The following is a 134,794-nucleotide window of genomic DNA, read 5'->3' as shown; positions in this document are numbered from 1 at the left end:
GAAAAAAAGCCCTGTCACTGTAAGCATTTATTCTCAGTGCTGGGGTGGACTATTACCATCATGGTGGTCCTTTTCATCTTCTGTTCCAAATCAGTGACAAGGGAAGGAGGCTGATGGAATATTTGGGGTCCTGGAGAGGTTCTTCCTCAGGACGATGAGAGAAGGGTAGGAATGGGGAGGGATGGTATGCTCAACAAGGCTTTCTACTCTGGTCCTTCATCCCACTTCCCAGTTGTCAATGAACAGAAATTCTAGTAACTTCTAGTGCAGGTTTAATTTTCCATTTGTATTAGGGTTCTCCAGAGAAACAGAACCAATAGGAAATCGATCCCTCTCTCTGTTTCTATCTATTTTAAGAAATTGACTCATGTGATTGAGGGAGGCTGGCAGGTGTCAAATCTGTAGGGTAAGCTAAGAACCTGTGACAGCAGGCAAATTTCTATGTTGCATTTTTTAAAAAAATTATTTATCTTGAGAGAGTGTACATGCACACATGTGTGCATGGGCAGGAGAGGGGCAGAGAGAGAAGGGGACAGAGGATCCAAAGCAGGCTCTGCTCTGACAGCAGCTAGCCCAATGTGGGGCTCAAACTCACAAACTGTGAGATCATGACCTGAGCCAACATTGGATGCTAAACCAACTAAGCCACCCAGGCGTCCCTAGGCAGAATTCCTTCTTGAGGGAACCTCAGTTTTTGCTCTTAAGGCCATCAGTCCACCCATACTCTGGAAGGTAATCTCCTTTATTTAAAGTCAACTGACTATAAATATTATTTATATCTAAAAAAATACCTTCATAGCAACTTCTAGACTAGGGTTTTACTAAAACAGCTAGGCACCATAGCCTAGCCAGTTGACACAAAATTAACCATCGCACTATTCATTCTTATTTATTTATTTTTAGTTAATAGCACCTGTGTAGTATTTACTGTGTGCCAGGGACTTTTCTAAGTGCTTCATAAACATTAACTCAATGTGCTTATGCTTACTAATGAGGATCCATTATATGGGTACATGAATACAAATCTTAGCATATGACTATTAGTTCATGACTTGTAAGGTTGTTTCTCTCCTATTTATCTACTTTCTGTTCACCCTCAATTACTTTACTCTTTCATTTGGACCTAAATGTCCAGAGTGTTCTTTTCCTGGGCTGTGCCTCCCCGTGCCCCTGCATTCCTAGACTCTCCGCTGCCATTCTGTGGCTGTGATTGTCAGAGAATACAAAATAACGGGCTAAAATGAGGCATAGCTTTATTTCTTAAGTATAAGTCTGGGTTGGCAGTTCAGGCTAGTGTGATAATAGTCGTCAGGGACCCAGGCTTTCAACTTCTCTGCTGCTTCTCTGTTCTTACTATGCAGCTTCCACCTTCTAGTCCAGACTTGCTCTAGCAATCCTCTCTGCATTTTAGCAGACAGGAAGGAGATGGGCAGGCCTTTGTTTAAGGACCGGTCCTTGAAATTACATGCCTACTCTCACTTCCGTCCAATTGGCTGGAAGTAGTCACATGCCAAAGTGGAGCTATTCCTGACAAATGTACCAATCAAATAAGTCACTTCTTCTCCCAATGACTCTGGTGACTGAAGGTTCAAAGGAAGGCCAAAGGTTACATTAATTCACTGGAGTGATTGGGAAGAAGCACAGCCCCCTAATCATGGGCAGTTTGCACAATCTTAATGAACATCAACAGAAGTAGATGTTCTCTAAATAACTGAGAAGAGTGGGAAATGTGGTATCTAAAAAACTGTGAAAAAGTAACATATAAGGACTTTGGGCTGATGTACGTATAGGTTGATTTTTTTTTAGTCATTGTTGAATTAATTTTCAAGTTTTGGAGAGAGTGTGATTATTTATAAGATTGCTATTTAATCTGCCCTAATGAGTGCAGCAGTAATACTAATAGCCTGTGGCTTATGTCAGCACTTGGAAATGTTAACACAGTAATGACTATTTTCTACTCTTAGCAATAACCATCACAATAGGGTGTCACATTAACCTTTATCTTCTGAATCCTGTTCATATTTTAAAATTCAATCACTGGTAGAGCAGACAATGCCAGCTTTATTATACAAAACCAGTTGCTCTCATCTTTCTCCCTTTATTCTTTCAGATCCTCTACCATAGGAGGAAACCATTAAGGAAAAGCTTTGTGCTTTCTTGGTAAGGCCCCATTGAACATGGTCAGGAGGGAGGGGTAGCTATGTTTCCCCCCAGGATTGGCTTTGGAAATCATTCTCTAATTCATGGGCCAGCAACAAAAGGTAGCACTGAGGTTGCTGTGGGTACCATGTTTTTCTTCTTCCTGACCTTTATGCTCCTTTCTACTCAGAGGCAAAGCTAAGACAGCTCACAGGGATACCAGGATCCATAGTCTGTGAGGAAGGGCCCATGCCTCTGGCATTCCAACTGGACTAAAGGACTTTGCTCATCCCACAGAGCAGCCCCCATTGTGCTCACTCTCATAGTCTATGAGAAGCTCATGGAGATGAGATTAGGGAAAGAGGGAAGAGTTAAGCAAGTGTAAGAAAGCGAGAAGGAGGTGATTGGTATGCCAAAGCTCCTGTTCAGATTCCAGTCTAGGGGCTAATTTATAAGAATAAGCTATGGGCCCCTCCGAACCTCTGACTCAATCCTGTGGTGCTAGAGGGTATCTGTTCAATGCCCTGTGGCAATGCCCAAGGTGATGGAGACATGGTAGTTAATACTGGGGCATCCTTTTTTTTTTTTTTTTTTAAGAAAAAAAAATTGTAAGTTTATTTATTTAGAGAGAGCGAGAATGAGAGAGACTGTGTGGCCAGCATGCATGAGTGGGGAAGGGGCAGAGAGAGAGAAGGAGAGAGAGAATCTCAAGCAGGCTCTGCTCTGTCAGCCAACCCGTGAACCCATGAGATCATGACCTGAGCCAAAATCAACAGTCGGAAGCTCAACTGAGCCACCCAGGTGCCCCGGGGCATCCATTTTTAGTCATTTGGTAATTTAGCTCTTATCACCAAAGGAAAAACAATTACTACCTTTTCCCTCAAAACCTCATTCTTCTCAGAATAGAAGTCAAAGTCCTGACAATGGCCTACAGTCTGACCTACTCTGGCCCCATTATCTTTATGACCTCATCTCCCCCTTACCAACTATATTTTATTCCCACTGTCCCTCTTGTTATTTGAATACTAGGCACGCTTCTGTCCTGGTGCCCTGGGACCTGGCCTGTAGATCCTCAGGAACTAGTTGGGAAATTGAATTGAAGGAAGGAGTGGCCAAAGGTGCCTAACATTTTCTATGGAAATAAGGGGAAATGTGAGACAGGAAAAAGCTATTTGATGAGTTCTAAGACTTACTTTGTACTTACGGCACTGGAAAAATGGCTTTTGTGGTCAGTTACACAGATTGTCATATTGTCACTGGAGACAAAATTCACAGGTATGGTTGTACTCCTTTTTTTTTTAAAAATTTTTTAATGTTTATTTGTGAGACAGAGAGAGAAGGAACATGAATGGGGGAGGGTCAGAGAGAGAGGGAGACACAGAATCTGAAGCAGGCTCCAGGCTCTGGGCTGTCAGCACAGAGCCTGACATGGGGCTTGAACTCACGGACTATGAGATCATGACCTGAGCCGAAGTTGGACGCTTAACTAACTGAGCCACCCAGGCGCCCCTGGTTGTATTCTTAAAAGGCAGTTAAGAAAGAACTATATGATTCAGAGGGTTGACTAGATGCCAAAGAGCATTGACGAGATGCCAAAGAACATTGATACCCATTTCCCCCCATACACTAGGACCCACTATTAACTATAGAGCCTTAAAAAAATACTGAACAATCAAGAAAGCCCTGTTGCCTGTATGCTGAGATGGGATTGATCAATAGCCAGAGTTTTCTACCACTTGCTAAGGATGCATGATGCTTTATAAAACTCTCTAGTTTTATATATGTAACTTATATAACTAATGAAGTCAGTTTGAGAAGCAAACCTTGTAAATTCCCTCCCTAGTTCTAGAACTCACTCACCTCCAGTATTTAGTTTCCATGAAGTAAGTTAATCTCCAAAGTGTGGAAAAGCCTTTGGAAATCCTTGGTTAGAATGTACCTGCAGATATAGGAATAATTTAACATTAAAAAAAATTTTTTTTAATGTTTATTTATTTTTGGCAGAGAGAGAGTGAATGAGCACGAGCCAGGGGAGGGCAGAGAGAGAGGGAGACACAGAATCTGAAGCAAGCTCCAGGCTCTGAGCTGTCAGCACAGAGCCGAATGCAGGGCTTGAACTCATGAACCGTGAGATCATGACCTGAGCCAGAGTTGGACGCTTAACTGACTGAGCCAGGAATTCCAGGCACCCAGGAATAATTTAACATTTGATGACATGGCGAATCCAGAATGATTACCATTCAGATAGAAAGGGAAAGATGGAAATCTGATTATAGGAGAACATTTTAAAGAAACCTACATGAGACTTACTATTATTGAGACAAAAACCCTCCATTCCTTCTCTGTGTAGCCAAGTAAACCTTTTGCATTTCTGGTCTTCCTCTGGCTCCTGAAGCCACCAATCTTTAGCAGCAAGTCTAGATGCGAATTCATATTGTCCTGTCTTGTGCTGCGTGGAAACTCCTCAGTGAGCCATCCGAGGAGGCAGTCCCAGTCAGTGGGAAGCAGGGAGACTATGGCTTTTTTGGTTATTGCCTTAGCTTAGATTAGAGACCATTTCCACTAATTGTACTGGGGAACAACCCTCGTGGTTACGCTCCATGAAGGGTGTATTTAATAGTGTCATCTGAAGGAACAAATAGTGGACAGCTGTTTTATTTTTCTGAAGTTCCACAAAGGAAGGAAATTTCCAGGCTTAGAGAGAAGTCACATGTAGTTGCTTCTTATGAGAACTATCACCATGGAAACATCACTTCTGTCATCCATTGGGAAGCTGTTGTTGGGTGTTAGAGGGACGTCCAGTGGGCCTAATGGCTGGTATAATTCTGGGCTTATGAAGGATTTCACTTTTTAAAATGATTCTTGCAGTATGTTTGTGCCTATCTCAAGGGAACCAGAGTCTGAATATTAACTGGACAAATATAAGGTCAGCATCATTGCAATGTGACTGTCAGAGCTCTGGTGTGGGAATCAGCAGTCTGGAGATTCTAGTCAGATGGTCCCATCGATTTGGCTTCCAATTGTATGGAAGTCACTTAATTTTTGCACTTTCTGGTAATAATAATGATGAATCATTTATTGATTGCTTACTATGTGCCAGACATTTTACTAAATGCTTTGTATGCATTTCCCCTTCATTTGTTCCCCTTGACAATCCTAAAATGAATATATAATCCCCATTTTATGGCAAGAGGGGAGAGACATAGGCCTAGAAAACTTAAATACTTTCCAAGAGCAAATGCTGGTTAGTGGTAGAAGCTGGATCTGAGCCCAGGTCCATGTGGCTTTAGAACTCACTTGTATGCACCAGCCTTAAACTTGCAAACTAAATGGAAATTTAAGGACTATCTTGTAGTAGTCATCAAATGTGATGGACTGTGGGCCTCTGCCTTTCATACCAGGATTACTTATTCTCAGATTAAGATACATTGGCCAGAAAAATGATCTCAAAAAAGCAAGAATTTGGGAGTTCATGAAGAAAAATGCAAGTAGGAATTGGAGACAAGGGAAAAGACCAAGCTTATTTCTAAAAGAAAAAAAAGAAAGGTGTATTATAGATTTTTGCAAAGTAATTGTTACTGAGGATATCCATGAAGAGATTTGTTATTTTATCTAATTATTTGTCCTTATTAAAGCATTTGGTGGTCAAGGAATACCTATAGATGAGTTGGAAAGAAAACAAAACAAAGGAAAAAATGTCATTCTGTGAGCATGTCCTGCTGGTGGCAGCAACAGTTCACAGCACTTGTCCCTCATTGCATTATGGAATTACAGGCACGTCTTAAAGCACAGAGCTTCCTGTTTTTATAAGATTCCAAATCACAGGCTGCTGTTATGATAGCTATAAAAATTGGCAAATCATTCTAGCTATCCATATGACTGACAGGATTATTTTCCAGAACATTTTATATTACCAGAGTTTTAGATTCATGTTTCCCCCCCATGGGTTGTTAGAAGGGCGTGGATAGAAGGGGTCGAAAAGGGTGGGTATTAAATGATTAATTAAAGGAGAAGTGAGCAAGCCTTTAAAAAACTGATGGAATAGACCATTGAAATCGGTAACACCACCTTAGTTTAACTTCTGATTTTGTTGTAAGGTGAAGATGGGTTTCATAAACTGACTTTTGCACAGGATGAAAGATTTGCTGTTTTATTGAGAATGTTTTGAGAGATCTCCAATAATGATTATTCAGTTTTCTTCTGTAAACATCATTAAGGAATTCTTTGACTTTCAGATGGCTTTGAAAACATGGAAACATTAATGTTTATTCCATAAGTACTAGATGATAAATGAATGTTTTGGTTTTTCTATTTATGCCCGAGGAAGTGCTCCTAAAGAGAAACTGAAAATTTTGCAGCTTCTGAGCTTTGATGAAGGCCAGCCTCAGGTCAGCAGCAGGAGCCGTCTCTCTTTGGTGTCCTCAGACACCCAAGTGTGGAAGGTTCTCATGGTCAGAAAGTGATGCTTTGACCCGGGCGTTACTTGGTCTCTGTGTGACTTAGCCCCGGAGGCTTCCCTACCTCTGAGCCTGGTTTCTGATACTACAGTGCTGCCGAGGAAGAAGACATGGAAGGGCCACCTTTTCTGAGGCAGCAGATCTCATCTAGGCCCCTCTAGTGGAAGGAACAAACACACTGAGGCTTAGAGATGTGAGTGCCTTGTAGGTGAAAGGGATCTGCATGAATTGGATCTGGATGGAGCCATTTGACAGGAAAAATGTTCCTGGAAGGAACTTGACCTGGAAGGATGAGTAGAGCCTTCAATCATTCCTACACCCTGAGATGTTGATGGCACCAGGCAGGTGCTCAATGCATGTGAATGAAATGAAGAAATGAATGAATAAGGCAAATAATATAATGCAAGAGAACTTTTTCCATTTCTTCAGTAAGGTGCTCTATGTCTCATTCACTTATTCATTCATGTGTCATACATTGTTTGAAAACTTGTGATAGTCTGGGTTTTTTGTTAAACACTTAGATTCAGGGATGCTTATTTTCATTTCTGCAGGTTTTATCATATGTCATTTTGGTGTGAGGAATGAGTCTGGGATCTAAGTTTTAGAAAATAGTTGGCCAGTTGTAATGACAACACTTAAATAATCCGTTCTTTCTCCATTGATATGATATGTCACCCATATCCTACAGGTTTATTTCTGGACTTTTTATGATGTCTTTTAAATTAACATGTGTTTACAAAATTTATTAGTATTTCATAGACCAAATTTATCTTTAGTATTCTTTTTTTTTTAATTTTTTTAAATGTTTTATTTATTTTTGAGAGAGAGAGAGAGAGACAGAGTATGAGCAGGGGAGGAGCAGAGAGAGAGGGAGACACAGAATCCGAAACAGGCTGCAGGCTCTGAGCTATCAGCACAGAGCCTCACGCGGGGTTTGAACTCACAAACCGTAAGATCATGACCTGAGCCGAAGCCGGATGCTGAACTGACTGAGCCATCCAAGTGCCCCTAGTATTCTTCCTTTTCAATACTTCATTGGTTGTTCTATACCAATTATTTTTCTGGATAGGCTAAAATTATTTTGTCAATTGATTTTTGGGGGAAGATGATATGTTTACAGTATTCATTTGGGAATGTAAGATGTCTCTCTAGATATTTCTAGATCTTCTTTTATATTCCTAGGAAATGTTGTGTTGTTTTCATTATGTGGAAGAAAACACAAAACATTGTTGGCTCCCTTAGCAGTTCATATGTCTGCTCAGTCTTCACCCCCTTAGGCCTTCCTAACCTTGCCATTAAGTAGCATTGCCCCCACCCCTGTAACTTTTTATTTTGCTTTATTTTTATTTATAGCACTTTCTAGCTGACATAAATATTTGTTTTATGTTGTATATGGTCTTTCTCCCCTGTAGGTTGTAAGCTTTGTGTGGGAGGAGATTGGATGTCCTACTCACTGCTGTGTCTTCAGCTCCCAAAAGTGCCTGACACATTCTACTGTGAATATTTGTTGGCTAAATTGTACTTACCACCCATTCTTTTCAAATCTTAGCATTTTGCCATATTTGTTACAGATTCGTTTTTGAAAAAATAAAAGGCTAGTTGAAGGCTGCTTTGTATTTATCTCCAATCCTATTCTTCCTCTTCTCTCTTTGAGTCACAATTTAGTTTTTTAAAATAAATGTTCATGTGCTTTTGCTTCAAATTTACATAATATAAACACTATATACAACTATTTGCTTTTATTTTTATTTTATTGTTTTTTATTGACGTATAGTTGAAACAATGTTACATTGGTTTCAGGTGTGTTTGCTCTTAGTTTTTCATTTCATGGAAAATATGTATGTAAGTAAATGTATATATGTGTGAGTATTTACGCATATATATGTTTATTAATTGTCTTTTTTTCAGTCAGCATTACGCTTTATTTGTTTATTTTTATTTTTATTAAAAAAAAATTTTTTTTAACATTTATTCATTCTTGAGAGACAGAGACAGAGCATGAGTGGGGAAGGGGCAGAGAAAGAGAGGGAGACACAGAATCTGAAGCAGGCTCCAGGCTCCAAGCTGTCAGCACAGAGCCCGATATGGGGCTTGAACCCACGAACTGTGAGATCATGACCTGAGCCGAAGTCAGACGCCCAACCGACTGAGCCACCCAGGCGCCCCAGCATTATGTTTTAGGGACTTACCCATGCTGACATATAGATCTCTAGTTCTTTCATTTCAACACCAGGTTAATGAAACACAATTTGTTTATTCTCCTATTGGTGAACATTTAGAATAATTATTCTGCAATTACTGAAGATACTAGTACATACTGGTAGTGAACTGGCTATGTCCCTTCCTCTTTATTACACGTTGCCAAACTGATCTGTAGAGTAGGTGTACCCCAACAAGATATGAGAGCTTTTCTTACTCCCCATCCTTGCCAACACTTAGTGCTGATAGACTGTCTTAGTCTGTTTAGGCTGCTGTATAACAAGGTACCATAGACTGGTTGGCTTATAAACAACAAATTTATTTCTCACTGTTCTGGAGGCTGGAAGTCTGAGATCAGGGTACGAGCACGGTCAGTTGCTGGCGAAGGTCCTCCTTGGGGTTGTGGACTACTGACTTCTCATTGTATCCTCCTTACGTGGTAGAAGGCAGAGAACTCTCTGAAGTCTCTTTGATAAGGGCACTAATGCCATTTATGAGGGCTCCACCCTCATGACCTAATCACCTCACAAAGACTCTACCTCCTAATATGGGGGTTAGGATTTCAGTATATGAGGAGCATCTTGGTGGCTCAGTCAGTTGAGTATCCAACTTCAGCTCAAGTCATGATCTTCCAGTTCGTGAATGTCAGCCCCTCTTTGGGCTCTGTGCTGACAGCTGGGAGCCTGGAGCCTGCTTTGGAATTCTGTGTCTCCCGCTCCCTCTGCCCCTCCCTTGCTCATGCTCTGTCTCTCAAAAATGAATAAACATAAAAAAAAATTTAAAAAGCATTTCACCATATTAATTTGCGGGGATACAAACATTCTGTTCATAGCATAGACTGAAGTTTCCGTTTTAATGGTTTTAACTGAAATCTTTTTTTTTTTTTTTTTAATTTTCCTGATTACCAATCGGGTAAGTATTTTCATGTGTTAAGTAGGATGTTTGGATTTCCTCTTCTGTGAATTGCCTGTTCATTTATGTTGTCTATTTCCTTGTTTTTCTTTCTGTTACTGATATATAAGACTTTAAATATTTAGGTTGATTTAATAATTTAATATTTATTTAATAATATTTAATATTTCAGTTGGTTACTAATCCTTTGTCAGTTTTATGAGTTACAAATGTATCTTCTTCCAGCAATGTGTATTTCTATATATATAGAATTCTTGAATTTTAATGTAACCAAGTGTATCTATATTTTCTTTTTGAGTATGTGATTTTTTTTTGTTTGCTTATTTGCTCATTTATTGAGGAAATTCTTTCTTGCCCTGAAGTCATAAAGAGGTTTTATAATTTCTTCTAAAAGTGTTAAGTTTTAAGTTTCAGTATTTAAGTCTTTAATTCATCTGGAATTTATTTTTCCAAGTGCTATGAGATGGGAATTATATGTGTTTTTTTCTGCTTGCATAATTAATTGCCCCAATAAATGTGTACAAATTTGTCCCTTCCAACTGGAATATAATGTCACACATAGTTCAAGTTTCCATAGTTGCATGCCTAAGTTCTACATTTTGTATTCTTTTTTTTTTTTTAATATTTTTTCATTTTTGAGACAGAGAGAGAGCATGAGCAGGAGAGGGGCAGAGAAAGAGAGAGACACAGAATCCGAAGCAGGGTCCAGGCCCTGAGCTGTCAGCACAGAGCCCGACGTGGGGCTCGAACTCACAAACCGTGAGATCATGACCTGAGCCAAAGTCAGATGCTGAACTGACTGAGCCGCCCAGGCGCCCCTGCATTTTGTATTCTTTTAGATTGGTTTGTTAGCCTAACCCTGATGAAATACCCCATTCTCTTATCATAAGTTTGTAATAAGTCTTGACATATGAAATGAAAGCCTCACCTATTAGGCTGAAAATCTGTACTAACTTGTTCTTCACGTTTTGCTCTTTTCCATAAATTTGTTTCAGCTTATAAAGCTATACAGAGGTACTGACATTTTTCTTTGGTTACTCATTCTCTATTTAGTCCATTTTAATAGTAATACAAATGTATTAAGAAAAATTTGAAAAGAATATCTTATCACCCCAGAAAACCACTATACAGTTGTATATTTTCTTGGATTCTATTTTGTATGCTTACCCTAATGATAAGCCTGGTCGTCTGTTCTTGGCTGGGACAATCTCTTCTCCCTGCTCCCCTTCCTCCACTTTCATCCATGACCCTATTTCTTTTCTTCTTTCTGCTTCAGTCAGTCTTTGAACATCTTCTAACAACTCAGCCCCACTACAAGTTATAAATTATAATCCCAGTGTAGAGCTATTTAAATGCAGATTTTCTCAAAATAGCCCACAGTGATCTTCATCCCCAAATCTTAGTAGTTGAAATCACGTTGTGATGTTTTATTCCTGTGAGCTGACATATGACATAATCTTTCCACCTAGTTGTTGTCTAGCCTAAGTCTTTTTTAAATCTTGAGTAAAACGGGCTCCTGGGTGGCTCAGTAGGTTGAGTGTCTGACTTCGGCTCAGGTCATGATCTCACGGTTCATGAGTTCAAGCCCTGCGTTGAGCTCTGTGCTGACAGCTCAGAGCCTGGAGCCTGCTTCAGATTCTGTGTCTCCCTCTCTCTCTGCCCCTTCCCCACTCATGCTTTGTCTCTCTCGGTCTTCAAAAATGAATAAACGTTAATTTTTTTTTTTTTTAATCTTGAGTAAAACAGTGTTTGTGGTTCTGACAAACCTAACATTTAGGATGAATGTTCATTTGTTTTCTCTGGAAAGTAAGGTGAATTTCTCCATACTCTAAGATGCTATAATTCTATTGTCTCTTTGGCTGTTAGTAAGCCTGCTAACTGGACACACCCATAAAATGCCGAAAAGCTTAAAACTTCTACTTTGCTTTAAGTGCTGATGGGGTCATTTTGTGTTCCAGGAGTTTCTGTCCAGGTCAGCGTTAGTATTTTTTCTCCAGTAAATACAAAATGCAATTTTAACTGATGTTTGGAGTATACTTTATAATGTTGATAAAATCCATGGAAATCTGGACACATAAACAAGTAGTGGCTAGATGTTTCTAGACAGATACCAAATTCAAATTTGGGGGGTGATGGTGCTCTGCTGGTACTCAGCTTCACTTGTCTCTTCTGAGAACTCTCAGTGCTCTGATCATCAGATCGGCTAAGTTTCATTCCCTCGCAGAGAGGATTTCAGTGACTCCCTTGGAATAAATTCCTTCGTTTCCAGAACAGAATCCAGTTTTCTTCTTCTCCTGGCATTGCCACATTGTGTTTCTTCACCACTGACTCAGGTCGGAAATTTCAGAGTTCTGTGCTATCAAACCCATTGTGAGAAGCACCGCCATGCCCCATGGCCATGAGCAAAAATTTCGGTCAACAGAGACTTTTTATCTGGGTTCCAAGCTAGCAAAGCTGATGAACTATACCTGTGTAAAGACCTTTGATGGTTCCAGGACTGGAGAGACCTCTCCTATGAATAAAAAGAATGGAATTGATTTTTTATTTAAAAAAATTTTTTAATGTTTGTTTATTTTTGAGAGAGAGAAAGAGACAGATAGAGTGTGAGTGGGGAAGGGGCAGAGAGAGAGGGAGACACAGAATCTGAAGCAGGCTCCAGGCTCTTAGCTGTCAGCACAGAACCCCACACGGGGCTTGAACTCATGAACCATGAGATCATGATCAGCCAAAGTCAGATGCTTAACTGACTGAGCCACACAGACACCCCAAAAGAATGGGATTTAAATGTAACACTGTTTCTGTCATGAGACTAATATTCAGCATCTGTGTATACAACTATTTCTTTTTAAAATTGTGAAATACTTTAAATGTACAAAAAGGTATATAGCACAACCTTGTAATAGCTACCTCTGTACATCTCATACAACTTTACACAGTCATAACATCTTGCTGTGTTTGCTTACATCTTTTTTCATTAAGAAATAAAACGTAGGGGTGCCTGAATGTTCATTTGTTGAACATCTGACTTCTACTGAGGTAATAATCTCACAGTTTGTGAGTTCGAGCCCCACATCGGGCTTTGTGCTGACAGCATGGAGCCTGCTTGGGATTCTCTGTCTCTGTCTCTCTCTGTACCTCCCTCACTCATGCTCACTCTCTCTCAAAAATAATTAATTAATTAATTAATTGATTGATTAATTAAAAAAAAAAGAAATAAAACCCAACAAATGTGGTAAACCATATTTTGACCTCATTCCTCTCCCCAGAAAAATTAATATCCTGAATTTGGTACTTACCATACCCATATATATTTTTAGACTTTGATTATATATATATTTGTTCATAAAGTTTTTATAGTGTTGTTTTCCAGGCTGAAAACTTTGTATAACTTTATGTCGACCTAATCTGTATGCTCTACATATAAAAAAATTATCCATGGGGACACAAATAGCATTAGTTTTTCATTTTAATTGCTGAGTAGTATTCAATTATGTGAATATACCACAATTCATTATTTCTCCTATTGGTGAACATTCAGGTTGTATCCATACATATACATATACATATGGTTGTATCCATATATATATATATATATATACACACACACATATATATATGGATACATATATATATGGATACATATATATATATATATATATATATATATATATATATATATATATATATATATAAATTTGCCGTCATAAACAATGCTCCCAGATTTATTTTTGTACATGTCTCTTTGACTCATTAACAAGACTGTCTTTCAAAATGGAATCATTCTGGGGCACCTGGGTGGCTCAGTCGGTTAGGCCTCCGACTTGGGCTCAGGTCATGATCTTGCGGTTCATGAGTTTGAGCCTGGCATCGAGCTCTTTCCTGACAGCTCAGAGCTTGGAGCCTGCTTCAGATTCTGTCTCCCTCTCTCCCTGCCCCTCCCCCACTTGCGCACATGGGCTCATGCTCTCTCTCTCTCAAAAATAAACATTAAAAATTTTTTTTTAATTTAAGTTAATTTTTTATTTTTTAAAATTTACATACAAATTAGTTAGCATATAGTGAAACAATGATTTCAGGAGTAGATTCCTTAATTCCCCTTACCCATTTAGCCCATCCCCCCTCCCACAACCTCTCCAGTAACCCTCAGTTTGTTCTCCATATTTATGAGTCTCTTCTGTTTTGTCCCCCTCCCTGTTTTATATTATTTTTGTTAAGCCCTTCCCTTATGTTCATCTGTTTTGTCTCTTGAAGTCCTCATATGAGTGAAGTCATATGATTTTTGTCTTTCTCTGACTAATTTCACTTAGCATAATACCCTCCAGTTCCATCCATGTAGTTGCAAATGGCAAGATTTCATTCTTTTTGATTGCCAAGTAATACTCCATTGCATATATATACCATATCTTCTTTATCCATTCATCCATCGATGGACATTTGGGCTTTTTCCATACTTTGGCTATTGTTGATAGTGCTGGTATAAACATGGGGGTGCATGTGTCCCTTCAAAACAGCATACCTGTATCCCGTGGATAAATGCCTAGTAGTGCAATTTCTGGATCCTAGGGTAGTTCTATTTTTAGTTTTTCAAGGAACCTCCATACTGTTTTCTAGAGTGGCTGCACCAGTTTGTATTCCCACCAGCAGCGCAAAAGAGATCCTCTTTCTCCACATCCTTGCCAACATCTCTTGCTGCCTGAGTTGTTAATGTTAGCCATTCTGACAGGTGTAAGCATTAAAAAAATTTTTTTAATAGAATTGCTCAGCCCTAAGATAAGTCCATCCTTATGGGAAAATTACTCTCCAAAGTGGTTTTTGTCAACTTAGATGGGAGTGAAATTGTTCTTATTGTTATTTAATTTTGCATTCCCTTAGCTACAAGTGGAACTGAGTATATTATTTTTTAATTGACTATTAAAAAATGACTGCATGAGCAGGGGAGGGGCAGAACTTCTTCGTCTGAGAATTATTCACTTTAAACTTTAAATCCACTTAAACCTTAAACTTTAAATTGAAGTTTCTCCTTTTAAAACTTGTTTTGGTCTGAATTCTTTATGTATTCTGGATACTAATCTTTTGTCATGGCAAGTATCTTCTTTCAAGTGACTTGTATTTTCACTTTGTTATTAGTATCTTTTGGTGTACAGAGGTTTTTAAATTTAAACTTTCCCTATGGTTTTACTTCTTGTATTTTGGTTAAAAAAATAAAGTCCTTTCCTACCCTAAAGTCATAAATACATTTTTCTATATTTTAGTTTAAAAGCTTTAATGTTTTCCTTTTTCATTTAAGTATTTAATCTACCTGAAATTATTTTTCATATATATGCTGTTTAATAGGCTATAGCTTAATAGCCAAATGTGTTCTTCTTAAAAATGTATTGGCTATTCTTGGCTTTTTGCCTTTATATATAAATTTGAGAATTAGCTTGTCAAGTTGCACAAAGAACATTCCTGGTATTTTACCGTTTCTCTGACTTTTCTGGATTCATTTTGGGAGACTTGCTGTCTTGGTAATACTGGGACTTCCCATCTGTGAACATCACCTACTTCTTCATTTATTTACTCCTTCAATAATGTTTTGTGACTTTTAATCCACAAAAATGTTGCACATAAATTGTAGATTTAGTCCTCAATTCCAGGTGGTGTGCTGGTGCACAGAAAAGTAATTGGTTTGTGCCTATTGCTCTTGTAGTCCAATAACTTGTTGAATTCTTTTTTTTTTTTTTAATGTTTTTATTTATTTCTGAGACAGAGAGAGACAGAGCATGAGCAGGGGAGGGGCAGAGACAGATGGAGACACAGAATTCAAAGCAGGCTCCAGGCTCTGAGCTGTCAGCACAGAGCCTGACGCGGGGCTCAAACTCACGGATTGTGAGATCATGACCTGAGCTGAAGTCAGACGCCCAACCGACTGAGCCATCCAGGCGCCCCAACTTGTTGAATTCTAATAGTTTATAATTCTCTGGGATTGTCTATGTTGACATAACATCCATGAGAAATGACAGTCTTGTTACTCATTTCTAACTCTTTTTTTTTTAATGTTTATTTTTGAGAGAGAGAGAGAGAGAGAGAGAGAGAGAGAGAGAGAGGCAGAGAGAGAGGGAGACACAGAATCTGAGCTGTCAGCACAGAGCCCAGTGTGGGACTTGAACGCTCAAACCGTGAGATCATGACCTGAGCGAAAGTTGGATGCTAACTGACTGAATCACCCAGGCACCCCTCATTTGTAACTCTTATATCACTTTTTTCTTGTTTTACCATGTTAGCAAGGTCCTCCAGTACAGTGTTGGATAGAATCAATGATAGCGGGCATCGTTTACTTTTTTTGCTTAGCTAATTATTATTTTTTTAAACTGTTTATTTTTGAGAGAGAGAGCATGAACAGGGGAGGGGCAGAGAGAGAGAAGGAGGGAGATAATCCCAAGCAGACTCCGTCCACACTGTCAGTGCAGAGCCCGACGTGGGGCTCAAACTCACTAACCCTGACTGAGATTGTGACCTGAGCCAATGTCAGATGCTTAATGGACTGAGCCACCCAGGTGCCCCTACTTTTTCTATGTTATTTATTTATTTATTTATTTATTTATTTATTTATTTATTGTATTTATTTTTCTTTCTTTCTTTCTTTTTTAATTTTATTAAAAAAATTTTTTTTAATTAACATCCAAGTTAGCATATAGTGCAACAATGATTTCAGGAGTAGATTCCTTAATGCCCCTTACCCATTTAGCCCATCCCCCCCTCCCACAATCCCTCTAGCAACCCCCTGCTTGTTCTCCATATTTAAAATTTTTTTTTTTTAACGTTTATTTATTTTTGAGACAGAGAGAGACAGAGCATGAACAGGGGAGGGTCAGAGAGAGAGGGAGACACAGAATCCGAAACAGGCCCCGGGCTCTGAGCTGTCAGCACAGAGCCCGATGCGGGGCTCGAACTCACAGACTGTGAGATCATGACCTGAGCCGAAGTCGGCCGCTCAACCGACTGAGCCACCCAGGCGCCCCTATTCTCCATATTTAAGAATCTCTCATGTTTTGTCCCCCTCCCTGCTTTTTATATTATTTTTGCTTCCCTTCCCTTATGTTCATCTGTTTTGTATCTTAAAGTCCTCATATGAGTGAAGTCATATGATATTTGTCTTTCTCTAATTTCATTTAGCGTAGTACCCTCTAGTTCCATCCACATAGTTGCAAATGGCAAGATTTCATTGTTTTTGATTGCCGAATAATACTCCATTGTGTGTGTGTGTGTGTGTGTGTGTGTGTGTGTATATATATATATATATATATACCACATCTTCTGTATCCATTCATCCATTGATGGACATTTGGGCTCCTTCCATACTTTGGCTATTGTTGATAGTGCCGCTATAAACATGGGGGTGCATGTATCCCTTCGAAACAGCACACCTGTATCCCGTGGATAAATGCCTAGTAGTGCAATGGCTGGGTCGTGAGGTAGTTCTATTTTTAGTTTTTGAGGAACCTCCATACTGTTTTCCAGAGTGGCTGCACCAGTTTGCATTCCCACTTCTTCTACTTTAACAGTTACCATTGAATAAGATATTTGCTGTAGGTATTTTGTTGATTCCCACCCTCAGGTTAAGGGTATTCTTTTATATACTTATTAAGATGATTTAAAAAAACTATGAATGTGTTTTCATTTATAGCAAATGCATTTTATGCAAGTATTAAAAGAATTACATAACTTTCTTTGCTTTGTTAATGAGGTAAATTACATTAATAAATTTTCTAATATTATACCATGGTTGTATCCCTAGAGTAAACACAGTTTAAAGGAAATTTTTTATGTATTTGCATTTTAAGAAAAATTTTTTAATACTTTTGCATTTATATTCGTAAATGAGATTAGCCTATAGTTTTCCTCTGTCATAGTCTCTGTTGGTTTTGCCATAATGGTTACATTAGCTTAATTAAATGAACTGTAGAATTTGTCTTAGTTTTCTATGCTCTGGAACATAAGATTGAGATTGCCTATTCTTTGAGTTTTTGTATATGCGTATTCAAGAGGGGTAGATTTTTTTTTTGAGAGAGAGAGAAAGCACAAGCACGGGAGGAGCAGAGAAAGAGAGAGAGAGAGAAAAAAAGAGAGAGAATCCCAAGCAGCCTCTGCACTGTCAGTGCAGGACTTGATCTCACAAACTGAGAGGTCATGACCTGAGCTGAGATCAAGAGTCAGACACTTAAGTGACTGAGCCACTCAGGTGCCTGGAGAGGGGTAGATTTTTAAAATGTTGAAACATTTTCTTTAATGGTTATTGGTTTATTTAGGTTTAAAAATTTTGTCCTTAAGTCAGTTTTGATAAGTAATATTTTTCTACAAATCATTTTCAAGTATATTGGCATAAAGTCGAATATTTCTTATGCTTTTAGCATCTACTTTCTCTGTAGTTGTGCTCCCTTTTTCATTCCTTGTATGTTTGCTTTTTTCTTTTTTCCTAATAAACCTTGCCACAGTCTATTTTATTAGTCTTTAAAAAACCCAACATTTGGTTTTGTTGGTTATGCTATTAACTTCTTGTTTTCTGATTCATTAATTTCTCTTCTTATTTTACTTTTTATTCTTTATGTTTCTTTGGACTTGCTCTGCTGTTCTTTTTCTAATCTTTTAAGTTGAATGTTTTGTCCATTCATTTTCACTATTTCTTCTTTTTAAGGCAAACATTTATAGTGCTTCCCAAAGGAAGAAATGACCCCAAATACCAGGCTTACCTTCTGGAGTTCCTTCTCCTGAATCTTGGCTTTGTCGTTCTTCATGGCCTCTTTAAGATCCCAATACATTCAAGTAGACTTACTTTGTTGAGGTATATTGTTGAAGTCATTGTTGTAAATATCGCTAAGGTAATTATTGAGGTATAATCTATATACAGTAAACGGTCTATATGTAAAATGTACAATTTGGTAATTTTTAAATATTTACTCATTTATTTGAGAAAGAGAGAGAGAGAATGCAAGAGGGGGAGGGACAGAGAGAGAAGGAGATACAGAATCTGAAGCGAGCTCCAAGGCTCTCAGCTGTCAGCACAGAGCCCAATTCGGGGCTGGAACCGACGAACCGTGACAGGAGCCGAAGTCAGATGCTTAGCTGACTGAGCCACCCAGCCACCCCTGGTGAGTTTTGGTATATGTATATAACCATGAAACCATTACCACAATAAAAATAATGAACATATTTATCCCTCCCCAAAGTTTCCTTGTGTTCCTTGGTAATCCTTCCTTCCCTACCCTCTGCCCATCCCAACTCCCCCTCTTCAGGCAACCACTGATCTGATCTACCTTCTGTCATGGTAAACTAGTTTGCATTTTCTAGAACTTTATGTTAATGAAAGCATGAAAGTATTTACCTTTTTTTTGGTCTGGATTCTTTCACTCAGCATAATTAAGATTTGTCTGTGTTGTTGCATATACTAATCATTCATTCCTTCTTAAGACTGGGTATGTATATGTAACCACAATTTGTTTATACATTCATCTGTTGATAGGCATTGGAGGATTGTTTCCAGTTTGGGGCTCTTACAAATAAACCTGCTACAAACATTTACCTGAAAGTCTTTTGTGTGGACATATACTTTTATTTCTCTCAGACAAATATCTAGGCATGGGATAGTTGGGTCCAGTGGCATGAGTGCGTTTAAAAATATTTTACCTTGTTGTCTCAGCCAGGATTGTCAATTGAATTACTTAAGTTACTATTATAAGAAGTAGAAGTTCCCTATATGTTTTTCTTGTATGTTTGTGGTTTCTATTTTTTGTTTTCTTTTTCTTTTTTTAAAATGTATTTATTTCTTTTGAGAGAGAGAGAGAGAGGGAGAGAGAGAGAGAGAACATGAGCAGGGGAGGGACAGAGAGAGAGGGAGAGAAAGAATCCCAAGCAGGCTCCACGCTGTCAGTGCAGAGCCCAATGTTGGGCTCGACATCATGAACCATGAGATCATGACCTGAACCAAAATCAAGAGTTGGACGCTCAACCAATTGAGGTACCCAGGCACCCCTTGTTTTCTTTTTCTTTTTCTATTTAAGTTTCTGATTCCACTGGAATTTCTTTTGGTGTATGGAATGAGGTATCTTAACTTATTTTTCTCCATATGGTTAATCAATTGTCCCAACACTATTAATCCCATACATTTGGCAGTAATGTAAATAAATTGATACTTAAAGTGTACTTTGGAAATGCATCAGAATACTGGAAGAAGATTTGGAAATCTTGTTAATTGAAATAAACAGAAACAGAGATTTGTGGGATGCTTGGAAAGGCAACAGGGAAGTGAACAATTCCCAAGTGAAACATTAATTATGGTTATTTTGAGGATATTTTTTGCCATACTTAACAGAAGAACAGACAACAAAAGACATTTTAACCTCAAATATTTATCTCAGACAATAACTTTATGTAGTCTGTACTTTTTCCTCAGTAACAATTATGAAATTTAAGAAAACAAAGTTGTTATTTTGAATTTTAATCATGTTAGTTAGATGTGAAATGAGGATAAGAAATGAAATAGTCTTTCAAGTAGACCAGTGTGAAAATGTATAAAACACAGACTTGCTACAATTCTCTTATATGATTCATAGTTTAGAAACAAACATTTCTCCTTCCCAAGTTAAGATAAATCATGCATGAAGTGGCAAAATTTGCATTTCCCCACTGGAAAAAGAAGCTGCTACTCTTAGTTCTTTTAGATTTGATTTCCAGTGTATGTGGTGTGAACTTTTTGATTACCATGTTAATAAAGATAATTCTTGAATTTTATTATTTTACATTGCAACCTTATTATAATTACTATAGAGGAGGCATAGCTCTTGCTCAAGAACTGTGGATTGCACCTGGGATTTAAATATTTAACATTTTCATAAGAAAATGAGTTTAATATAATGCATGATTTGTGCAAAATATAAATTTGCTTTTAAGAAGATTACATGAACTTGTTTCAAATACTGCAAACTCTGTTATAATTTTTTTTCTGTATAACTTCTCTAAGCTTTCAGCTATCTTAATCCAAAAGCATTTTAATTTATTCACTCAGCTAACATTTGGTTACTCCTTTATTCAACAGATGTTCACTGACACTATAAATGAAGCCTAGGTACTGTTGTAGATGTTGAGGATGCAGTGTGGAACAAAGGCAAGGTCTCTCAACTCATGGGCTGTGTGTTCTATTCTAGTGAAATAAACAGACAATGAACACACACATACACAAATGAGATAATTGTAGGTAATAGCAGATACTGTGAAGAAAACTAACTGTGTAATATGAGAGAGAATGACTGAAGTGGGCAGCAGACGAGAGCATGGCTCACTAATACATACTGAGGATCGGTGCCGAGCCCTCTGGATGTGAATCCAAAATGGCGCCTACGACGGGCTTTGGAGAAGAGCAGACCTGGATTAAATCCATAGCTCTGCCTGGACGCAAGCAGATTTATCATGAGCTTCAGCCTCATGAGTTCATTGCTTCAGACTCAGAGTTCCTCCCTTGCATATCCCTTGTGAATGAAGGGAGTTGCAGAGTGTTCTAGGTGGTGAGAGCCAGGTAGCAACCAGGAAGCATTCCAGGTGAATTGTTTAAATCTATGTCAGAAGAAAAGGACTTGCATATCTTTTTTTTCTTTTTTTTTTAAATGTTTATTTTTTTATATTAAATATAATTTATTGTCAAATTGGTTTCCACACAACACCCAGTGCTCATCCCAACAGGTGCCCTCCTCAATGCCCATCACCCACTTTCCCCTCTCCCCCCACCCCCATCAACCCTCAGTTTGTTCTCAGTTTTTAAGAGTCTCTTATGTTTTGGCTCCCTCCCTCTCTAACTTATTTTTTTTTTCCTTCCCCTCCCCCATGGCCTTCTGTTAAGTTTCTCAGGATCCACATAAGAGTGAAAACATATGCTATCTGTCTTTCTCTGCCCGACTTTTTTCACTTAACATAATACCCTCAAGTTCCATCCATGTTGCTGCAATTGGCCAGATTTCATTCTTTCTCATTGCCAAGTAGTATTCCATCGTATATATAAACCACATCTTGTTTATCCATTCATCAGTTGATGGACATTTAGACTGTTTCCATAATTTGGCTATTGTTGAAAGTGCTGCTGTAAACACTGGGGTACAAGTGCCCCTATGCATCAGCACTTCTGCATCCCTTGGGTAGATTCCTAGCAGTGCTATTGCTGAGTCATAGGGTAGATCTATTTTTAATTTTTTAAGGAACCTCCACATTGTTTTCCAGAGCGGCTGCACCAGTTTGCATTCCCAATAGTGCAAGAGGGTTCCCATTTCTCCACATCCTCACCAGCATCTATATAGTCTCCTGATTTGTTCATTTTAGCCACTCTGACCAGTGTGAGGTGGTATCTCATTGTAGTTTTGATTTGTACTTCCCTGATGAGGAGTGACTTTGAGCATCTTTTCATGTGTCTGTTAGCCATCTGGATGTCTTCTTTAGAAAAGTGTCTATTTATGTCTTCTGCCCATTTCTTCACTGGATTATTTGTTTTTCGCTGTGGAGTTTGATGAGTTCTTTATAGATTTTGGGTACTAGCCCTTTACCCGATATGTCATTTGCAAATATCTTTTCCTATTCCGTTGGTTGCCTTTTAATTTTGTTGATTGTTTCCTTTGCAGTGCAGAAGCTTTTTATCTTGATGAGGTCCCAATAGTTCATTTTTGCTTCTGATTCCCTTGCCTTTGGAGATGTGTCAAGTAAGAAATTGCTGCAGCTGAGGTCAGAGAGGTTTTTTCCTGCTTTCTCCTCTAGGGTTTTGATGGTTTCCTGTCTCACATTCAGGTCCTTCATCCATTTTGAGTTTATTTTTGTGAATGGTGTAAGAAAATGGTCAGTTTCATTCTTCTGCATTTTGTTGTCCAGTTCTCCCAGCACCATTTGTTAAAGAGACTTTTTTTTCCATTGGGTACTCTTGACTGCTTTGTCAAAGATTAGTTGGCCATACATTTGTGGGTCCAATTCTGGGGTTTCTATTCTATTCCATTGGTCTATGTGTCTGTTTTTGTGCCAAAACCATACTGTCTTGATGATTACAGACTTGTAGTAGAGGCTGAAGTCTGGGATTGTGATGCCTCCGCTTTGGTTTTCTTCTTCAATATTACTTTGGCTGTTCGGGGTCTTTTGTTTTTACAAAATTTTAGGATTGTTTGTTCTAAGGGACTTGCATATCTAAGAGTCAAGTAATTAGTGGTAGTTTCTGTTTTCATTCTGAATATTCACTTTCATACCTAGTTTTGTATGTGTACATTTGAATTCTATTTCTTTGAGAGCCTCCCTAATCTAACTTGGATAAGCTTCAAGCCCTGCAAAACTTGGGTTCATTCCTATCTTGGCCATTGTCTATTTGTATGACTCTGGGTAGGGTATTAAAATTCACTGTGCTTTAGTTTCCTCTTTTGTAAAATGGGAATAGTGCCCTGATCATCAGATTGTGTGAGAATTAAATGAAATTAAATAATATTTTAAATGTTATGCACAGCATCTGACACATAGTAAGAGGTTACATAATAAGTGGTTATTAAACTATTAAGTTATAATAATAAGCTATTACTATTATAAATTATGTTATAATTATAAACCCTCAAAGGATATATAATTCGGGTGGAGAAACAAAATCAGCAGACATAGTTTTATAGGACACTTGTATACAGAACAGTACGGAGGTTGAAAATGTAGGCTCTGGAGTCAGATAAGCCTATTTAAATCCTAGTTCTGTGACTTATTTGCTGTGTGACCTTAAGGCAGTCACTTAAATTCTGAGTCTCAGGTTCCTCATTGGTAGAATGGGGGCAATATCTTGTCAGTGCACGGCAAATCTTTAATAATATCAAGGTATTTAAACTAGAGAAATTCTCTCACATAAGCACAGGAGACCTTCATGAGAATGTCCATTGCTTCTTTGTTTACAATGGAGAAAAATTGGAAACAATTCAATTTTTATTTTATTTTTTAAGAAAAAAAATTTTTTTAATATTTATTTATTTTCGAGAGAGAGAGAGAGAGAGAGAGAGCACGTGTGGAGGAGGGGCAGAGAAAGAGAGAGGGAGACACAGAATCCAACGCAGTCTCCAGGCTCTGAGCTGTCAGCAAAAAGCCTGATGCAAGGCCTGAACCCACAAACCGTGAGATCATGACCTGAGCCCAAGTCAGGCACTCAACTGACTGAGCCACCCAGGTGCCCCGAAACAATCCAATCTGTTTATTCATACAATGGAAAATATAGGAATTAAAATGAATGAACTAGATCTATGGTTTTAATAGTAATAAACCTAAAAGCATAATGCTAAGAAAAAGCAAATTATAGAATGTATATATACTGATAACACTCATGTTAAATAAAAAAATCACATAAAATATTACCATATATTGTTTATGAGTATATGTGATTTAATTATCCATTGCTTCATAATAAACCACCCTAAAACTTATGGCTTAAATCAACAATTTTTTTTTTTTTTGGCCTAAAATTCTGCATTCTGGGCTCAACTCAGCTGGGCAGTTCTGCTGGTTTTACTAGTCAGTCACTCACTTGGTGGCTGGAAGGTCATCTGGAGCTGGGGTCAGTGGCACCTGGGACAGCTGAAATTTTCTCTTTCTCCGTATAGTTTTGGGACTTCTCATTCCCATGTAATCCCATTTAGTCATCATGTGTGGTCCCATTTACCTGTGGACCCTATGTGTAGTCTCTCACATAGGCTGTATTCTTACATGGTGGGTCACGGCTCCCAAGAGTGCAAAAGTAGAAGAAGCCAAGAATTATTAAAGCCTAGTTATGGAATTGGCCCAGTATCATTCCTACCATTCACAGACCAGCTCAGGATCTAGGAAGGGGGTCTACTGAATGGTGTGAATTCCAGGAGGCGTGGCTCATTGGAGGCAGCTAATGTAACAGAGCACCACAGTGTGTGTGTGTATGTGTGTGTGTGTGTGTGTGTAATGAATCTACACATTGTAGTCAGAATACACACAAATTTATGATACTAGTTGCCAATGGCTAGGAAGGGAGAGGTATGGGACTGGGAAAAAAAGAATTTTCAGTACACCTATAACATTGTGTTTCTCTAAAAACTAAATCTGAAGTAAACATTACCCTTCACACTTTTTTTAAAAATTAAAAAGTTGATTAAACAATAGTTATTAGTATGTAGGGAGGTTTGGTGAATTCGGTAAAGTTGCATGATACAAAATAAATGTACAGAAATCGGTTGCATTTCTATACACCAATAATGAAGCAGTAGGAGGAGAAATTAAGAAAACAATCCCTTTTACAATTCTACCCCAAATAATAAGATACCTAAGAATAAACTTAACCAAAGAGGTCAAAGACCTGTGCTCTGAGAACTATAAAACACTGATGAAAGAAATTGAAGGTGACACAAAGAAATGGAAAGACATTCCATGCTCATGGATTAGAACAACAAATATTGTTAAAATATCTATACTACCCAAAACAATCTACACTTTAAAAAATTTTTATTTTAACATTTATTTAGTTTTGAGACAGAGAGAGAGCATGAACAGGGGAGGGGCAGAGAGAGAGGGAGACACAGAATCTGAAAGAGGCTCCAGGCTCTGAGCTGTCAGCACAGAGCCCGACGCGGGGCTCAAACTCACGGACCGTGAGATCATGACCTGAGCCGAAGTCGGACGCTTAACCGACCAAGCCACCCAGGCGCCCCAACAATCTACACTTTTAATGCAATCTCTATCAAAATACCAACAGCATTTTTCACAGAACTGGAACAAACTGTTCTAAAATTTATATGGAATCACAAAAGACCATGAATAGCCAAAGCAATTTCGAAAAAGAAAAGCAATGCTAGAGGCATCACAATTCTGGACTTCAAGTTATATTACAAAGCTATAATAATCAAAACAGCATGATACTGGCACAAAAATAGACATGTAGATCAATGGAACAGAATAGAATATCAAGAAATAAAACCACAACCATAAGGTCAATTATTCTTTGACAAAGTGGGAAGGAATATCCAATGGGAAAAAGATACTCTCTTCAAAAAATGGTGTTGGGAAAACTGGAGAGCAACATGCAAAAGAATGAAACTGGACCACTTTATTATGCCATACACAAAAATAAATTCAAAATGGGTTAAAGACCTAAATGTGAGACCTGAAACCATAAAAATCCTAGAAGAGAGCACAGGCAGTAATTTCTTTGACATCAGCTGTAGCAACTTGTTTCTAGATAGGTCCCCTGAAGCAAGGGAGACAAAAGCAAAAATAAACTATTGAGATTACATCAAAATAAAAAGCTTCCGCACAACAAAGGAAACATTCAATAAGACTAAAAGGCAATCTATGGAATGGTAGAAGATATTTGCAAGTGACATATCCAATGAAGGGTTAGTATCCAAAATATATAAAGAACTGATACAACTCAACAACCAAAACCAAATAATCCAACTTAAAAATCGGCAGAAGACATGAACAGACTTTTCTCCAAAGAAGATATGCAGATGGCCAACAGACACATGAAAAGATGCTCATCATCACTTATTATCAGGGAAATGCAAATCAAAACTACAATGAGATATCACCTCACGCCTGTCAGAACGGCTAGAAACACAACACTAGAAACAACAGGTGTTGGCGAGGATGTGGAGAAAAAGGAACCCTCATGTACTGTTGGTGGGAATGTAAACTGGTGCAGCCACTGGGGAAAACAATATGGAGATTCCTCAGAAATTTAAAAATAGAACTTCCTTATAATCCAGCAATCACACCACTGGGTATTTACCCAAAGAATACAGGTACACTAATTCAAGGGGATACGTGCACCCCTATGTGTATAACAGCATTATTTACAATGGCCAATATATGGAAGAAGCTCCAGTGTCCATCAACTGATGAATGGGTAAAGAAGATGTGGTGTGTATATATACAATGGAATATTACTCAGCCATAAAAAAGAATGAAGTCTTGCCATTTTCAATGACATGGATGGAGCTAGAGAGTATAATGCTAAGCGAAATAAGCCAGTCAGAGAAAGACAAATATGATTTCACACATGTGGAATTTAAAAACAAACAACAAAGCAAAGGGATGAAAGAGAGAGAGAGAGGGGGACAAAGCAAGAAACAATGAATTATAGAGACTTAATTATAGAGACTCTTAATTACAGAGACTTAATTATAGAGAACAAACTGACGGCTACTAGTGGGGAGAGGGGTGGGGTGGGGGATTGGGTTAAATAGGTGGTGATTATGGACTGCACTTGTTGTGATGAGCACAGGGTGATGTATGCAAGTGCTGAATCATACACCTGAAAGTAATATAACACTTTATGTTAACTGGAATTAAAATAAAAACTTAAAATATACATATAGGAAGGTTTAGGTTAATAACCCAATAATCTGGCATGCTTTGTGTTTAGGAACATTGTCTTCGTACCACAGCTCTTTGCATGGTAGCACATCTCCTCTGATTCACACAGAAACAGGCAACCTCAAGGTCAGAGTTTTAAATATGATGATTAAATGCAGCTTTATAAACACTTAGTATGGTATTGAATGTTGAGTTTCATAGTGTGATGAAAGCAAATGTGCTCATAATTATTCAATTCATCCCAGATTTCCCAGTGTCATTGGAGAACAGCCCAGGGTGACATAAATGACAGGCTGCGCATGAGGCTGTTACAAATATGAAGAACAGTGTGGGCTGCAAACATCAGTGAAAGAAAGCTTCAGGAGGATGTGTGATGTGAATTAGACGTCAGTGATTGGGTTGTTTTGGACAAGTGGATTAGATGGCTCAAGATTCAGGGCATCAGAGGAGAGGAGAAATGTTCCAGAAGAGTGAGAATCCCAAGTGTAAGAAGTTGGGTAGGGGAAAATTTGGAGGTCCTTAAGAAGAACATTAAAGAAGTGTCAAAGAGTCATAAGAGCATTTTAACAATAACACAAAATGTGAAATTTCATTTAAATGAAAAACCTTATTTGAATTGAAAAATGATTTTAAATTTTGTCTCTGTTAGTAGTTAACTTTATATTACAGCTGGCTAAACCCTTGACTTTAAAGTGACAAAATAGAGAAAACAGTTATTCCATGTTGGCACTGAAACCTTGGGTCACAAGTCTGAGAAGTGACTTAGTCAGTCATGACTTGCCCAAACAATTGAGACTGGGGTGATTCATTAGTGGCCTGTTTTATTAATAACCGTTATTCAACTAACAGGGAATACTTCCCAGATGATGAGTATGTCTAGAAACCAACTTAATAGGCTTTGGGTAGCTCTGAATGTTGGGGCAAGAACTGCCCACGGGAGTGGGGGTGTCTACCATACTCTAAGCAGTTGTAGACAGTAGATACTGCACTGAAATTGGTACCTGTGTGGCTAGACAGAGGAATGAGAAGCTTCAATAATCAAGTGGAGGAAGCTTTAAAAATATTTAATATTGAACAAAAAACATTCCTCTAAGAAGAGAGTTTTGTGTAACGGCTCTGTTTAGGCAATTTGAATTAATGGCCTCCTGCCCAACATAAGCTTGGGGCAACCTTGGGGCAGCCATGATTTAACACCCTTTTAAAGAATGGACAAGCAGAGGGCAGCGAGGCAGATCATTACAAACAACCTCAGAGCCAAGAGCCAAGGACCTTGAGTAGGTTAGAGTCCAGGAGAGGCCAGCAGGCAAAGAGTGTGGCAAATCAGACATCTGGTGAGGATCCATTGAGCTTTGTGTTACTGTGGGAGAAATCTCATCTCTGGTGACTCCATGTGGACCAAGTGTTTGTGAGTTGTTCAACCTTGGTTGACAAAACTTAGGTTTTGTTTGTATATTATTCTACAATGGCTAACACTTGGGTGTTAGTTGTAGAAATGTTAGCAGGACACATGAAGTACTTAAGTTATTCTCTTGAAATAAAAAAATTTTAAAGCCCCTGGTCCCTTCCCTTCCCTCCCCTTCACTCCTCTTCTCTTTCCCCTCTCTTTCCTTTCTTTCTTTCCCTTCCCGTCTCTTCTCCTCCCCTCCCTTGCTTTCCCTTCCCTTCCTTTCTCTCCCCCTACCATATGTGTAATAAAGATATTGGATCTATTAATTAATTAATTAATTAATTTAAATTCAAGTTCGTTAACATACAGTGTATTGTTGATTTCAGGAATAGAACCCGGTGATTCATCACTTACATGTAACACCCAGTGCTCATCCCAACAAGTGTCCTCCTTAATGCCCATCACCCATTTAGCCCATCCCTACCTCTCCTCCAGCAACCCTCAGTTTGTTCTCTGTATGTAAGTCTCTTATGGTTTGCCTCCCTCTCTGTTTTTATCTCATTTTTCCTTCCTTTCCCCTATGTTCATCTGTTGTGTTTCTTCAAATTCCACACAGGAGTGAAATCATATATTTGTCTTTCTCTGACTTATTTTGTTTTGCATAATACACTCTAGTTGCTTCCACATTGTTGCAAATGGCAAGATTTAATTCTTTTTGACTGAGAGATATTGGACTTTTAAAGCTGTATATGTAGCTTTCATGTGGGTATTTTTAATTACACATCCCAAGTAATGAAGTTAAAATGTCATGATAAGTTTTGGGTATATGATTAATGGCAAACTGTGACATTCAATGCACAATTTAAGTCAGTGATCTCTAAACACTTTTGATTATGTAGGTTGTAACTCTATCCAATTTTTAAAAAATGTTTTATTTATTTTTGAGAGACCACATGTGGGGGAGGGGCGCAGAGCAAGGACAGAGGATCTGAAGCAGGCTCTGGTCTGACAGCAGCGAGCCCAACGTGGGGCTTGAACTCATGAACCTAGAGATCATGACCTGAGCGGAAGTCAGAGACTCAGCCGAATGAGCCACCAAGGTGCCCCATTCCATCACAGCTTTTGAGTATGCACTCCTAATATATGGAGTTTATTTATTTATGCACTGTATACATTTACTACTGTACTAATTAAATTAAACTTCTCATATTTTCCCCACTACCTCAATAGTTCAACTTACATATTTTGGGGATACACGAATCCCCCCCCCCCCCACTGATCCCAACAACTTCACATAATAGTTGAAACAGTTAACTAGTTAAAAAAAAGAGGTTTTAAAAAAATATTTTCTTTAAAATTTCTTTTAATGTTTATTTTTTTAGAGAGAGAGAGAGAGAGGACAAGTGGGGGAGGGACAGAGAGAGAGAGAGAGAGGGAGACACAGAATCCAAAGCAGGCTCTAGGCTCTGAGCTGTCAGCGCAGAGCCTGATGCAGGGCTCCAACTCAGGAACCGCAAGATCGTGACCTGAGCCGAAGTTGGATGCTTAACCGATTGAGCCACCCAGGCGCCACTAAAAAAAATATTTTTTTAATCCTAATCATGGGAGAAGAAATGATCTATAATTTTCGGAATTTAATCTTTGTTATCAGTATTGTGCTTTCTGAGCCTACCCTTGATCGCATAAAAGCAGTAAATAAAATCTCAAGAAACAGTGACGTGGAGTAAGGGATTCCTTCTGTTGGGAGATGGTGCAGGGCAAAAAGTCAGGAACAGAGGACAAATTTAAATTTAATTTTATTGTGTATCTACTTTGTGTCAGGCATCAGGAACACCAAGCTATAGAAGAAGTGGTCTCTTCAAGTTGCTTATAAAAGCCTTAGAGACTTAGAGAAATTTATCTTTTTGGAGGAAAGAGCCAGATAACCACACCTATGCAAGCATTAGCTAAATTCACGTGAAAGGGAACAATGGGTAGAAACAGAAAAGTTGTTACCACAGGTTATTGCATATTAGTTGACTATCCATTCTGTGCCAAGGCTCTTTTATATATGTTACATCATTGGATATTCTCAGGAATTCTGTGAGATAGGCATTGCTATCACTATTTTACAGAGGAGAAAGTGCAAGCTCATATAGATGAAGTAGTTTGTACAAGGTCAACAGCCAATAAATCATATAGCTAGGATTCCAACCTGATGTAAATAGTTACCATTTATTGAATGTTTTGGGCAGTGATGAGTGCTTCATTTATTTTCTCTTATTAGGTCCAGAACAACCCTATGACCTGCTGTCATTTTGCCCAGTTTACAGATAAGGAATCTGGGATTTGGAGAGCTGCTCGTGGTGGTGTACAAGCACCAAGTGGCTCTCTGATTTTCTTCTCTCAATGATGAAACAGGTGTCAGGGCAAGGGCGAGACAGACCAGGGGGCCAAGGAGTAGCCTGTGGTGTGAAGGGCTGCTTCCAGCACTCTAAATGGGAATTGGTTGCTTTTAGGCTCATTTGTAGCCATAGCAATATAGGATGCACATAAATGGTTGGGTGTGCTTTAGCTAAATATCAGTAAATCTGCGTTTAATCTTACCCATTGGTCATGAGTATTACATCTTCCCAAGACACTTCTAGGTATAAAGGCCCAATTTAAGAACAATGGCAGGAGATTGTGTCTGACATAAATTTTACTGACTCTACTGACCGTCTCAGCCCTCGTGCCCTAATCATTGATGCCCTGGCTGACAGAGACCTCCAGACTGGATTTATTTTGCTTCCTCAGAAGGCTGATGTTAATCACATTTATTTCTAGCCTGTTCTTAAAGCTTGCCATCCACATTCATCCTCATTATCCTTCCCGCGCCCTTCTGAGTCATCTTACCTGAAGATCTTAGAGCTGTGCTTTGTCTCAGGCGCTGTGGTGAACCACGTAGGTAAATAATGTTTTTATTCTTTCCTGATCTCATAAAAGTAGAATTGTGGCTCAGTTACATTCTCCAGAGAGTGAAACTTTTATTCATGTGTGTCCAGGCAAGGAGTTCGTCACACAAACAGTGAGGAGTTGCTAAGCAATGTAATACACACTTCGTTAGTTGCAGCAGTGAAATTGTTTGCTCTTAGCGACGTGATAAGTGGGGGATTCCAAGCTAAGGTCCTGATGACACGGGTACAGTGAGGTCTGGAAGGCTCAGACGTGGGTATCTTTTGGTTTGAACCCCATGTTCTCCTTTCTCCCTCCCAAATCCCTTTGGATTGGTTTCACCCTATGTAATCAGGAGTGAAATAGAATGTGTAAGAAGGGGAGAGGGCACTGATGAGCTGTTTAGTGCTTAGTATGTCCTTTAGCTGAAATATCAATGTATCCGGGCTGGGGTGGGGTGGCAGGGTGGGTATCGAGAAATAATTTAACTCTACCAAAACCCATGGCTAACTTCTATTGGTTCTTTAGGTTTCGGCTTAAATATCACTTTTCCCTAAAACCCCCCCAAGAGTGGATTAGGTGTCTCCCGGTATGGATATTTGTTGTTGTTTCTGGTTGTTAACATCCAAAACCTCTACTGAATGTGGGGAAGAGTTCCCTTATGTGTAGTATTTGTGGGATCCCTTCCTCTTCTCATGGAAGAAGCTGAATGAGGGCAGATTTCTCTCTCACCCTCTGACAGTCCAAGTCTCATCCAATCTGATTCTATTTTCTGGAATTTTGGATTGTGAGTGACTGACACAGAGACAAGCATTTTTCTTTGCCTAAATCAGCCAGAAGTAGTTTCCAGGCTTGCCCTGGGACACTTGGATGAGCCACTCTCTCATGAGCTCCCAGGGTATCTCTATTAGTTTTGTAAGGCTTTCCTGACAAATTATTATGAATTTTGTAGATTAAAACAACAGACATTTAGTTTCCCACAGTTCTAGAGGCCAGAAGTCCAAAGTCAGTATCACTGGGCCAAAATCAAAGTGTTGGCGGGGCCATGCTGCCTCCAGGAAGGGAGAATCCCTTCCTTCTCTTTCTTCGGCTCCCAGCTTCTCATGGCTGCCACCATCCCTCAGCTTATGGCTTGTGGCTGCATCACTCCAGGCTCTGCTTCTTGGTCACATTGTCTTCTCCTCTTCTCTGTGTGTTAAATCTCCCTCCGCCTCCCTTTTTATAAGGATCCATGTGAATGCATTTAAGACCCACACACATCATCCACAATAAACTCCCCATCTCAAGATCCTTAATTATATCTGCAAAGACATTTTGTTGTTGTTGTTGTTATATAAGTTAACATTCGGAGGTTCCAGGGATTGGGTTGTGGATATTTATATTTATATTTATATTTATATTTATATTTATATATATAAATTTATATTTATATATAAATATATATATAAATATAAATTTATATTTATATATAAATATATATAAATATATATATTTATTTAAAAAATTTTTTAATGTTTATTTATTTTTGACAGAGAGAGAGAGAGAGAGACAGAGCATGAGCGGGGTGGGGGGCAGAGAGAGAGGGAGACACAGAATCTGAAACAGGCTCCAGGCTCTGAGCTGTCAGCACAGAGCCCACGCAGGGCTCAAACTCACAGACCGCGAGATCATGCCCTGAGCCGAAGTCGGACACTCAACCGACTGAGCCAACCAGGTGCTCCATGATTGTGGACACATTTTGGTGGCCATTTTTCAGCCTTTTATGCAGTATCCTCACTTTACCCCTCTGTAGTTCAGGAGGTCAGTTTACTTGTCTCTTTCCCTTCCTAGACTGTGAACTCCTGGAGTTCAGAAGCATTCATCTTGCCTATCACTTATTCCTGGTGCCAAAGTTCTGGTGGGCACACAAAGACACTTGTTGAATGAATCAAAAAACAAGTTCAAGCCAAGATGTAATCAATGTTGCATCCTTTTTTTCAACACCAGGCTTGAAGTTTAAGATTTTAGGGGCAAATTTTCTCTTGTAATAAGGATGTCGATGTCAACACTGTCTGTTTAATCGAGTTAGTTTTGCTTTCACACCTCTAACTTTTCACAGCACTAAGCCAGCAGACAGGAAGCTCGTGCACCCCATCTGATTCCCAGGGCAGATGCTGCCAGACGATCGTGGCTCTTCCCTCAAAAGCCCAAACGCTGCCTTTGAGTCCTTGACACAGCGTTCTAGGCAGCTGCTCCCTATCAGGTGAAGTTGGCCAGCAAGGTAAAATTTTTCATGTCACCATAACCAGAAGATAAAAAGAGCCAACCTCCTCAGTCTGGTCCCACCTTGCTTGGCCACTTTCTTTTTCATTATTTTTAGCATTAACTCTCTACTTGAGCTGGCATCAAACATACCACATTCAGTCTCCACTCTGAGTTCATAGTGTTCTTCTCTCTTTCCTCTCCAAGGTAGTAGCCCCCCTTCAGCTTTCAGTGCAAGTCCCCACAAACAGAACAGATTTTTCTGTAACTTTGACACATAAGTCATTTCTCTTCATGCTACCAAACGCAATTTGTTTTCTCCCCAGGTCTCCAATTATAATCAGCACCTACTTACCCCAATAACATTCCTTTACTTACTCCATCATACCGACATTTAACTTACTATCTTTCCCCACGTTCCAATATGTTAAACACTTCATTTCTATTCTGGGTTTCTCGGAGGAGACTCTCATGACCTGCAGGAGGCTCTAGCAGTTGCCAAGTGGTGCTAGTGTGGCCCCCAGCTATGTTACACCTGGTTAGAGCCAGGTTCCAGGTGTGTCTGATTCTGGTCAATTGGAATCTGAACTCTGTTTCTGGGCCAAGTTGGAAGGATCCAACTTCCAATCCAAACAGTGTAGTCACTAATCAATGCACTCTTTCCCTGCCTTCAGCATGGAGAATACCGCAGATGTTTCCGCACAATCTTTTGGGCTGTATTATGTGCCACCAAACCCACTTAATCTTGGAGAAATGACAATGTGCAAATAAATTACCAAGCTGGTGTCTTGCTTCAGAGTTAAGGGTTTCAGTTGCCAGATACATAATATGAAACAGGTACAGATTGTAATGTACCATTTTTCTTACAGGAAGATAAATCTAAAGTGGGACTTATTGCCTAAACCTGGTTTATGATAGTATGTGGTTTTCATGCTATGTGGTTAAACCTTTTTATTTTAATCACCCAAGGCTACCGTGGTTTAGATATAGTCATTCTTTTATTTTTTGTAGTTGCTGCAATCTCTGGGATCAATTCGAATCGGTTCAATACTGTTACTCATAATGATATGTAGGTGGTGGTAGAGTCAGACTCTGCCGGAAATGACTTTTAGGTAGATAAACCTCCTAAGTCAAGGGAAACAAAAGCAAAAATCAATGATTGGGACCACCACAATATAAAAAGCTTCTGTACAGCAAAGGAAACAAGCAACAAAACAAAAAGGCAGCCTACTGAATGGGAGAGGATGTTTGCAGAAATATATTCAATGTGGGGTTAGTATCCAGAGTATATAAAGAACTTACACAACTCAACACCAAAAAAATCCCACAAATAATCCAATTAAAAAAGACAGGGCGGAAGACATGAACAGATATTTCTCCAGAGAAGACATCCAGATGGCCAACAGACACATGAAAAGATGCTCATCATCACTAATCATCAGGGAAATGCAAATCAAAACCACTATGAGATATCACCTCAGATATCACCTTAGCCACCTTCAGAATGGCTAAAATCAAAAATATAAGAAACAACAGGTGTTGGTGAGGATGTAGTGAAAAAGGAAGACTCGTGTACTGTTGGTGGGAATGCAAACTGGTGCAGCCACTGTGGAGGTTTCCTCAAAAAAATTAAAAATAGAATTACCATTTGATCCAGCAATTCCACTACTGGAATTATTTTTTTACCCAAAGAATATGAAAACACTAATTTGAAAAGATACATGCACCCCTATGTTTATTGCAGCATTATTTACAAAAGTCAAATTATGGAAACAACCCCAAGTGTCCATTGATAGGTGAATGGATAAAGAAGATGTGGTATAGATAGATAGGTAGACAGACAGATGTAGAATATTATTCATCCATAAAAATGATGAGATCTTGCCATTTGCAACAACATGGATGGGTCTAGAGGGCATAATGCTAAACAAAATAAGTCAGAGAGAAACAAATATCATGTGATTTCACTCATATGTGGAATTTGAAACAAAACAAAGAAAAAAAGAGACAAACCAAAAAAACAGACTCTTTAGAGAACAAACTAGTGGTTGCCAGAGCGGAGGTGAGGGGAGGTGACGGGTGAAACAGGTGAAGGAGATTAAGAGTGCACTTATGATAAACAGTGAGTAATATATGGAATTGTTGAATCACTGGATTGTACACCTGAAATGAATATAACACTGTATATTAACTCCATTGGAATAAAAAATAATAAAAATGCTGAAAAAAAAAAAAGAAATTGCTCTTAGGGCTGGGAGTTTGGGCTGCAAGATGTCTCATTCATCCAATGTCACAGTACAAGTGTGTATTTCTTCAAATCTTGGGAAGTAAAATTGGGGCCATGAGAGGCACACCATGTCCTTTTCATGGTGTGCAGAAGACGCCACAAGGGCCTTAAATCATCAAGCTGCTCTTTAGCTGATGCATTTGGAGCAGTCTCATTCTATGTCCACAGATGGTCCCAGCTCCAAACTGTCTCCCCCCTTTCTTCCCCTTTCCAGCTGTGTCTCTGCATCCATGGCCTGAGATCCCCAAAGGCCATCCATTCTTCTTTCTCCCCCCACATCAACCATAAGTAAGTCAATACATGAAAAAAGCTTTCTGTACTTTGGCAGGTTTAGAAAATTCTTTACACTTCTCACTATTGGAAAGAGTGAGTCAATGTACTTTTTGTATCAGTTTCTAAAGTGTTTGATTTTTTAAAAAATGTTTGGCTCAAAATTCTGTCATCTTATATTGAATTCTCTTGTGATTTTGACCTTTTTGACTCAAGGAGGAGCATCACAGGGAAAATGGAAATATTGTCAACTATTGTCCCCAGACCTCAAAAGAACAGAGACCTAACTAACCCAGCTTTGGTAACCTTTCCTTCTTCTCTTCTTTTGGAAGAAGAACGAATGATCAAAATGAAGACACTCATGGGACCAAAGAAAGGCAGATGTGGAACTTGGGCTGGATTCCACCTTGAGTAACAGAGCAGGACAGGACTCTCTAAATGCCTCATCTAACACGATGGGATGATGCTTAAAGAACACACTGCTTTCTAAACAGTTTTGTTGTTTAGAGATTGTCAAACTCTGTAACATAACTGAGATAATGTCTCTCATCTTTTAAAGTAAAAATTGCATGGAAAAGTCTCTATTATGTAAACATTTGATAACCTTCTGTGCCAGTATCTTTTGGGGGATGGGCAGCCTTTAGCATCTGCAACTAACTGTGCCCAAAGCAGCTTCCAAAAGCCAATTTCGGCTTGTCCTCTAGGCCGGAGGCAGAGCAATTAGAAACCAGGCCCCTGCTGTATCATTCACTTTGTGGCATCAAAATATGGAGATGTTGCTCATGTTTGGGTTGTTTTCCAGTGTGCAATGCCAACCATCTGATATTTGTGCTAAGTGGGATTACTGAGAGAAATATCAGTGGGGCAGCTTCCCAAGATGACAGATTGTGGGAAGGCCTCTCAGCTACAGCAAATGGGCATTTGGATTCTCCAACGTCCATCCAGAAAGGGAGAGGAGAACCCGCATTCCTCAGATGCCTGGTGTTTCACCCTCAGTTGCAACGTCACATAAACATCTGGTCAAAGTTTTGAGGCAGACAGGCAGGCAGGCGACAGTGATTCGTGTCGTTGATAACCAGTTATGAATTACCTTAATTTGAAAAGAATACTTGTCTCACCCCTCCCCCACTATTACCTGGTTTCTGAAAGGCAAGAATGTTCTCAGAGAAAGGACTTTTCTTAGCAAATGTTGGATTCATAAAGGAAGAAGTCACGACAAGAGAAAAGACCTTGCAAGGGCACGACTCTCATTGTTTGCAGGGACAGAATTGCTTTTCAAACTTTCATATGCTCACCAATTTCAAACAACAATCATGCTTCTGCAGTGGGGCCTCTGACTCAGAATTTCCAACCAGCTCTGAGGGGATGGCCGGTGGTGCTGGCCCCATGGACCTCTCTCAGAGGAGCAAAGGCTTCTGCCAGTGATTCTTGTGTGGAGGCAGGGAAGGTATATATAAGAACCACCTGGAGGAAGTTCTTTCAGAATACACATTCCCCTTTCTCCCCCACAAGGGCCAGCAAAGTGGATGTAATGAGGGGCATGTGGATTTTTAAAAAGCATTATTGAGATATAAGCCACAAGCCAGAAAACCCACCCATTTTAAGTATACGGTTCAATGGTTATTAGTGTTAGTTGTGCAGCCATCACCACAAACTTATTTTAAATCATTTCCATCACCCTGCAAAGAAACCTCATTCCCATTCCATCATTCCCCATTTGCACCCCCCAGTTCTAAGCAACTACCAATCTACCCCCTGTCCCTATGGATTTGTCTTTTCTTGACCTTTCATATAAACATATAAAAATATGTGGTCTTTTGTGTCTGGCTTCTTTCACTTAGCATAATGTTTTTGAGATTCATCCATGTTGTAGCATGTGACAGTACTTTGTTCCTTTTTATGGGCACAAGTGCTTGCAAAAAGCTCAGGGTGATTCCGTGGCTTTCTGGTGGAGGACCACCAAATAAACTGATATACTATATCAGTTTAGAAATCATCATCTTTTTTATTTTTTCAAAATGAAGAAGCAGAGAGACCAAACGATTCCTTTATGTTAATTAGTAATTGAAAACAGTATCTTTCAACTTCAAACCCAAGGTCTTTCCCTGAGGCACGGTCTGTGAACCCAGCAGCAACAGATCTGAGGTCACCTCAGGCATAGAGTGTTCTTCCAGAGCTCGCTCACCAGAATGCAGCCAGGATGACTTTGAACAGTCTTCACAAAGGGGAGCATTCAAAGAAACATTTCCAGGTTCAAGAAAATCTTGTAAAGTCTTTTAAGTCTTTATCGAAATCCCTGGAAGAGACGCATTATGCTTGATGATGCATAGCAAGATACTCCTTTTTGAGTGTCACATGTCCATATTGCACAGGCCCCTCCTAAGATATCCCTCTGTCTTTGCTCTCTCTTGGGCATCCCCCTCTAACTCCACTTTGTGTTGGCTGGGTTTTCATCTGCTTCCTCCTCTAGGAACGAATTTTTTCTTTGGTACTTCGTCCTTGCCCTTTAATGCAAGTCAACTTAGTCATTCTAAGGCCATTCTCTCCCTTCTCTGTTTGTACCTTTATCCATTTCTCAGAGTGGCACTCTAAGGACTGGTGAGGTTGGACAGGCCTATGACCACTTTTGAGTATTTTCTGTGCTGTTCTATAGTGTTGAAGGTGGGTTGTGTTCTGTCTTTTGAAGAGGCGTCCAAGGGGCCAGGCATCAGTGCTGCCCGGCTGATGTCTGGTCAAAAGAGGGATTAGAAGCCATCCTTCTTGCATTGCTGCCATCCCAGGGCTCTTAGCCCCAGTTCAGGCCAGTGTCAACCTTCTTGGTAAAGACCTAATGAAAAACTGCTACATAAAGACCCTTTTATCACTTAATAGTTCTTCCTTCCCCCCAGTCTAATAGTTGTCCTCTTGTTCTGGATATGGCTGAACTGTGCACAGGGTTTCTTGAAATTCAGGTTGTTACATGCTAGGCATGGAGCAGAGCAACTTGGTAACAACAATTTTAGTGTCTCTTAACTCAACTTTGCCCATGGCCTGGGTCCTCCTCCCTGCCTTGAGCTTCTTCTCCTCATTGAAAAATGGAAGATCTGCCTACTTGGAACCTCAGGATCTCAGGACAGAACTGGAAGGATCCTTCGAGTGTATCTTCTTCAACATGCCCATTTTTCAGGTGAGGAAACTGAGACCCTCAAGAGTGAAGTGTCTTATAATTGTTGTTGGCATTTCAGCTCCATGTGTGTGTATCTAGCTGTGTGAGAAACAGAAGGGAAGAAGCGAAAGCGAGTAGATTCTATAGAAAGTAGAGAGCAGAAAAAGATACATTGGAAACTGGGAAAACAATAGCATTTGAGATGGAAGTAAATTTCCAAACTGTCTCAGTCACCCTCGTCATCTGGGTCAAAGGAGTGATGAGAACATCAATGCGCAATGCTGGTGTTAGATGCAGAATGTGTTAGAGTTTTAAGGGAAAAAAAGATTCTAGAGAGCTTCTGGAAAACATGTGTCCAACACAGTTCTGGCACATAGCAGGTGCTGAATAAATATCTGTTGATTGATTCAAGTAGGCTTATAACAAGTAGGCATGCTCCACAACATAAAGGCAACCTTGCAAAATATGTGCTTAATTAACAGGCTGTGGTTTCTGCATTTGGTTTGCAGGTCTCTGTGGGCACCAGCTGAGGTCATGAGTGTCACCCTTTCTTCTCCTGTCCCTTGTACTAGTCTTTGAAGCTCCCCATTAGTGAAGAGACTGTGTCTCTTTACCTGCAGCAAATCCAGCTGAATTCAATTCCACAATCAAGACATCCTGAGTGCTCCCTCCTTATTAATATTTCTTGGAGAATGGAACTCAAAGGGAATATAAAGGAGAGACCAGGAACATTACGTCTTGTAATGTCTGATTTTTGTTTCATCATAGCAACTAGCAGTAACAGTGTGTAAAGCTTGCAGGACAATATCACATACATTTTCTCATTTGGTTACCTCATTTGGTTAATAACCCTGTCAAGCCTGGGGCTCCCGAAAGCAAACATCAGGCTGCCCATCCTAGGTCAGTGCCTGGTCTCCTGTCTGCTCTGAGTTCTTTCAGCCCTGGCCCCCCAGTGAGGTTTCCATGGCACCCTGAACAATTTATCCCAGCATCTCTCACAGAGCCTCTCCAGGGTGCTTTTGGGGAGGGCACCCTTGGGCGGAACTTCCCTTAGGGCTTGGGGGCCCTGCATCCCTGCTTCCCGAGGGAGATGTTCTGTGCTCAGAGACCATGACTCATAAGCTACAGGAAGTTCTTGGCATGCTCCCTGCACGCTGAAAGAAAATTAATGGCTCTGAAGTTGTGTTTGGTGAAGAAGAAGGACACAAGCAATGACTGCAAAATTCCTGGCTGGAAAATACCTGCTGGTACGTGAGGAGGCCGGGCCCTGGTTTGGCAGAACTGGTGAGTCCTACGTGGCATTGCGTGCCGAGCAGTTTGTGTGAGGGTCTCAGGGACTCCGCCATTTCACTCAACTTGCATCTCTCGATATGAGTCGGGTCCTTTGGATTTTTTACGTCTACTGGGCTTCCTGCCTCAACCTGCCCTCCTCAAAATACCATTGCGGATTTGCTTTCTCTCCTCCTCCTCAAGCCATCAACTGTCCTCATTCCCCTGCGAGCCTTGTCTCGGCTAGCACCGAGGAGGGAAGTAGCTGTTTATACCAAGCCTCATGTAGCCTTACAAAGGCCATTCTATAAGGAGGGGGTTGTCATTCATGGGTTCATTGAGGCATTCATTTTTTTCAAGTATGTGAATATTTATGAAGATCCCACCATGTGCTACATCCGGGGATACAATGGCAAACAAATACTGCCTGTTCTTCACACTGATGGAGCTCATAAGAGGGTCTGTTTACAGGGCAGGACAGACAGTTAAATAGGCAATAACAGTACAGTGTGAAAGGGAAGGACAGTGGGCCTTGGAGCACACGGCAGGAACATCTGGTTGCTTATCGGTGGAGTCAGGGAGTCTTAATTCAAACTTTTTTTTTTTTTTTTAATTTTTAAAGTTAGTTCTTTATTTTGAGCGAGAAAGTGGGTGAGCATGAGTCAGGGAGGGGCAGAGAGAGGGAGGGAGAATTCCAATCAGGCTCCATGCTGTCAGTGTGGAGCCCAACGTGGGGCTTGATCTCACAAGCCGTGAGATCACAACCTGAGCTGAAATCAAGAGTCGGACGCTCAACCAATTCAGCCTCCCAGGCATGACACTGCTTTTTAATTCAGAAGGGAGATTCTGATGGTGGGATCTCAGGCAATGCAACAGACTGCTGTGGGAGAGGCTGGTGCTATGAACTCTGGGTCTCAGTCTCAGCCTTGGTCCTAATGAGTCAAGTGACTTTCGAAAGTCAGTTTACTTCTTGACCTTGTTTTCCTTCTCGGTACAATAAGGGCATTGGTCTTGATGGTATCTAAGGTCCCTTTGAATGCTAAAACATTTGGTGAGGACTGGCTCCATCTGTTGTTTCTTTTAAGACACTGATTGTCTTAAAATTTAATTTTTTAATTGAGGAGTAACTGACAAATATAGTTGTATGTATTTAAAATGTGCAATGTGGGGCTCCTGGGTGGCTCAGTTGGTTAAGCGTCCGACTTCGGCTCAGGTCATGATCTCACTCACTCACTCAGGTTTGTGAGTTCGAGCCCCGTGTTGGGCTGTGTGCTGACAGCTCAGAGCCTGGAGCCTGCTTTGGATTCTGTGTCTCTGTCTCTCTCTGCCCCTGCCCCACTTGTGCTCTGTCTCTCTCTATCAAAAATAAATAAAATGTAAAAAAAAATTTTTTAAATGTGCAATGTGATGATTTGATATACATACACACCGTGGAATGATGACCAGGTCAAATTAACTAACGCTCAATCACCTCACATAGTTAATCACTCCCCATTTTTTGTGGTGAGAATGCTTAAGATCTATTCTCAACAATTTTGAACTACATGATACTGTATTATTAATTATAGTCACCATGCATTTATTAGATCCTCAGAACTTACTTTTCTTATAACTGAAAGTTTGTGTCCTTTGACCTATCTCACACCATTTCCCCCTCTCCTCAGCCCCTGGCAACTACTATTCTATTTTCTGTTTGAGTGAAATTGGTTTGTTTGTTGATTTGTTTAAGATTCCATATGTAAGTAAAATCATATATGATTTATTTCTCCATCTGGCTTATTTCACTTAGAATAGTGCCCCCCCACCCCCCGCCCAATTCATCCATGTTGCAGCAAACAGCAGAAATGGCAGGAGTTTCTTCTTTTTTATGACTGAATAATATTCCTCTCTCTCTCTCTCTCTCTCTCTCTCTCTCTCTCTCTCTGTGTGTGTGTGTGTGTGTGTGTGTGTGTGTGTGTGTGTGTATCACATTTTCTTTCTTTCTTCATCCACTGAAGGACTTTTAGGTTGTTTCTATGCCTTGGCTATTGTGAATAATGCTGCAGTGACACAGGCATGAGGAGGCTGATTCTTAATCTCTTTGGATAACCAGATCCTTTTGAAAACTGTTGACTTTCTCCCAAGAAAAATGTCCCTAAGCCACACAAGGTTTTGCATGGAATTTCAGGGGACTTCCATGGTGTTTGGCAACACCTGGTGAATTTCCACTGGCTTGACACAAGGGCAGTAGAAGCCAGTGAATTTCACTGTGTTTGTGGAACACTGATACCTCCCTTAAAGCAGAGAGAGGGCATAGGAGTATTTACTTACTTTTAGAAAGTAACCACCTGGGAAATGTTTAATAGAATTCTCACTAGTTTTGTGTTTGGGGAGCTGCTTTGCCTTCCAGGGCTCTTGGGATTCTCTGAGAAGTTGAGTAGCAGTGTAGAGGAGGTGTGGAAGCATGGGCTCTGGTGTTACACCATGGGGGTGCAAAGCCTGCCTCTGCCACAAACTGGCTGAGTGATCTTGGGCAAGTTACTTAACATCTCTGTGCTTCAGTCCCCCCCCCCCCCCCCCCCCGCTTTGTAAACTATTGAGGGTAATGGCACCACTGATGGGTCTCATGGGGTTGTTCAGAGAATTAAGTAAGATGAAACCTGTGGTCTGGCAACTAGTAAGAGCTCAGCATACAAGAGGGTAATGGCACCACTGATGGGTCTCATGGGGTTGTTCAGAGAATTAAGTAAGATGAAACCTGTGGTCTGGCAACTAGTAAGAGCTCAGCATACAAGAGCTCAGGCAAGAGTGAGCATCAACATTAAAGCAATCCTTGTGTGTTGCTTTTGTATCTCCTAGACTCAGGGAAGACTCCTGAACTTTGAGACATGGAGAATGAATCCAAAACTGCCACCTCCATATTGACTCTATCAGCTCCAAGTATTGAAAGACCCAACAAAAAACTGCTTACATGACAAGGGCGTTTAGTATCTTACACAACAAGATGTCTGGATTTGGTGATTCCAGGGCTGGTTAATTGAGAACTTGATGGTGGTCTCTTCCATCTGTCTTCTCAGGGGTCCTGGGCTATTGACTCATTCATGAGCTTGTCTCTTTTGGGTTGAAACATGGCTGCTGCCTTAGGTATCAGGTGTGAAGAGTCACCTGCATGAAGAACAGGGCATTTCCTCCCATGGATCTCTTTTAATTGGGGGTAGAAACACCCTCCCCTGAAGCCCTTTGACCCCTGCTCCCCCCAGCAGCCTTCCTCTCAGGACCCCTGGCCATGATTGGGTCACAGGCCAGTGCTTTCTCTCCAAGGCAGGCTGTGTTGGTATCTGGAAACTTTAGCTGTAGCTCTGGAATAGGAGCATGGCTGTGTTGTGGGCCATCTGTGCCATCGGCCTTACTAACATTGGGGTTAGTGAGACTTCTCTCATATCAGCATACCAACCCCATCCCTCATGTCTCTTCCATGACAAGCCCATGTTTCTTTTTGGAGTAAAATGTATTACATTAATACCTTCCAGTGAAATTGATGCTTTGGGAAGATACCTGGTGTAGTCTATAGCTTCCATGACAGTAGGTCAATGTGGACCCCGGTTTGAGAAATCTGGAGAGAATATATTTTTGCAGCATTCGCTGAAAAACTTTTTGCAAAATGGAGAGATTCCAACAGAATACCAGGAACCCCCAGATTCTAGGTTCTAAGCTTCGTGGGTAGAGGTAGTGTTGGGAGGTGTGGAATGGTGGCAGGGGCAGGACTTTATTGGGATGGAGAGAGTGATGACCAGTCTTTGACTGGGATGTGATTTCCAGTGAACCACCATCCCCTGTGCCCGCTCTCTGCTCCAGGTGATGAACAGAGCTAATTCTTCTCACATAATCTCTGGGGAAGGAGGAGACTCTGTGTCTTGAATCTTACTTGGTAGCCATCTGGTAACGGAGTCAGCTGAAGGAGATTTAAAAAGCACTCTCTTCTATTGAGCCCTTACCATGTCCCAAACTCTGTATCGAGCACTCATCATGCACTTGATCTTCACAACAGCCTTGTGAGATAATATTAACATTCCATCCCCATTTCATGTCAGGAGGAAATTTGAAGCTAACCAAGGTAAGCAACCTGAGCCAGGTCACTCAGCTTTGTAAGTGACAGAGATAGAACTGGACCCTAAGTCTGACTCGAGAGCTTTTTGATTCATGATGAGGAGGCTTCAGCAGCTGTGTGAAGTGAGCCCCATGCCCTTCTACTCATAGCCTCTGACCTCTTCCTCAGCTGCCCACAGTGGAGCTGTGGCCTCCATGTTGGAATGGCCACCATGTGGTCTCTCCTAATTTGGTCGTATTTTGCTTGTGTACCCCCCCCCCCCCCACCTCTAAACACACAAACACACTAGGACAGCCTATGGAGTGACTCTGGTGTCACAAGGGAGTAAAGAGGCCTGGTATATAAGTCCTTTCTCACTTTGGTGCAGAAGGAGAGGTGTCATGCGCCCCCCCCCCGAACCCAGCTGCACTCCCTCTGTCGCAACCACCAGTGCTGCAGGGAGAGGAGGGAGGAGGGTGATTGCTCCAACTCTGCAGCACTTGTGCAAGACCACAGACCGGGGCTGTCCCTAGCAATGTGTTTTGCAGCATCTATTACCATTAATTTTCAGTACTTTGACTTTTAGAAGAAAGGGTGTTTTCTAGGTAGGTGACAGGTGAAGATTTGTCAGAATTTTGCAGTGAGGCATCTCTTCTCGGAAGTGCCCCTGGCTGGGTGTGGCAATTGCTTTCAGAGGACCCGATGAGAGCCTGTGATAGGAAGCCCCAGATCCTGCTGTGGCCTGACTACAGCAGCTCTGAGGCCTGGCCTGGTGGGGGTGGGCATGGCTGGGAAGGCCTGTTTGTTCTTTGCTGACCAGGGAAGACTGCAGTGCACATCTGGATTTAATCAGCTGTCCGGTGGTTACTAAATACTAAAATACCCCAAGAAGATGTCTTTGGCTTGCCAGTTTATAGCTGGGTTAGAGGTATGTGTGTATTGCCACCCCAGGGCATGGCCTTTAATCAGAGGGGGTTTGCTTTGCATTCCAGAGATTGGCTGGAAGTTGGCTTTTCAGGGGATAACATTTTTTTGACTTTGAATCAACTGGTTCTTTTCAGATAATTCTTTCTTGTAGCCAGGATTTCTTTCCCTTTGCCAAGGGAACAGCTCCTCCTGGGGTTCCCGACAGGCCTCTCCTGTAAGTGCTGGAGATGAGTCACGGAGAGGGTCTGGCTCCAGGGCTGGGAGTCAGAGGGGGTGTGTGCTGCGAGAACCGGGCTGGCACTTCTCAGGCAACAGGCCAGGCATCACCTTCTGTGCTGCTGAGAAGGGCCTCTGTCCTGTTTTGTTTTTTGTTTTTTTTTTTTTTCAGATATACTTCTTTTGTGTAGTGGAGAGGGGCCTAACTGCCCAAGAATGTGCTATTTGTCAGTTTCCTCAGGCTGGAATATCTTCCCGTCAATGTTTTCTGGAGTGCGTACTAGCTGTAACGTACAAGCTGTATGTTGTGGGAATACTGAGAAGTAGAAGACAGAACTCTTGCCCTCTGGAATAGAATAATAGAGCTGGGAAGACCAGACATATACCATCTACAGTGAAATGACTGCAAGAGTCATCTCCAGTTGTAACACACTAAACCGAGGAGGCTGGTGACATGACAAGGGGGGCCGAGCTTCCTGTGGTTGATGGGAAATAGGAAGTGGGAATAGAGAAGGGAAGGAAGGTATCCACAAAGGGATCCACCCTGCTGGGCTTTAAAGACTTCTGGAATTGGACAGATGGATAATAGTAAGACTAATGATGGTGGCCATTTAGCGAACTCTTAGTAGCACTCTGCTACTCAGTGTTACACAGATATTATTAACTTACTCTACGACAACTTTATGGTGAATACTACAATATCTATTGCACAGACGAGGAAACTAATCAGAGAAATGAAGAAACATGCCCAAAGTCACACAGCTAGTAAGAGGAGAATTAGGATTAGAATGATAGTGAGTCTAGCTCCAGAGTCTCTATTTTTATCTTCTGGGGGCCGTGGGGAGAGAACTCTCCATGTGTCTCTGTGTTTCTGTACGTCTTGGGATTGGGCATCGGCTCTTCTTTGGTATTATCTTTTCAAAGATGTTTTCACAGTACACAGTCTTGGAAGATAGCGATGATATTTCCTTTCAGAACAAGGTATAGGCCTCCTCACTGCTCATTAGAAAAGATTCAGGTTCTCTAAGCATTGGGTTCCTCTCCTGTAGTGCAACCTCCTCTGTGAGCAGGTTTTCACTGGCCCTCTTTGTGGTGTCCTGTGGGAACTGGAGCTTGGGAAACCAGCATGGAATATGCTGATGCTCAGGCTGATTGCTGTACTGTGAGCAATAGGCTTTTTTTTTGTATCTGACCCAGGAGTCTTTTGTCTTCTGCCAGCATCTGTGAAACTGTGGTTGACTCCGTTGTTAGCTTGAAAGTGGGGCAAAATCTCAGACCCTTTATAGTTCTTGATAGTAGTGTGTGTGTGTTCTTTCCCATGGAGCCTGACATGTAGGAAAAGGGAAGGCACTGGGCAAGAGGTGGAACTTTGTAGATCAAGCTGCAAGGAGGCAGGAAATGGAAGCCTTCATTGAGGATCAGTACATAGGTGGGTTTGCCTGGCATGGAGAGTTTGTGTGAGGGAGAAGGGAGAGATAAAGCTGAAGGAATAAATTATAGGTAGGTGGTGAACTTTCTACAAACTGAAAACATGAACATTAGGAGGAAAACCCACCAGAAACATGGTTGGTGCCTGGGAATGTTTCTTCAGCATCTCATGGAAATGAAATGTGATGTAGCCTAACACTAGTCACTGACCACATACAACACTAGTCCCTGAAAACATTGTCTGAGCACTTGCTACAAGGATACCAGCAGCCCACAGCCAGTCCAGCCATACTCAGTGGCCTCAAGGTTTGTGGACAAGCTATGGCTGATTATCCTACTTCCTGTTGGCCCATTTCTCTGTTCCTGGGCCAGTCTGAGCTTCAGTGAAAAGCACTGAAGCAGCCTCAGCTTCCCAGTGCCTGGTGCAGAGCTGCTGTTCTAAACCCTGCCTTTTCTGGACTGCTGGTTTGCCCGAACTGTGGCTGAGGATGGCGGGCTTCCTGGCACCCTTTCCCTTGTCAGCCAGCTTCCACCTTGCCCACCTGACTCCTGTTTTAGCCTTCCTGAACCGTAGTTCACAGGCCCAGTCAGGCCCCAGCTGTTCTCCTCGCCTGCCCAGTTTGAGGTGTAACCTGCTAAACTGCGACCACCAGTACAACTGTGGACAGTGACAAAGAGGAAGAAGCCCAGCAGGTGTGGGCCTCCAGCAGGAGTGGAAGGCAGCGAGGTTGGTTTGTACAGCCTTCCCCATGGCATAGCTTACCCCTGGGAATAGGTCTTCTCTTCCCTTTTTTTCCTGGTTTGTGGATGCATTCCTTCCTGACCCTGAACGTGCTAGGGCTTTGATTCTTTACCTGGGTGTGGAGGTGCACTCAGAATGTATATGGACTGTGAAGTTGGTTCACGAGCCACAGGAGGCCCTGGAGCTATGGAAGGGCAGTGTGGAAGCGATGTTTGTATCTCCTTGGCTCTCACCATTTCTGTTTATGCCCATCTTACTTCCAAATGCCAGGACTGCACATCTTCACCTGAGGGCTTGGTTTCGCTGCCAAGGCCCACTTTTCCCGTGTGTTGGGCAGGCTTAAAATGCCAGGGCATTCGTTCAACAAACACAGAGAGAAAAGTCTGAAAAAAAAAAATGAACTGAGTATCATTGAGTTATGGTATAACTCAAATGGTCTATAATATGTGTGTAATTAGAGTCCTGGAAAGAGAATAGGGCCGAAAAATATCTTGAAGAAATGGCTGCATCCTATTTCATTGTATTAATGAACTGTAACCTAATCATTCCTTATGGTTGGACATGTAGATTATTTCCAATTTTATAGCCTTAGAAATAACATTCTAATGAACACTCATAGATAAATCTTTTTGTATCTCTATTTCCTTGGGATAAATGCCTGTAAGTGTATACGTCGGGCTAGAGGTTATAAACATTTTAAGGCTTTTGAGACTTACTTTTGAATGGTTCTGCAGAAACATTCATCCAGCTTATACTCCCACATGCAGCCCACTAAGTGCCTGTTAGCCAGTATCCATACACATTGGGCAATATTTGCCTATTTGATGGAGTGCTATTTTTATTATTGTAAACTTGCATTTCGTTGATTATTGCTGAAGTTGAACATCACTTTTTTTTTATGTTTATTTGAGAGAGAGCAAGAGTGAGAGAGCAGGGGAGGGGCAGAGAGAGAGGGAGAGAGAATCTCAAGTAGGCTTCATGTTCTTGGCGTGGCGCACAGAGCATGACACAGGGCTTGAACTCATGAACTGTGAGATCACGACCTGAGCTGAAATCAAGAGTCAGCCATTTAACCGACTCAGCCACCCAGGCGCCATGAACATCACTTTTATTTCTCATTTTCAGAGCTGTCTGTTCATGTCCATTCTCCACTTAAGCACTGTGTTATCTATTTTTTTTTTTCTTGCTGATGTGTGATCTTTCTTTTCATCTGTCATGTATTTGTAAATATTTCTCCCAGTTTCTCATACTTGTATTTGGCATTTTGGATCCATTCCCATTGTGGTTCACTGCTAGTCATCATCTGTACTGCTAGCACCAAAACATATAACATTTTGCAGCCTATAGTTCATGCATCTGTTGTTATATGCTGTTACTAGTGTTAAGAGCAATAAGGACTAAAGACCTTTGTTTGATAATGACTTGGGCATGAAGCATTTGTGCACAGCTGTTGTGTATAGTTGTACGAGTCATGTTTGCCCTAGGGTGCCTTCTTCCTCCCCCAGTGGGGGCCAGTAGCAACTTTGAGATATCATCTTCTCCTTCTCCTTCTCCTTCTTTTCTTTCTTTCTTTCTTTCTTTCTTTCTTTCTTTCTTTCTTTCTTACTTTCTTTCTTTCTAATTGCTTTTGAAGTTTTATTTATTTATTTTAGGAGACAGAGAGAGTGAGCAGGAGAGGGACAGACAGAGAGAAGAAGACAGAGAATCCCAAGCAGGCTCCACACTGTCAGTGCAGAGCCTGATGCGAGGCTGGAACTCACAAACTGCACGATCATGACCTGAGCTGAAACCAAGAGTCAGATGCTTAACCGACTGAGCCACCCAGGTGTCCCAAAAGTTTATTTATTTATTTTGAGAGAGAGAGTGCAAGTGGGGGAAGGGCAGAGAGAGAAAGGGAGAGAGAGAATCCTAAGCAGGCTCCATGCTGGCAATGCAGAACCTGATGCGGGACTCGATCTCACAAACCGTGAGGTCATGACCTGAGCTGAAATCAAGAGTTGGACACTTAACTGACTGAGTCACCCAGGTGCCCCTGGGATCCCTTCTTTGAATTCTCAGAAGGGTACTATGTTAGTCAGGGTTCTCCAGAGAAACAGATCCAATAGGAGATAGATACAGATGGTCCCCAGCTTATGATGTTTCGACTTATATTTTTTGACCTTGACCTTACGGTGGTGTGAAAGAGATGTGCATTCAGTAGAAACCATACTTCACACTTTGAATTTTGATTTTTTTCTAGGCTAGTGATATGATGTACAATACTCTCATAATTCTGGGCAGCAGCAGCAACCAGAGCTCCCAGTGAGCCAGGCCATCAAGTGGGTAAACCGCTGATATATGCAATCATTCTGGACCCAGACAACCATTGTGTTTTTCACTTTCAGTACAGTATTCAATAAAGTATAGGAGATATTCAACACTTTATTATAAAATAGGCTTTGTGTTAGATGATTTTGCCCAACTGTAGCTAATGTAAGTGTTCTGAGCATGTTTAAGGTAGGCTAAACTTTGATGTTCAGTAAATTAAGTGTTTTAAATGCATTTTTGACTTAATATTTTCAACTTGCAATAGGTTTATTGGGATGTAACCCCATTGTAAGTTGAGCAAGATACATGTAAAAATTTTTAAAAGGCCATATAAATTGGTTCTATATAAATTGCAACTATAGAGGCTGACTGTCCAGCCTGCAAGGTGGGCCAACAGGCTGCAGACCTGAGAAGAGCCAATGTTCCAGTTTGAAGGTTGTCAGTCAGGAGGAGCCAATGTTGTAGATGAAATCAGATGAAGTCTGAAGGCAGTCAGCTGGAACGTTATTACTCGGGGGAGGGTTGGGCGTTTGTTCCCTTCATTCCTAATCAACTGATCAGATGTATCCCACTCAGTATGGAGGGCAATCTGCTTTACTCTACTGACTAAAATGGTAATCTAATCTATTTTTAAAGTCTACCAATCTAAATGTTAATCTCATCCAACCACATCTTTGAAGAAACACTCAGAATAATGTTTGACTAAATGTCTGGGTACCCCATGGCCCAGTCAAGTTGACTAATACATAAAATTAACCATCACAGACACCCAGGGGCCAGCAGTCCCCAATGATGCAAGAGGATAAATTTAAGCCTTGACCTCTAAATAAAGAACTTAATCCTAAAAATACTTATCTTTAAGAGACTTGAAATGAAGTAATTTGGATAGAGTTGTGCTAGAATGGGACACAGATTTGTTTGAAATGAAGTCTCAGCTGTTATGAAGAAATATCCTAAGTGAGGGGAAGAATATCATATAAATATTAAAGTAGAGTAGGGAAGCTTTTTGCTCTCATCTTTATTTCAAATGACTGTGGTTGTTAACATACAGGTTTGTATATGAATTTTCCTCCAGCACCTTAGGTGGAATGACTTTGAGTTTCTTCTCAAAGCTTATTAACACTTCTTTTCATATTTAATCCTTATAATGGTTCTGTAAGGAAGATAGACACTAGGATTCTTTTTTTTTTTTTTTTAATTTTTTTTAATGTTTATTTATTTTTGAGACAGAGAGAGACAGAACATGAGTGAGGCAGGGTCAGAGAGAGAGGGAGACACAGAATCTGAAACAGACTCCAGACTCTGAGCTGTCAGCACAGAGCCCGACACGGGGCTTGAACCCACGAACCGTGAGATCATGACCTGAGCCGAAGTCGGAAGCTCAACCGACTGAGCCACCCAGGCGCCCCAACACTAGGATTCTTTATATCTGTTTGTCTCCCAAACTCCAGTTACCTGCGTAACACCTTCAAGATTGTTGCCTTACCCTCCATTACACTAGTGCTATTTACTTTATTATGATTATTGCCGCTTTTAATTAATTACTTTTATTTAGAGAGAGTGTGAATGGGGGAGGGGCAGAGAGAGAGGAAGAGAGAATTTTAGGCAGGCTCCACACCCAGCTGGGAGCCTGATGTGGGGCTTGATATCACGACCATGAGATCGTGACCTGAGCCAAAAATCAAGAGTTGGACACTTAACTAACTGAGCCATCCAGGCTCTGTCACTTTTAATTTTAATCCATGTAATATATTTTAAAACAAAACTTTGTATTACTTATTTGTAAATTAAGTGCCATTATTACCTGCCAGAAATAATAGGTATCCATAGCAATAAACCCAGTAAAGAATAAAACATTTAAAACTTTTAGCTATTGTTACTTGCAGAAAACTGAGCTGGAGGCCTTCTCTTTATTAGTTAAAAAAAGAAATTAGGAAATGGTAGAGGCTTGTTTAAGGCTAGCACCAAAAGGAAACTTTCTCCTTGATATAATCAGAAGGCTTGAAAGGGATCTGAAAGGAGAATTCTTCCCTTTCCCTCTGATTTAGTGTCATTTAATCATTTGAATTCAAAGCATAATGGATCTTTTTGTACCACTTACTTTTCTCACATTGGAGAATGCTGCCATCTATAGCTCTGATATCGGTATCTATATAATCTAGAAAGAACTCTTTTTATTCATCTCTTTATTTCCAGTATTTAGCATGGTTGGTGAGCAACAGATAATGAGGGAAGAGAAAGGAAGGTAGGAAGGAAGGGAAGGAGGGAGGGAAGAAGGGAGGGAGGAAGATTCCTTGAAGGTGCTCTGGGTGCCTGAATTAGGATCAGAATTTACAACCCCTGGAATTCAATCCCTATGTGCTATCTTCTGGATCCATCAAACATTTGGGTTTACAGAGACACTCATAAAGGTTGGTCCTTCTGGAAGTCTCCCCAGCTGTAGGCTGATTCCTTCCTGAACTGGCTCCTGATACCAGCCAGGTTCTGGACTGCTTACAAAGCCAAGAAGGATTATCCCTTAAACAATTGCACCTTTAAAAACCTCAGAATAATTAACAATGGAGAGGCTACTGCTGGGTTTCCTTTGGGGGAAGGACAAAAATCCTTGAGGGCTGTGCTTCTACTTGTCTGTCCTGAAGCCCTGTGGAGCAGAGAACGCCAGAAGAATATTGCTAAGACCTGGGACCAAATCAAGGTAATTAAATAAAATCTCAAAATCCTACTAGGGAACAAACAGAACTTTTCATAAAGGACTAATTGTTAGGAAATCTCTAGGTATCTTGCAAATCTTAGTAGCTGGTTCATATTAGTTGTGGCTATTTTCCTTAATTGCTTTCCTTGAAACATATTGACGTTTTTGCTTAGGTGCCCCCCCTGCCTCCTGCCTTTTTCTTCTCTCCAGAAGCTACAGCTGATTTGGTTCATTAAGATTTTACCAGGAATGACTCCTAGGCCTTTTGCAGGGACATGAAATGTAATTTACACCCTCAATGTAATGAGGATAATAGCAGGTAACTTACAACGTTCCAGGCAATGTGCAAGCATTTTATACACATTACTTAATTTCCTTCTCACAGTGACCCTGGGAGGTAGTAGCCTTATTGTTTCCACTTTACTGATGGGAAACCTGGGAACAGAGGTTGCCCTCACTTGGCCTAGGTCACACAGTCAGGATTCAAACCTACGTTTTTCTGGCCTCAGAGCCTGAGGTTTTAGCTGCTGCATTGTACAGTTGATCCTTGAACAACACAGGTTTGAACTCTGCGGGTCCACTTACATGCAGATTTTTATAGATAAATACAGTACAATACGATAAATGTGTTTTCCTTATGGTTTTCTTTATAACATTTTCTTCTCACTAGCTCACTTTATTGTAAGATTACAGTATATAATAAATATCACATAGAAAATACGTGTTAATCAACTATTTATGTTATTGGTCAGGTTCTTGTCAACAATAGGCTATTAGCAGGTAAGTTTTTGAGGAGTCAAAAGTTCTACCTTCTTGGATTTTCAACTGTGCAGGGTCAGCCCCCCCCCCCCCCCCCCAATCCCTGTGTTGTTTGAGGTCAACTGTATGATGTTTAGGGATGCACGTTTGGTGATAAAATGATTAGTAGCCAAGGAAATGACTGCCTATCATCGCAGGGAGGGAGGGTTGAGATTGGGATGGTAAAAATGGGGGAGTTTCTGGGGAGAATGGTAACATTCTATTCCGTGAGCTGAGTGATTGTTACGTGGATGCTCTCCTCAGTACTTCATTAAGCTCTACTGCTGTTTTGTGGGTTTTCTGTAGCTTTATTTTACAATAAGAAGGAGGCACTAGTAAAAGGTGTTTATCATGTTATGATTCTGGTAAATATTATTTCACGTAGAACACTGGCGTGCTATTGGAAGGAAATGTAGTCCTATGTCACAAAAACCGAGCTTCACGAGGTAGGTGGTTCCGAACATCAACATCATATGGATTGTCTTTTCACTTTCAAACTAACTCAAAATCGTGCTGCGTTTTAGTTAGCTTCATGTTTGAGTTGTGACTTTCTTACTTTCCTACTTTGCCCCCCGCCCCTCCCCTGCCCCATTTTTTGTTTGTCTTTTTTCCCTCTGGACAGAAGAAGCACATACCTTCATGTTATCACCAAGACCATCCAGCTGCTTAATCAGAATTTTAATGTGAATTCATTCCTTTTTGAATGCTTATTCTTAAAGCCCTCTGATTTCTTGTTTTTTTTTTTGTTTTTGTTTTTTTTTTTAAGTTTATTTATTTTTGAGACAGAGAGAGACAGAGAGACAGAGCATGAACAGGGGAGGGGCAGAGAGAGAGGGAGACACAGAATCTGAAACAGGCTCCAGGCTCTGAGCCATCAGCGCAGAGCCCGACGCGGGGCTCGAACTCACGGACCGCGAGATCGTGACCTGGGCTGAAGTCAGACGCTTAACCGACTGAGCCACCCAGGCGCCACTCTGATTTCTTGTTTTAATTGAGACTGATTACTGCTGCACAACTGTCAAATGTTACCTTGGGCCCTTTGTTTTGTTTTGTTTTTAATGAGCTACTGGGTTGGGTCCCTTATTTACTGGGTCCCATGTTTTCCTTTTTTCTTTTTGTTGTTGTTGACTTGCGGTTACTTTTAAAAGAATTTATTTTCCAAAAAGATAGGGTGGGAGGTCTTTTTTTTTTTTTTTTTTTTTTTGAGTTCTTGTAAACAATGCCATTATTTTTACTTGACATTTCATTGAGAGTTTGGCTATGTATAGAATATTAGGTTCAAAATAATATTTCCCTTAGCACTTTGAGAACTATTTTCTAATGTCTATTGTTGCTGATGCATGTGACGCCAGTCAAGTTCTCATTCTTCTATAGTTAGCTTTCATTTGTTTTTGTCTCAGGACAAAAGGATCTTCTCTTTGTCTCAGTGTTCTGAGATTTCACAGTGATGTATCCTTGTGTGGGTCGTTTTTATTTCTCTCTTCTGTACTTGCTGAGCCCTTGTAATCTGAAACCATATATCTTTCTTCAGCTCTGAGAAATTTCCTTCTTTTATTTATTTCCTATTTTCTTCTCCTGTATTTGCACTATTTTCTCCTTCTGAAACTCATGTTGGGGAGACTTCCCACACAAGTCCTCTATATGACTCTTAACATTCTGGTTATAGTTTCCATTTCTTTGATTTTTGCTCTATATTCCAGGAGATCTATATGGCTTTTTCTTGTAGCCTTTCTAGTAACTTAAAAAAATACTGTTGTTTTTTTTTAATTTTTTTTTTTTTTTTTTTTTTTTTTTTTTTTTTTACTGAAGTCTGCCCTAGGTTTTTTAGGCTTAGTTGTCTTAAATCTCTCTAGGTATACTGATTACAATTAGTTTTAGGTTGTCTTCTTGTCATTTAATTAGCTGTTTCTTTTGAGGTCAGATATTGGATCATCTAGATAGGTCCTTCTATTTTGTGCTGTTAGCGTTTCCCTATTGTGTAGGCCTGTCACTCCTTTGAATGGAAGCTTCCATTGTCAGCCGGGAACTAGCATGTGCGGACCGGCAGCCTTACTTATGAGTGAGGAGGCAAATGCTTACTAGGCTTGACTCTAGGTTTATATATTAGTCATGGTTCTTTGGATGTGAGGGAAACTTAAAAGAAAGATATGGAATAGTGTATAAAGTCTAGGGTAAGTGGAAAGAATCAGGATCAGGGCAGGACAGGAGCTGGGACCCACAGCAACCAGAACATTTCCAGGGGTTTACCTCAAGGCAAAACCAAGGTTTAGGAACCAATGGTCTCTTCAGGATGGAAGAAAGAACTTGAGCCATGTTGAGTCTTTGTGCCAGTCTATTAGAGAGGTGATCTGACTGGCCTCACTTGGGTCGGGTGTCCACCCCTTGGCCAAGAGAGGAAGGCAGTTTGGTCCACAGTTTCTTGATTGACCAGACTAGAGGCAATGCAAGATGAGTGGTTCCTCAAAACAAAATCTGGGTTCTAAAAGAAAGAGGAATAAATGCAGGGCAGGCAAAACAGCCAGTGCCCATTGCAGGTTCTAGCACATGAACCAGGAAACTTGTTTCTTATCCCTAAAAAAAACCATTCTATCTCTTTGTTAAGTATGTCTTGTTTTTTTTCCAAGGAGTAATTTCTCAGCTGACAGTTCTCCAAAGGTAAAAGTGGGAATGTGCCTTACTCTCCAGTTGTTCCAGGGACAGGTCTTCAGTTCGCCATGCTGATTTCTGTTCTACTTCCCACTCCATTCTCTATTCCTGCTGACCTTGACCTCAGAAACCTCCCAGAATGACTCAAACCTTAGCTACAGCTTACTCTGCTTTACATTCTGGGCTGTTGCTGCTTCCTCTCTGTTTTATCTGCTAGGACAATTTTGTCTGTTCTCCTTATTTTGAGAAATCTATCAAATTTCTGACCTTCTGCAGGCTCCCTTCACGTGATATATTCCCTTTTTCCTTCTTCACTGGCATGTCAATAATTTTAGGAAGAGGGGAAGTAAAGTCCTGTTCAGTCTGCCATCTTGTATCAGAAGTTTTAGTGGATAGATTCATCTCTTGATTTCTTTGAATATTTCCATGGACGATTGATTTTAAAGGCTTCTTTGTTCTTGGCAAATAACCCATATTTGTTGAACATTAGATGGGAAACCCCTAGCCTTTTCCTTGCTCAAGATGGAGGGAAGATTTACTATTTATGTAAAGCTATGTTCAGATTTTATCAGTTGGCCTTCTATTGATCCAGGTATAAGGGGTCATAGTCTCCTACTATCCTCTGCCAACTGGGCTGAGCTCAGTGCTGACAGACCTCTCCACATTCGTCTTCTCCTTTGACTTTTATGCTTGCTTGGATGCTAAATTTTAAGGAAAACTTCCTTCTGTCATCTCCCCAAAGAAATAAATGAAGATCTGTTAAATTCTCAAAGGCTTAGATTCCCCCTATTCTATTTTATTTTATATTATTTTATTTTATTTTATTTCATTTATTTATTTTTGAGAGACATAGACAGAACACAAGTGGGGAGGGGCAGAAAGAGAAGCAGACACAGAAGCCTAAGCAGGCTTCAGGCTCTGAGCTGTCAGCACAGAGCCTGATGCAGGGCTCGAACTCACAAATGATCTGATCATGATCTGAGCCGAAGTTGGACACTTAACCGACTGAGCCACCCAGGTGCCCCAGGTTCCCTCTATTCTGATAACCTACCAGCTAAATGACATTTTAGCTTTAGGAAAGAGAGGGAACCTAGAATATATATAATATTATAAATATATAATATATATTATAGAATATATAGAATTCTTGTATATATAATAATTATTCTTATATAAGAATTATATATATATGATATTTTAAAATGTTTATTTATTTATTTTGAGAGAGAGAGAGAGAGAGCAAGCGCACACATGTGCATGAGTGGGGGAGGGGCAGAGAGCGAGGGAGACAGAATCCCAAGCAGGCTCTGCACTGTCAGCACAGAGCCCGACATGGGGTTTGATCCCATGGACTGTGAGTTCATGATCTGAGCCAAAATCAACAGTTGGACACTTAACTGACCAAACGACCCAGGTGCATATATATATATATAATTTTTTTAATATAGAGATCCAGAGACCTGAGATTTTAGCCTTAGCCTTATTACTTACTAGTGTGTGACCTCTGGGAGGTATTCAAGCCTTAGTTTCCACATCTGAAAAATGAGGCTAGGAACACTGCTTTGCCTTCTTCACCTGGCTGTCATAAAGGTGATATTAAAAAAAACACCTTGCAAACTATCATCTAAATGAAAGCTATAATTCAGAAGGGTCAGTTGAAACAACACTGTTGAAACAGCACTTCAAATTGCCTTAAGCCCACGGCCTCTAGAAAAACTAATTCTGGGACAGAAACCAGACTTTAATGATAAGGTATGCTCTGTGCTTAGGGAGTGTTGGCTCCAAGGTGCATTTATTTGTTCAATGAATATTCACTAAGCACCTTCTCTGTGTCTGGCACAATGCACGGCACTAGGGATATAATAGTGAGTAAGTCAGTATGGTGCCTGTCCACATGGAGCTTGTAGACTAGAGGCAAAGATGGATATTATCCAAATACCACTTAAGTTAATATGGTAGCATGTAAACTGACAGAAGAGACTGTGTCTTGTTACTGCTGCATCCATGGTGCCTAGAATGCCCAATGAACCCTTAATAAATACTTGTCACACTTGGGTAATCCCCAGGAAGGAAAAGTCCAGAAAGGTCCAAGAGTATCAGGGGACCCAGCAGAGCTTTGAGGGTTGTGGGCTTCCCTGAGCAAGTGGTGTTTGAGCCAAGATCTGAAGGATAAGTAAGAATTAACTTGGGAGAGGCGGGAAACGAGTGTCCCAAGTTCAGGGATTGAGGAAGGAAAGAACTTGGCATGTTTCAGCAACTGAAAGCAGGAGAGAATACTTGAATAGCTTAGCAAGAGGGGTGGCAGGAACATGGAGGGAGGTAGGAGTAGAGAGGGAGGCAGGGGCTGTGTGACAGAGGCTTAGGGAACTTTAGAAAGATTGGGGGCTTTATCCTAAGAGTGAGCGGGAGCCAGTGAAGGGCTTTGAGCAAGGGAAGGTCAAGATGAGATTTATGTTTTATTTATTGTTTTAATGAAAGTTTATTTACTTTTGAGAGGGAGAGAGCATGCGCACATGAGCAGGGAAGGGGCAGAGAGAGAGAGAGAGAGAGAGAGAGAGAATCCCAAACAGGCTCCGTGTCCTTACCATGGAGTCCAACTTGGGGGCAAACCCACGAACCATGGGATCACTACCTGAGCTGAAATCAAGAGTTGGATGCTCAACTGACTGTGCCACCCAGATGCCCCAAGATTTATGTTTTTTCCCTTGTATTTCTTTTTTTAAAATTTTATTTATTTATTTATTTATTTATTTATTTATTTATTTATTTACATCCAAGTTAGTTAGCATGTAGTGCAATAATGATTTTAGGAGTAGATTCCGGTGATTCATCCCCTATGTATAACACCCAGTGCTCATCCCAACGAGTGTCCTCCCTAATGCCCCTTACCCATTTAGCCCATCCCCTACCCACAACCCCTCCAGCAATCCTCAGTTTGTTCTCTGTATTTAAGAGTCTCTTATGTTTTCTCCCCCTCCTTGTTTTTATATTATTTTTGCTTCCCTTCCCTTATGTTCATCTGTTTTGTATCTTAAAGTCCTCATATGAATGAAATCATATATTTGTCTTTCTCTGACTAATTTCACTTAGCATAATATCCTCTAGTTCCATCCACGTAGTTACAAATGGCAAGATTTCATTCTTTTTGATTGCCGAGTAATACTCCATTGTGTGTGTGTGTGTGTGTGTGTGTGTGTGTGTGTGTGTACGCGTATAGCACATCTTCTTTATCCATTCATCAGTCAATGGATATTTGGGCTCTTTCTATACTTTGGCTATCGTAGGTAGTGCTGCTATAAACATTGGGGTGCATGTGTGCCTTTGAAACAGCACACCTGTATCCCTTGGATAAATACCTAGTAGTGCAATTGCTGGGTCATAGGGTAGTTCTATTTTTAATTTTTTGAGGAACCTCCATACTGTTTTCCAGAGTGGCTGCACCAGTTTGCATTCCCACCAAGCAGTTCACGAGGGTTCCTCTTATTTATTTATTTTTTCTGAGATTTATGTTTTTAACCAATAACTCTGTGGTCTGTGAATTCTGAGAGAACCCTGGTAGGTGGCAATTGCTGATATTCATTTGGACTAGAGGTCATCCTGGGAGAAATGGAGAGAAGTGCAGGATATCAAGACCTGTTTTGAAGTAGTATCAACCGGACTTTGTGATGGATTGGGTGTGAGGAAGGCAAGAGAAGGAAGAGTCAAGACTGACTCCTGAATTTCTGTTTGTAGCCAAATAGATGAGTGTGCGTCCACTGAGAGGGGGCACTCAGTGAGGGGTTAACCTAAGGGTAAAAAGCGCCTTCTGACAGTGTGAGCTCTCAGATGCAGCTCAGGAGTCTGTCTTAGGGTTCTCCCTTTTTCGGGTCTCTCTTCCTGCTGCCCCTTTTATATTGTGATTTTGTTCTGTTGTGCAATGGTTGCTTCCAAAAACAACACCATGTCATCCCCAGATCCAGAATAGCTCATGGGAAAAATTAAGATGCTCAAATCACATGGGTTATTATATCAATTTAAAACACACAGCAAGAGGGGCGCCTGGGTGGCTCATTCGGTTGGGCGGCCGACTTCGGCTCAGGTCATGATCTCGCGGTCCGTGAGTTCGAGCCCCGCGTCGGGCTCTGTGCTGATGGCTCAGAGCCTGAAGCCTGTTTCAGATTCTGTGTCCCCCTCTCTCTGACCCTCCCCCATTCATGCTCTGTCTCTCTCTGTCTCAAAAATAAATAAACATTAAAAAAAATTAAAAATAAATAAATAAAACACACAACAAGAAGCGAAGAGAAAGAGATGGGGCTGGTTACACACTTAAGATAGGGTGCCAGGACCACGCTGCCCCAGTCCTGGGTGATCCAGTGTCTGCCTGCCTTGTCTCTCTCTGCCTCATTACCGTCCCTGCTGATGGTGTGTTTCGAGGACAAAGTTGAAGTGTGAGTAACAACAGATGAAAGGGACCTGGGCCAACACATATCCTGTTCCACCAACAAGATGTAGTGACAGGTCCTGGCCATGGCTGTAGTTTGCCAGGTAACTGACATGTCCCGATGGATTTGATCTGTGCATATGTGGGGTTGGGATGAGAGCATGGTGACTGCCACAACTGGTTGGTCAATTTAGGGGTACCATGGATGGTAGCTCAAAAAAGGCAGCATAACTGTAACCTTAGGACTTGGTCTTTTGATCTTTTTTTTCCATCTATAAGTAACACTCTTGCCTATTATAGCCTATATTCCATATATTCTATTTTTAACAGATCTGACAGGCTACCGATTTATATATTCCTTACATTTAACGTATCTTAAGAATTCTTACAAGTCTACTTGTTGACTCATTATCTATATTTAACTTCTCCTATGAGTTTAACTTATATCTCATATAGCTTATTTCCATTTTGTGGGTTTTATCTATCCCACTTGTTTCTATTGTCTTTTCTAGCAGAGCTGAAAATTGTAAAAATAAAATACATGTTGCATACTCTATTAAAAATCTTTTGAGTTTCATAAATCACCTAGAGCAGATGTGTGAAACACCAAGTAACTTATAAGTGTCCAAAAAGAAAGAGTTGCTACATAATATGTTTATATCTTATACATAGGTATGGTATGTCCTACTTTAGCCAAACAAACTATGTAAAAATCTGGCTTAACAAGGTATTAGGTAATGCTTATTCACTTTACAAAATGTTTCACTTTATAAATGATTCTCCATAGTAAGTTCTCTTAGTGTATTTAAAACATAATTCAGTTTATAACAATCATAAATACACTTTCTGGTAACTCTTACCTAACGTGAGGTACATTTGGATTACACAGGGTGTTGTTTATTATTTCTTCTTCTGAGAAGACTGTTACCTTGTTCTGTTTTATAGACACCACTTGAAAAGGGCAGGAAGTCACTAGTGAAAACCTTGAAACTGGGCAGGAAGATTGTATCAGTTAGGATACTAGTTCGGTTGCTGTTGCAAAGGCCAAAGTCATAGTGACTTTGGCAAGATCGAAATTTCTGTGATAGACAGAGTAATGGCCTCTTCCAAATATCTATGTCTCAATCTCCAGAACTTGTGAATGTTACCTTACATGGAAAAGGGAATTTTGCAGATATGATTAAGGTTACAAACCTGTGACAGGGAGGTTATCCTATAAGATCTGGGTAAGCTCTTAAAAGTGGAGAACCTTTCCTGGCTGCGGTCAGAGAAGGATTTGATGAGGAAAGGGGGTCAGAGAGATCGTCATGAGAAAGGCTCAACCTGCTGCCGTTGCTGGTTTTGAAAACAGAAGGATGGAACCATAAGCCAAGGATTGTGTTAGCCTCTAGAAGGTGGAAAAGGCAAGAAAACAGATTCTCCCCACAAATGTCCAGAAGGGACTTAGCCCTGTCAGCACTTCCATGTTAGTCCCACCTCTGGCCCATAGAACTCCAAATAATAAACACATGTTGTCTTAAGCCACTTAATTTGTGTTAATATATTAGAGCAGCAATAGGACACTAATAAAGATTTTGGTACCTGAGAGAGGGAGCTGCTATAACCAACACTTAAAAATGTTGAAATTGTGGGGCACCTGGGTGGCTCAGTCGGTTAAGCGTCCGACTTCGACTCAGGTCACGATCTCAGGGTCCGTGAGTTCGAGCCCCACGTCGGGCTCTGGGCTGATGGATCGGAGCCTGGAGCCTGCTTCAGATTCTGTGTCTCCCTCTCTCTCTGTCCCTCCCCCGTTCATGCTCTGTCTCTCTCTGTGTCAAAAATAATAAATAAAAGTTAAAAAATAATTAAAAAAAAATGTTGAAATTGTGGGGCACCTGGGTGGCTCAGTCGGTTAAGCCTGGACTTCCACTCAGGTCATGATCTCGGGGTTCATGAGTTCAAGCCCTGCGTTGGGCTCTGTGCCGTCAGTTTGGAGCCTGGAGCCTGCTTGGAGTTTTGTGTCTCCCTCTCTCTCTCTCTCTGCCCCTCCCCTGCTCACACTCTGTCTCTCTCTCAAAAATACATAAATATTTTTTTTTTAATTTCAAAGAGGTTAAAATGGCTTTGGAATTGAGCAGTGGGCAGAGGTGGGAAGAATTTTGAGGGGGCTAGATTGCCTTAGACATACTGATGGTAGAAATATGGATATTAAAGTCTCTGCTATGAGGGCTCTGAAGAATCATCTTAGAGAAAACCTACATGGTTGTAAAGAGACTGTTAATAGAAATCCGGACTTCAAGGACACCTCTGGTGAGGACTCAGAGGGAAGTGAAGAACATGGTACTGGAAATGGGAGGCAAGTGGATCCTTGTTATATAGTTGCAGGAAGGTTAGCAGGATTGTGACTTACATCCCTGTGGAAAGCAGAATTTGTGCACGATGAACTTGGGTACTTAGCTGAGGAGATTTCATGCGGTGTGTTGAAGGCGCAGCTTAGTTTCTCCTTGCTGCTTATAGGAAAATGCAAGAGGAGAAAGACGATGGTTAAACAAAAAAGCCCCAAGACTTGATGTTTTGGGAAACTTTCAGCCTATCCAGATGGCAAAAGGATGCTAAAATGGAGAGATTTATTGTTTGGAAAGCACGCTCTGAAGAACAAGCTGAGGGTGTGGCTATACAACCTTTTGCTAATACCTCAGAAAGATCAAAAGGTCAGAGTATTTCAGTCACACAAAAGGCTGCTTAAGGGCAAGGTCTCTCCACCATTTCAGCAAAAGGGAAATCAGAGATGGGATTATCTAGTAAAGATCTGTGGGCAGGCCTCTTGCTAACCCTGCGGACATACAATGTTCTTGCTAGTTTTATACAGCTCAGACTGAAAGGGACAGAATGAAATGAGAAAAAGCCGTTGGACGCCCAAAATTCTAGAGGTTGGAAGCATGCCAATAAAACTACTCAGCTGCAAACAGGTGTTGCCTTTCAAGAAAGGGGAAAAGGAAGTAGGATATCTGTGGGTTTCCTTCCTATACGGACTTGGTGTGAAATGGGCCCTCAGTTTGTGATGAGCTACAGGTACGCCTGCGTTCTTTTGGTAATGGATTGTGGTTGCATGTGCTTCCAGATGTTGTGGAACAGAATATCAGTTATATTTACAAACTGTTTATAGAGTCATATCTAGAATAATTCGTGATATTTTGATAATACTGGAAGAGAATATAGAGAACCAGAACATTTTTTCAAGGACATGTCAAAATTATCCTCATCCAAGCTTAGTTATTTGAAGGAAACAACTTTTCATGCCGACGAAAGTAGAAAAAAGGGAAATATGATGGCATGAGAGTTGATCAAGATGTTAGTATCATAGTTTTAAAAAGTACTGGCAGTTTTTATTTTGAAATTTGTCTTTCACCTAGCTGGCAACTGATGGGATATATTTCCAAAGACATGTTTTCATTGAACAGCAGAACTTGAAATATCTTCCATGTATGCCAAACTTTATACGAGGTGCTGGGGAGACTACAGCTCATGAGATATGTCCCTCTAGTGTAGACTGAAATAAATTGCTAAGAATTCCTCCCATCCCTGTGTCCTGTTCCCTTAGCACTGTGACTTTGCCTCTCCTTCCATCAGTAGGCAAAGTCTATTTTCCACCATCTTGAATGTGGCTTGACCTTCTTACTCACTTTCTCTGATAAAATGTGGCAAGAGAGACATTTGTGGGAGTTTTCAGCTATGGAGTTTCAGGTCTTATAGCCTCTAGTCTTGCGTTCTTGGAATTCTGCTCCTGCTATGGGAAGAAGCCAAGGCCAGCCTCCTTGGTAGTGAGAAACCACATGGAGACAGAGAGAAGCCCAGCTGAGAGCCAACACTAACTTCTAGTCTTATGAGTGAGGCCATTTTGCATCATCCAGTCCTGGCTGAATTGCCAGCTGATTGTTGTGACATGAGTAAGCCTAAATGAGACCAAGCAAAGAACCACCCTTCTTAGTCTAGCCCAAACTGAAGACCCAAAGTGTTATAAACTAATAAATTATAGTTGTTTTAAGCCGCTAACATTTTGAGGTGGTTTGTAACAACACAATAGATAACTGTCATTGAGTGGCTCACTGCATAATGAGTGTATTTCCAATGGCTTTTCCATTCTAAAAGATTTACCTAGGAACTCTATATTTAGGTAATTCAATTCATTGGATTTCTTACATTGACATATTATATTTTGTTTTTTTGTCCTTTAGTCCAGATTGTCTGGATATCATGAGCTACTTTGGGTTTTGTTAATAGGATTTATTCAATGTTGGATCCAGCATCTCAAGAGAAATTACATTAGGAATATGTTGGACTCCTTGGCAAAAGATGTTTTATACTAAGTTGGGAGGGAGGGAACTGTGACTGGGAGGGAATATTTATCTGGATTTGGGTTCATTGCAAGAGACAGGGCTGTCGTCTTTGGACAGGTCGCTTTTCTTGACTTCTGAGCCTGAGTGTTCTAGAGTCCTTCATCTGGACCTGAGCATGAGAGTAATTCTGACCTCCTTATGGAAAGAGTGTATGAAGTTGGATCTTGCTTTGTGCTCCACTACCATTTAAAATAGTACTTTACATTTCAAGGATGCAAATGAGCCCCCAAAGGAAATCTTAATCTTGCCTGACATGGAGGAGAGAGTGCTCTTTTGTGGTTATCAATCAGATAAAACTCACCAGACCATAATGGAGCTTTCCCTAGCCAGAAGCCCTGTCTAGGCTGGCATGTGAGTTTGTCTCTAGTCATGGATAATAGAACTTCCTGTTGGCAGGAATTTGCTTCTTTGGTTATAGGGACGCGCTTACCAGTGACTAGATGCTTTAGGTCATAAATGAATTGGAAGCTGGGCTTGTATCTAGGAGATCAAAATATTTAGGATCTTTTGTGTAACATGACGTGTCTGTCTTTTCTTAGATTCTCATTGGTTCTCAGTGATATATTCTTTCCTCTTACTTCATGTTTGTGTGTTATATTTCTTCCTAACTTGTGGCAAGAATTGAGGCACTGTAACATTTAATATTAATTAGCTTATATTTCTAGGAGCGAGAGTATACTGCTTGACTCTACTTGTTTAAGTAAGCAGTTTACAGAAGATTTTACAAGAAGACTTGCAATCTTACCACCAAGATCATGCGGCCTTAGTCACCGAGAAGGTATGTAGCAGTCATAAATGATTTTGTGAAGTGAGAGAAGTTTTTTGCTTTAATCTATCAATTACGTAAAGTATTTCACTTCAAGATTCTCAGAAGTAGGTATCTGCGGAGAATACGTCTTATTAAAATACCAGTTGAGGATACAATAGTACACTGAGCAGAACAGTAGTAATTTTGTTAAATATATATGAAATCCCAAACTAGTTATTGTTTGAAAATTAAAATGCTCAGAGAGATTCCTAAGGAGCTCATTTTATGTCCAGAGAGTATTTGGAGACAGGATAGGTCTTTTGTGATATCAGTGCTAGAAGTTCATGGCATTTTTTGAGGAAAACTATCAGGGGGTGCCTGGGTGGCTCAGTCAGTTAAGCATCTGGCATTGACTCAGGTCATGATCGTGAGTTTAAGTCCTGCATCAGGCTCTGTGCTGACAGCTCAGAGCCTGGAGCCTGCTTTGGATTCTGTGTCTCCCTCTCTCTGTCTCTGTCTCTCCCCTGCTCATGCTCTGTCTCTGTCTCTCAAAAATAAACAAATATTAAAAAAAAAAAAAAACAAAGCCTGCCAGGCCCATGTCTCTTTTATGGGAAAAGCACAAGCAGACAGTTCCTTATTTTTGGTTTCTATTCTGTAGCCTGTAACCCCACTACCCCGGCCATACTGATGGGACCCAGGATTGATGGACTGACTCATGGGTTGATGACTGACCCAAAGAGAGCCACATGTGAGTTGAGATCCAATCCAGTATACTTTTGGGGAGAGCAAAGTCCATTCACTCAGAGAGATGGTGGCACAGAAGCCAAGAGACATGGAGACAGTCAGTAAGTAGAAAACGTGAAACAGTAGTAGCCATAGGTAAGCAGAAGCATGAGGTAGAAAATAAGAGAGAAGAAAAACTGTGAACGTAGAAACTATCAGTACCTGGGTCACTATAAAACAGTGCCCCGGGACAGGGAACAAGGGAAGCCTCTATAGAGAGATGACAGGATAGCCAGGGACTAGTAGACACTTCTTGTGGTGTTGCTCAGTTCACAGCAACCGCTTTCCTTTGAGAATGTCCTTCTTTCACGCTCTTAAGGCTCTCCTGTGGCAGTCAGGTTTGTGCTGCCTATCCCTGATTGGACCAAGGGTGGCAGTTTCATCCAAACTGAACCAATCAAATGCTCTATCCTGGGACTTTAGATTGACTCTTGGACATAGTGTACCTCAGCCTGTGGCGGGAGCAAAGGGACATAGTAGAGCTGTGGGATGAGAAGACAGAGCTGGTATGTAGAGAGAAAATAGAGAAACAGATGTATAGTGAAAGCAGATATGGAGAGGCCATGTGGAGAGAGGGAGAGAGTATGAGAGTCTTGTTGTATACTGCTGGTTTTCCATTTCCTGATTCTGATCCCACAAGGAAGTCCTTTAAGAGGGCCTCAAGCACCTTTTGGGATGAGCACTGGGTGTTGTATGGAAACCAATTTGACAGTAAATTTCATATATTAAAAAATAAAAAAAAATAAAAAAAAAAAAAGAGGGCCTCAAGATCCTCACAGTTTAAAAAAATTTTTTAACGTTTATTCATTTTTGAGAGACAGAGAGAGTGCGCAAGCGGGGGTGGTGCAGAGAGAGAGGGAGACACAGAATCCGAAGCAGGCTCCAGGCTCCAAGCTGTCAGCACAGAGCCTGACGTGGGGCTCAAATTCATGAGCCGTGAGATCATGACCTGAGCCGAAGTCAGACACTTAACCAACTGAGCCACCCAGGCACCCTAAGATCCTTGTATTTTTACAATGCATACCACCATTTTTTTTTTTCCATTAAAGTGGCTTGAGGTAGTGGTATCCAGTGTTTGCAATGAAGACTCTCCATGAGAACATAGAACTGGTGTGGTAACTTGTATGAAATTTGGGTTCTCCACGAAGCCCAGCAGGGCAACTGTCAAGATGGTTTCTTGCGTCTCTTACAATAAGCTCCCAGCTGAGTATGTGTCACTTTCTTGCAATCTGGAAGGCACTAACAAACAAACATACCTGGAGAGCCTGACATAATAATAATGGGATGCGGAACTAATGGCGTTAGAGCCTCAAACACCAAATACCGATTTCTGTTTGAGAATATTTTTGTTATTTTCTCTTCTCATTACCCTTTACTTTGTATATGTTTGTTTTTGGAGGGCAGAGGCTGTCTAGGCGCAGTAGGAATAGGGGAGACTCATGCCTAATTTCTCAGGTTCAGGGATTCCCCATTTGAAGGTTTCCTGTGATCCTGTCCATCTGTCCTGACCAGACTCGGTATTCTCGATGAACAGAGACTTCAGTACTAAATGTGGGTTCAATGATTGTGACTTTATTGAGACAGGGATTGTATTGCATTCATTTTGTGTGCCCTAGAGCCTAGCACTTGGCCCAATACCTAATAAGCCCTTCATCAAAATGTATCGAGTGAAAGACTGAATAAATCATTTTTATCAATGGCAACTGGAAGGTACAGAAAACAGAATGTAAAGTCTGAAACCAAGCCACTTACTAAATTATATAACCTGAGCATAAAAATGAATAGATGCCTAATAAAATTCCTTAGGGTATTGATTATGATGATGGTATCTTCACTGTGCAATTTCCTAGCCGTCAAGGTGTGAATTCCCTAGTGCAGGAACATAGATACGAATATTGGGTCTAGGTGTCACTTGCGAGGAGCTTGTTTTTCTCTCCCCAAGACTGTGCTTTAATTTTGAAAGAAAGATAGCAAGCCAGCCCAGTTGCTACCAAGTCATGCATCACTCCTGCTGAGTTCCCCGGGGGAGCGGGGTGGGGGGGCGGGGGAGGCTTCACAGTGTCTTGGAGGCTTCTACTTATTTCACTTGTCAGGGGAACGTTTATAGTTTTCATATAGATTTTAATGGGTGGAAACATCTGTTCCCCATCCAGCCGTGATGTTTGCATTGGGTATAGATGAGAATCCGGCTGAGTGCTTACTATATTTGCTATTTATTAGCTGCTCAGAAAAACAGTGTAGACCAAGGACAAAGAAGTGGGTAGGAGTGAAGAAGGAAGTAGGGAGGAGAAGGTGGGTGTTTGAGCAGGAAGCGTTTCCCTGCTCCTCCTGGTGGTGCCTTGTGTTGACCTGTCCTTGTGTTGTGTGTGGTCCCAGTAGATCCCAGGCCTTCCTCCTTCCTCTGGAAGCACAGTCAATGAACCTCTTAGCTCCATTTTATGGAGCTGCTCCCTCATAAAGATTGTGGGTGCCTCTTGCCCCTTGTATGGGAAAGGGTGGATGTGCGCCTGTGTGTTGTGTCTTTCATACCCATTCGGCCTTCAAAGCTGACAGTGCTGGCTGCTCCTTGTTTGCCCCTCTACCTTGAGAGGTTTCTCTCTGCCTCCCATCACCTGAGCTCCTGCCGGGACTTTGAGCTCCTGGGGTCACACTAAACTGAGCATTGGGCTTGTCTCTCTGTAGCTCAGAATTTGCAGAAGCACCCCCTAACTACCTTTCTGGCCCTATCTCTCATTTCTCCCACACTTTCCATGCTCTCCAGCTACCCCAAATTACTTGTGGTCCCCCAAATGCCCATACTTCTGAGCCTCTGCATATTTTTTTTTTTTTTTAGTTTAGAGTGCTTCCTGTTTCCAGCCCCTGTTCACTTAGTAGTGCGTCCGTATGCACAGAGCACGAATGTGAATACATACATACCCCATCCTGCCAATTTCCCTGCATACTTTAATTTTTTTTAATGTTTATTTATTTTTGAGAGAGAGACACAGACAGAGCATGAGTGGGGGAGGGGCAGAGAGAGAGAGAGGGAGACACAGAATCCGAAGCAGGCTCCAGACCCTGAGCTGTCAGCACGGTGCCCGATGCGGGACTCGAACTCACGAGCCATGAGATCATGACCTGAGTCAGATGCTTAACCAACTGAGCCACCCAGATGTCCCTTCGCTGTGTACTTTAAAACTCAGACTCAAATTCTCTCTGTGAGGTGTTCTCTGACCCCCTGGATACTTCATCGCCTCTGTCTTGCTGCCCTAGTATTCTGCACACGTATTCTATGACAGTGTCTGTCATGTCACTTTGCAAAGACAGTTTTGGGTGAGAGGTCTGGCTCCGAAGTCAAGTTGCTTGGTTACAAATCATAGCTCTATCATGGGCCGTGGGATCCTGGGCAAGTTACTGAATCTCTCTATGCCTCAGTCTCCTAATTTATAAAATGGTGATAGAATTAATAATGACCACATAAGGATGCTGGGAAAATTAAGTGAGATGTTATGTGTAAATCACCAAACAAAATATTCGACTCAATAAAGGGCAGCTATTAATATTATTAACTCCTCAGTTTTTCTCCCCAGCCATGCACAGGGACTGTTTCTAGCACACCCTGTATTTCTAGAGACTGGCATGAAATAGATCTTTCAAATTGTTTTGTTGAGTTGAATTGTCCTGATGGCTCCCAGTAGCTTCTTAGATTAAGTCCATGTTCTCTGGAATCAGAAGTTGGAGTCCAAATCTTAATTTTACCAGTTTCTAGCTGTGGAACCTTGGGCAAGTTAATTCAACTTTCTATGTTTTGGTTTCTTCATCTGCAAAACGGTAATTATGATAGTACCTAGCTCATAGGGTAGTTGAGACGACTAAAAGAGATACCCTACTTTCACAGTACCTGGAATATGGAAAGATCTCAATCAATGTTAGTTGATATTATTCTTAGTAATGTTATGAGTTATTTCATTTAAAGGCTCATCTTAAATGTCACTACTTAAGACTAAGTCTTTCTCAGTCACTCTAGCTGAAAGTGATCTCATTCTTTATTCAGTCATCCAATATAATTATTAAATGCCAACCAGAAGACAGGCACCAGGCTAGACACAAGCTGTGTAGTGGTAAATATATCCTATAGGATTTTCACCGTGGTGTACGTTTGGGTTTGAGGGAGTGACATTCCTCAGCCTGTTCTCAGAGTTCCAAACCCATTGAGATATTGATTCAGGAGACAGATAGATGGAGATCAAAATATTACCTTTCTAGCTGATTTTGCTGGATTGGGGAACATGATGCGGTTGGCCCAAATTAGGTTTTCCGCTACCTTCCTTAATGAGAATTAAACTCATTTGGCTATCAGTTGGTGTTGGCTGTGATGAATAGAAAACTTAGCTAATGGTGGCTTATTACCTGATAAAAAGTCTGGAGGAGGGTGATTTCAGGTTTCTTCTGCAGCTAAGTGGTATTATTAAAGATCCAGACTCTTGCTTTTCGTCATCCATGTGTTGCCTTGTTGTCTTAAGACGGTAGCTCCAGTTCCATGTTGGAGCTATCCTCATACCTGTATTCCCAGGGGGAAGGAAGTGCCAGATGACCACCGGGGCTTTCTTTTTATTAGTGAGGAAATTCTGTCTCAGGAGACATCCTTTTACATGGTATTGGCCAGGACAGGATCACATGGCCATATTTAGACCAATCCTCTGCAAAGGGGGTGAGCTTACCTTGCCCAGCTCAGACCACTTCATTCTCTGATGCAGGGGCCCTCCGTCTACTACCAGAACAGGTCTCTACCAGAGGGCAGAGGGGAGGAAGAGCTGCGGGAAGGCCATCCCAGTGACTGCCACACTGTTGCTGCAGAGAGCGTGCAACTTTCCCTACCACAGCTTGGATGCTGTTGGAAGGACAGCAGGAGGAAAAGGGCCACCCAGGCAGCCTGGCCCCCCAGGAACAAGAAGTAAGGAGGCCTGATTTCACACGTTCAGTTTCTTCCCTGATCTTACCAGTTATAAAAGTCATTCCTTCTCCATTGCAAGGAGTCCAGGGCAGAGGTGCTTCCCAGTGTTGTTTTTCCCAAGGGAGAGACAACTAAATTAGGCTATTGTGCTGCGTGAGCCCAGGCAGACATGCTGGGAGCAGGAGGGAAGTTTCTTCTGCAACAGAGGCCAGATGGTCTCCGTCTTATTCCTTGTGTGCACGTCTCTCCTAGCTTCACACCATTGGCTGCATCTGATCACGCTCCCTGGCTTCCTCTCCCTCTGGGTCCTGAGCTCCTTGAATGTGAGACCTTGGACCCCTGGCTGTGCACCCTGCAGCCTCACAAATGTCCTTGCACACAGTAAGGGCCAGCACATGGTTGTTGATCACAGACCCGTATTGAGTCCTTACTGTGTGCCACGTCTCTTAGGAGCTGGGATACAGAGGTGGACATGACAGTCTCCTGGCCTTTGAGCAGCTCCCACTCCCATGCCACTTCTGCCCCTGCTAATGGAACGTTGTCCGATTTTGCTCACTCTCTTCCTGCTCCCCGGGGGTGGGGGGAGCGGTGCCAGTGTCCGCCCTTAAGGAGCTGTGAAGAATCTCATCACATAGGCCAGAGTGTTGGATGAGAGTTAGACCCGTTGAATCTGCCAATTCCGAGCTATAAAACTTTTTTTCCTAATCTCAGCCAGGGAATGGTGGTACTGACTTCATAGAGTTGTGAAGATTAAGTCAGATAATGTGTGTCAGCCACTCTTACATTTTTCCATTATTAGCTTCACACCTCCAATAAATGCACCATTCTCCGTTACAAATGATAGAACTTGCTTATTTAGAAAACAAAGCATATGTTTGTTAGTCAAAGGTTTTTGCCCAATTTTTAAATTGGTTATGAAGGAAGCTTTTAAAAATAACAGTAACTTAGACTTCTACATTTTCATCGATTAAGGGCTTGATTCATTGCAAAAATCTGGATGATATTCATCGCAGGGATGAGTTAAATGCCTTCTATCAAAGCCAAAAAGTCTTGCTGCCTTTTAGGTGTTGGAGAAACCATCCAATTGCTAAAGATGTAGGCAATCAGGACGATGTGCACTGGAAATGGAAAACAAAGCAGGACAGTGGGAATACTTATACCCAGCATGAAAGGTGTTAACTGTGCGTGTCCTCAACACAACTATTCATTCTTTTGGCCTTTTAAAGTAATCATTGAAGAATTCTTATGTCACTATAATTGGGTAAATCAAGACCTTTGTCTTAGGTTGATTTTGACTCCTGTGTTCAATAGTCTCATTGATTTTTCTGTTGCTGGAGAAGGGAACTTTAGGGAAAGGATTGTGTTGGTTATGAAACCAGATTACTTTGGGCAACTCTTGGATGATCCCTTCATGTGTTTGGTAGTTGCCAGGGACAAGAACACCAGACTTTATGCTCTTTGAGGATAAGAACCTGGTTTTATATAACTGTGTGTCCCTGGGGCTTGGGATATTGTGTTGTAATAATAAGTATGCAATATATATTTGTTTAACTCACACTACTGAACAATAGTTAAGCTCAGCATAAAATTCCAGGTTGACGGGTTTTTTGTTTTTTGTTTTTGTTTTTTTTTGCTAAGCACTTTGATCTTATGAGCAACTGTCTACTGGCTTCTGGGTTGTTTTGAGAAGTCTGCTGTCCATCTAATTGCCATTCCCCTCTTTCTCAGGGGTAATCTTTATTCTAAAGTTGGTGTGTATTTTTCTCATCCATGTTTTTATACTTTTACTAAATGCATGTATGTATGTATTTATTTTTTTTAATGTTTATTTATTTTGAGAGAGAGAGAGAGAACATGAGCAGGGGAGGGGTAGAGCGGGGGTGTGGAATGGACAGAGAATCCCTAGCAGGCTCCGTGCTGTCAGCAAAGAGCCTGATATGGGGCTTGAACTCAAGAACTGTGAGATCATGATCTGAGCCGAAAGCAAGAGTCAGTCGCTTAACTACCTGAGCCACCCAGGCACCCCTACTAAATGTATTTCACTATAAAATATTAGTGTGGAGTTTAAAACAATTATGTAAATTACTACCCTGTAGATAAACTGCTATTTGCTCTTTCAAGTTACTATTATGATCTCAATATTTATTGGTGTCGATACAAGTAGGTCTAGGTCTTTCATTTGTACCGCTGCATAATAATTTCCTTGTGTAAATATACCACCATGTTCTTATTCATTGGTGATCATTAGGTGGTGGTTTTCACAAACAGTGCTTTGATGAGGATTCTTGTATCCATCTCCTTGTATCGTATAGAAGATGCACAATTACAAGTGGAATTCCTAGGTCATATCTTGGATGTTGATGGTTGATCTCCAAAATGGCCATACCAACTTACACTACCCCAAACAAGGCAAAAGAACCTCCCTTTACATTTTCACCAGCATTGGCATTGCCAGACTTCTGAATGGGTATGACCCCCTACTTAATACATTCTCTCTGGTATTGTCATTCCCTTAAAATTTTTTTTATGTTTATTTATTTTTGAGACAGAGAGAAACAGAGCATGAGTGGGGAGGGGCAATGGGCAAGGGAGACACAGAATCCGAAGCAGGTTCCAGGCTCTGAGCGGTCAGCACAGAGCCCGACATGGGGCTTGAACCCACCAACCATGAGATCATGACCGGAAGTTGGACGCTTAACCGACTGAGCCACCCAGGTGCCCCTGTCATTCCCTTTTATAGATGAGAAAACTGAGACTAAAAAGTGGAGTGCCCAGAGAATGAGTGAATGAATGATGGATGAATGAATATGGTGATATTTTGTTTATTATTTCTCCCCCCAGAATTTAAGTTCCATGAGTTGTAAGTACCTATTCCTAGGGCCTGGCATAAGGTAGATGCTCAGTAATTATTTGTGGAAAGAATGAATGAATGAATGAAGGATGCTGGTCAGAGAACAGCTGCTTTCTTCAGGAATCTCCTCTTGGCTTTCTGAGTTGGACTCTGTACTCTTCACTTACCCTGCAGGATTTTAGAAGGAGGGGCTCCAGCAAGCTCTGCCACTGGAGTGGTAAGCCGGCAGCCTGCTGACGCTGAGCTAACACTGGAGGAAGAGTGAAAGCTAAGAATTTTCTCAATGGAAAATTGAATCTGCTCAGCAGGAGTCTGATGAGAAGCTGGGGCCAGCGAGGGAGGATGCAGCTGGAAGGAGTGTCCATCTGGATCCCACAGCCCTCTGGGTGTTGAGAGGTTATTCTTAGCCATCTTTTCTTCAGTCTTTATTTTCTCTTAATCAGGGCTCTCTTGATTTTGCAATTGGAGCCTTTTTTCCCCCTTCTGTAAAGCAATGATTTTCCATATAGTAATTCTTTCCTTCTTTAGACTTCCCGGAGGGGGTGGGTGGTTCTTTTTGTGCTCAGACACTTTGCACATTGCCTCCCACCCAGCTCCTCCCGGGTGCTTTTGTGGCTGGTGGAGACCTATTCTGTGAGCTGAGTATTTGACCCCATCTCCGTGTTTGTTTCCAGAGAACATAACCATAGCATTCTCGTTGCTAATTATTTTTTTCCTAGTAACATCAATGAGCACATTTCCCACCCTTCCTCCCTGTGCCTCATGTGTCCTGAATTCTGCTGGCTTAATTTAACTTGAGCCTTAAGAGGCAGCAAAACCGAGGGCAGGTGGCCTAGCTCCGGTCTTTGGATCCTGCGTCATAATCCTAATCACTCTCATTGACATGGTGCTCCAATGGTTGACAAAGCACTTCCATGCTCAGTAGCTCCTGAGTCTTTCAGAACGACAGAAGCCAAGACCCCTGGGGTCTGGTGACATCCCAGCATCAGGTGTCCAAGAAGGCCTGGGTTTGAACTTGCTTTTCTGACGCTAAATCTCCTCATACTTTTTCTTACGGCTCTTGCAGGAGTTACAAGCTCAGATGCCCTTGGGGCCAGCTGTATAGTCAAATGAAAGAAGCTGGCTGGGGTAGTGAGGGTTGTGGGGAATTGGAGAACATGCTTTGCCTAAAGGCGTTGAAACGCAATACGTATAAAAAGTAGTTAAAAAACCCATTTATTTTATCACCTACACAGTGCCCAGTCTACAGTCTATCTTTCGATGCTGGAAAAGGGAGAGCATATAGTCCATGTCACCTTTACCACGGAGTATCATGGCCTGGTGGCATGAGTAAGCACACCTTGGTTGCAGTAGGTCTCCAGGGTAGATGAGGCAGTATGGTATGTTAGAGGTCGACTGGTTCCCTTGCTCTTAGGGTAGTGTTAACGACTGAAGGATGTATGGATCTTGGGTCTACCCATCATCTCACATCCCTTAAAGTTTTCAAGGAATGAGATTCAAAGTAATATTACATTAATGGTTGTACAAGTCCTTGGTTCCCTAAACTGCAGCCCTTATCAGAGGCTCTACTTCATCCCCACCTCTTTCTACCCTTTCTCATCCCTTTTTGAAATCATGGGACTTGGTCTATATTCTGAGAGAAAGAGTGACAGTGACAGAGACAGAGAGGTAGTCAGGGCCTTAAAGGAACCCCAAGTTCACCTTCTCATCCAGGGCATGGGGGAAAGAGCCCTGAGAAGGAGAGGAAGAGGACAGCCCACTGCATTTAAGTAGAAAAAGCCTGCCCATGAGTGAAATGTGGCTCAGTGAAGGTCATGGCCTTTGGCCAATCAGATAAAAACTCCTCTTTTGGGAGGGGGGAGTTAGGGAGGGCATGGGCTGAGGTGGGGCTAGCATGCGAATGGGGCTGAAGCGTGTCCCCTACTCTGAGTAGAACAGGTTAAGATTGTGACCCTGGAGAGCACAGCTCTCCTACCTAGTAGCTCTGTGACCTTGGACAAGTGATTCCACCTCTTTCCTCATCATCTTCATCCATAAGACATGGAGAAGTGCAGGGGTGACGCGGATTAACTGAGCTAAGGCATGTGTATTGTTCGGTAAATGTTAGTTGTTTTTATTGTGAGCTCTGCCTTCTAACTATACTCATCTTCGTGTTAGAACCCGAGGAAGCCTACAAATGCTGCCAGAAGGAATATGGAGAGGATAATTCATAGAACAAGAAACTATAATATTCTGCCAATATTTTTCTTTTCAGAACTTGCCACTTGTCCAAATGCCCTGATTCTACCTGTTTTTTTCCTCCGGTTCCATACCCTCAGATGGTTCCAGTGAGTTGGAATTCTGGACAAGGTAGCTGGGATTCTGCTGGCTAAGATTTGGCTCTGAAATGTGCTTTTTGAGGGGTGTAACTGTGATTTTTGTGTAAATACTCCAACTTAACTGTCATTCAGTTGAAACTTTTGCTAAGCAGTTGTTTTCCCATCTGGCTTTTTGTGGGGCAGAAAATTAAAGAAGGCAGATTCTTTTATTCAAACACAACATTGCTGTACGTACCTAATCAATAGTAAACTGAAAGCACCCCCTGCCAACCCCCACCGATCTTTAGAATTTGTTTTCTTTGGTATGTCTCACTCATACCAATGAAAAACAGTTCATGGCAGATATCGCCTAGGCATAGAATTAGGTTCTTGTTAATGTGAAGAATTAGGTTCTTCATCAATGGCAAAAATAGAATTGAGAGGCTATATGAAGTGCTTATAGACTCTGATTTATTCTTAGTTTTTAGTCTCATAATGTTTCTGTTGAGACCGGTTGACAGAGTGGGAGGCTCAGCACGGAAAAAGCATGGTAAATTCTGAAATGCAGGTAATTCACAAATTACGTTACATGTGTTTTAGCATGAAGTCAGCTGTATAGTCAGGGATGATCTCTGTCTTCTCCCCCATGCACCCCCCCACCCCCACCCCAATCTTTTCCTCTCCTCACCTCGGCGGCCATCCCCTCCTGGCTAAGCCCAGAAGGAAAACTGGATGGCAATGGAGGGAGGGTACCACCCAGGAGATTATGATACCCAGGTTCTAGGTCCAGCTCCAGTTACTACTGACTGGTTGTCATCCCTCTGGGTCTCAACTTCCTTATGTATAAAGTAGGAGATTGGGGCCAAGGCACCTGGGTCTAAATGAACTCCCAATTTTCATTACTCTGTGGATCCCACCTCTGCCAGCTTGGGGCCTGGCGGGTCTCTGCAGCTGGTCACTTGGATAATCCCCAAAGCACATAACTGCATGCAGGAGAGCTGAGAATGGACTGTAATCACAGCAGAGGCCAGCCACTCAAATAGACGCTGGGGCCTTTGGCTGCTTCCCGGAGCCACCAGCCAACCAAGAGATGAAGCTGGCTGGAAAAGCAAATGGATGTGTTGGAAAGGCCAGTGTCATCTCCAAACACAGCATCTGGGAAATGCCCATGTCCCCAGAAAGAGGTCACTGAAACCCTTCAGCTGGTGGTGCAGTGCAAAGAGTCAGGCAAACCAGGTTTTGAATCCTGACTTTGCCACTTACAAGAGCTGCATGACCTTGGGCAAGCTCTCTGGCCAAGTGTCGTTTTTCTCCATAGAATGGGGTGGCAATGTATCTACCTTGCAGAATTGTAGTGGGATTGAGGTACTGCAGAGGCCAAACAGTACCTACTGAGTGTAGGTACTCAGAGGTACTTAGTAAATGATGGTAGTAGTTGCTATTGTTATTATTAACCCTGTGCCCTTTATTCACAGGAGTCTCTGGGGTGGGGATGGGGGAATGGGGCCGTGGTGTTTGGCTCAGGGCTCCTCTCCATGGCTGGGAGACACGGGCTCCATGCCCAGGCCCAGCAGTGCCAGGGAGCCTGGTACAGAGATGCTGCTGATTGGGGCGCTGATTGAATTCCCTGATAGAGGAGCCTCAGCATCCTGGCCGACAGTGCCGCCAGCAGCATTTAGCACAATCTGCTTGAACCCCTAATTAAGTTATTTTTCAGAACTGCCCTTTTCAAGGTCTTGTCCCTTTTCGTCACCTCTCTCTGGCCCCTTCTCTGTGGGTCCCTGCCAGAGAAGGGAAATAAAGCGGTGTGGGGCTTTCCTCCCTCTGTCCTCCAGAGAGAGGGTGACAGGACGCAGGAAGAGGCAGTTTTCCGGGCAGAGTACGCGGCTGACACAAGCCCTGGCCACTCAAGGTGGCCGCAGCCCCATCCTAGAGGCTAAAGTCTCCGTGGGCACCTGGCCCATCCCTGTTTTCCTTCAAAGCTGGGTTCCCAACTCAAACCTGCCTCCTTCTCCATCCTGTGTCCCGACAGCTCGCCATCGTGGGAAGCGTGATTAAGTGGCACTTAGCGTATCTTTCCATCTTCTTGTGTCCGCCTCGTAAAAATAAAATACAACAAAATAAAAGGAGCCCGGGATGGAACTGTTGTTATTTTTTAAAAGGGGAGAAGGGGGTCACATGACTGCGAGTAACCGGTTCGGTGAAGTGGCTGCAAGTCGGAGTTTGCTGCAGAGCCGCCCCCTCCCAGCGGGGGCGCTGACGTCACGGAAAAGCCCCGGCGCGGACCGGCCGGCGCGCTATAAACGGCGGGGCCGCGGCGGCTGCGGGCGGCGGCACGGACGGCGGGCACGGCGCGAGCACACCGCGCTCGGCGACCCGGGATCGCAGCGCGCACCCACGCAGCACACGCGGACCCGCGGGCGCCCACGCTGCCGAGCCGAGTAAGCGGGCGGTTTGGGGCGGGGGTCCTCCTGAAGCCGGGCGGGGCGGGGGGCGGGCGGACACGAGGTGGGCGTTCCCAGCCCGCAGAACTTTCTAACTTGAGAGAAGAGCCCCTGAAACTTGCGGTCTGCGCCGTGGTTTTCCGGTCAGGAGCAGAGTTTAAGGTGCTGAAGATGCTATTTGTCGTTAGCAGGTTCCTTAGTTCGGCTCGGTAGGAGCGTGACCTCCTCCTACAGACTGTGTGGTCAGAGGGCAGCCCTGACTGATACGTCATGCTTTTGTTGTTTGAATGCAAGTCAGCCAACTGAGGCTGTGCTTGTAAGATCGAAAAACCGGCTGGTCCTCCCCGTTAGTGGCCGGCTCTCACGAATGATCTTGCTGATGAAAATGAGACGCCTTCTACTTTATCTCAAGTAGCCTTCGGGAACAGACCTTCGTGCAAGGGGAGGGAGTCTTGCAAAGGGAAAGTTGTGGCAGAGTTGTTGAATGTCATTTTGGGAGAGTCCTTGGCCTTCTGATTTTCTTCAAGAAGGTGGAAATCTGCGTTGAATTTTAAAACTCTTGGAGTGAATGTGGGTTCAGAAGAGGGAAGCATTTTCTTTGCAAATGGGATAGGTCGGAACGTGAGTAGGTCCTTAACCTGCGAGAACAACAGGGCTTGGGGCTGGGTTTTTTTACACATGATGTCTGTGGGCAAGAGGGCAGAGCTGAGGCATAAACCTCAAACAGAAAATTCTTTTTTTTTTTTGCCCCCAAATAATAGCTTATTCAAGCAGCTGGAGAGCATCAGGGCGACTTTACTAAACATGGAAGTTCCAATAAGTGCTTGTCCAGTCCAGCCAGAGGAGTGATGTCATTGCCACGTGTTTCCCACCCAGGCACAAAAGCCTGCTGGACGCTGGTGCAATTAAGAGCCATGTTTAGACAAGAGCAGCTAACCTGGCCAGCTGGTCCCCAGCTCCATTAACTTGTTGCTTTTCCAGCCATCTCTGAAGGCTGTTAGTTTCTTCTGGCTGCCTCTGTGTCAGTGCTGAGTGAGGGGTCCCAAGGCTTCCTTGAGGATGGAGGAAGCTCGAGGGCAGTGGGTGATGTTGACGGTACTTTTTTCTTTTTGCAAATGACAGTCCTCCTGAGGAGCCTGTTACGAAGTGTATGCATGTGTGTGTGTCCAGTTGAAAGCCTCTTGGGTTTGGGGACTGTTTCCTTGGGGTTCCTCATGTCAGGGTTACCGGGTCTCACCCCATCTGATCAAATATCTCTGATGACTGACTGTGCGGTTGAGCCCCCGAGCTCTCGCTCCTGCTTATGATGCTTACATCTTGGCTGCTTTGCTCTCCAGGGCCCAGCGATGACTCTGAACAATGTCACCATGCGCCAGGGCACCGTGGCCATGCAGCCGCAGCAGCAGCGCTGGAGCATCCCAGCAGACGGCAGGCATCTGATGGTTCAGAAGGAGCCCCACCAGTACGGCCAGCGCAGCCGTCACTCTGCTGCCCCGGAGGACCACTGCCGCCGGAGCTGGTCTTCCGACTCCACAGACTCAGTCATCTCCTCCGAGTCGGGGAACACCTACTACCGGGTGGTGCTCATAGGGGAGCAGGGGGTGGGCAAGTCCACTCTGGCCAACATCTTTGCAGGTGTGCATGACAGCATGGACAGCGACTGCGAGGTGCTGGGAGGTAGGTGGCCCGACCCCAGTGGGCGTCTTTCCGTTAGCGGTGGTCCAGTCGGAAAGAGCGAGTGGGTGCGCCATTTATCTGCAGAGTTGGGAGTGGTGATTATGCATTCCTGGCACTGGCTGGGCAAGCTGAGTCCCCAGAACAGCCTGCTGGCATGGGTCCTCAGGACAAGAGAATGAAGATTCATCCTGTTCCAGATGGAACCTGGGCCAGAAAGGGGATTTCTTAGATTCCAGCTCCACAGGGACTGGGAGTAGAGTGGTTAAAGAGGGCAGAGTCAGAGGGTCAGGATCCCACCTCTGGTTTTTGCCAGCGCTGACCTGGATTTTTCAAGAGCTCAGTGCAGACATAGCTTTTTCCCACGATTATACCTAATACCAACCCGATTTGAAAAAGTATTAGGATGGATTCATCAGTTTCTACCGTTATTAGAGTCTTTCAAGGTTGTAAAATAGTTTAAAATAGTACAATGTCAAAAAAAATTTTTTTTGAGTATAACAATGGTGATACATATGTTTGTGTGTGTGATACATATGTTTTCAAGACGATTTTCCGTGTATAATCTCATTGAAAATATTCAAGACCTGCCTATTTCCAAAACTGATTTGAGGTGACATAGTCGCAAAAATGCATGTGTTCCTCGAATACACGTAAAGCATAGCGCTGCATTCTGGGAAGTAGTACGAGGATCCCAACTGTCAGTGGTATTCATACAGTGTTTCTCAGCCACAGCTTCCCTCGTAGCATACCTGACAAGGGGAGCTGGATGTCCTTATTTGCAGCTACAGAAATGAAGGAAGAACCTTCTAGTGCTTGCCCAAGTGGCACGATGTGTCTGTGCTCTCAGTTGCAACTCACAGCTGAATCACAGACCCCCAGGGTAGGAAGATGCCTTAGTGAGGAGTCAGTTCTGCCCTCCGCTTGATGCACTGGAATGCTGCTCCTTCCCCACTACTACTGTAAGCCCATTTTGGCTAAATGTTTCATCTTGATCATCTCCAGCGTGCGGGAGTTCACTGCTTACGAGGCAGCTCCTGAACTGGACTATACATGATGACTCATTGATAGGACGTTGATTTCTCTCCTCACTTCTGGAAGTCTCAGGGACTATAGCTAAACGAGAGTCAAGGAGAAATAGTGACCTCAGTCTTAGAAGGCTGGTTTTTCTCTTTCTCAGTAAGGGCTGGTGGTTGACTGTCGGTATGGGAGAAAGGGAGAGAGGAACTACTGTCTAGAAAGCACATTTGCAATGGGAGAGGTGCTTTGTTGGGCATCTTATATTTGATCCCTTTTATTTTGGTACTCACAAAATTCCTGTACTCATATGAGTAAACTGAGTCTACAGAATACCACGTGGCTTACCTAGAATCAGTGGGGTAGCTGGAATGAGAACTCAGGATTTTATAATCTTAGTTCGGTGTTACTCTTATAGTGCCATTGACAGGGTACCTGCGATGTGCCAGGCACTATGCTAAGTACTTCTCATAAGTTTTTTCTGATAATGCAAAAACTGAACCAATTTGGTATTAATATCCCTATTTTACAGGTGAAGAAATGGAGGCTTATGACATCAAGTAACTTTCCCAGAGTGATAAAGCTAGTCCACGGTATGGCCACGAGTCAGACCTAGTTGTGTGCATTCGTTGTACCCTGAAGCCCGTGGGCGTAGCATCTACATACTCCTAGTGTCAGGCACGTGCCTGGCTCTGGGCTAGGCTCTGGGGTACCCAGTGGTAGTAAATACCCTTTTAGGAAGGGGTGAAGTGTCAGTGGCTATAATTCAGAGCAGGGTAAAATTAGTGAATACCTTATGAAGTTAACAATAAAGTGTTTGGGGAGATTGACATAAGGAAGAGATCAACCAGGAGTTTTGTTTGTTTTTCGAGGGAGGTCTTAAAAGAGCTGGGTGGCAGGCTTTCAAAAATGCTTGTCAGTTAGAGTGGAGAGGTACTTATCCGGAGGGTGGTACCCCTATAGGCATATGGTGCCGGAAGACCGACTCATAACTGGAATTTGGGAAGGCATGCTTCTATATTTGGGAAAACTCATTTTGCTTAATGGGGGGAAAGGAGAGGGAGAATCCTTTCCTTACCTCCTTGAATAGAATCTTTGGCAAGAAACTCCTCAGGTGACCCAACCTATTTAATGTGTCCTATTTGAGTAACTTAATTTATACTGTCTAGGATTACATCTCTTATCCATAGGCAGCTGTTGGAATCACTACAGCTGGAAACTTGGAAGAAGGTTTTCCAAGTCATGCCCTCACATTGTTCTTTTTTCAGCATTAACCATAAAAAAACCTCTACACAATACTCTCATCAGTATCTCTCCTAATAAAGATGGATGTTGTTACAGCTCTATTGCAATAATCTTATGACTCTCTGTATACATTTAATGCCATTCGTTCATTTATTCATCCATTCATTCATGCAATATTCATTCCTAAGTAGTTACTGAACATACACCATGGAACTTGGTGAGACACTGCGGGGGCGTGCCAGGAGTCCTAGGGCTCCCCCCTAAAGATGCTTCCAGTATGTGCAATAGAGATCAGATGTGCACCAACTAAATCAAGATAGGATGTGATGAGTGGCTTGAAGAGGTAGAGGGACCGTGCTGTAGGAATTGAGAGGAGAAAAGATTACTTCTGACTGTGGAAGTCAGTAAAGGATTCATAGAAGAGGTGGCCTCTGAGCTGGATCCTAAGGATGACTAGGATTTGGAAGCCCTGAGTCGGTGAGAAGGTACGGCACGTGCACACAGGAAGTATGGGAAGAGCACTGGACTTCAGTCTGGTGATGTGGGTTTGGAGCCCAGCTTTGACACGATGTAGCTGAGTGCTCCTGCACAAGGTGCTGACCCCCCCCCCCCCCCAAACTCCTCACTAGGGAGATAGAGATGATGCCTACCTCATAGGGCACTGGAGGATTGACAGAGGTAGCATATAAGCATGTAGCATAGTGCCTGGCACATAAGACGTATGGAATGAGTGTTAGAGCTGATTCTGAATCTACCATTTCCTGTGCCTGGATTTATCTTCTCAAACTGGCACTTTTGTTGCTTGTAGTCCCCATCCACTCCGGCCCCTCTTGGCTAGGGCCCCGTGAGACGTGCAGAGGAAACGTGCCACAAGAGGAGAGGACGGTGTTCCTAGAGTGGGCTTCCCTTCCTGGGCTATGGAAGCTGGAAGCAGTTGAGAGTTTGGGCGAGAGGGATGTTGGAGCCTCCCAGCCTTTGAGAGGCTGCAGGAGCCCGTTCTAGTGTGGGAGAGAACTCCTGTGCAGCTTCCACACAGCATGCGAGCCAATCTTGGACAGAAGGGTCTCTGAGCACCGTGAGGGTTAAGTTAAAGACACATTAAGGTGTACTAGTCCAGGGAGAATAGCTCCTGTCACCCAACCAGGTGACATCCATCCCATCCCTCAGGATGATCTCTCTCATTCCAGAGTGTGCGTGTTCACCCCCAGCTTTTACTGAGAGCACTGGAGAAGTGAGGGCTTCTCCAGACCCACGATACTGAAAAGCTCTATAAGCCTGTAGGCCTCGACCCTTTCTCCACACACCTTAACCAGGGCAAATTTCAAAGGACTTTTCTAGAATTTCATGTTCTTTTATTTCTCCTCTCCTCACCTGATTAGCTCTTGAGAAAGCTAAAAGGTGAGTGACAAAGGGGAGGAAGAGAAACTAGAACTTTGGTTGCAGGCAGGCCCTCTCCTGGTTAGCAGAGGGCCGTGAAGCAGGATACTTTGTGTGTCTGAAGAATCTGTGGGGAGTGGCGGGGAGTAGTCAGAGGCTGTATATAAATCTGGGTGTGGGGGCTCCTGGGTGGCTCAGTTGGTTAAGCATCCTACTCATGATTTTGGCTCAGGTCAGGATCTCAGAGTTGTGAGATTGAGACCTGCATTGGGCTCTTAGCCTACTTAAGATTCTCTGTCTCTCTCTCTCTCTCTCTCTCTCTCTATCTCTCTCTCTCCCTCCTCTCCCTCCCCCCCTCCCCACTCGTGCGTGCGTGCGTGTGTGTGCGTGTGTGTGCGTGTGTGTGTGTGTTTCCCCCCCCCCCCATCCCACTGGCAAATAAAAATAAACTAGGTGTGGGGCATATGCGGTGAAGCAGGGCAGAGATATATTGTTTTAGGATTTGCAGCGTAATGATTTTCAGGCAGGGCTAAGTCCAGGAATCTTCCAGAATGTCAAAGCAGTTAGGCGTCTACTTTTTAAGGTATAATCCCCATTTTCACTAGGCTAATGTTCAGACATCTCTTAAACCAAGGGGAAGCGTGAGTTTGCTTTTCCCCCCTAGCTATTGGAATGTAGTAGGTTTCTACTTGAACTGCTGGGGTCTCAGTCCCTTGTACCTGCTTCTGGATGATGAGTGGTGGGCTGAGGGCAGAGAAAGTGCTGTTTTGGATTTTTTGAGAACAGGGAAGGCTTTTAGAGAAAAGGGAAAAACTCCGAGGTAGTAAGGGGCAGTCAGCCAACCCCTCTTTTGTGCTGCTCAGGCTCTGATCATTTCCATTTGGTTGTAAAATTTGCCTGTTGAGTCAGGAGACCCTACTCTGCAGAAATCCAGATTGTGCGTCCCACTGTGATCCCATTCATGCTGCACATTGTGGATGGCAGACAGGATGGGGATAACAGACTTAATCGATTCCCCAGTGGGACACCATTACCATTGATTAGAATGACACCTTATGGAGGCACGGAAATTGACAGAAAGAGCCTTTTCATTTGTCCACGTTTTCCTTCCTTTGCCTCTGCTGATTCCATTTCCTAGATGAAGAAACATTTAAACTGGGAGCATTGCTTTTTATAAATCCCTTGTTATTATAAAACAAGAGATGCCTTGGTTTCCCCAATGTAGTGTTTTTAAGCTAGGATTTACCTATGGTAGGAAACACCAACTATGGCAAGAACCGGCTTCCTCCATCAGAGCGAGTGATGACAACAGCTAATATTTATTGCATTTCTACCCCGTGCCCATGCCTAGCCTATGTAATTGCCCCAAGGCATGAATACTGTTATCAGTCCCATTTCACAGATGAAGAAACTGAGGCCCAGAGCACTTCAGTAAATGGTCCAGAGCCACATAGTTAATAAGAGATGGCATTCAGATTCTAATTCAGGTTTGCTTGTGTTTATATCCCCAGTGCTATAGTTATCATTCATTCATTCATTCGATAAGTGTTGGTTGCCCACCTGCAGTATGCTAAGCACTGCGCTGGGTTCCGGGGGACATAGCAGCAGATCTCTGCCTTAATATTCGGGGGCCAAGAGGGACAGAAAAGAATAAGATAGGTGAATAAAATAGGTTAAGTGGATTGCATGTGGGGTACTTACAAGTACGATGAAGAAAAATGAAAATGGAAAGGAGTAAGCAATACTGGTAGGGGAGATGTGTTGCAATTTTAAGTAGCTGGTGAGGGAACACTTCCCTTGGAAAGAGGTGAGGGCACACGCCTGTTGGATATCCCAGGGAACAGGTTTCAGGCAAAAGGAGCAGCAAGAAAAATGGTAAAGAAAAAAAATCATTACAAAAATAATAATTCTCAAATGATGAAACTCGAAACAGGAAACCTCGTTGTGGAAACAGAGTGGGGATGGGCTCATGTGCATGGAGTTGATGGGAATCCCTCTTGCAAAATCCCAGTTAACTCAGCCAACTCTCCCCCTTGCCTCCCCACCTCGCCCCCGCCAACTGGTTTCTCTGGGCTGGAGCTGCTCTGGCGCATGGTACTGCTCACCCTTCACCTACACTCAGTCTGGGCTCAAGTGTAGGGAGGAGAGTTTCCATTACCAAGGAGGCCTGGAGGCTGTCCTGCTGACTTGAGATGGAAGAATAAGCCTGTTTATTCCTAGGGAGCGGAATGTTTTTTTTAAAGGAAGAGAACTTCAGCCAAAACAGGGTCGCAAGATTTTTTTCTTGCATGTTTCAAAACAGGAAAAATGTCTCTGAGCTTAGAGCTCCTGAAATTGCCAGTTAAGCACCCTACTGAAAGGTACAGTGGATTTCCATGTAAGGCTTATGAATGAGGCTTAGAGTTCCACTGGGCAGTTAGTGTTCTCTCATGGCATCATCCAATGAATCAGAGTCAAAAGCTCTCAGTGGGTTTATCCTTATAAATGGTTTTTCTATATAAAAGGTCCAGGAATGATGAAAACAAAAGCTTTTCATTTCAAGTGGTTTTTGGTGACACATGCAGAAGACATAGGGGTTCTGCTTAGGAGGTAGTGGAAGAATATACGTAAAATGTTGTTAAAGGTGATTAAAAAGTAGTAATTTGCCTTTGTGAATATCTGTATATTTGCATAACTGATTGCATATTTAGTAAGCTAATTTTCTAGTGTAATTTTCTACGTGATGCTTACGGAAAAGCGTTGCCTAATTTCCTGACTCCAGTGTCACTGTTCTTGCTTTTCTAGAAGACACATACGAACGAACCCTGATTGTTGACGGGGAAAGTGCAACAATTATACTCCTGGACATGTGGGAAAACAAGGTATGCAGAGCTCACAGCTCTCTGTAAGTTCTGTCAAGGCTTGCCTTCCAACAGGCTGTCTGATGCAAGGGTGACCTTGTCGTTTTTAGTGTTCTAGGTGAGGTGGGCTCATTTTCTTGATTAAAAGCTTTCTTTTTCTGAAGTAAGAGGCTGTTCTAAGGAACAGGTCATTCGCAAATGAGCTCTGAATATTAAGCAAGTGACAGTGATTTGCCCTCAGTTCAATTAAAAAAAATACAAAAACATATATCCGCTTTAGGGCAAGTGCCAAATATGGATGATAATTTAAAGCTATATATAAAACCAGATTATGTGGAATTGACAATCTTAATACTAGTCTTCAACATGTGCTTTTTAAAGATTTTGGGCTCCTGAGGATATTTGCTAGACCTTCTGTTTACTGAGAAGTCTCCTGTTCTCACAGAAGGACTCTAAATTTCATCACTTGGGAAAGGCAAAAGGGAGTTTTTAGAAGTCAGAAAAGGCTCATTTTTGGTAGATTGGATAAAAATTGGAAATGTGGTTTGGCAGAGTCATTGTATAATTTATCAACTCAAGCTGTAGGAGGAATTGGACAGTAAAAACTTTTTGGCAGAAATACCCGATGGGCTAGCTTATAGCCACCAGACATAGTACAGGCATGGGAGGCATGCATGTGGGGAGCTGGAATACGTTTCCTTTCTTCCTCATATCAGCAAGGGTACATAGGATATATGTACTGTTTCCCCCGATGCTTCATGTACCAGACCAGCCTGAGCTCAGGGAGGTTCTCCTTTTACCAGGGAGAGAATGAATGGCTCCAAGATCACTGCATGCAGGTCGGGGATGCCTACTTGATTGTCTACTCCATCACGGACCGAGCCAGCTTTGAGAAGGCATCTGAGCTGCGAATCCAGCTCCGCCGGGCTCGGCAGACAGAGGACATTCCTATAATTTTGGTCGGCAACAAAAGTGACCTGGTGCGGTGCCGGGAAGTGTCTGTATCAGGTAAGGGGAGCGGTGCCAGTGTCATAGAAACCGTCTCTGGGTCACCTGGTTTTCTTCAGATAGGTGCTCTTTTCTTCCTTCATGAAGCCGGAACCAGGGACTCATTAAAATGCTCCCTGGAGTTTTGTGTCTAAGATTCCCGCATTCCCAGCAGATTGTTTCTGTGCTGGTTGTTGCTCCCTGATCCATCTGGTCGACTTGCAGGATTCCACTTTCCCCTTCCTGCAATTCCTTTAGGGAAAAGATCGTGCTCAGGGATTTACTGGCACTCCCCAGCCTTTATTCCTTGTCCTTTTCTATTCTCCTGGGAGCTCTCAAGAGTTCAGGGAAATAAAAGTAGTCTCTTTATGCAAGAAAGATGAAAACTCCAAGAGTTTCAATGAGAATAAGGATTCTACTCTGGCTGCCTCTGGTTCCTGGAGACCCTAGAAACTCCTTCCTGTCCCCTGCCTTTTGCTTCCTAAATTTCAGTTAAGGCATCAGCCTGATGGTGTCACATATACTTTTTCATGCCTAGTTCAGAGATACTGCCTATTTGCTTTTGGGGCCTTTGAGATTTTTTTGGCCTACTATAGATTTGGTTCCTGGTACCATGGTAAAAAATAAAATACTGCATTGCTAGGCCTCATTCAGGAGGAAAGAAACCTGATGAAGACTTAAGGTATACAACTAGTTTGGGAATGTCTTACTCTTAGGAAAGGACTGTCTGTAGTAATCTTTTTTTTTTTTTCCCTAACCAAAACTTGGATACATGGCCGTTGAACACGGTGGAACATTTGACATTGAGGCTGCTCCAGAAAGCCTGTTTGTATAGTTTGCTGTCACTGTATTGTACATGTGTGAAATCATCAAAAAGTTTTTCAAGGTACCTCATCAGAGCTTTAAAATTGTTTTCTAAGAGAGGAAAGTCAGATAGTAGGATTCTTTTCCAATTCAGGAAACTCAGTTAGGAGAAAGAGTTAAGAATCTGAACTTGAGGAAGAAGCAGGCTTGGCTTTACCCCTGCCACTTACAGGCTATGTGAATGCCTTCATATTTTTAAAAGACCACCCCCCCACCTCAGTTCCTTCATCCATCTGAAAGGGATAGTGTATTTTTCAAGATTGTTTTGAACATTAAAAAAATGTTTATAAAAAAGTATTTAACTCAGTTCCTGGCACATAGTAAGTACAATAAATTAAGGCTGTGGTTTTTATTGTTATAATTAATGTTACCGTATTTGATGAAATTGGACTTTTGCATAGTGAATGTATGATGGCCAGATCTAAAGTCCATCTCTCCTGCTTCCTGTGACTCTGCCTCTTTCTGTGCTCTGGGAGTGGCCTCCTATATCCATCACATGTGTGACTGACCTAGAGTTACCTGGAGACAGCTTGAGGTCAAGAATCATCAGCTTGGCTGTGTCCTGTGTAGCTCCTCTGACTTTCTTCTCCCCTCCTTTTCTTTCCAGAAGGGAGAGCGTGTGCTGTGGTGTTCGACTGCAAGTTCATTGAGACCTCCGCAGCTGTCCAGCACAATGTGAAGGAGCTGTTTGAGGGCATCGTGAGGCAGGTCCGCCTTCGGCGGGACAGCAAGGAGAAGAATGAGCGGCGGCTGGCCTACCAGAAAAGGAGGGAGAGCATCCCCAGGAAAGCCAGGCGCTTCTGGGGCAAGATCGTGGCCAAAAACAACAAGAATATGGCCTTCAAGCTCAAGTCCAAATCCTGCCATGACCTCTCTGTGCTCTAGGCACCCAGAGTCGCCCAGATGTCCCCCTGATGGACGTCATCGAACACCATTGGGACTGATAATCTATATTAGATTGGATCCTTAAGTATTATTACATATGGCTTCCCCCATTGTAGCTGGGAATTAATGTGTTAGCCTTAAGGGCAACATAATGCATGGGAAATGAAAGATCTTTGTAAAATCAGTATTTATTTACAGGAAAAAGCCTGACCTGGCTGCTTGAATACCCAAGACTCATTAGAGGACATGTTTGGTGTTCACTTGTGTTCCTCTCTCCTTTGGATAGTAGAGAATTGAAGCCTACAAAAGAATGCTCAGAACGAGAACTTTTCATCATTAAAATTTCACCCAGTGTTCTGATACATGAATCTGAGGCCATTAGGTCATACACAAATGTAGAAAAGCCTTCAAGGGATTTATTCAAAGGAGGGAGAACTTCTTTCTCTGTACCTTGTATTCATGGAGCTAGAATTATAGAACCGGGCTCATCATAATCATGACCATCATGGCTCCATCAAGCTGTGAAATGAAATGGTGCACCTTGCTGGAAGCTAAAGCTTAGTGAACAATTTTTGTTCAGCGCCCACAGTCGGGGATCCAGAAATTTGTAGAATTGGGAACTGATACAGATACTACTTACGGGATCAAAAAGTCATGTCTTTGCTTCTGTGTCTTGTAATTTTTTGTTTAGGGGAAAATTATTTTAATCAAATTCTACTCGGTCAAACCACCTTTTATGTTTCATTGTTTTTAAAGTCATGGGGCCGTCATGAAAATATTTTAAAAATTTGAATTATTGATAACCTGGAGTGCAAAATGCCAAATTTTGAAATATGATCAAAGGTCTGAATTTTTATAAAACACAAAACATAAATACTTCCAGTACTTTGGGTTGACCATTGTATGCCACAGCTCTGCTCTATTTATTGTTATTTTGCAAAATAATAACCATTTTAACATTTGATAAAGCATATTTATGAGCATATTTCTTAATAGGAAAAATGTCCATTTTATTACCATTTTCTACCTTTTTCAGAATATGCAAGTTTTTACCTATGTGTCTTATAATAAAAGAAATAAAATCTTTGGGAAAAAAAGACATTCTTTAAAGTTTTTTTTAATCTTTATTTATTTTTGAGAGAGAGAGAGCAAGCCGGGGAGGAACAGAGAGAGGAGACACAGAATCAGAAGCAGGCTCCAGGCTCTGAGCTGTCAGCACAGAGCCCAACACGGGGATCGAACTCGTGAACCGTGAGATCATGACCTGAGCTGAAGTTGGACGCCCAACCAACTGAGCCACCCAGCCATCCCCAAAAAAGGCATTCTTAAATGTTTTTCCTCCCCAAATAATACAATTATGATTCTTTCCATATAGCATTTAGGGCAAGCACTCTCTAAAGAAACATGCCTGTTATTTTATTTCTTCTTTTCTTTGGTGATAGCCCAGTTGTTATTTGTTTCAGAGTATCCTTGACACCTCTCCTTTGGAGTCATGATTCATAATGATGCAAAGTTAGTTTTGGCTAATACAGTTGCGAAGTATTTGGGTTCCTCTAGATGTTAAGTTCTAGTAAAAGCCAGATTGATCTTTTACTTTGGCAAATTCCTGACTGAACAGATGTGCCCTTGCTCCCTGAAGGCTCATGGTCCTAAGCTAGACTAAAGCATTAGAGGAAATTATAAAGGATTATGGGTCCAAAAAAAAAAAAAAAAAAAAAAGGAAACTGGTGATTTTCAGCCTGGATCCAGCTAGGCAAGGCTTTAACCAAATTCTCCTCTGTGTCATTAATATGGTTTGACCTTCCTACGTGGCATCTGCCCAGTGGTGGTGTGTGACCCCTGGCTGGAATGGAACCATCTGGTGTCCCCCTTTCACATCTCTGGCCCCCTACATGCACCCTCTTTTACTCCCACTCCCTGTGTTTCTGAGTTTGCAATCAGGCACACACTAATAGCAACAATCATGGGACCTCAATATTGCCGAAAGCAACAGCCTTATAATTCAGTGTTGCTGGCCCGTTCTCCTTTTTTCAAATTGAGCACAAACGTTCCCGTCTCTGCGTGCTTTGCCTCTTTGAAATGCTCAAGGAAGCAGTACAGGGAGGTGATAAGAGAGAAGATTCTGGTTTCCCAGGCCTTTTAATATCAATGCCATTTAACGTCAGTGTGTCTTTGGAGTAAAAGCGAAACGTTTGCAACCATCTGTAAGATGTTTTCCTATCTGTAAGATGGGGTTGCTAACTAATACCTACCTTATAAGGTTTGAGATGAACATCTTTTAATCTGCCATACCACGAAGAGCTCGAGAGATGTCAGTCTTCATTGTCATACACCTTCCATTCTGCATAAATCAGTTTTATACGTCTACCTTCCCCCAAACAGAATGGAAACTCCTTAAAATCAGGGACCACTACTTCTTTTCCTTTTTTAGCCCTATACTCCTCAATATGGTGTTTTGTTTATATTGGGCTTTTTTTTTTTAATGTTTATTTATTTTTGAGAGAGAGTGCGCAAGTGGGCGAGGGTCAGAGAGAGAGGGAGACACAGAATCCGAAGCAGCTCCAGGCTCTGAGCTGTCAGCACAGAGCCCAACGCAGGTCTCAAACTCACGAACCACGAGATCGTGACCTGAGCTGAAGTCGGCCACTTAACCGACTGAGCCACCCAGGCGCCCCTATATTGGGCTTTTATAATGTTGTTTCTTCTTCTCCTTCTCCTACTTCCTCTTCTTTTGATGTAGGTTTCATGCCCAGTGCACAGCCCAATGTGGGACTTGAACTCATGACCGTGTGATCAAGACCTGAGCTGAGATCAAGAGATGGATGTTTAACTGAGCCACCCCGACACCCCTATAGTGTTTCTTCTTGAATAGCTCTTCCCTGTGGCCCCATGAGGTTGAAAGGCCGTTTTACAGCAAACAAGTTCAGAGGGATAAGTGACCTGTCCCCGTTTGTTCAGATGTTCAATATCTGAACTAGGAGTGGAGGCCAGATGTGACTCAGAGTCATTTGCTTCTTTTGGTGTCCCAAACTGTTTCCTGTAGACACAGCTCTTTTCATCCCCAGGAACCACCGCACTCCCCACACATGACACCCCTCCCCCCCACCATGACACCTACTTCACAGGGTTGCAGTGAGGATGGTGTTAGCCTGCAAAATGATCAGCCCTAGAGGACTCTGAGGACTTCTATTCTAAGGCAGCATTTACACCTTCGTTCCCGTCATCCTTCAGACGTTGTTGGGCACCCGGGCACCGCTAGGTGCTGGGGATACAAGGACGGAGACATTGTCCTGGCCCTCACAGCCCCTGAGAATAGTATATTTGACTGTCCTAAGAAGCCAGGGAAGGTGGCGTTGGAGATAGGAAGAAACTGAAAAAAACCAGGATGATACCTGGAAAGGGCTGGATTTACTGCTGTTAGACAAAATTCAAATGAAGGACAAAAATTATCAGTAAAATGATTGGATTCGATGTGGAAAAGTAAATTGGGCTATTTTTAAAAATTCCATTTTGGGGAAGTGGGAATGTTGGGGAAATTTGTTTTGTAAGCATCCTGCATTTTTGCTCACTAACACATGAACTATTCAATACAGGGAGAGAGAGATGATTATGAGTTCACTTGATGAATGTGAGCTAATTGTAAGGAGCTCCTGTTGTGCAAGGGGCTGTGAAGAAGACAGTGTGAGAAAGTAGTTGTGCCTTTAAGAAGCTTGTGATAGAGCTGTGACATATTGGTGGGATGTGGGCACGGTGGTGAATGAGGACAATGGCACAAAAACCTAGAATGATGGAGAAGATAAGATGGGCCAGCAGAGACAAGTGAAGTAAGGCAGTTGGAGCTTGGGTGGGGGAGAGAATTCCTTGGTTGGTTGGTGCAATCATGAATGTCTTCCTGGAGGAAGTGGCATTGAGCTTGATCATGAAGACTATTGAAGATTTCCACAAGTGAGATGGGCTGAAGAAAAGAAAAAGGGAGAGGTTGGTTTATGTAAAGAAAACAGTATATAGTTTGAGCAAGGGCAGAGAGGCAGAAGAGACAAAATTCTGTTTAGAAAAATGAGAGAAATTCAATGTGGCGAGGAACATTCTAGATGGTTAAGTGAAGTGTCTGAAGCTTGGAGTCAGAAGTAGTTTTAAATTCTCGCTGGGTGTATTGGGTTGAATTGTGTTCTCTCCAAATTCATATGCACCTCAAAATGTGACCTTATTTGGAAGTAGGTCCTTCCAGATGTAATTAGCTAAGGATCTCAAGATGAAATCACTCTGGAGTTAGGGTGGATCCTAAACCTGATGAGTGGTGTCTTCATAAGACAAAGGAGGGAGAGATAGAAAGAGATCTGGACACAGAAGAGACACACAAGGGAGAAAGGCCTTGTGAAGATGGGGGCAGAGACTGGAGTGATACAGCTGTAAGCCAATGAATGCCAAGGAACATCCGGACCCACCAGGAGCTGCAAAGGGAAGGACGGGTCTCCCCTAATGTTTTCCAAGGGAGTATGGCCCTGCCGACACCATGATTTTAGATTTTTAGCCTCCAGAACTGCAGGAGAATACATTTCTGTTATTTTAAGCCACCACGTTTATGGTAAGCTCACAGTCCTAGCAAATGAAATACTTTGGGTTATTTAGGGCAACTTACTTAGCATCTATAAGCCTCAATTTCTTCACTGGGAAAACAAGGGTGAAGGATTATTGTGAGGATTAAATGTAAAGCGCTTATTGTCTGTCTAGGAGGTGGAAAGTGAGCGGTCTGCAAGAGAAGATAGACAGCCGTTGTGGAATATGTTGGTCTCCAGCCTGAGAAGTTTCCACCTGGTTCAGAAGGCAACGCTGGAGCTTGAATGTTTCCAAATAAGGATGCGACAGACCAAGTGGCGCTGCTTCAGGACATGGCTCAGGAGGGCTGGCTGGCAGGAGCCACTGCCAGGAGTCAGTGAGGAAGCCACCAGAACACCTAGCCTGGTGTGCCCAGTTCGCGCGCTGCAGAGGGAGGGAGGGAGTCGTTCATTGGGAGAAACAGCGCCTCAAGAGAGTCTGAGGATGGGCGTACAGAGCGTGTATCTGTATCTGGCCCCGTTCAGGTTTTGTACAAGGAGCGCTCACGAAGCAACGGGCCCGGCACCTTACAACAGCAGATAGCAGAGCAAATGGGCGGTGGGGTGGGGGCGGGGAAGGCAGCTGAGTGGGGGAGTCCCAAGGGTTAGCCGAGGCCCCAGTCACAAGATTGCACTGCAGCGAGGGCGCGGATTCTGACTTTGACTGCCTGGAAAACAGTCAAAAAATGAGAGACCCTAAACCGTCAGCCCTTGTCCAGCTTAACTTCTGGGGAAATGAGGAAGTCAATACCGCACACCTGCTTTTCTTGTGAAATGGCTAGGGAAACATGTATGCAAACAGGGACTTGAGGCTTTCGGCCAAAGAATGCTATTGGATGCGCAGGTGACTCTGCGTGGCTGTGCACGTGTGGGCATGCACGTGTGCATGCGAGTGTGCATGTATATGTGTGTGTATATTGGGGAGGGGTACGGCGGGGGGTGGGGAGAGATGCCTCACAGTTAAAGAAAAAGTAGAGTAACTTCAAGTATCAACCGGACTCTCATCTTGCTCTACTCTTCAGTATATGCCCCAAATGCCGCTGCGGTCAGTGGTCTTATTTATTTTAATGTCTTTCAGGGAAATGAAGTATTCAAGAAGTGCACGTCTTTTCTAAAAGTCAAGACAAGTTGTAATAAAGAAATTTTTGTTTCAATGTTTATTTCTGAGAGAGAGACAGAGCACAAGCGGGGGAGGGGCAGAGAGCGAAAGAGACACAGAAACCCAAGCGGGCTCCAGGCTCTGAGCTGTCAGCGCAGAGCCGGAAGCACGGTTCAATCTCACCAACCATGAGATCATGACCTGAGCTGAAGTCAGACACTTAATCGACTGAACCACCCTGGCGCCCCAAGACGAGTTGTAATTTAAGTTTGCTGGGATGGTGGTCAAGTAAGTCATGACAAAAATGTGCCTGTGTCTTCTGTTGTGCTGGAGTTTTTAACTACTTGAATCAAAGCAGAGAAGCTCTCCTTTACTGTCAGGCTTTTAGAAAAATGGAAACACAGGGGGACTGAGAATTGCTCTTCCTGGTATCACCGGAGGCCCTAGGGCAGCTGTTTGGGAGAAATCTGGCTGCCTTGTGCAGAATTTGAAAGTTTTGGAAGGCGCTTTCTTGAAAGGTGTGTGAAATTTTACATGCATATTCATACACACACATATACATACATGTATACATATATATGTGTTTATACATGTTTATACATGTATAAACATACCTACCTGTGCATATGTATGTGTTCAACACACACACATCCACGTTTACAGCAGCCTTGTTTAAAGGCAGGGAGTTGATGTGGTCCAGACGGCAGATACTCTGAAATAAATATCTGATGAGGGAATTACAGCCTTTTGACGAGTGTTGGCAAAGGGTACCTTACCAGGAGCACCCCGAGACACAAAGCGAGCGCAAGTGTGCAAACATCAGAAAATGGGCGAGGCACAGGGTTGCGAGGAGTGCAACTCAAGCAGTCAGTCAACTTTTATTTGACAAACAACAACAACAAACGCCATCGGGTGTACTTGAAAGCAGTAATTTCTTTTTTTTTTTGTAAATGTCAGGCTGGACAAGGCCATGAGGTAGGAGTGGAAATCTTATTTTTAAAAAAGCCAAAGGAAGTCGCCTTGCGATTCATCTATTTGATTAAAGATGGAACTGGTGGCCTGCCATGATGTGTTTCACTATTTGGAAACAGCAGTGTGAGGAGCTTGGGTTATCTGAGGAATGGTTGGGCAAAAGCCTTTCTGAGCCTCGGTTGAAAAAAAGTGAAACCAGGCCCTCCAGGTGTCTTTTGGGTAAGAATTGCAAGACCATGAATAAGCAACCCTGGCCAGCAGGCTGGTGGCCCCGTGTATACCTTCTCTTAGCACCAGGTGAAGGGCACATTTGAATGGTCACTATTAACTGTAAATTCTGCAAGTCACAGCCAAGATTATTATTGATAAGGATAGTAGTGCTAATTGTTACAACCGTTTAAGTTAGCATTTCTTAGGTGAAGTACAGGGGGCCAGATAGGGAGCCACGGTTCAAAAACAGACCACAAGAGAAATTGAAATTGAGTTTTGCACAAGTCCTGGACAAAATACCAACCAGGCATTCCTCGGGGGGCCGCATGGGGAGGTCAAGGCAGGGTGCAGGCAGAAAGAGAAGCAGGCCCTGGGGCATGTGCCTTTATTAGAGTTCGTGCTTTGGGGTTCCCAGGCTAAGGCCGGATTGGTCAATTCCAACCAGAGTTGGCTTGTCTTAGTACAGCTACTGAAACTTACCTGTCTTAGGCTCAGGCTTCTGGCAGATGAAGGAATTGTGCAAGAAGTGTTGATGAGTGAAAATATCTTACATCCAGAGAACATTGGTCTTGGAGTTAAAAAAAAAGAAGCCTTAGATACTAGCCCTGGCTTTGCTAGTTACTAGTGAGCTCGAAAATCCTCATATAAAATAGGAAAAGCGATATGAACCTCGCAGCGTTTTTAAGATGACAAAATGTGATAAGTAAAAGTGTTTTGGAACCTCAGAATATTCAAACCTCTACAGGGTTATTAAAGTGTTATACACATATGAGGTGGTATTAGGGCCTGTTGGCACATCAATTACTTCAACAGTGTTTGAGGGAGAATTACAGTTACGCGTGTGACTGGCACGTGGGAAAGATCTTTTGAAATAGGTGGGTGTCTCAGTGCCCTCCCCCAGCTTACCCTTTGGACCCCAGAATGTAGACATTCGCCTACTTTGCTGATATATTGGACTGGCCCTGATCGCTGTCTCTTGGAATGTGTAAAGCCAGCTGAAAAACATTAGCAGCTGGGAAAATGCCAATGCTATCTCTTGCGGCAGCAGAAGAAAGGAACTCTTCATTTGATTTCCTTAATTGTGTCTTTGAGAGTCCCTGTACAGACAATGGGCAATGAGAAATGCTATTTTAGGTGTTGAAGATGAGGACTTTTGACTCATAAAAAATCAGGTTGATAGTGACCTTGTCCATTCCCTTGCTTTTATGCAGACAAGTGCTCCATGCAACAGATAAATGGGACGTGAGGGTTTCACAGGTGCTTTCGGTTATAATTGTGCATATGAGAAAGAAGACGGAAATGGACATAAAGAATCCACTTCCTTTGTGACTGAGAAGGAAGATGCAGACTGTGAGGCTCTGTACACGAGCGGCTGGAAAGAGGGATGAAGTGGCTGAGAAAAGGGTCCGTTCTGGGGTCCAGTTGCCTGGGTTTGATCCTGGCTCCCAGCTGGGAAACCTGGACAAATAACTTAATCTTTCTTAGGCTCAGGTTTTTCATCTGAATGAAGAAATCGAGGAAATGAGTTACAAAGTTATCTATTTCTTAGTTCTTTACAGGAAATGGGAAAATGCATACAAAGCCAACTGCTGGCACATGACGAAAAGCTCAACGCTTTTAATTATGTTTTATTACTTTCTTTATGCAAATGAAAACTAAGAGCCTTCAGAGATTAGTTTTAGGAGGAAGCCTGCAATGAGGGAGGGGCTACTTAACAAGAGACTTCTACACTATTATCCTAAATTGTCATCCTTCCCTTGGGCAATCTCAATGCCATTCCGGCCCGAATGCCCTGGCCAAGGGGTGGATCAAACTCCCTGCCAAAGGAGTTCCGCTCAGTGGCTGAGAACCGCTAAACATTTCAAAAAGCCTTTTTTAAGTTCTGAGATTGCTAAGCAACTTGTGTTCTGCGTGTAAACAGTACAGTCTATAATGGTGGAGGTAATTAGCCCCCAGTCCCTGGGGATGCATATTGGGGTGCATTGTCTCAGTCCTCTTGCCTGGGTCTCTTACTTCCAACCTTGCAAACCTGCTTCCAGAAGAAGGATCCTTAGGTTCTCCCACTTGGGAGCTACCTCATCGATATCTTGATATGAAGGCCCAGAGAAGCAGGTGTCTCCTCTGCGCTCTGCTATTGCGTGCTTTCTCTCTGAATCCTCGTTTACTGACTGACACGAAGCCCTCTTCCTTCCCTAGATGACTGGCCCAGTGTTTCTTCCCTGCATTAGATGAGACCCTTGCTCTCTTCCACCCTGGGATTTTATCCTTGAAGGTTCAGCCACAACATGACATACTGGCCTTTCCCAAAGGATATTCTCTGGGATCCTTGCTTTGTGTGTTATTCATGTGCAGTTCTGGTGAAAGGGAGAAGTCTGTGGTCAGATGCATCCAGGGAAATTTTGGTTATAGAAAGTGAAATAGGCTTCTTTTTTATTGTGATAAAATATGCATAAGATGAAACTTACCATTCACTGTGTAGTTCAGTGGCATTAAGTCTCTTCACATTGTTGTGCAACCATCACAGCCACCCCTCCTCAGAACTTTTCCATTTACCCCAACTGAAGCCCTGTGTGCATTAAGCAATAACATCCCATGCCCCTTCTCCCGAGCCCTTGGCAACCACCCTCTACTTTCTGTCTCTGTGAATTTGACTATTCCAGGTACGTTGTATAAGAGGAATCATATGATATTTCCTTTTGTGACTGGCTTGTTTCATATAGCATAATGTCTTCAAGATTCATCCATGTAGTAGCATGTGCCTGAATTTCATTCCTTTTTAAGGCTGAATAATGTTCTATTGTATGTATGCACAAATGTATTCTACCTTTTGTTTATCCATTCATCCATCAATGGACACCTGGGTTTCTTCTACCTTTTTAAAATAAAAATATTGTTCTTTTTTTTTTTTATTTTGAAAGAGAGAGAGAGAAAGAGAAGAAGAGAGAGCATGCCTGAGTGGGGGGAAGGCAGAGAGGGAGATCATGACCTGAGCTGAAACCAACAGTCTGAGGCTCAACCAACTGAGCCACCCAGGTGCCCTTCAATTCTTCTGAGAATATACCCAGAAGCAGAATTGCTGGATCATTTGGTTAATTCTATCTTTAATTTTTTGAGAACTCTCCATGCCATTTTCCACAGTGACTGTACCATTTTATATTCCCACCAGTGAAGTGCAGGCCTTCACTTTCCCCGCATTCTTGCCAGCACTTCCGATTTTTTTTCTTTTTTATGATAGCCATCCTGAGTGTGAAGTAATGTCTCATTGTGGTTTTGATTTGCATTTCCCTAATGGTTAGTAACATTGAACATCTTTCCATGTGCTTATTGGTCATTTATATGCTATTTTTGGAGGAATGTCTGGTAAAGTCCTTCGCCCATTTTTAAATTGGGTTATGTATTTTTTGCTGTTGTTGAATTATAGGAGTTCTTTATATATTCTGGATATTAATCCCTCATTAGACATATGATTTGCAAATATTTTCTCCCGTTCTGTGGGGTTTCACTCGGCTTATAGTGTTCTCTACTGAACAAACATTTTTAATTTTGATAAGTCTAATTTTTTCCCGTGTTGCTTGTGTTTTTGGTGTTATGGCTAAGAAATCGTTGCTGAATCCCATGTTATTAAAGTGTTTTCTTCTAGGGTTTCATAGTCAACTTTTATGTTTGGGTCTTTGATCTATTTTGAATGAATTTTTGTATAAGGTGTAGGGTAAGGGCCCAACTTCATGTTTTTTGCCTGTGGAAAATAGGTCTCTTGCTTCATCTAGAGTTTTTGGGTTGCAAGCAACAGAAACAGACAGAGGCTAATAAATGGAATAAGTCTAGATAGTTTGTAAGAATTAAGGGAAAACATGAATGGTAAAATCTCTGGAGGTACAAAATATGACTCAGCTCCAATAATCTTGTGCGTGTGTACTTCTGTGCTGGATATTGTGTTTGGCTGTGTACCTGTAAGGGAAGTGTGTGTGTGTGTGTGTGTGTGTGTGTGTGTGTGTGTGTTGAGGATGAGGCAGCATTGTCACTGAATGGTTTCAATAAGCAAAGCCACATGAACTTCATGGTTGAGTGGGGCGAGGGGGAGGGAGGGAGTATTTCCCTAAAGGAAAGCTAGAATGCTGTTATAAAAGTGGGGACAGATGGGGAGGGGTACTGAGCAGGCCAAACAGTAAATGCTTCACCGAAAAACTTTCTCAGAGCTGCGGTACTACATCGTGAATCCCTGGTAGGGAGGAACAGAGTATGCAATGTTTCTCGCATCTATTGGCCCGAGACACCCTTTAGTACGTCTTTCAGAATTAATGTTCCATGGGACGTGTTTTGGGAAATGATCTCACATGCTAATAAAAAGAACTCTGTACTTGTACAAGAGCGAATTCAGTCCTGCTTGGCTTTTTTCTTCAGTGTGTAAATCAGACCCATCTTACATAAAAGGCGAGGACACATGTCGCACACGTGCAAGTGCTGAGCAGCAGTGGGTTAGGACTTTCCAAGGTCATGCTGGGAAGCTGAGAGTCAGACTTGAGGAATTCTTTCATAAACTCACAGCTTGAATGATGACCTCACATAAGCCAAGCAGAAATATGGTTCATGAATTTTTTTTGGTGGGCATATTATCTATGTGATGAGTACAAATTTCTCTGTGACACTGAGACGTGAAGAATGACACATTTCTTTATTTTTTAAAGGAAAATTACATCTAAGCCGTTCCTCAGCAGGCTGGTCTTTTTGGAAGACCTCCACTCCTTTGGACTATTCATGAAACCAGGGGATTTGAGGCCAAAATAACTGGTCTTTAGGGAATGGTTACCTTTATCCCTACTGTTCTTTCTGATACTCATTCCCCACCCTGGGTGCTGGTCCCCAGCATGTATTGGGCACCCACACTCTGGGTGGGTTCCTAAGATGCCCTCTACTGTATGCTTCTTCCCTGACTTCAGGCTTGGCACAGGACTCTTAGTGTGGCTTCCCAAATCTCTTAGCATCCTGCCTCTGCAGGTGCCCAGGAAGCCACACCCCAACTGAAGTCCGCTAGCCCATGGGGGTGGCATAGTGCGAGCCTGGGACAGCCCTGCAGGAACCCCATCTCCTCCACAAGCTCTGGGACTCCCATTTCGTTTGACATCGAGTAATTTCTGTTTCTTACCTCAAAGCATCAATGCCTCTATTCCCTCCTCTGGAACACAGTGATCCAGCACTAACCCTTGGGGTAAGGGGATTGCAGACTGGTAGTCAAATTCAGTGCCCCAGGGGTTTTTTAAGATCCATGGCCCTGTCTCCAGAGGTTCTGCTCCAGTACCAGAATGGGGCCCAGAGCAAGCTCCCCAGGAGAGTCTGATACAGCAGGTCTTCTGACCATACTTTGATGAGCATTGGTCTAGACCTTGGGACAAAGGGCTGACAAGTCTCCAGCGGGTAGAAAGAGCTCAGTCTTTGAAACTCTATAGTTGGTCTCCCAGCTTCCAAAAATGGACAGCATACTTCTAAAGTAGCAACAGGGTTCAATAGGGTTCAGTGTTCCTATCCTGATTAAATTCGCCATGACAAACCTGTGTAGAGCTGTGTTCTGGAAGTCCTTGTAAATACAGAGGAGTCTGGCAATTGTGGCCTGACAGGTATTGGCATGACCTTGGCCAAGTGCCTGGTTTGCTAAGTCTTAGTGTCTGACAGGCTTGTGGCTTGACGTGATTAGGAGCAGATAGATGTGGGGGCTGGGCAAGGGCTTGTCTTCCCCAGGGCACAGCTGGGAATCCAGTCACTGATTTGGGAACCTTCTGTGACTTTCAGAACCAGTGCCTTTTATTTTCTGTTGCTTCTCTAAATTCCATGTCGGCACCCATATTTCTCTTTTTTCACAAATCCTGGAGTTCGAGAAATCAGTGGCTGTCCACCAGGACTGGTCAGGTGGAAATGACTGGTTTTTAATTCCAAAACTTAGGGCCAATTGGCAGGCTGATTTGGGACTCTCTGAAGACAGGTTTTGGAAGGGAGCAACTGGGGTTTTTGTAGGAGCCCTTTAAGGCTCTGAGGGTCAGGGTTGGGATGAAGGACCGGCTGAGTACAATAAGCTAGGACCAACGAGAATGGGCAGTGGGAATATTCCTGGTGCTCAGAATGGTGTTTTCTAGAATGTGAACCAGCAGGCAGGAAATTGGACACATGGCACCTGCCTCAGCCCTTCCTCGAATGTCTGGTCACCTCTGTGCTTCAGGGTTTTTTCTTTGGTAAAGTGAAGTGTGTTGGGATAAATCTATTAATTCGAAAATAAACATTTACTGAGCTTTGGTTAGGCACCAGGCTCTGTGCTAGAGGGATGTGACATTAAATAAAGCAAGGTACATGCCCTTGTGAAGATAATTCCCAAGGTCTCTTGTCTGAGTCTGTAAAATAATGCCTCCCCTACTGTAGTCCTTGAACGCTGCACTTTCACATGCATAATGGTGCCTGCACTGTGAAATGTGTTGTCCTTCCCACTGTGTGGGTGTCAGATGACTTGTCTAAGGCCACACGGCTACTAAACAATGGAACTGGATTTGAATCCAGATTTTCTGATTGTCAGTCCTGTGCTCTCTGCCCTGTAGCTTGCTGTCTATGACTCTCCTCCTTAGTATCTATGATGCTCCCTCCTTCCAGATTTTTTCCACCCTGTGGAAAAATAGCTATCATTTTCCAAGCACTTACTTTAGGTCCTGCTACATGCATTCTCAGGGAAATCTCGCAGCAACCTCAATAGGTACAATTATTATTGTCATCTCACAGAGGAGGAAACTGGGGCTCAGAGAGGTTGAGGGTCTTGCACAGAGTTGTGCAGCTTATCAGGGGCATTTGATGCTAGGTCTGCTCTGGGGCTGTTTTGCTATACCGTCCTCTGGAATCTTTGAGAGAGATGACTGGGGGCGCAGTGGACTCAGTTCTGTCCTGCAGAGATGAAGGTTGGTATGGTCTTTCCTGGGCTCCCACTGGAGGATGGGGAGAGAGCCAGAAGACTCCAGGGAGCTGATTGTGAAGAGGCCTTGGCCAGGGCCCGCTTTGGGGTTGAAGGCCCTGAGACCGGAGTCTTCATGGGGGAAACTTCATGTCAGACATCCAAGGCTCCTGAGACACCCCCAGGTCCCATAGATCTAGATGTCCCAATCGAAGTCAGCTGAAAGGTGGGAGCACCCTGTCGTTTTCCAGAAGAGATGATGTGTGCTGGCTGGGGAAGCTGCTTCTGGGGACGGAGGCCCTCCCTTTCTCCCTGTGCCCGCCATCCTGGGCTCCCTGCTCCCACACTCAGGCCAACCAAGAGGACTTTCCTCTTCCTAAAGCCTGCCCGTGGTGCTCTCTTTATCCAGCACTTGAAAGCTCTGAGAACGAATTAACCTCTGGCGGGGGAGCACCCTTGCCTTGGGGTTTCTGCTTGGCCTCACGCCATTGTGGGAAGGCTGAACAGTAGTGGGGTGCACCCCTAATATGCATATGGGGAGTGTATGTTTAAAGGGACTAGATCTTGGTCATCTCGCTAATCACTGACAGAGGGAGCCAGGCTTCAAAGCCCTGACCTTAGTTTCTGAGGGCAGGATGGGCTGCCCAGCAACGTGGGTAAGCATCATTCACTCACACCTGTGGTTTGCTGATAGGAACTTTATCTCATCCACGACAACCCTGTGAGGCAGGGAGTAGTGTCCCCATTCTATAAATGAGGAGCCTCACACTTGGAGAGGTTCACTAACCTGCCCAAGGCCGCTCGGCCAGAGGGCCGAAGGGCAGGATTCAAACTCAGGACCTTCTCATTCCCTTCACTGTGTCCTGCTGTATCTTCCTGTGACTTTCCACACTTGTAGGGTTCAAAGTAAGGTTGAGTTCACCGGATATGAGTGAAGCACAGATGGTCCTTTATGGTGGGTGGCTGGTAATTGGGGTCCTAATTGCCCATCAATGGCTGACCCTCCAGGCCCTGGATTTTAATTATCTTGCAAGCTGCTGTGATCAGCTTAGAGTCACTTGTTAGCAACAGGAAGTGTGTGGGCTATGCAGAGGCTCCAAAGAGACCTTCTAAGGTAGCCAGCAGCTCGGGGACAGTTATGGATAGAGTAAGCAGAGCAGTCCGGAGATGAATCCACAAGCCGTAGGTCTCCGGGAAAGGAGGCTCTGAAGGCCGGTGAAGTCACCCTCAGGTGACAGATGCTAACGGAGGAAAGTCATGGCCTTCGTAGAGATGGGTGTGAGGCATGCATGTGTGAGTCACCGCAGGAGAGACTCACAGGCATGATCTGAAACCCAGAGACCAGAACCAAGATGTCTCCACAGCTGTCTCCACAGCTGCCCTCCCATAAAATACATGATTAATTGTAAGAAAACTTCCTTACAAATGTGAGGCTTGAAACTAGTTTTGCAATTAGGAAGAGGAAAAGGTGCTTCACATTCAACTAATTTTTATCTGACCTGTCTGGTCTCCTAAGGCAAGGCTCTGCTCGTGCTGTAAGGATTACATTCTCCGCCAGGGCCTAAGGGGGATTGCAGCTCTGGGTCTTTCCAGACTGCAGAGTGTGTTTGTGAGATGTGCAAACCGAGCAGATGGGCATCTAATGAGCTTAATTGTCCTCTTTCCTACCCTCTGGAGATCTGGGGAGGTAAAATCAAGCCTGTACTTTTGGAATCTGAAAGAGAAATCAGATGGCACAGTTTTTTTTTTTCTCAAGAAAGCATCATTCATATATATGTGTGTTTGTGTGTGTGTGTGTGTGTGTGTATACACGTGTATATATATGTGTGTGTGTTTTAATGAAGAAAGTGTAATTCTTTTTTTTTTTTTCAGTTTCTTTTTTATTTTTATTTATTTATTATTTTTTTTTATTTTTTATTTTTTTAATATATGAAATTTACTGTCAAATTGGTTTCCATACAACACCCAGTGCTCATCCCAAAAGGTGCCCTCCTCAATACCCATCACCCACCCTGCCCTCCCTCCCACCCCCCATCAACCCTCAGTTTGTTCTCAGTTTTTAACAGTCTCTTATGCTTTGGCTCTCTCCCACTCTAACCTCTTTTTTTTTTTTTTTTTTCCTTCCCCTCCCCCATGGGTTTCTGTTATGTTTCTCAGGATCCACATAAGAGTGAAACCATATGGTATCTGTCAGAAAGTGTAATTCTTAAACGGGGAAATTTCACTTGTATACAGATGATTTTGACCTTGCACTGGCAGAGAGAGAGAGAGAGAGAGAAACACAAGACATGAATGGGGCTCCTTCTGGGTGCCTGATATTCCCTGTGACCCCCCCTCTTTAGCATGCCCATGTCTTGGTTTCACGTCCCAGACAATGCGGAGGATCGGTGAACATCCTGGAGTGCTTGAGGCTTGCTCTCAGTGTCACAGACAGGTGCAGTCTCTGGGGAAGAAGTGCCACATCTTGGATGGAATTAGATCACTGGAGTGAGGGGGCAGGGGGGCGATGCTAATGCGACCCCAGGCCGGTCCCAGCTCCTGACCTGAGGGCCTGATCCCACCGGGTCCGGGAGGGCAGGGTGGTCACAGGGACCCCGAAGCACTGGCTTTTGCTGGAATTAGGGTGGACGGGATGAGGGAGGCCAATGGAACCGTCCACTAGAGTGAAACGGTCCCCATTTGAGTGGGACGGGATGATTTAAATCCGGTGGTTTGGGGGTCACTTTACCTAGCCTTCAAATAAGGCCAGCATGCTGTGAATCACCACATCCTGGAAGGCCTGGGGGTTTGGAGTTTCAAGAATAGGTGGTCAGAGCTCTCACCACCTAATTAGATTTATCCAGAGAGCCCTCAAGGCAGAGAGGCCTGGTTCCACTTCCTTCCTGATGAGTCATCCTGGGGAAGTTATTTAACCTTGTAATCCTTACCCTTATAATATGAAGGTCATAAACATCTCCCAGTTAGGGCTGATGTGACGAATAATACCAACAGACCCTTGGGGCTGCTGCAGGTGTGTTCCTGAGCCCTCCAGCCTAACAGACTCACCTTTTCCTTTGATATCCTGGAAGGCTCACTTGAGACCTGTTCCACATTGTCCTCTGAGTTCTTGGGGGGATTTGTTTTCCTCCTAATGGCCCCCACTTTGATTTCCTGCTTCTGCAAGATTTTCAAGCCCCTCTGCACCTCTCCTGCTGTGACTGTGCTCCTGTTACTCATCACCCGGATCCCCTTTATTCAGTGGGAAATGTCATCTACCAAGGTGGTTGTGTCTGCAGATTTGGGCCCCATTGTGGGTGGTGCAAGAGGGTTTACAGCACAGACCAGACAACCTAAAACAGGATTAGATGTCAACCTTCTTGTGATCCTCCACTGTTCTACAGGCCATCCCCCTAGTCATCTGTATTGGTTAGCTACTGCTATATAACAAATCATCCCAAAACGCAGTGGTCACAATTCTGTGCATTAGCAGTTGAGGGTCAACAATGTGGTTCTTCTGGTTTCAGCTGGACTCTCACGTGGGTCTTGAGTTAGTTGTGGGTCCCTTTGCTGATCTCGGCTGAACTCTCACATGTCTGGTAGCTGGACTGGGATGCGTAGGGTCTGTTTCATGCGGTCTCTCAACTTGTAGCAGATTAACCCAGGCTCACACACATGGAAGTGAGTGGAAGCATGCAAGGTCTCTGAGATCTAGGCTTAGAACAGGCATTGCGTCACTCCCGCTGCATCTGCTGGTCAATGCAAGCCACGGGACTAGCCCAGGTTCAAGACTAGGAGAAGAGGATTCTAGTTTTGGATGAGGGGAGTTGCAAATCATATTTCAAAGGGTGCGCATTCGGGGAAGAGTGAAGTGTTGTCTCCGTGTTTTGTAACCCAGCATACCACCTTTTCTGTCAGGGTCTCGCCTTCTGTCCTGTTTGTGGATCTTTAGTCTTTCCTCCTGGACTGTCTAGATCTCTTTCCAAATATTCTCTTCTCCCTGTTCTAGGGTTCCCAACTCTTCTTCCTACTTGAAGAAGACTCCAAAGTCTCCTAACGTTATGATGTAGGATATATGACTTTTTTTTTCTTCCCAATCATGTTCACACACACAAAAAAATGGTCTTAAGTGTGTCGATTAAAGTTAACCAGTCGTTCTCAACCTGCTTGGGCATCAGAGTCACTGGCAAAGATCTTAAAATTACTGATGCCTGAATTTAAGGTGATCTGGCTGTGACATCTGTCACCCCATTGATCGCCATGGTTGATTTGGTTGTTCTGGCTGTCTAGGCGGATGTCCTCTTTCTCCCTCGCTGCTCCTTGTGCGTCCCTCCCGAAGCTGCGTGCTTGGTCCAAGAGGACGACCTTCCCCAATAGAAGAGAATCTTTCTTTGGTCAAGGATATACAAGTAGCTGCACTACCCTGCTATAAACTCCAAATAAGCTCTCAAGGTCCATTAGTAGGAGAACATAGGGTAGTCAAGCCTCCAAGACTCCGGACACAACCAAATGAAGTATTTATATGGTAGTCTACCTTTCTTTTTTTTTTTTTATTTTTTTTAAATTTTTGAGAGAGATACAGAGCACAAGCAGGGGAGGAGTAGAGAGAGAGGAGACACACAATCCAAAACAGCTCCAGGCTCTGAGCTATTAGGATAGAGCCCGATGTGGGGCTCAAACTCACAGACTGTGAGATCATGACCTGAGCCAAAGTCAGAGGCTCAACCAACTGAGCCACCAGGCGCCCCGGTAGTCTACCTTTCTTTAAAACAACAACAACCACCAAAGACCGATGCTTGGGTCCCACCCCCAGGACCGGGAGTAGGTTTTGGATACTGGTATATATATATATATATATATATATATATATATATATATACACACTGGTATATATATATGTATATGTATATATATATATATATATACATAAAATTTTAACTAGGCTCCATGCCCATTGTGGGACTTGAACTCACAACCCTGAGGTCAAGAGTCATATACTTTATGAGCCAGCCAGGTGCCTCTGGATGTTGGTATTTTTATTTTTATTTTATTCATTATTTCTTAAATTTTTTAATGTTTATTTATTTTTGAGAGAGAAAGACAGAGTGTGAGAAGGGCAGGGGGCAGAAAGAGAGGGAGACACAGAATCTGAAGCAGGCTCCAGGCTCTGAGCTATCAGCAGAGCCTGACATGGGGCTCAAACTCACAAATAGTGAGCTCATGACCTGAGCTGAAGTTGGACACTCAACCAATTGAACCAGCCAGGTGTCTCTGGATGTTGGGTTTTTTTTTTCGGGGGGGGGGGGGGGATGTTGGTATTTTTAAAAACTACAAAGTGGTTCTAATATGTAAGTAGGATAGAAAACCACTGAAATAAACAAAAACACCATGTATCTCTGAGATAAATTTTGCTCCTTCCTTAAAGTGTGGACATTTTAGAAGCTGTTTTTTTTTTTTTTCCTAATCAGTGAATTCCCTCTTTGTGTTACATTTGTAAAGTGTCCAGTGTCGTGCACATGCTCACTAAGTATGAGCGATCATCACTATGACTGGTGCTATCATGGACAACATAGTGTGGTGGTAAGGAATGTGGGCTTTCGGTCAGCCAACTTGGTCTCCGCCTCAGTTTTCTCATCTGTAAAATGAGGGTAATTAAAATTCCTACTTCACAAATAAATACTATGATAAGTAATATAGTATTATGGTGGGTATTATTTAATACGTCTTAATGATTGTGCTTAGACCCAAAGTAAATGTTCAATGAATGCCGGGTAATGTAATTATCAGTGTGTTCATTCAGCACCCCAGAGTTTATTAAGCTTAGTTTGCTTTCTTTTGGATCCAGTTTCCAAATCAAATGTGATGACAATGGATAGAGAGAGGTAGCAATAACATAGAGAGCACAGTCGTGTTGGAAGAAGGCAGAAGAGAGATATTTCTATTGCTCGGGGGAGCCCTCAGCTCTGGCAGCTCCAGATTATTAACAGCACTAAGAAAATTCTCTGGCAAACTTGGGTATCTTTCTTCTTTTCCAAGTTGACTTTTCTTCAGCCCAAACATTTATTTTAACGGAGGCAGCCTCAAACTTGTGCAATTACTTGAGTAGAGCCTAATTGGCACATTTAGCTCCATTTGGATGTCCTGGAGATAATAGATGTGAGCAGGGATGCAAAGATCTGGCAGGGGCCCGGGCCCTGGGCCAAGTGCCAGCATGGATGTGGCAGTGGACAGACAGCATAATGAGGGGTGTGGGCGGGACAGAGGACACCTTGGAATCACAGAGTCACTGGGACCCTTTGATATCTAGACCCACACGTAAGGAAATAGAATTCTGGAAGAATTAAGCATCTCGAAAGTCACATGAATGGTGACGGGTAGAGCTCAGACCAGGGAGAACCATGGAGATTTTAACTGTCATTGTGTCCCTCCTTGTGCTAGGCTTGTGTTGGGTCTTTATCTTTACTGCTTAGTTATACCTCATAACTCCAAGAAGCGGGGATCATTGGTTCCTTTTTGCAGTTGAGAGAATGAAGGGTTCTAGAAGGTATGATGTCACAGCAACTAACAACCTAGGTCACAGCACAACCCGTGACACCACAAGAACTGTTGAAGGCATTGGAATGACATTAAAAAAACCTCCCATACGAGTTTTATTCGCTTTGAAACAGATTGCTCACCTGTCTCCAGATGCCAAATGAGATTATCTCCATGGTATGGTTTTAGGAAGACCATAAGTGAAAAACAAAAAACAAAAAACACCCCAAATCCTTTCCAAAAAATGAAAATCAGAAAACCCAAATCTCACTTCAGTTTCCTGTCATCGTACTCATGGATATGTGGAAAGAAATTAGAGCTCAGTTTAAGGTTTTAATTTCTGATAAAATAGAATCATTCTTGAAAGAAGCTAAAATTTAATGTGACCCGAAGGAAACCATGAAGTATAGGAGAATGATCTCATATTTTAAATAACCAATTTGGGTTAAAAGTTGGCCCAGCCAGTACAAGTCACATATATAGGAAAGTGCCGGAAGAATGGCATGGACAAAATCTTATTTTGGTGGGAAAAAAGTCCAAATTATGAAATATTTAGGAAATACACAATGTTATTATGGTCTCTTTTATAAACCAATGCATGTGATATTATTGTGAAAAATACGATGTGAGAATTAAAAACTAATAAATCTCAACAGTCCTGATAACCGTCTCATAAGCAGAAAGCAATTACAAAGCTAGAATGTAATTTACCAACTTGGGAGTCAGACCTCCTGGTTTCAAATCCTGATGGGGCCACTTTACCAGTTGTGTTACTTTGTACAAGTTTACTTAACTTTTCTGGGCCCATTTCCTTATCTAGAAGAATAGTCGTAATGCGTATGTAGGTGCCTCATAATGTCATTTTGATATCTGAATGTGTTCATGTGTTATTTTCTTCTCCTTACAGGAATCCTCCCCTATTATTGCCTTGTTACAAGTATATGTCTTTGAATTATGGCAACCACTTTCCTGGCTTCTGGTCATTGTCTTTGCCTAGGACGGTCTGGCAATACTTCTCTTCGACTCTAATTTACTACTTGCACATGGCTGCCCTGGTTTGGACTAACAGCTCTTGCACTGTTTTTCAGATTCGCCGTGATTTTCAGAGCTTTGGCAAATGTGCACGGACTGGCTCACTGCTTGATGCAAGAGTCACCGCGGAAGGGAACGCAGATTCTCCTGGTCGCTCTCACCAGAAGTTGGCCATGGCAGATGTGGCTTGCCCCACACGTGCCTGTTGAGTGGTGCCCCATAGACTGGTGCGTTATTTTCATGTCTGCACCTGGCGGGCATGCCTGTGGCTCTGCTGAGCACTCAGCCTCTTGCCCACTCTCCAGGCCCCTGGTCCTACTTGAGATCAGGCACTGAACTAAAGCAAGAGTAGGGTTATTTGGGGGGGGCGCAGGAAGAAGAAGAGACAGACTGTTTTCCTAGCCCAAATACCAACACAAACTTTAAAAGCAAATAGCACGAAGATTCTACTACAATCTTCTTCTTATGTTTCTCCAACTCAATATTTCCACCCTCGAAACACGAGCCACAAACAAGGGTAGATCTTAGCATAAACTAAAGACATGGTTTCCGGGGGCGGGGGGGGGGGCCCTGGAGCAGGTCACCCGGGGTGCTAGAAGGGTCAGTTAGAGATCAAAGCGCAGCCTTGCCACTGGCTGCCTTCCTTTCAACGGCTCTTTGGAACAGCTTCGCCACAAACTATGAGCCACCGTTAGTCTAAGTTTGGGGTTGGCGGAGATAAGACACCTGGCAGATGGCCTGGTGAGAGCCTTTCCAGGGCCTCCTTAAGAATCTGTGACAAATGATGATTGTCAGGAGGGTGTGACAGATTGGGAGATATGGGCGTGCCCTGCTACCAAGAGCTTCCCTAAATCTCTTTCGAAGAGAGGGTATAGTTTGCAGTCTACTGCCATCTGCATGAGGATTGCTCCCCACAGTTACCCTAATCGCGGTTGAAACAATGATGAAATCATGAAATCATTACATGTTACAGGAAATAGAACATGTAATATTACACACTTACCATCACAAGTTCCTTCTGTTATAGGCATTTTGTCTGGACTTCACGTTTTCCTTACTTCTGACACAGCATAAAGAGAAATCACAGGTAATATGGAATTTGAAGACCTGTGTTCATATTTAGATTCTTCCATTAGTTGATCGATGCTAAGGCAAATCACTTAACTGAAAAGAGTTCCTCCATCTGTAAATGAGAATACAACAATATTTAGCTCACGGGTTTTAAAAATAGCATCTTAGATACATAATGCCTATTTTCTCAATCAATGGATTGTTTTTCTCATTAGAGAAGAAGAGATAAAATCATACCTTGGAATCAATGTGGTGATGCTCTCATCAGGCATGTGGCCTCTTGGGAAGGTTCCACAATAACTCCGGTTCCTTCTAGATGCTTCCTTCCTCACTTTGTGATGAAACTTGCTCAAGTGTGTATGTGTATGAGAGAGAAAGAGAGAGAGTGAGGGTTAATTTTATTTGTCAACTTGGCTGGGCATGATGCTCAGATATATGGTTAAACAATATTCTGGATATTTCTGTGGGGATGTTTTTGGGTGAAATGAACATTTAGATTGGTGAACTTAAATAAAGCAGATTGCTTTCCCTAATATGGGTGGGCCTCACTCAATCAGTCAAAGGCCTGGATACAACAAAAGATTGATTCCCTCTTATTCCTCTCTCCCCTTCAGCCAGAGTAAATTCTCTTAGCAGATGGTCTTTGGAACGTCAACGTTGGTTCTTTCTCATTTTCAGCCTGTTGGCCCACCCTGCAGATCTTAGATATGTCAGCCTTCATAATTGCATGAGCCAGTTCTTTAAAATAAACCTCTTTTCTTTTTCCTTTTCTTTTCTTTCTTTTCTTCTTTCTTTCTTTCTTTCTTTCTTTCTTTCTTTCTTTCTTTCTTTTCTTTCTTTCTTCTTTCTCTTTCATCTGTCTGTCTTTCAATATCTTTCTATATAGATATACATTTTATTGGTTCTGCTTCTCTGGAGAACCCAGACTAACACAGGGGTAGCGAGACAATGAAAGCATCAGTATTCTCTGCTGCTTTGTATCAGCTGAAGGACTTCACTTGAAAACCCAGCTCCTAGCATATTTCACTGAAGATTTTGCATTTTAGGAATAGTCTTTTTGTCCTGTGCCTGCTTTTTATGTATTTGCTTATTTGGGATAAATTAAAAGCAGTACATGAGGAATAGTTTGGTGGTTATTAGATTGCACTATGTTCAAGTGAATCTTAGCTCAAGCTAAGACCAAAGACACACACCCACTCCTCTTCTGAGGACACAAGTCCATTCCTCCCAATGAGTTCTATTTTCAGGACCTACAAGGCAAGGATTATGATGTTAATAATTATAATATGACAATAATAACAATAGTGGCAACCTAGGATCCCTTACCGATTGTGGGCATATATAGGACTTTACATATATTATTTCCTTAAACATGAGAGCAGATTTGGGAGGTCTCCCCAAATGTACCGAGCAATCATTTTCTACCATATTCTTTCCAACTCGGTTTTAAGGCTCTTTTCTCCAAAATCTTCCGGTGGTGGAGTACATATTTTGGCAGAGGTCATATTTATCTAGATCCAATGGCAGAAAACCCAGTGTGGTCAGAGAATGTGCTATTCTGGGTAAGGAAGTATTCTGGTTGTATAGATTTCACATAGCCATATGCAGCTGAACATTTATCAGATAAATTTAATTCAATAAGAGATATTTAGAGCTCTGCCTCTCTGGAGTATAATTGCAGTTTGATGAGTCACAAACCTTTTTAGGATATTTCGCTGCCTCTGGGTATCTTTACGGCCATCAATACTCATTGTATTGTATCACTGCTTTCTAATCAATAGGATGCTAAATAAATGAGCTCTTATTGCATTACTTGCCACAGGGGAAAGGGCCTGGATTTGTCTATAAAAATATCATTCATGATCTATTTAAAAGTGATATAAGGTGATGGGAAAAGGAGATGTGAAATATGCTTCCATTGCCCACCAGCACCTGCCAGGCTTTCTGAAAGCTTTGCTCCTGGATTTGCTGCCAGATAAATGACCAAGGCATGAGTTGTCTTCTGAACTCTCTTGCCTTGTGTAACAAGGTATTCATCCTGTCCATCACGGTGCTGTTGGCCTTTACTTTAAGGATTTGGACTTTCACCCGGGAAATGTTCTGTGAATTACCCCTGCAGTGACATTGACCATCAGTGTCCACAAAGTGCTGCTCTGGGGCCTGCCAGAGTAGACAGTGGAGTTTTTGTAGGCAGACTTCCCTAGGTTAGAAGACGAGCTAAGTCACTTACCAGCTCTGTGACCCTGAGAAAATTATTCGACCTCTCTGAACCTCCTCCGATTTCCCTGACCACTGGAAATACAGAACCCCAAGTCATGCTGTGAGAGGCGAAAGACATCCCCACAATGGCTGAAAATTCATGGGGCTTAGTCACAAGTGGACCACCTGCCCCTTCGCCCCCTACATCCTCCTTACTCCCAGGTCACCGGCTCCTGTGTCTGCACGCACTCTGTTTCACTCTGTGGCCACCTGGCCATGAATCCTAGCTTTACATTTAGATGCTGACACAGGAGAACAGTTTTTGTGTTTCAATACTAATATTTTAGGACTTTGATCTTCAAATTTACTGTCTAATTCAGGAGCTTTCATTTAAATTTTCTGAAAGGCCAGACCGAGAAGGCAAACCAAGAGGATTCAGCACATGGTATTATGGTTGAATAGTCAGGCAGCTTTCCAATTGGAATGTGCTCATGACTGTCTTTAAAAATTTTTTTTAATTTTTTTAATGTTTATTTATTTTTGAGAGACAGAGACAGAGAGAGAGGGAGAGAGGGAGACACACACACACACACACACACACACACACACACACGGAGCATGAGTGGGGGAGGGGCGGAGAGAGAGAGGGAGACACAGAATCTGAAACAGCCTCCAGGCTCTGAGCTGTCAGCACAAAGTCTGACGCGGGCTTGAACTCACAGACAGTGAGATCATGACCTGAGCCGAAGTAGGACGCTTACCCGATTGAGTCACCCAGGCTCATGACTCTTTTTAAAGAAGTAAATGCCCTGATTATTTAAACAAACAAACAAACAAACAACCCCACCACTTAGCCATTATTGACCCAGATCCTTGCTCAAGAACAAGAAGTTAGAGAGAAGATCAGGATGTGTGTGTGTGTATGTGTGTGACCTGATTTTTCTCATCTTAACATTTTCTAATAGAAGAATTCAAATGCAAACAAAAGTAGAGAGAATGACGTAATGAATTCCCATGTACCATCACCCAGCTCCCCCTGTCACCAGCTCACTTCTGATTTTATTTCACCTCTGTTCCCCTCCATCTCACAACCCACCCTCACAGCCCAAATGGGTTCTTCTGAAGCAAGTTCAAGACAGCAAACCACTTAATCCATAACTTTCGATATGTATCTCTACATGGTAAGGACTCTTTAAGAACTGAAACCACATAACTGTTATCACACCTAAAAATGGACAACATTGGACTTTTCCTAGTTGTGTCATTTCCCTACCCCCACACTTTAGAAAGAATTGGTTGTTTCCATCAGGTCCAAAAATTCTCTTAAATTTGTTTTAATCTACAGGTTTCTGCTCCCTCTTCCCTGACCCCTTTCAATTTATATATGGAAGAAATATTTGTCCTGTAGTTTTTCATATTTTGTGTTTTGCAACCTGAGGTGTCATTTCATCCATAACCTGTTCCTCTGACCAGCATTTCCTATAAACTAGCTGTTAGACTCACATTCTAGAATTGGAAATTTGATCTGATGCAGGTACAAATTTTCATCGAGAATTCCTCCTAAGCTGACTTGTATAACATCTCTCAGGAGGCACATAGTGACCAGTTGTCTGTTCTAGTTCATCATCTCTGTGTAGATCCATTATTTCAAGTAGGGGTTGCAAAATGATAATATGCTAATTCTATCATTCCTTCATTTATTAGCTGGAAGACTTTTATAAAGAGAAACTTTTCCTTAAAAATTTATTTTTTATTATTTTATTTTTTATTATTTGATTCCCCTGAAATTCAGCGTGTATAGGAAGGGCAGGTTAAATCCTTGATTCTTGCCCTGGATTTACACCTTTCCAGAATAGTAAATTGGTTCTTTAGCACCCTCCAAAGGTGATCAGCGAGTTCTTGTTGTGCAGTATAATTACTACCACCTGGATCTTACATATTTCATGTGTTTCGTATTGGAGTCATTATTCTTACTGGTTCTCAAAATTTTCCATCTTTTGCCTGTGAGAGCCTCTTTCCTGTTGGCTTCTGAATCTTTGATACAACCCCAGTAGTTTTTGAGAACTTCTTTGCTGTCCAGTATGACAAATGTTCGAGGCACATTCTGTGGATTTCCTACTGCAGACCTGAAATCAGCAATTTCTCCAAGGAGGCTTAGCTCCTTTTGTGAAAAATGATATTTAAAGATCACGAACTGGTTTTAGGCTGCCCGTTGCTTACAAGTTGGTCATTGTTTCTAGGTTGTTTTGGCGGACAGAATGACAAAAAAATATTTAGCAGAAAATACATCATGAGTTTCTGCTAATATTTTGAATTTGGATTTAGTAATGCAAGTTTTTTTTTTAATTTAACTTCTTCGATTTTGTATTTGCATATTTTCACTCTTCTGCCTAAAATCCTGGTTCCAAACAATATTAACATAATTACTTTCTGCTTTATGATGTTTCAGAATCATAATATTAATATCATTACTAACAGTATGATATTTGAAAACAGTGTAAGATTCTTTAAAGTTATTTTTGTCCTTAGGATCTATCCCACTAGGGATACGCAGTCAAATTACTGTTTTAAAATTACTTGGATTAATTCCTCTCAGTAGACATGTTGCCAACTCCATACATAGTGAAGTTCACTTGTTTTATTTGCTTTCAATTTTTAGGAATTGCTCTCCTTTCATTTTGATTTAAGACTGTTTTATAACTATGTAAAGAATTTATGTGGTTCCAATGTCGAATCTATAACACTAAGTTTTATCAAGAGAAGTTCTAACTTCTCTTCTTCTCTCCACTTTGGTCCCTCTCTTCCCCTATGGTAACAATTAAACAAATGTGGTTTATTCTTCTATTTTCTAAAGTACAGATGGTTCCAGACTTATGGTGGTTCAACTTACTGCTTTTTCAGCTTTACGATGGTGCAAAAGTGATCCACATTCAGTAGACGCCGTATTTCAAAATTTGAATTTGTCTCTTTCCCCGGGCTAACGATACGCCAGACGATCATGTCTCAAGATGCCAGGCAGGGACAGCCACAGCTCCTGGTCAGCCAGGAGTCCATGAGAGTCAATAACTGATATACTCACAACCATTCTGCACCCATACAACCATTCTGGTTTTCATTTTCAGTAAAACATTCAATAAATTACATGAGATATTAACACTGTTATAAAACAGACTTTGTGTGAGATGATTTTGCCCAACTCTAGGCTAATGTAAGCGTTCTGAGCAAGTTTCAGGTCGGCTGGGTTAAGCTCTGATGTTGGGTGGGTTATGTGTATTAAATACATTTTCCACTTACGATGTTTTCAATTTATGATGGGTTTATCATAAATCAAGGACATTCCATAAATCAAGGAATATACGAATAAGCAAACGCCTACAAATGTGTTTTTATATGTGTACATAGTTTTACATACATACAAATATACATATTTGTGTCTTCCCCTTCTTAGATATAACGTAAATGATATACTACATATACTTTTTAAAAATGTTGTTTCTTTCACTTAGTGTATCCTAGAGCTTGCTCCATAATTGTGTATAGAAATTATCCCGATTCCTTTTAACAGCTGAAAAGTGTTTAATAGATATACCACACTGTATTCAACAGAACCTTATTGGTCGACATTTTGATTGCTTTCAGTTTTTACTAGTAACTAATGCTGCAATGAATAACCTTATACATAGATCTTAGGAAATTTTTTCCAGTGTCTCAACGGGATATTTTCCTAGAAATGAGATTTCTAAGACAAAGGGTAAATGTAATTTTGTTAATATTGCCAAATTCCCATCCACAGGGTTGTATCATTATGCATTCCCCATAGCTCTTCAACAGGCCTTGTATTTGGGCTTTTGTTAATATGATAAATAAGTGTTTTTAATTTACATTTTTCTCATTATTAGTGAGGTACAGAATTTTCTTCTTCATATGTTTTAGGGCCATTTGCATTCCTTTCTTATGAACTATTGTTCGTATTGCTTGTCCATTCGTCTACTTTCGTGGGGGATCTTTTTTGCTTCTATTTTTAGCAGCTCTTATACATTCAACATATCAACCCTCTCTCTATTATGCAGTGCATGTATTTTCCATAGTTTATCTTTTCTTTTTACTTTGTTCTTGGTGTTTGTGCCCACGCAGATTGTTTTTAAAAATTAATATGATTGTGTTTATCAATGTTTTCATTGTGTTTTGAGGTTTTGAGTTAGGAAAGTTTTTTCCATTTCCTGGCTGTAGAGGAATTCACCTTCTGGTACTTGTATGGTTTTCTTAACTTTTTTTTTTTTTTTTTAAATTTCTGATCGACTTGAAACATATTCTGGTGTGTGGTGTGAGGAATGGATCCTTCCCACATTCATGCCGGTTTTTGGCCAGAGCTGAGTAGCAGCAGCCAGGCAGACTTAGCTGTTTGGTTAGGGCCTGGAAGGTGGTTGACTGAAAGATAAAGTCTTTTCAACCGCAAAATTCTGTGGTTCAGAGTCAGAACTCATGAACTCCTGTAGTTAAGAGTCAGAACTCACCAATATCTGCAGCTAAGAAAGCAAAAATCCCTCAAAATTGTCTACCACAAACAAAAAAATGTTAAAAGTAATTTGTATGACATCTCTTCAGAATTGAGCACAAATAGAGTTGGAAAAAGCCTCTAAGAATCCGATCTGTCTGTAAGTAGAAGAGCTTCTATACTTCAGATACCAGTCAGGCAGAGAGCAAAGCTGACACGATTTTATGAATTGATAAGCCTGGCCTGTATTCCAGGTAAGGGAGGACCATTCTACCCTTATCAGAGTTGACCAGAGGGCTGCTTCCAGAGTAAGATCATCATTTTCTTTTTCTAAGAAGCAATTTGGATGCTCTGGGGTGGGGGATGGTGTGCTTCAAGGGAGGCATAGATGAAACAAGTTTGGACATGAGCTGATAATTGCTGACATGGGGTTCATTACATTATTCTCTCTACTTCTGTTTATGTTTGAACTTTTCTATCACAAAATGTTAAAATGAGAAAATTCAAGTCACACACACACACACACACACACACACACAGCCTGGATGAAACATTTGGTGTGACTATAGACTACAGATACTTCTGTGGGCCTTCTGCCTATCTGTGAATCAAATTAATCACTAGCAGAAAGATTATCCTAGATGGATTTCCTTAATTTAAACCCCTGTAGAAAAGCCTTTATTAAGTTACACTTTAATGATATATCCTTTGCTTTTACCAATGGTGGATGTAAACAATGTCCTTCTAGAGAATGTTTCTGCATCTTTTATACTCTCAATGCAGAGAGATCTTACACTGTTGGATCTACTCTCTAAAGTTGGAGGTTTGATCTGATTCAGGTACTTTTTTTTTTTTCAACATTAGTCCTGCATACACAGCATTACATGCTTTTATTGGGAGCCATATGGTGACCGGTTCGTCTATTTGTGATGTGGCAGCCATTGCTGGTCTTTGCCTAGACTTATCATTTCAGTAGGGTTTGAAAAATGATAACATTCAAATTCTATCATTCTCACTTCGTTTATTTATTGAAAGACATCTTTAAGAGAAACTTTTCCTTGTGACCCTAGAGTTCTTTTTCATAGAGCATGGCAGACATGACTTCAGCTTGGAAAATGCTAAGGGAAGCAACAACCAATTGCTACCATCTCAGGAAAATCTCAGTGAGCCCAGGAGTCTTCGGAAATGGAGAGCTTGGAATTTGAACACAGCACTCTGGATGAATTTATATAAATATGTCCTGGAGGGAATATAGGAGCACACAAATACATAGGACTGGTTAACATTGCCTACTTAAACATTAGAGAGTTTGCCCAAAGCAGCAATTCTAGTTTTGATATAAATTCTCCAGAGTTGTTTTTGAGATTGTTATAAAACAGAGTTGGCCTTTAAAACCACTTTTTAATTGAGGTATAAACAACATACAACATTGTGTTTGTTTCAGGTGTGCAAAATAAATGATTTGCTGTTTGTGTATATTGCAAAATGATCACCACGATAAATTTTTTTTTTAATTTTTTTTTTTAACACTTATTTATTTTTGAGACAGAGAGAGACAGAGCATGAACGGGGGAGGGGCAGAGAGAGAGAGGGAGACACAGAATCGGAAGCAGGCTCCAGGCTCTGAGCCATCAGCCCAGAGCCCGACGCGGGGCTCGAACTCATGGACCGTGAGATCGTGACCTGAGCTGAAGTCGGACGCTTAACCGACTGAGCCACCCAGGCGCTCCAATCACCACGATAAATTTAGTTATCATTTGTCACACACACACACACACACACACACACACACACACACACACACACAAGTTGGTTATATACTAAGTCCCCTTCTGGTTGGTGGCAGTAAAGCCATGGCAAGGCCAAGTGATAATAGAAAAGGAATGGTCGTGGTGTCCTGAGCAGGAGCTGTAACTAGGACATCCCTATAAACCAGGAGCGGTGTACAGAGTGGCAAAGATCTTGGGTCACTGCATCTGAGTTCAAATCCTCGCTCAGTAATCTACCAGCTAAGTGCCTTTGAGCAAGATAGTTGACTTCCCTGAGCTTCAGTTTCCTCAGTTGTAAATGGGGCTTGGAGGTTGTGATCTGCTTTTCAGACTTGTGCACATTAGAGATAACGTAAGCCAAGCACTTTTCCCAATGCCCAGCACAGAACAAACATTCGCTAAACAGAGAAAATCGAAGTAACTGTTTATTTCTTAGAGTAAACAGTTGAATGAGAATCAGGGCTCATCCTGAAATCCAGTAGACGAACACTTCAGGTGGCAAACTAACTTTTGGAGTCATCAGATGGGTTACGTTTGAAAATTGTTCAAAGTTTCTGATGGGGAGTATTGCCGGCTCCACAAAAGATGAACACATTGCTGTAGATGAACACATTGCTGTAGGGCTGTAGAGTCAGGACAACCCCCTAGTCAGCTACCAAGAGAAATCAGAGTCCTCACCATGCTTCCAGAAGCCATTTGGTGAGAAATGCCATGTCCAGATTATGTCCACTACAATGCCTCATGATTCATCTCAAGCTTTCTCACTGATGCTTGCTGTAGTTTGTTTTTTTGTTTGTTTTTTTTAGTTTAGCTTTTAAAATAGAAACTTACATGAGGATTTGAACTTAACTTTCTGTGGCTTCCTTTGTATCTGGTTTGGTGTGGTAAAGACACCGGGTTTTAATTTTAATTTTCTAGCAGCCTTTGTAATATCATGACATAGGGTGACTCTCTTCTTAGTTACTTACTTAGGCTTGTGACAGATAAGGCTGATTGCTGTTGGTTTCTGGTCTGAGTGTGGTTGGGAGGAGCAAATGGGAAAATATGCTTCAGGCAGGTGGAGTAGAGTTGAAACCTCTTTAGAAAAATAATTAACGGAAAATGTTAGGAATCTCCTCTTTCCACCTTCGATATATATTTAAAATATATCGGTCCCATTTTTAGACGGTGTTCAGAGCTCCCTACAAAAACCCCTAATCCACCTTGGGTTTTTACCCCCTTGACTGGGCTGTTGAAGTAACGAGCACAGAGTGGAGGGTGCATTATTGAGGGTCTAGTCTAAGATTTCCCAATCCATGCTGGTGATACATATCGAGGTCAAAGAATAGCATTAGAATTGGGATTCAGATCCCAATTTGCTAGTCTCTAAAGTCTGTAGTCTTAAACACTCTGCTTAAAGAATAGTACACTGGAAAAAAAAAAAGAATAGTACACTAATTTGTCATGGAGCTGGATAAAGACAGGGAGAAATAAGTTCCCACTGCCTGCGTCAGGCTCGGGGGAATGTGCCACTGGCACTGTGACCCCCAGACCGGCTCCCTGGTAATTCTCCCCACACTCTTTTGCTTCATGATCAAAAGAAAAGGAGCAAAGAATTTTGTATGCCAAAGAGAGAAGAAAATTAATTTTCAAAGTCCAAGGTCCCTGTAGACTAATGTTAAATTCTGGAACAAAGATCCTCAAGTCAGAATTGTTATGTGGGGAGCCACATGATAGCCTAGTAATGGAGAGGATATTCAGTCATTGAGAGCAGGGTACATTTTATTTTATTTGTTATTCTTTATTTAAATTCAAGTTAATTAACATACAGTGTATGTATGTTGAGTGTAGTATTGGTTTCAGAAGTAGAACCAAGTTATTCATCACTTACATACAATCCCCAGGGCTCATCCCAACAAGTGACCTCCTTATTGCCCATCATCCATTTAGCTCATTTCCTGCCCATCTTACTTCCAGCAACCTTCAGTTTGTTTTCTGTATTTAACAGTCCCTTAGGGCGCCTGGGTGGCTCAGTCGTTGAGCGCCGAACTTCGGCTCAGGTCAGGATCTCACAGTTTGTGAGTTCAAGCCCTGCGTCAGGCTCTGTGCTGACAGCTCAGAGCCTGGATCCTGCTTCCAATTCTGTGTCTCCCTCTCTCTGCCCCTTCCCCGCTCATGCTCTGTCTCGCTCTGTCTCGCTCTGTTTCCCTGTCTCTCAAAAAGGAATAAACGTTAAAAAAAAATAAAAAAAGAGTCTCTTATGGTTTGCTCCCTCTCTGTTTTTATCTTTTTTTTTTCTTAATGTTTTTATTTATTTTTGAGAGGGAGAGAGACAGAGTACAAGCAGGGGGAAGGGCAGAGAGAGAGAGGGAGACACAGAATCCACAGAAGGGTTCAGGCTCTGAGCTGTCAACACAGAACCTGACGCGGGGCTCAAACTAGTGAAACTGCGAGATCATGACCTATGCTGAAGTCGGACACTTAACCGACTGAGCCACCCAGGAGTCCCATATCTCTGTTTTTATCTTATTTTTCCTTTCCTTCCTCTATGTTCATCTGTTGTGTTTCTTAAATTCCACATATGAGTGAATGCATATATTTGTCTTTCTCTGACTGACTTATTTTGTTATGGAAACTCGTCTGGATCACCAGGCAGAAGAACCAAGTGGCAATTGAGATCTTGGATGGAAGGAGGTTTATTTTACACCGGTGGGCCCAGAGGAGATCATTCTCCAGAGATCTGAGCCCAGAGCATCAACAGAGGGGACAATTTATAGTCTGTTTCTTCCACATTCCTCATTAGCAGTAATTTGGCATCTGAGACAAGCAGGGTGGGAACAAGTACCCGGAAGGGAAGTTTTCAGGCAGGAACTGAAATTCCCTTATCAGTCCTGTTGGGCATCATATAACAGATTTTTCCCTAACAATTTCACTTAGCATAACACATTCTAGTTCCATCCATGTTGTTGCAAATGGCAAGATTTCATTCTTTTTGATCAGTGAGTAGCATTCCAGTATATACATATATATATATATATATATATATATATATATATACACACACATATATATGTATATATATATATATATATATATATATATATATTCCAGTACACACACACACACACACACACACACACACACATATATATACCACATCTTCTTTATCCATTCACCAATCAATGGACATTTGGGCTCTTTCCATGATTTGGCTATTGTTGATAGCGCTGCTAAACATTGGGGTGCATATGCCCCTTCAAAACAACATTTTTGTGTCCTTTGGGTAAATACCTAGCAGTGTGATTGCTGGATTATAAAGTAGTTCTATTTTTAATTTTTTTGAGGATGCTCCACACAGTTTTCCAGAGTAGCTGTATCAGTTTGCCTTTCTACCAGCCGTGCAAAAGGGTTCCCCTTTCTTTGCAATCTCGCCAACATCTGTTATTTCCTGAGTTGCTAATTTTAGCCATTCTGACAGGTGTAAGTTGGTATATCTTTGTGGTTTTGATGTGTATTTTGAGGGGAGGGTACATTTTAGAAAGCCCCCTGAGCCAGGGATAATTCAGTTACTGCTAGGGGCAAGGTGTGCCCAGTGTTTATGTAGAACTCCTTGAGCAATATTGGTCATTAGGCCTGACTTGTCTGAGCTGAGCTACAGCAAAGCTAACCACTTCCTAATTAGCTCTGAGAGAGGGTGACCTTCCTCCAGAGCAATTGAAAGACAGCAACCGAATCTGAAGCGGCCAGGTGATGCTTTTTTGCTCCATGACAAGGGAGGGCAGGAGGAACCCTGGGAGGCTATCAGCAGGGAGAAAATTTGGGTGGGATATGCTCAACGGGATAAAGTGGTTGGTGTTGCTGTTCATGGAGATGGTACCCGGGGAAGGTTGCTCAGCTGGGATAGAATTCCCAGGGAAGTAAGTCAGGAAATGTGGCGTGGGAGGGAGAGCTGGTGGGAATGGTATTGGGGTGAAAGTATTGCTCATTTGGCTGTGGATCTGTGAGCTGATCAAGCTGCTTGGTGAACTGGAGCCACCCTGTTTCCAGGGTGTTCGTGGGTAAGTAGGGCCGGGTGGGAGATGGGGTGGCAGGGTCTGTAGGCTGTAACTTGAGCTCAGCGATGGCAAGCTCTTAAGTGCTTGGATTTTTTTCTCCCCTACTCTTACCTGGATTCAAACCGTGGAGCGTCTATTTTTACCTTTTTTGTCCCTCAAAAAAAATTTTTGTTTTTTTTGTAGAGTAATAATAGTAGCTACCTCACAGGGTTGCTGCAAAGATGAAATGATATCATATAGAGAGCAATTAGAAATGGGCCCGGGCAATTAGAAATGGGCCCGGTTCTTCACCTCAGCTGTGCCTGGGCACCAAGGAGAACTTTAAAAAGGATTGCTGTCGGGTTTCACCAAAGACCAATAGATCAGAATCCCTGTGATAGAGTGTAGCCATGTTTGAGAACCCCTGCACTAATTATTTGTATTTAGAAAACTCTTTCAGGGGGTTAAAAAAAAGTGGTGGGTTTGGTTAGCTTTTTGTCAAGCCCTGTGTTGTTAACTGTTACTGGTTTTCTTTCGTATTAAGTGGTAACTTAGGGAAGGTATTGCCACTTCTTGTGTTGCCATACAAGTGGTATTGCCACTTGTAAATCTGCTTGGAAACAGTCCCGGTTTCAGGCAATTCCCTGTGTCTCTTGATTAGGGAGCAGCACTGGGAAGAGGGGCCGCCTCTGTGAGATGCTGGTCAAGCAAATCGGATTTAAACAAGGGGCCGAGGGGCCGGTGGGTAAGCGGGACTCCAGCCATTTAGTTAAGGATGCTCTGCTGGGCCTTCTGCATGCTTTGCTAGAAGGGAGATCTGGTGCCCTGAGCACTTGCTGATGAGGCCAGAGATTCGGTCTCCAGGAGATTCCATCCTCCTCCCTCTGCACTGTGGGCTGCTCCCATGGACTGGGCTTCAGCAGGGGAATTCAGTGAAGATTGATTTCAGTTCCTGTATTTCTCATAGATGTGAGATTTCAGTTCCTGTATTTTCTCATATAGCACCTGGAAAATTCCAGACTTAAGATAACAAGGCTTTTCCAGAAATTCTCCTGGGTTTTTACTGAGGCTAAGCTTAATGTTATCCCGAGCGGGAACACCAAGGAGAAGAAAATTTTCTCCTCTTTATTTCTCAAGTAACTAGGTTTAGGCACCTAGAAAGGCAGGCGGTGAGATCAGAGGTTTATCCAGTGTTGAACTGGCTGAGCTGAAACACTAAGAAACAGACCCAAGGGCTCTGTGGGCACATGGTTGTTTCCTCCTTTCTTCTTTGCTCAGGGCAAAGATAATCTTCAAGTAGGGAAATGCTTTTATTCACATTATAAAAAGGAAAACCTATAAGAAGAGATAAACTAATAAGTAAAACAAATATATTTAAGCAAAAATAAAATGATTAAAACATCCCAAAATACCTGTGATGATAGAACACAAATGATCTGTTTCAAAGGGACTGGATTGAGGTGACTGAAAGTATTTAGCCTAAGTCTTGAATAGGGTGGGATTGGTTGCAGGGAAAACTTCCTTTTTTTGGTAACACATTTATTGAGATAAAATTCATATGCCATAAAATTCAGCATAGAGTTCAACAGTTTTTAGTATATTTATAGAATTGTGAAGCCATCATTGCAATGAATTTTATTTTATTTTATTTTTTTGTTTATTTATTTATTTTAAATTTCTTTCTTTCTTTTTTTAAAATATAATTTATTGTCAAGTTAGCCAACATACAGTATATACTGTGTGCTCTCGGCTTCGGGAGTAGATTCCCATGATTCATTGCTTACATACAACACGCAGTGCTCATCCCAACAAGTGCCCGCCTCACTTCCCATCACCCATTCCCTGCCCCCCCACCCATCAACCCTCAGTCTGTTCTCTGTATTTAAGAGTCTCTTATGGTTTGCCTCCCTCTCTGTTTGTAACTATTTTTTCCCTTTTCCTTCCCCCATAGTCCTCTGTTAAATTTCTCACATTCCACATATGAGTGAAAGCATATGATTTCTGTCTTTGACTTATTTCACTTAGCATAATACCCTCCAGTTCCATCCACATTGTTGCAAATGGCAAGATTTCATTCTTTCTCATTGCCAAGTAGTATTCCATTGTATATATAAACCACATCTTTATCCATTCATCAGTTAATGGAGATTTGGGCTCTTTCCATAATTTGGCTATTGTCAATAGAGCTTCTATAAACACTGGGATACATGTGCTCCTATGCATCAGCACTCCTGTATCCTTTGGATAAACACCTAGTAGTGCAATTGCTGGGTCATAGGGTAATTTTTAACTATTTTTAACTTCTTAAGGAACTTCCATACTGTTTTCCACAGTGGCTGCACCAGTTTGCATTCCCACCAACAGGGCAAGAGGGTTCCTGTTTCTCCACATCCTCGTCAACATCTGCTGTTTCCTGTGTTGTTAATTTTAGCGATTCTGACCGGTGTGGGGTGATATCTTAATGTGGTTTTGATTTGTATTTCCCTCAAGATGAGCAACATTGAGCATGTTTTCGCGTGTCTATTAGCCATCTGGATGTCTTCTTTGGAGAAGCGTCTATTCATGTCTTCTGCCCATTTCTTCACTGGATTATTTGTTTTTCGGGTTTTGAGTTTGGTAAATTCTTTACAGATTTTGGATACTCACCCTTTATCTGATATGTCATTTGCAAATATCTTCTCCCATTCTGTCAGTTGCCTTTTAGTTTTGTTGATTGTTTCCTTTGCTGTGCAGAGCCTTTTATCTCCATGAGGTCTCAATAGTTCATTTTTGCTTTTATTTCCTTTGTCTTTGGAGAGATGTTGAGTAAGAAGTTGCTGCAGCCGAGGTCAGAGAGGTTGTTGCCTATTTTCTCCCCTAGGGTTCTGATGGTTTCCTGTCTCACACTTAGGTCTTTCATGAATTTTGAGTTTATTTTTGTGTATGGTATAAGAAAGTGGTCCAGTTTCATTCTTCTGCATGTTGCTGTCCAGTTCTCCCAGCACCATTTGCTAAAGAGACCATCTTTTTTCCATTGGATACTCTTTCCTGCGTTGTCAAAGATTAATTGGCCATACATTTGTGGGTCAAATTCTGTGTCCTCCATTCTATTCCATTGGTCTATGTGTCTGTTTTTGTGGCAATACCATACTGTCTTGATGATTACAACTTTGTAGTAGAGGGTAAAGTCCAGGATTGTGATGCCTCCAGATTTGGTTTTCTTTTTTAACATTACTTTGGCTATTTGGGATCTTTTGCGGTTCCATACATATTTTAGGATCGTTTTTTCTAGCTCTGAGAAGAATGCTGGTGCTACATTGCAATGGATTTTAGAACATTTTTATCACCAGTAAAAGAAACCCCGTACCCTTTTGTTATAACTCTCTAGCCTCATGCCCCATGCCCTGGCCCCAGGCAACCATTAATTGTACTTGACCTCAAAGGTCTGGATTCATTTACATAGCATAATGTTTTCAGTGTTCATCCATGTTATACCACATGTCAGTACTTCATTCCTTTTTAGGGATGAATAATATTCAATTATCTGGATGTACCACACTTTGTTTATCCAGTCATCAGTCAATGGACATTTGGGTTGTTTTCACTTTTGACTATTATGAAAAATACTGCTGTGGACATTCATGTGCTTTTGTCTGCTTTTGTGTGGACATACATTTTCATCTCTCTTGGATAGATACGTAGGAATGAAACTGCTGGGTCGAATGGTAGCTCTATGTTTAACTTTTTGAGAAAATATCCATCATTGTTTTCCAAAGTTGCTGTATCATTTTACATTCCCCCTAGAAGTGGAAGATTCTGACTCCTCTCCCTCCTTTCCAATACTTGTTGCGATCTGCCTTTTTATTGTTTTAAGTTTATTTATTCCGAGAGAGAGAAAGAAAGAGAGAGAGAGAGACAAAAGAGAGAGGGAGAGAGAGACTCTCAAGCAGGCTCTTCACTGTCAGCTTGGAGTCTGATGGGGGGCTCAGACTCATGAAACTTGAGGTCATGACCTGAGCCGAAACCAAGAGTCAGATGCTTAACCAACTGAGCCACCTGGGTGCCCCGCCCCTGCCTTTTTTAGTACAGCTGTCCTACTGGGTGCGAAGTAGCATCTTGTGGTTTTGATTTACATTTTGCATATGTGTAATGATGGTGAGCTTCAGTTCATGTTCATGTTGGCTATTTGTGTACCTTCTTTAAAACAATTTCTGTTCAAATCCTTTGTCCACTTTTGATTGAGTTTTGATTGTAAGGTGTTTTTTTTAGTGTATTCTACATACAATTCCCTTCTTAAATATGAGATTTGCAGTATTTTCTCCCATTATGTGAGTTCTTTTCACTTTCTTTTCTTTTTAAAAATTTTGTTTGTTTATTTATTTATTTTTGAGGAAGAGAGACAGAGAGTGAGTGGGGGCAGGGCAGAGAGAGAGTGAGAGAGAGAATCCCAAGCAGGCTCTGCTCTGTGAGCATGAAGCCCAACATGGGGCTCAAACCCACAAAGCATGAGATCATGACCTGAGCCAAAACCGAGTTGGTCATTTAACCGACTGAGCTACCCAGGTGCCCCTCTTTTCACTTTCTTAATACTGTTCTTTGAAGCAAAAATTCTTAATTTTGAAAAAGTCTAATTTGCTTTTTTCTATTGTTACTTGTGTTTTTGATGTCATATCTGAGAAGCCATTGACAAATCCAAGGTCATGAAGATTTACCACTGTTTTCTCCTAAGACTTTTATAATTATAATTTTAGCTCTTACATTTAAATCTTTGATCCAGGGGCGCCTGGGTGGCTCAGTCGGTTGAGCGTCCGACTTCGGCTCAGGTCATGATCTTGTAGTCTGTGAGTTCAAGCCCCGCGTCGGGCTCTGTGCTGACAGCTCAGAGCCTGGAGCCTGTTTTGGATTCTGTGTCTCCCTCTCTCTCTGCCCCTCCCCTGCTCATGCTCTATCTCTCTCTGTCTCAGAAATAAATAAAACATTAAAAAAATTAAAAAAAAATCTTTGATCCATTTTGAGTTAATTTTTCTGAGGTAGGGGTCTGACTTCATTCTTCTGCATGTGGGTAACCAGTTGTTTCATTACCATTTGTTGAAAAGACTATTCCTCCCCCCCCACCAGGAAATACTTAAGGACAAAATTTTCAGAGGCAATCCGATGTTTCTAATCTAATCTCATCTAATGAGAGATCCACAAACAGAGAATGGAAACTGATATTTACTGAGCTCCTAGTATCCAGGCTACAGAGTCCTCCTAGGAAAGATTGGTGAATCCCAGGCATATCCATTGCCAGTCTCTTATTTATACCTATGATAGAGATTACTAATCAATCACAGCACTGTCTGGCTGAGACTTGATGACTGCCAGGGCTGACACGAACGAGTGGTGTCCCAGGAAGATCAGTTTGGGAGGAATTAATATAGTGAGGTTAATTTTGACTGTGTTGAGTTTGTTGTGCATATGGGTGGTAATAGGTGGTTGGATATAAAAGACTGAAGCCCAGGCCAAGGGAGAGGTATGGGCAGAGAGAGACACTTGAGTCTTTGGCATGTAGATGGGAGCAGATCCAATCTCTTAGAGTGAGTGACAAGGCAAGATAAACTGGGAGTCTGATGAGCCTACAAATGGGGTCAGAAGGGACTGGCTTGAGAGGTAGAAGAAAAACCAGGAAAGAGTACTGGCAAGGAAACCATGGAGAAAGGGCGATTTAGGGAAAACATATGATAGCATCAAATGTTGGGAGAAGTTTGGTAAGGTGCAGATTGGAGAGTATCTCTGATTATTATGAAGTTTTTCAATTATTTTTTAAAACTTTATTTGTTTTGAGAGAGAGAGAGAGAGAGAGAGAGAGAGAGAGAGAGAATGAATCCCAACCAGGCTCCACACTGTCATCGTGTGGAGCCTGATGTGGGGCTTGAACCCATGAACCATGAGATCATGAACTGAGCCGAAATCAAGAGTTGGACCCTTACCTGACTGAGCCACCCAGGCACCCCTGATTTTTCTGATGGCTGACTTTGGCCTTTTAGAGTTTAGTCAATCTGATTCTCTGACTTGGAAGCTAGAGGCTGGAAGTAGCATAAAATGCACAGGGAAGCCTTGTTTGGGAACTTGGCTATCTTCTATCAGGAATGGTGTCACACAGGGAGCTTTCTTCCTATGGATATTATTATTACTCACATGGAACTAGAAGGAAAATAATTTGACAGATTCTATAGTTGTGGTGAATAGGTTGGGCTTTGAATCAGACCAGGTTTGGAGTCCTAATTCTATAATCAAGCTGTGTGATTTGGCTAAAAGGTAAAACTTTTGTTTTCTACCTATAAAATGGAATCTACTTTGTAGACATGTCGTAAAGATTAAGTGAGAAAACATTTTTTAACTGATAAGCTGATATGCGATGAACATAGTCATATAATATTGCTGAGAAAGAATGACTAAAAGTTATACATATATACTTTTAAAAAAGACTTTATAGATTTAAAAGGACTTTTTACATACATTATTTCAAAATTTCTAAAGAAGCAAACTCCTTTTAGAGCCATGCTGGTGGAATCTTGTCATTGATTTCAGGAAGTAAAACATACAAGCGGGAGCTATTTGATTTTGTAGAACAAGGTCATTTTATTTAACTAATGGGAGGGCAGAGGTGTTAAGAATTTCGCTTAGCCTCACTGACCTCATTGCCTTAAACATAGTTATGTTGGCTGTGAGACAAAGGAGAAGGATTTTTCCTAGACCTGCTGATCCACTGAATATGCTAACCATTGGCATGTGACGAGATGGTTTCACTTTCAAGGTCCTCAAGATAAATAAGGCTTACAGCAACCATGGGCTTCCTAAGGGATCTGAGAAGGAGGAAGTCCATCTAGACAGTGGGTTGTACTGGATGCACACCTAGAGACAAATGGAAAGCATAACACAGCTCAAGAGAAGCCCAGAAATGAATATCAGAAAGTCAACAGAAACCGGATAAAGTGTGACACATTTGACACAAAAGTGACATTGCTTCTCCTCTTCAGTGTGGATTCCCAGAGTGACTGAAGGATGGGAATCAGAAATCAGCCTAAAAGATGACTTGACTTAAGAAATCTGGGGCTATTGGCTTTTATTGTTTAATTGGAAACCTCATTTTGAGTGGAAGAAGTAACCTGATTTTTAGGTAAATCTATTCAATTGTGGAGAAAAAAATAAGGACTTGTTTGTGTTTGGAGGGAAGGCTACTACTGGTTGTTTCATGTCGACTTTGAAGAGGACCCTTGAATTGCAGAAGCAGGTACTGCCAGATTGCATCTTTGGTCACACCTTCTGAGTTATTTCTTAATGTCTCCTGAGGCTGGTTATCCGTGAACTGCGTCATTGCTCAGACGTGGATCCCTGTGGTCTGTCTGTGTTTGCGATGGAATTGACAAAAATTTGTCGATTGAGCCTTCTGTACAGACACTATGCTAGATGTTGGGTGTACAAAATATGGACAAACAGTCTTGATGTCATGGAGCCCACACTCTAGAAGCAGTTGAATACATAGAGTGTTTCCCCTTTTTGGCTTCTGTTTGTCTTCTAATTTACTTCTCTACATTCAAAAGTTCAGATACTTGTTTGGAGATGTATTGAGTATGAATTAACTTCTTTTGGTACAAGCCCACTTCTTTTCTGGAGTGAATACAATGATACCTTTTATGACATCTGATGGCTTCTGCGGTCAATAAAACCTACCTAATAGGATGGTTAATGTTTGACTGAAGTCTGAAGGGAGAGGCTGGGGAAGCAGAACAGTGCGGAGGGAGTGTTCTCCAGGGAGATTCTCAAGCCCCAGCAAGAGTCTCAACAGCTGAATGGAAGAAAATAACTTTTAACGGCCATTTTGTTATTTACTTACAGAAAGGTAAGGGTTGACATGTCTTAACTATGTTGATAATGTACTTCTTCAAGAATGACAAAACAGATGGTGGAGGGAGAGTACTTAAGTTGCTGGACAAATTTATTCCTTGAAGAGTGCTACGTAGCTGGGAAGGGAAGGGAAGCTTATTTCTGGTGTGACAAGTTTTGCTTAGGGAGCATAATTTCTTTCTCAGTTTCTTTTAATTAGTCTCTATTTTATAAATTTAATGAAATATCTTTGGTTGAATCAAGCTTGGCAGTGTAAACAAAGAAAATATGGAGTTTTGGGATGTTTAAATGAGTATTATACCCATTCTTTCTGATTAAAATATAAGAGCACCTAGACCTAAGATGCTCTGGAGCTCTTGTATTCCAGAAATTAGAATTGGAATCTCATTCTTACAAAGTGTTCTCTCTCAGATGTGGTCTTCAAAAAATGAGCATTCTAGGGGCGCCTGGGTGGCGCAGTCGGTTAAGCGTCCGACTTCAGCCAGGTCACGATCTCGCGGTCTGTGAGTTCTAGCCCCGCGTCAGGCTCTGGGCTGATGGCTCGGAGCCTGGAGCCTGTTTCCGATTCTGTGTCTCCCTCTCTCTCTGCCCCTCCCCCGTTCATGCTCTGTCTCTCTCTGTCCCAAAAATAAATAAAAAACATTGAAAAAAAAAAATTAAAAAAAAAAATGAGCATTCTATCTACTTCTCAGAGACTGAGATTAAACTTAGGATTCTTGGGACTGTCTGGGACACAATGGGGGAGGGGAAATGCATAGGAGAAAAGAAACCCTTTTCTTAAAAAGTATTGGATATAAGAATTGAAAACAACCAAAAAACAAAACAAAAACAAACAAATAAACAAACAAAGAGTTGGAAACAGACAGACCTGCAAGCAAGCCTTGGGAAAGCAAGACTTATTGTATGTGTTGGTCAGCTTTTGGTATTTCTTTCCACCTCATTGGTAGATGTACCATCTGCTAACAAGTGATTATTTTGAGATGTCAAGTTGTGTACAGCCTATTGTGTCTTCAAAGGTCCGGTCTCTGCCTCTGTCTTGTTTTTTTCTTTATTATGGGTGACTTCTGCGGGACAGATGCTGTCTCTGATGGGGGATGCTGAACAGGAGATTAGAAGAGCAATACATTCTCTGATATTTTCTTGTTTTTATTTTTCTTCAAAAACTTAGATAGCAAGTGAAAAATCATTTCAAAGAGAAAGAAAGCACATGTTTAGGTGACAAGAAAAATGGATGACATTTAGCTCTCACCAGGAAAAAAAAGAATCACTGAGTAAGGGTTTATCGCAGATTGCAGGGTATATAGTTTATGAGTCTTCAGGGTTGGGCAGATGGGTTAGGCCAGTTTCATCATTTACCAGCCAGCAGGCATTGAGCAGATTGCTTAAGCTCCCTGGACCTTAATTTTCTCATCTATAAAATGGAGATACTTGCCTAACCAAGCAGTTGTGAGAATAAATTAGATAAGCTTGTAAAGAATTTGGTACATGGCTTGCCATGTGGTAGCTGTTCAATGAGAGTTGGCTCTCCTGTCCATTAAAAAGGTCAAGTAGATGATTCAGGTCAAGCTGAAAAGTTGTTGTTTCATTTCCTAGGGAAAAACAACAGTAATGTTACAGTAATGGCATTTTGGGCAAGAGAGCAACAGATTCTATTCTAAGGACATGAAATCCAAAGATATAACAGAATGATGAAACAATTGGGCTTTGTTTTTTTGTTGGTATGTTTTTATGAGAGGCATTTAAAAGCCCCTCTGATGTTTTGTATATAGTTGATGCTTGAACAACATAGGTTTGAACTCTGTGGGTTCTCTTAGGAACAAATATTTTCAATAAATACAGCACAGTCCTATAAATGTATTTTCTCTTCTTTATAATTTTCTTTATATTTTCTT

At 42.0% G+C, this 134,794-nt stretch overlaps 1 protein-coding gene across 6 annotated transcripts; it reads left to right on the top strand.

Moving 5' to 3' along the window:
• The first annotated feature begins 45,411 nt into the window (after positions 1-45,411).
• On the top strand, positions 45,412-91,230 carry GEM (GTP binding protein overexpressed in skeletal muscle). 6 transcript variants are annotated; one of them, XM_042923863.1, is made up of 7 exons: positions 54,036-54,205; positions 65,867-65,979; positions 66,611-66,700; positions 80,598-80,937; positions 87,358-87,434; positions 88,217-88,421; positions 89,872-91,230. In XM_042923863.1, exons 4-7 carry the CDS (start codon positions 80,607-80,609, stop codon positions 90,147-90,149), a joined length of 891 nt encoding a protein of 296 aa, XP_042779797.1. In that variant the 5' UTR covers positions 54,036-54,205; positions 65,867-65,979; positions 66,611-66,700; positions 80,598-80,606; the 3' UTR covers positions 90,150-91,230. The 6 variants fall into 6 exon arrangements, 5 of the variants coding, with proteins under 5 accessions (XP_042779796.1, XP_042779797.1, XP_042779798.1 ...); XM_042923862.1 differs by lacking the exons at positions 54,036-54,205; positions 65,867-65,979; positions 66,611-66,700 and adding an exon at positions 45,412-45,577; XM_042923864.1 differs by lacking the exons at positions 54,036-54,205; positions 65,867-65,979; positions 66,611-66,700 and adding an exon at positions 79,132-79,257.
• Positions 91,231-134,794: the final 43,564 nt, after the last annotated feature.

The sequence above is a fragment of the Panthera leo genome, chromosome F2, assembly GCF_018350215.1.
Source record: "Panthera leo isolate Ple1 chromosome F2, P.leo_Ple1_pat1.1, whole genome shotgun sequence".
In the NCBI taxonomy this organism is placed as follows: domain Eukaryota; kingdom Metazoa; phylum Chordata; class Mammalia; order Carnivora; family Felidae; genus Panthera; species Panthera leo.
Note: the sequence above shows the minus strand (reverse complement) of the source record. Positions and strands in the feature narration are given on the sequence as shown.

Bases quoted from the DNA above. Each gene is read 5' to 3' on its own strand.
- GEM (XM_042923862.1), top strand. From the start codon at position 45,542: ATGTCTTTGGCTTGCCAGTTTATAGCTGGGTTAGAG. The intron at 45,578-80,597 runs GTATGTGTGTAT...TTTGCTCTCCAG, and splicing joins AGTTTATAGCTGGGTTAGAG to GGCCCAGCGATGACTCTGAA. The intron at 80,938-87,357 runs GTAGGTGGCCCG...TTGCTTTTCTAG, and splicing joins CGACTGCGAGGTGCTGGGAG to AAGACACATACGAACGAACC.